General features: G+C 36.0%; 1 protein-coding gene across 1 annotated transcript; it reads right to left on the reverse strand.

Annotated features, from left to right (window-relative positions):
• Positions 1-11,516: 11,516 nt before the first annotated feature.
• On the reverse strand, positions 11,517-88,028 carry URH1 (uridine-ribohydrolase 1). The gene is made up of 10 exons (XM_089811964.1): positions 87,778-88,028; positions 87,420-87,530; positions 84,791-84,906; positions 84,528-84,587; positions 49,644-49,826; positions 49,366-49,470; positions 12,884-12,980; positions 12,679-12,786; positions 12,351-12,486; positions 11,517-11,951 (listed from the first exon to the last, which is right to left on the reverse strand). Exons 1-10 carry the CDS (start codon positions 87,899-87,901, stop codon positions 11,840-11,842), a joined length of 1,152 nt encoding a protein of 383 aa, XP_089668090.1. The 5' UTR covers positions 87,902-88,028; the 3' UTR covers positions 11,517-11,839.
• Positions 88,029-144,179: the final 56,151 nt, after the last annotated feature.

The raw sequence follows: 144,179 nt of genomic DNA on the forward strand, positions 1-144,179 counted from the left end.
AAGTAGAGAATGGTTAATGAATCACCTCAATCTGTTTAACACTTACATTCAACCGGGAATGAATTTCGACAATCTTTATGCCCTAGATTTCTGCACGCCGAACGCGAAAAGACCAATAGGGCTAAGACTAACTTCAAATTCCCTCCAAATTATTATGTAGAGAATCTTGATGATATTCATGAAGTTATCGTGGTGTTCTAGAAGTAAGGTGTTGCCTCTGATGGCTTTTTGGGATTTTGCTCTGGTTTTGTTAGGGTTATTACTTTGGAAGCTGATAGATATCATATAATATGTTGTTTATGTTGGAATTATATGTTGATCATTATGTACTATTTGATCGGTATTGGCCAATATGCATTGATTTCTATGTTTGAACTCTGCTTTTATAAGAAGCTCCGACTCTCAAACGAATGTAGTAATGACCTCTTTTTATATCATGTATAGATATTATGTTGAATATAAGAAGTTTGATTTATATTATTGTTTCCTTGATATGATTTGATTATGGATGCCTGCGGGGTTAAAAGTGTTTAGGTATTTCAATTTAGATCTTCTAATTTCTAGGGCTTATATGCTCTTTTATGGCAAAATTTTGTTTAATATTTGAGTTTAGGGATTCTTAGTTAATATCAACAATTCTTTATTTGGTCAATAAATCTACATCATTTTCTATGCTCATTCAATGGCGTGCTTCCTTTAAATTCTCATATGTTTGAGATAGGTTTTTATCGCATTTCAGTAAATGTCAACTCGATAATTTTATGCTCTGCATCTAGGGCAATTTATGATAAAGCATTATTAAGCATCATCATTGTGATTTGAAATATACTATTTAGTGGTGTTGTATGGTGTTTTAGCAGGTTTTTATCAATCTCCTTTACTCACCTATAGGATTTGATGCAACTATTAATATTGCTTCAACCTCTTCTTATCACGATGAATGATTCTTTGATTAGGGTTCATTTCCTTTAGGTTAGGGTATTGTAAGTTTTGTCGAGTTGTTACAGTTCGACAGTACAAACCCAAAGCATAGAATAGGGGCTCTATTGGGTTGCATGGTTATTAGCTTTGAGAATGGATGATAGTAGGGTGTTCGGATTGTCTAGTTCCTCTTTGAAAGAGCATATTTTGATTGGTGATTTTGGTTGGTTTTGTCTCTTTCTAGCAGTTGGCTCTGAATATGGATATGGTGTCATTGATAATTTATTTGCAATTTGAATCCTGATTTGAATGTTCTATGGAGGCTCACAAAGGAAATTTTTTAGGGCTCAACATATTGTTTAAACTAGGTTTAGTTGTTTAATATATCTTGATAGATTAAGGAGTCTATTTTAGTCTATTCTTGTCATAATTTAGTGTTATAGTATTTTGGATGGATTTTTAATATAGAACATTATGTCCTCTTTAATGCTAGTAATTTTTATCATCTAGTATAGGAATTCAATATCTCTTGGTATCCTTGTAAGGTGGTCATTATCTATTTTTTGTTTAAATCGTGTTTTGACCATGTTGATTGATCAAGCTTAAAAGGAGGGATGATTGCTCTCATCAAGAGGTTTGTGAGCACATAGGCGATACTTGACTCCAGTTTATGTGGATCCTGATAAATGTATTGATAATTTGTAACCAAATTGGATGTTATTTGTTAGGGGTATGTCCCTCTTTATGTTTTAATCTCGATGATATATTTAAATAGGACATGATCTCACTAGGGTATGCCCCTTTTAAGATGTAACTATAAAGGACGTTTGTCCCGGGCTAGACTGGAGGTTTTTCTTCTCCGTTCTTTCCTACCAGTGCCCATTTGAACAGAGTTAAGCTAATGTAAATTATTTATTTGAATTAATAAAATTAATCAAGGCCTCGGCCGTTTACCGATCAAAAAATAATAATTTAACAATACTTATTAAAATTATTAATAATAATAATTATCAATTATTACCATAATAAATTTAAATTAATTGAACTTTGGAAAAAAAATTTGAAAAAGGAAACCTGCTAAAAATAAAAACTTCCAACAATAGAAACTTTCCAAAAATGGAAACCTACTAAAAATGAGAACTTTTCAAAAATAGAAACCTATTAAAATATAAACTTTTCAAAAAGGGAAACTTACTAAAAATGGAAACTTTTCAAAAATGGAAATTTTCCAAAAACTGAAACTCGTGAAAAATAGAAACTTTCCAAAAATGAAAACTTACTAAAAATGGAAACTTTTCAAAAATGAAACTTACTAAAAATGGAAATTTTTCTAAAATGAAAACTTTCCAAAATAGAAACCTACTAAAAATGGAAACTTGCTAAAAATATAAACTTTCCAAAGATGGAAACTTACTAAAAATGAAAACTTTCCAAACCCTATCCCAAAAACACAGATTTCTTAATTGATTCAAACTACGAATTATCAAATTAATCAAACGAGGGTTTCTAAATTCACCGTACTCGTACAGATAATCTTAGAACGAAGATCAATTAAAATATACAACAAAGGTTTCAATCAAATTACTTTGCTCAAGGACGTATTAAGAACAAGGCAGAGAAGATTTCAACACAAGGATTTTCAACCACATTTAAAAACTCTGAAAACATATTTATCTAGACACAAAGAAGATAAGAATTCGAAGAATAGAAATCCACTATACAATTAAACCACGAGATCCTACCTGGATCTGATGCTAAAACGACAGATGCATAGAACACACAATTCTTTTTCTTTTCTTTTCTAAAAACCTTCCACTCTGAAATTGCTCCTCCAAAACCTGTGTAATTGCAAAGTGAGCTCTAAAACTTTGATAAAGAGTTCTCCCCTAATTTGGGGCTCTGACTATGCAATCACAAGAGGGAACTCATTGATCAATTACTATTTATTACTTTATTACCTTTTACTTTTTCATGCACAACTCTTTTAGATATTTAATTACAAAATATCTTTATTTAAATAATTAGCTCTCTCTTTAATTAATTTACTATATTTTAATTTCATGCATACACTTTACATAATTTAATTAAAATAGACTTTATTAAATTTATGTTTTCTCTCTCTTATTAAATCATGAGACGCTTTAATAATATATTTAGTAATTCAACTAATAATATTATTTAGAGTTTATTATTAAAATAAAACTCTTAAATAAATTATTATTAAATTAAATAAATATAAATACGCCAAAAATAAAACTTTGATAAAATCTTTAAATTTAATTATTTTATTTCATTAATTCATGAGACATTTTTAATAATATATTTATTAACTTAATTAATAACATTATTTAGAGTTTATTATTAAAATAAAACTCCTAAATAATTATAATTAAATTAAATTAATATAAATACTTCAAAAATATAGCATTAATAAAATCTTTAAATTTAATTCCTTTATTTATTAATCTCTCAATTAATTAAATATAATTAAATACTAAATTTTCTTTATAAAATTTCCATTAAATTAAATCACTAAATTATCTTTTAATTTGATTTAATCATAATAGAAAATCACAAAAAACCTACAAAATCAAATACGACAACTCAATTGAAAGTCAAAGAGAAAAGTCAACTCTAGGGTTAAAATTACGAATTCGTGTCAGTTCACAAATTCAGAAAGGTGAAACTAACTCAAATACTTGTCCTATTTTCTACGACAATTAGCTTAGGGTTTAGGATTCAGACTCAAGAATTATCTTCCCACTTATACCATTGAAATAATGCGATAGGGTACACTCATCCTGGCAATTCACGGAAGTCGATACTTGGTACCTACAATCTACATAAAATCTATGCATGTACTAACACATATATTGTAAACTAAACAGGAAATGGCAAGAAGTAGTGCATCCTGTAGATCTTGACTAGTAGGTGACTATGACTCCCTCAACCACATCAAAAACGTCAAACATAAAGAAAGCATATGCACACACACCATACACATGCAAGTATGGGGTAAGTATCCATAGAAACAACATGAAAATCATTCATCTAACTAACATCATTAAATAACCAAAAATCACTACATGAATATATATATCATCATCGAATAATCATTCATACATGAAATAACTAGTATTAAAGTAATTCAACACCTATATTAACTGAATATGAAATACAATTAATCAAATTTGGTAACCAAGCACTGATAATCATAATTTAACATAGTCAGAAAACTAACCTAAAAGAATTTGACACTACAACAGAAAAGTCAAGTAGGGGTAGGCATTACAAGTTCAATGACTATGTGGCATTAGTTAGTCAGTTGATAGATAGTGAACCTCCTTCTAGCTATCAAGAGATTGCACAACATCAGGTATGGTAGGATGTTATGGTTGAGGAGTATAACTAAATTATGCAGAATGATGTGTGGGAGGTAGTACCTAGACCAATAGATAGGACAATAGTTGGATCATGTTGGATCTATAAGATAAAGCACGGTGTAGATGGTAGCATCGAGAAATACAAGGCAAGGTTTGTGGCCAAGGGGTTCTCTCAGAAGGAGGGAATAGACTATGAGGATACATTTTCTCCTATGGCCAGGTATACTTCTATACAAGCTATGATCTCGTTTGTTGCACCAATGGGACAACAAATCCATCAAATGGATGTCAAGATAGCATTCCTTAATGGGGAATTAAAGGAGGAGGTATACATAGAGCAACCAAAAGGCTTTGTAGCACACAACATGGAGACCCACATGTGCAGATTGAAAAAAGCCTTATACAGACTCAAGCAGGCTCCTAGAGCGTGGTATGAGTGCATTGATACATACTTGTAGGAAATGGGCTTTGTGAAGAGTGAAGCAAATGCTAACCTCCACTCCTTGGTGGTTGGGGTGAAGTTCTCATTCTTGTTCTTTATGTGGATGACTTGTTTCTTACAAGTGCACTAGAGCTCATAGAGGATTGCAAGAGGGACCTTGTAGAAGAGTTTGAGATGAAGGATTTAGGACTTGCACTACTTTTTAGGCATGGAGGTGTGACAGATAGAGGGAGAGATTTTCCTTGGTCAAGGGAAATATTGCATTGAGATCTTGAAGAGATTTGGGATGGACGATTGCAAAGCCATGTCTACACCCATGATCACGAATTGGAGGAAGGTAGATACATCTAAGGAGAAGGACATAGATCCCACTTTATATAGGCAGTTGATTGGTTCGCTTATGTACTTGGTCAACAATAGGCCAGATATTACATTTGCAGTGAACTCTCTTAGTCAATTCATGGTTGAACGAAAGATAGTGCATTGGACAGTAGCCAAGCATGTATTGCATTACTTGCGTGGTACAGTTGAGTATGGGATCAAATATGTTCAAGGTGAAGGTATTAGATTGATAGGCTATATTGACATAGATTGGGTAGGAAGTACAACAAACAAAAGGAGCACTTCAAGGTGTTGTTTCAGTTTGGGATGAGGAGTTGTATCTTGGTTCAATAGGAAGCAAAAGTTTGTGGCTCTAAGTTCAGCAGAAGCATAATACATAGCAGCTAGCATGGCGAGATGTGAAGCTATATGGCTTTGAAAGTTGTTAGTAGCCTTGTTTGGTCAGAAGGTTGAGACTACTATGATACATCGATAATCAGAGTTGCATCAAGTTATCTAAGAATCCAGTATTTCATGATAGGTCTAAACATATAGACATCGAATATCACTTCATCAGAGATTGTGTACAACGGGGAGCTGTTCAGCTACAGTATATACCTACAGACAAGCAGGTAGCAGACATTTTGACAAAGGCATTAGAGAAGGCAAAATTCATCTTCTTCAAAGATAAGTTAGATGTCATGTAGAACAACTTCCTTGCTAAGAGAGAGTTTTAGTTTTGGTAGCTTGGACAACTGTTCGTCCATATGTAGTTAATTAACAAATAATTGTTTTGCTAACTAATTGGTTAGATTAGGGACAAATATTTGTTAATTAATTGACCACTTTTAGAAGCAACTAGAAACCAACTTGGTTAGGCTTGTTAAGTTGTTTTAATCTCGACCGTCAATTGAGAATTAATCTTAGACATTGGTTTTCTAACAAGAGTAGTATAAAAGCGGGTTAGAGTGGGCATTTGGAGACAAATTTTGTAGAAGCATTTGTTGTGTTAGAAAATGAGTTTGCAGTGATAGCATCATTGCAAACAGTCTTGCAATGTTAGCAAGGGTGCGATGATAGCGTTGGGGATAACAATGAAGGAATATCAACAAAAGAAATTAAGAGGTTGCCTGAATTCTGCCAGTGAGAAGCAAGGAATTTTGTATCTCTTAATTTGTTGAAGTTAATATAATTTCCTCATCTATAAAATTGGTTTTCCCTTAGGGGTTTTTCCAAGGAAAATTTGTCTGAAAATATTGTGTTCCTTGTGTTGTAAATATCTTTCCGTATTTTATAAGTAAAGTTGTAGTTGTGTTATTTTTTGATATTAGCCGTGAATTTATTTTCAGCAGTTTAATAATCATTTAAGATGGGAGATTAATAATCAGTGACCACAATAGGAATTTTCACATTTCCAACTAATTCTTAAACTCAGTTTTGGTTATGAGGTTAGAGATGTTTACTTCTTGAGCATTCTTAACCTTTTGAACTTTTGTTTTATTCTATTTTGGAGTATTTCAAACTAATGCTCTGCAATGTTGTAACATACTATTTTTTTTTAAAGACGATAGTATTTAAGTTTATTACATACTAACATCGAATGCATTGCAGAAAGATAACATGGTAAAGCCAAGTTCAAGTCTCGAGGTACTAGTGTTCTAGGGTTTCGGGTTCAAGATAACATTGGTTTCATTCTCACTTCTAAGTTTAGAAATACTAAATGAAATTCAATGTTAGTATGTAATAAACTAAGTTACTATCGTCTTTAAAAAAAATTGTTAGTGTGTTTTTGCCTTAATTTTTGAACATGACAAATGTCCCTTGATAAGCTTAGACAATCATTTATCAATTTAATTAAAAGTGAAGCTAGATGGATATAGATATAATGATTCCACCTATTAATTTCAAAGTAAAGAGAATTATTTTCAGTTAATGGGATTAAGTTATATTACTAATATTTATACCAACCTTATTACTGTTTCAACTTAGAGGAAGGAAGAGTTAAGCCTGTAATCAGGATGCCTAAAGGCCAATTACAATAAGCTTCCTCACTGTTTACAGGTTCAAAAACCCATATCCTATCTTGAAACTCATAACATTGATAACTCCTCAGAAACACTCTATCCCATTTTATTCGGACCAAACTAAACTAGTAATAAATTCCTTTTTATTCTGACCAAAATAGTAATAAATTCTGAGCATATATATTCATCTTAATTTTAACTGTGACTATATAATGGTCCCTTATTTCTTAATAGTATTCCAACATAATGATCTGTATGCCAGTATTGATCTGTAGGTAGATATTTCTCTAGATATTAACTTCAAGAGACACCATACAGTACAAGCTGTAAATTGATCTTCGGAAGCCCCAGAAGGGCGCTGCTAACGAGCAATGGGAAAAGAGGGTTACGTCTTGGTGGAATGGGTGTGGGAGTTGTTCAGCAGAGATAGGCTGCTGGACGCTGCGGATCCCAACCTCATACATTGAATTTTTCTTATCTAGGCTCAGCCAGGTATGTTAAGTATAGTTTTATATTTATTTAAAAGTTAAAATTGTTAATGATTTGAAAGATAATATATTTTTTACTTTTAGTTTAATTAATATTTTAGCTAAAATTAATAAAGATATTATGAATATTTAGCATTTGTAAATAATATTTTTTTAAAATTAAAATTATATACTATTATGACTCAATTTTTCATATTTATGAAAATCATTAAATAGTTTTTTTTTAAATATATATATATATATAGTAAAATTTAATTTTCATTAATCTATAAATTTATTTATTATTTAACTAAATAAAAAAAAAAAAAATTAAATACTTAAAACCATTCAAAATTAATGTTGTATTTAGAGTTTTCCAATATTTCTATTATGAGTCAAAATTTATTAAGACAAATAAGTCTAATATATTTCAATATTTTCATATTTCATGATGAAAAGTGAATGAAATATTCAAAACATGCATTAAGAAATTAAATATATAAACCTAACATAAATTTAATTGAAATAGTAGTAATAATTAACATTGAACAATATTTATTTGAAACTATTAGACTATATTTTTATATACAAATATAGTAACGTAAACTAATACAAGCTTTAAATGTCATATATAGTACAAGTCAACTCAAATTTGACTTTTCACATTTACATCACATCAAGATTTAATATATTAATCATATGATTCACAAAATTTTCCTAAGATTAATTTTTATGTAAACAGTAGTAATAATTAACATTGAACAATATTTATTTGAACCTATTAGACTATATTTTTATATACAAATATAGATAGTTTCAAATAAATATTGTTCAATGTTAATTATTACTACTATTTCAATTAAATTTATGTTAGGTTTATATATTTAATTTCTTAATGCATGTTTTGAATATTTCATTCACTTTTCATCATGAAATATGAAAATATTGAAATATATTAGACTTATTTGTCTTAATAAATTTTGACTCATAATAGAAATATTGGAAAACTCTACATACAACATTAATTTTGAATGGTTTTATGTATTTAATTTTTTTAAAATATTTTTTACTTTTAGTTTAATTAATATTTTAGCTAAAATTAATAAAGATATTATGAATATTTAGCATTTGTAAATAATATTTTTTTAAAATTAAAATTATATACTATTATGACTCAATTTTTCATATTTATGAAAATCATTAAATAGTTTTTTTTTAAATATATATATATATATAGTAAAATTTAATTTTCATTAATCTATAAATTTATTTATTATTTAACTAAATAAAAAATAAAAAAATTAAATACATAAAACCATTCAAAATTAATGTTGTATGTAGAGTTTTCCAATATTTCTATTATGAGTCAAAATTTATTAAGACAAATAAGTCTAATATATTTCAATATTTTCATATTTCATGATGAAAAGTGAATGAAATATTCAAAACATGCATTAAGAAATTAAATATATAAACCTAACATAAATTTAATTGAAATAGTAGTAATAATTAACATTGAACAATATTTATTTGAAACTATTAGACTATATTTTTATATACAAATATAGTAACGTAAACTAATACAAGCTTTAAATGTCATATATAGTACAAGTCAACTCAAATTTGACTTTTCACATTTACATCACATCAAGATTTAATATATTAATCATATGATTCACAAAATTTTCCTAAGATTAATTTTTATGTAAACAGTAGTAATAATTAACATTGAACAATATTTATTTGAACCTATTAGACTATATTTTTATATACAAATATAGTAACGTAAACTAATACAAGCTTTAAATGTCATATATAGTACAAGTCAAATTTGACTTTTCACATTTACATCACATCATGGTTTAGTATATTAATCATATGATTCACAAAATTTTCCTAAAATTAATTTTTATATGTCTACAAACTAATAAAAATTAACTTAATATTATTACATAATTATAATCAAATATATTTTATAATACATAAATGTTAATCTTTTCTAAAAAAAATATCAAATAAATATCTACAATTAATATGAAAATATTAATATTGTATATTCACATATTATATCTCTAACTAATATTACATATATTTAGTTATAATAATTTAGTTATAACAATTTTTCATACGTTTTGGAGTAGGTAGGGACTCATGCTCGACAAAGCTCTTGTTATTTAGTTGATTGGCTATTTGTGGGAACTTCGATCTAGAAATTAAAATTTGGACAGAAAAGCTATCAATTCCGGCTAGTTTTTATCTCACTTCACTTTTCACTCTGGTTTTAATATTTATTAGTTGTTATCTTCACTTTTAACTTTTCTTTTTCTTTTTTCTATTTATTTTTATAAAAAAAAATTATGATTTCGTGACTTAACTTTTGATTTTTAAAATTAATTTAGATTTTAGTTTTTAAATTATTTTAATTTATTTTTTATATTAGTTTTTTTTCTTTAAATATTATTTTTGTAGTTTCTACAATTTATTTAGTTAATAGAGTATTTGTTAGAGACGTGGCTATTTTTCATATTATTTTTTTGTATATCTCTTATTAATTTTTCATAATAGACTTTTTGATGCTGATTTTTTAAATGATTATTTTCTCTTATTTGATAAATTAAATTTAAATAAATAATATTTATTAATCTATTTTAGAAAAAATTAGTAAATATTATGTTATTTAGATTAAAAATTATTAATAATTTAATTTGTTCACATAAGATTATATTTTAAAATCTTTAATTTTAATTATTATTTTTTATTTATTTAAAAAATAATTACTTTTGATCTCCACATTAGCTCATGTTGTGATCTCTATTTATTTAACTCCTGATTTTTAAATTTTTTTAAGTTTTAGCTTTTAAATTATTTTTTATATTGATGAGATTTTTTTAAATGATTATTTCTTTTTATATTTGATAAATTAAATTTATTACTTTATTTTAAAAATTAAGTAAATATTATATTATTTAAATTGATATTTATTAATAATCTAATTTGTTCACATAAGATTATATTTAAAAATAATAATTTAATTATTAAGTTGCTAGTTATTATTAATTTTTTCTATATTAAATATTATTTCAGGGGACATGACATGCTCAAATTTTGAGCCATTTTTAATTTTAGGAATTTGAAATTTTACGACACTTAATAAAAGGGAATTACTCAAGGAACTTTTAACCGCTTTTCTTTGGAGGGTGGTTGTTTTGAAACTAAATTATTGAAGAATATTAAAATAAAAATAATTTGAAAAATAATTTTAATTATCTTTTATCAAATTCAAACCTCAGTCAAAACGAACTTGGTGAAAAACCACAGCAGCACCAAAATACTCACGAAAGGATTTAGGAATGGAAAAACTTTGGATCACTAATAAATGCATAAGCAGCACAAGGGTTTTTTAACACGGAGTTTCCAGTTTGACGAGGAATTCTGTAAAATTGAGCTGAGGGCAACAGCTCCATAGTCCATTCAATTGATTGAATAAGATTTTTGGTATTGATATTTCTTTGTCTTTGTTTAAATAGTTTGAATCTATGTTGAATTAAAATCAAACTTGAATACAGCAAAATATTATAATTCTAATCATATACTTTACTAGGGGAAAAAATCACAATTTAAAATATTATGTGACTGTCATATTATACATCTTCATTTAAGAACTTGAAATTCTTGCTGCACTTGTCTTATTTATTTGTTTAAAAAACTTAGTAAACTACATTCCAATGCAATGTAATTAATGACAAGAACATGAATGAAAAATATTTGATTTCACAATTTATGACCTAGATTCTTAATTTTATTTACTGTTTTCCATGCTATAAACTCAGTAGTTGGAGATCAGTGGAAATGTCTACTAGATGATGATTTCTGTTTAATTAAATTTATCCCATGTAGAACCATTGGATGAGGAACTTCATAATTTTATTTACTGTTTTCCATGCTATAAACTCAGTAGTTGGAGATCAGTGGAAATGTCTACTAGATGATGATTTCTGTTTAATTAAATTTATCCCATGTAGAACCATTGGATGAGGAACTACAGAAAACATACTCGAAACTGAAGTTAAGCCTTTTCCAATAATAAACGCTCAGAAATGGTGGCGCCAAGGCCTCAAAACATTACTCAAAAAGTTTCCATGCACAAGTCAGAGCTGTCAGAGAGGTTCATATCCCACAAACAAGTACATAATAGATCCAATGATTCTCAACCATTTGGTTGACTATTACGCCTGCTTGGATCACACTTCACACAATCAAATTAGGGGACTGTGTGGGGCTCTAGCAAGGTTTCATCAACAGCTCCTTTACTAAATTAATGACCCCTACCGCATCAACTGTCCAAGCAACTGATACTGGTCGAATGCCTGTCCAAGGATTATTTGAATTCCATCTGTTAAAGAGACAGAATGTTGTAGTAATCAGGCTCTAGTTTCAGTATTGTATGAAGTAATAAATCAATACGTATTCTTTATAACAAAGGAAATTTTTTGATTGATATTCTAGAATTTGAAATGAAATTCTCAATGCTACCCAGGTGCATGGTCAACCAGTGATTTGGGTGGAAATCCATACTTCCCAGCAGGATTCCGCTCCTGCTAGGACTGGCCCTGTTGTTCCTGAAAGAGGCCAAGCTGGATAAAAGTTCACTGAATTGGCATAATGGACACTCCACAGACCTAACATCTAAGCCTGAAGTTTGTGTCTGTAGTGCAGCCCCAACAAAAAGTTTCCCAACAAAAGAGATATTATCATATGATGATCAAATGGAATGGAAATAAGAAAGACGCACTTTTTCAATCCAAAATCCATCAATGTATGCCCAGTGCAGATACCCTGAGTCTCTACACGCACAGCACCATTCTTATATTCAAAAAGATGAGGTTTGATTAGGGCTGCAAAACAAGTGGGGTCATGTAGATATATTCCTGCACATGAAGAAACCACATTGAGCACAAAATGTTTGCAAGTTGAGAAGACTTACTTGAAGAATCTATAAGAAAATTTATTTAGGTAACATTCCACTTGGATTGGCTATAGTAAAGCAATCAATAATTAGAACCTCCCAAGTACACTTCAAACTCGGAGAACTGGAAGTTTTTGCAAGTTAAACTGCCTACCATTAAGACTTTCCGATTTTAGGTGAAAATCTCTGTAAAACTGGCACATGTTATAGATATACTCTCCATGTCTTGCTTTTGAGTCCCTGAGCTCACACAAATCCGCCTCTGACATTTAAAAGTAATTTGTTTAGTAATCAGTGGTCATATTTTATATTATCATCCGATATATAGTATAGGAAACATGAAAGAATTATCGACATACCAGTCAGAATAACCTGTGTGGTGACGTTTATGCCAACCACCACCATTTCTGCTCCACAAGTGAATACAATGTCAGCGGCTTCTGGATCCCCATAAATCTGTACATATAAGAGAGGAATGCATGTTAGAATGTTTTAACTGGCCAAAAATTGTATTGTAATTATTAAAAAGCAAATAGTAAAAAATCTTCCACACTCTTGCTGTGGACAATTTTAGCAGAAAGAACTTCTGTTCTTTTTGGGCAAAAAACGAGGGATAAAAATAAGAGAACCTCTGACGCTGATACAATACCAAGATTTCCCAATGGCCAAATCCAAAACAAGGATGGACAAAAAAAACTAGAAGGATTTTCTCAGTGTTCCATGGGGACCCGCACCCCCCTCCCAATCCTCGGAGTACCCGTCCCCGAGATGTCCCCACACCGGGTACTCACGTACCCAAGTACCCCCACCTCCGTCATTCTACAACCATGCTGCCGCTAGTATGGGGACTTGGATTTCTATTTGACTTTTGCTTTTTGAATGTTACTATTGGTTATGTAATATGTTACTATGTTGAATGTTCAATGGTTCTAGTTCATGTTGCAATTTGGCTATGTTCAAGTATTTTAATTTGGTATGTTCTACTGAAACATCATTTCATAACAAGCATTTCAAGTTCTATATGTATACTATACAACACTCCTCGTTGCCCCGTCCTCCCCTTGCCACCATCCCCTGGCCTTCCCCCCACCGTCCCGAAAATGAGGCCCATTTTCCCCATCCCGAAAACTCGTTCCAACGTCCTCTTGTCCCGACATATCCCAATACTGGGGTAACATTGGATTTTCTACAATCTCATCTCCAAAAGAAACCCAAGGAGCCTCTCAATAAGTCATAATCAAGGAAAGCAGGGAGCTTCTTATCAGTAAGACTGGTGAGAGCAAGATGTAAAGCATACCAAAGAAGCCAGGAAAATCCACAACATCAGCAAAAAGATTCAGAAAAAGAGTTTTTGGATCCACAATAGCAAGCAGGATGAAAATCAGGATATCATTTACAAGATTGAGGAGTTGTGAGGCTTTCTCAGGCTTAAGAGAACCCCACTCAAAACATTCCAATTACAATTTTTGTCAGTCGGCCAATTAGCAGGACAATCCACAAATATGTTCCATTCCAAAAGTATATTAACAAAGCAAATGACTTCAAACCAAAAAGCAAGTTATCAAATTCGCTCAGAAACAATTACCAGCTCCCAGGAAATCTCACTAGTCCTCCCAATTCAGAAGAGAAACCATGATTAAGGAGTCAATTTCACAAAAAATATTTTCACAGCCTAATGCATAAGCTTTCACTAAGACCAGGAGAATAGCACATACTTCTATCTAATGGCTGGTGTTGAAATCCACAACAGAAAAGAAGAAAAAATGAACAGACCCATACTAATTACCAATCCCACAAAGCAAAGCCATGTGGTATTGAACCTCAATTGCCATGGGAGGAACTGACAGAATTAATTTTAGGAAACCTAAAGGTGGGGAAGACATTTGCAAGAGGGCACAACGTAAGAGTAAAGCTCAAGGCATTTGGAAATGTGAAGCTGAGAGGGAGACACCCCTTCATCAAAAGAGCAGTTAGCACCAACAGTCTCCTTAACAGAATCCAGAGCCTTTTGCCAGTGTGATTATATTCTAATGACCATGCAAAATTTGATGATTCAGTTCAAGCCATTTCTACCAGATGATGGAAGGGGTCCAAGTTCCCTAGCTACCTTGAGAGAACTAACTGCAAAGAATGGCCAGCTCATACCTGCCCACAACTTAGACAAAATAGCATATACAACAGGTTGGTTCCAAATCTGTCACTGTTGTTTGCACAAAACAAGAACAAAAGGGCATTGGAAGAAATGGTGAGCAAAGGACTCCCCTTAAGAACTACATATAACACATTTTAAAGGGCTATAAATTCTACATGTTCTAATATCACCTGGAGCGAGTCATTGGTGTCAAATAAAAGCAACATAAAAAATTTGCACATGGGTCAACTAAGTTTATTCCAGATTTTTCTCCACCAAGGAAATCTCTATTCCCAGCATGTTATGATTGCAGGAAAGAGTACCCAAGAGCAACCATTTATGTTCCTTTGGGATCATGGCCCCACTCAAGAAAATCAGCATCTTCAACTTCAAGAGAACCACAAGATCAATCAGCAAGGATTGAGAACAAGCAGCCCAAGCTTTGGGAGAAAAACCCCTCAAGCCAATTCCTAGGACCTTTCTCATAATAAATCAGAGATCTCCCCACCTCAAGAGACCTTCTGACATTAGAAACCTTTGACCACCCTATTGCCATAAAACTTGACTGACAAGTGGAGAAGGGAGAGAGAAGAGAGGAGCAGAGGGTGAAGATCCTAGGTATCTGTCAAGAAGAGTGCACTCTGTGTAGTTTTAACAATCCAGAAAAGATCATTCTTGATCATAGATGTCCCTTTCTTAATAGCATCCTATACAACCAAGCCATATCCAACTAAATTCATCCTCAAGAGTTCAGAACTAGCAACCTCTCTCGAGTATTTGAAATTAAGTATTTTAGCCCACTGCCTAGCTGGATATTTACACCATCTCCAATAAAGCTTGGTGGCCCAAGCTTGGTTATTAAGGAGCATCAAAGAGCTTCACCACCATCTTGTGTAGGGGCACACACTTGATCCCAGCTAATGAGACTCCATGTGTAAGAACTTCCTCGGAACAACATCAAAATCCTTCAGGATTCTTCTGGGAGTAGGTAAGATGAGGAACCTATAAAGAAGCTGAGACTAGAAACAGACTTTAGCAAAATAAAACGGCCAACAAAGGATGGTCATCAAAAGGTCCACTGATCCACCTTCATTTTGAATTGTGTTTGTTGATCTTTTTCCCTTGATCCCTCTTGGTATTAGCAATAGATATTGCCAAGATAATCAAATGGAAGCTGCCCTATTTTGAAGCAGAGAATAAGGGCAATTCACTACTAGATGCTTAGGGGGGTATTAAAGAGGAAAAAAATGGACTTATCTTCATTAATAAGTTGATCAAAAGAAACGAAAAAAAATACCAAAGCTTTCCTGGGATTGATAGTTTCCTGAATCTTAGCAACACACAACAAAGCTGTGTCATAAAAAAAGTTGAAGATGGGTCAGTACATCTATACTCTGAGCAATAGACCACCTTATGAAAGCTGCCATTAATGTTCTAGTTCTTAAGCAGTTGACCCAATGCTTCATCTATGAGAATAAAGCTTTAAAGAGATAAGTGATCCCCTTGTTGGATCCTCTGCAAGAAGATAAAAAAGGAGGTCATACCATTAAAAAGAACTAAAAGAAAGGAGAATCCATAGAACACGTCACTGTTTGTTCCATTCCCAGGAAAAATCAATGGCCAAAAGAGTATTCCTAAGAAAAGACCACCTAACCCTACAATAAGCCTTAGACATACAACTTGATAAACATAGCTTTTTCCTTATAGGACATAAACTAAATGGTCTGAACAACATCATCAAGATTTGGCACCCTTTTAGAAAGCTCTCCTGTTTAGGAATGATGACAGAAGCCATATTTTGTTTAGGGCAATCCATAGTGAGTTTGATAGTGATCTTGTAAGTTTGTAACATCGCAAAGAGCAACAAGACAAAACAAATTAAAAGACTAAAAGCCTCCCTTTTGGGATTAAAATCCAAGAAAGTGGTATTGAGTGCCTTTAGCATTTAATTGTTCGCTTCAGATTCTCGAATCACCTCTAATAGATCGAGCATAGATCGAGCTTCAAGATATCCCAAAATTGCTAAAGAAGTTCAACAAGAAATCATACAGGCTAGGAGTCATACCTTTCTTCATTTGAAAAATCAAATGATAAAGCTCCTCAAGAGAGATGGGACTCATCAACAATGTTTTCATTGTTTGTAATATGCACCCTTGTTTTATTTTGCTTTGTTTTCTGTTTTGAATGGCTCTAGAGAAATAGATGGAAATGGAGATGAAACAACTGCAATAACTCTCCCTTCAAAGTATCTACAATCAGCACTAAATTGACCGTGTAATATATCATCAAAATTAAAGATACCCAGATAGTGAAATCACAATACAATAAAATATCATATCCAGTTGCTGATTACAAATAAATTAATAATATTGATAAATAGTTATGTTACCACATTTGCTCAGCACACCCCAAATTCGAAAGACAGTTCAGTTGGAATTCGAATTCAGTTCACATTCACTGGAAATTTGCAATCAGCCATCTCCTCTACCAAAACTTCTGTTTCTTGAAGAAAAGTCACATTTGGATGATGCTCTTGGACAAGATCACAAACAATCTTTCGATGGAAGAAGGTGCCCAAACTTTAAGTATTCCAGGAAATTACAATCATTTATGGGGTGTGGAGTAATGCGAATTTGACATGTGATGACACTATATTCTATCAAAGATTCCCAAAATATTTTCGTTTTTTACTAATTATGTTTTATTCCATCTTTGTTGATCGATCTGAAAGAGTTATTTTTTGAGATTCTTTTGATGCGAGCCCGAGAGAGGAGGAACCTTCTTCTTGGATCTATCTTTTGAGGTGTGGGATAGAGATCCCTCTAGTATAACAAAATCAGACTTGTCTTTAATACATCATTTGTAATCAAATGAGGGACAATGGTCTATTGGTAATTGTGTTGTTATTGATGTGAACCCGATGTCTGGAAATATGTGCTGTTATAAGTTGGATGAATGAAGCATTGTTGTGGTCATTGGTGGTTCAGATGATGCAAATTGGAGAGTAGTTGTGTTATGTCAGACTAGTCAGAGACATAGCAGGCTCATTAGATGGCAGCGTATCAATCCAGAATTATGGTATGTATTGTTAATATTCAATTTTGGTCTGGTGTGGTCACCTTGGTTGGTGTCTACATGATCTGGGAATTATTTGGATGATGTTTGAGACTCATAATTGAATTAATAAAGAAACTATCTAACTATTGAAATAGTGCATTTCCTTATGACTATGAGCTAGTATTTTGCAAGGCATTTTTCCACATTTCATCCTCCAGTTGTGTAGTTCAGGATTTAGAATTTGATGGGTGTCAGTTACCAACTGTCAATTTTTCACGACTTAATATCTTCCAAAGAAAATATATGAGTTTGGAATCCGGATCGCAGTCTTCCTACATAAGGATTTTCAGTTGGCTCACTACAATGCTCTATATTAAGAAGTGATAGCAACATATGAGACCTCCTTGTTGCTCTTAGTTATTGTAGTACCCCCAAAGTGACAGTGTTCTGTTATATAACATCCTATTGTGTTGTAAAACACACATACCCCACTGCAGATGGGGACGCTATTGTGAGGTTTTCACGTCATCGCTCCATTGCAAATGGGCCCCCCCTCTTTTTGCTGGTAGATCTAGGTAGTAGAGTGAATTTGGCAACAATCAGGGATTTAGAAGGCTTCTTTGGAAAAAACTTGAAAAGTTTGCAAAAAATTGGCTAAGTTTGGCAGTCAGGTTTTTGAGCTGAGGGAGAGTAAATTTGAATATAGAGTGAGCTGAAACACACCTTCATCTCAAGCGAGGGAGATGAAGCCTCTTCTCATCTCATGTGGTGTAGATGAAGCCTCTTCTCATCTCAAATTAAATGTGGAGGAAGCTCCTCCTCATCACATGATTGAATAAAGGAAGAAAGAGATTGATTTGAGCATTGGGATTAAATGAACAAATTTATCATTAGAAGATACAAATTCAATGTAAACAGTAATTAATACTTGCATTGAGCTTTGGATTAAAAATGCAATTAGCATTGGATTACATATTTAATAAAATTAAGCAAGGGGATATCAATATTAATGGCATCAGTTAGGGTGGAAATTAATGTTAACTTGAGATAAGACCCAATTTGCCTCTATTTTGCAAAATATGGATTGATTTTAAATATGATTTAATTGATTATATATCCATTGTGACATTGAATTTATCCAAATGGGCAATTGGAATTAATGGAAAATAAATCATAAATGGCAATAAATTAAATATCTTCCAATCAACTTTAAGTTGTGAAAGACCACACATTAAATGAATTAACCAAGGTCCTCAATTTTGCAAATTTCAATCAATTTCAACCAAAGGGGGGCAATTCAAATTGAAATATTCAAGGAGTCATCAAATTTAAATAATTAGCATCAATATTATACAAGGAAAATAACAATTTCTAATGATGCTAATTATTATTGGGTGCAAATCAATTTGAAGATGAGAGATGAGATTTCAATTTGCATTGACCAATTCAATTTTGTTATTGGAAATTAGAAACAACAAGTTCGCGATGATTTTCTAAGTCTTACTAACTTGATATTTTGAAAGTATCATTTAAAGTTTCACAATTATATATAAGCGATGGTTTTCCTTGCAGGTTAAAAAATGATGAGGTGGCAGCCATATCCTAAATCAATGAGAATATGCCAAGTGTCCTACTAGAAGAATTTTATCATACTGCGTCTAGATTCATAGAATCTATCAAAAGAGAGAAAACGATAAAAGAATACTCTCAAAGATGACTTGCTGTAAATACAAGTGGCGTCATCTTATTGGTTCATTAAATGGTGGTTTTGTCAACAAATTTTCTACTTCTACAAGCTTCTACCTAACCTATCTTCTCACTAGCCCACAACATATTGTACTTTTTTCATTGGTCCATTTGTTGGTGCACTTTATTTAGTGGTTAAGCCTAATCTATTTTCTTATTGGTCCACGAAGGCAATGCAACTTTCTAAGTGGACCACATGGTGGTGCCTAATTGTAACTAGGTGGACATTTAATACTTGTAGCTATGGTTATGGAAATCCTAAATAGGACTTATGTGGATTAATCTTGGCCATTGATTTCAAAAGCAATCCTGGCCATTCATTGTAATTGGGTCTCTATAAAAAGGCTTGCTCACATCATTTGTAAAGGGAGTTATGTTGGAGACTTCTCGCCAAATTACTACTAAAATTGTTCTCTATTCATTGTTGGTCTTCATGATGGATATACATGATCATTTTGGAGCATTGCATGATTCTTTGCATCTCTTACTTAGATTAGGATTTCATTATATATTAAGTAGAAGTAGAAGTAGATTGGATGGAAGATAATGTTCAGTGGTGATCAATGGTGAAGCTAGTGTCCATACTTTTTGTTACTTGCTGATTGTAAGTGAAGGTGTAAGATTAATTTGGGCCTAAATTGCAAGTTTTTAACTTCTAGAGGAGATGTTTTCTTAGATTGCGCCTTTATAGGGTATTTGGATGAAAATTGCCAATGCCAAAATCATTCATGCATTCATAGAAGCTAGTACCCTCCTATGCGTAGTTGGTTTGGCGAAGCAAGGATCAGTTAGAGGCTCACCCCATCATCAACATTATCTTACATTCCTAGAGTTAGATAACTTTTTCTTTTTTTTGGAAGTGATTGATGTAGTTGAACCAATTGATATCCATTGAATGAATAGAGTTAGTCCCTTTGTGATAACCAGCATAGCACATCATTTAAACTGAGTAGAGTCCACACTTAAGAAGGAACCTTGAGGTTGTCTCATTTGATCAAACAATCCGTATACATTGTTTATCATATGAGCATTAGAGCAACCATATCCTATAGAGATTTGAAGATTTTGTATTTCATCTCAGGATACTAAGTATTTGATTCTATATCTTGTAGTGGAATAGAACTCACATCAACAGACCCCCTCTTTTTGCTTGGTTGTAGAGTAGTTAGTTGGCTTAGTCTAGATTTGGTAGTGGTTTTGAATTCTTGGGGTTGATAAAATGAGAAGTTTGAGCAACTCCGTATGCAAGTCAATGCTCAATTGCAAGTTTGAACAATGAAATAAGGGAGATTTTCAAGTAAGGATCCAACTACTGCTAAAAATTTTGGTCTGACTTTGAGTAGGATTTCTTTTACTTGAGTAATCCAAATCCTTGACCTAATTAGGATTCGAAAAATGATGAAAATGCTCAAATTAAGGTTCATGTTGCTTGAATGGGGCACACACTTAGAGCAACTTTGGAATAATTCCAAATGTAGGTCGAACCCAACCTTGCCTTGGAATTATGTTGCAAGACACCGAAGGTTCCTGCCCTTCACTACAAACATTTCCAAACACCTACAAAATCCCGACCAAGGATAATGTCAAGCCCAAGGATTTCCGCCCTTCAAATGCCCTGCATTATCAAAAGTGCAAGGTTGCAATCAAGTCAGCAAGGAGAATCATTAAATTAATTGCAAAAATCATGAAATTCAAATTTCAATTGGGTTGGCTATGTAGAGTATGGCAAATTGAATGTATTCATAAGGCAGGTCAGCCTTGTAATGTACCAAAAGATAAGCCTTTTCAAGCTAAATGAGTATATAGCAAGAGTTGGGCACACCATTTCAACATCAATCCTGTTCTATTCAAGCAACTAAATAAAGGCAGGGCAGTCTCAACAGGAGCAGATTTGAAATGCGATCAAGGCAGTTTTCATCTCAGCGAGGCAGATCTAAAGGAGGAAAAATCAAAACCAGATTTATTGAGAATTGGAAATCAGAGATTGAAATGTGAAGAAGACATTTGGCTTCCCATTGCAAGCTGAAACTAGGTAATCTTGCAGACCTGAAACATTAACAAACTCAGAAATCCACAAAATTTCAATCAGGTTTGGTTTGAAACTAAGTTTGCAATGATGAAATAATCAAATCAAAGAGCTAGCTGGGCACGTACAAAGAGAAACTAAGGAAGTTGTTCACTGTCAATACAAAGATTGACACAACTGCAAATTCTATGTCAAGTTCATGCGATGTTTTAACTTTGTTCATATTTGTCATTTTGTAAACTTAACACAAGGTTTTCTTTTATTTTGCTAGGTGAGGAGGAAAAAGATGATCAAGGATAAGGAAGAACCATGGCAACTTCAAGGATACAATCATGAGGAAGTTAAAGCAAAAGGAGACCTTCAACATGAAGATAACAAGCAAGAAGATAACGTGGAGCTGCATATTTCACGGGCATGAAGATGTTTACAACATCAAGGGAAACATGCAACCATCAACAAAGTAGTTGCAAGTCATTTATTGGGCTTACAAGGAATTTTGCAACATGAGAATGACAGTGCAATAGCAAGGCAAAATTCAAAGATAAAGTGACTGCAAGGAAGGATGAAAATCTACAAGTTCAAATCATCAAGAAAGATCGAGATAAGAAACCAAGACAAGTTCAAGAAGGTGTCAATGAGAAGATTTCCAAAAATCAGGGGGATGGACAAGTGGAATTGAATTTTTTCATTGGTCAATCCTCAAATGGATATGTATCTCAAAAGCATTCGAGTTTTCTCATTGACCCATGGATTGGTGTCTTATTGTAATTGCTTTGACATGTTTAAATGCTTGTAAGTGGTAGTTATATTAAGTTTATTTTGGCATATTCTTGGCTGTTGACCTTGGATCAATCTGAGCCATTCATTGTATGCAAGGCCTTTTCACTTTTAATTCAATAGTTAGGGAAGAAACTTGGAGAAATTGTTGCCTAAATACTGCCAAAATTATTCCTAATTCATTGATGTTATAATGGTGTATACTTGTGTTATACTTATTTTGGAGTATCACATGGTTTCTACATTTCCTCATTTAGAATAGGATTTTTTAGGTTAAGTAGAAATAGTTGAGTAGTGAATTATGGTAAAACTCATGTTTATGGTACTTGTTGATTTCAAGTAACAGTCCACGGTTGGTCAAACTCATTGCAAGCACTTAACTTCAATTGAGAGTGTTCATTTGGATTTTGCCAAAATTGGGTAATTAAATAAATGTTATCAATATGAAAATCATCCCCACATCCTTAGAAGATTGCACACTCCTTTGCATAGCTGATTTGACAAAGCAAGGACTGGTTTAGTTCCACCTCACCATCAATAGTCTCTTGCATTAGTTAGCTTAGATCCTACACCCAATTTCTTTTTGCACTTTGTTTCATTAGTAGTTGAAGAGCCATCAATGCTAAATGATTCACATTTGCAAAGTTGACAAATTGTCCACAAAATAAATAGTGTAAGTCCCTGCGTAGTTACTAGCAAACCACATCATAAAACTGAGTTGTGTCCAACAAGAATTTGCAGGTTCACAATAGGAACCTCAGAGTTGAATCTATGATCTTTCTGCAATATTAGCATGTGTGATGTCTTTGTTCAAGAAAGGATTAGATATTTGGTGGTTCATCTTAGAATACTAAGTGTTTTATCCTCCATGTTGGAGTGGTCACAAAGCTCACATCAACATATCCCTCAAGGTGTGCTTAACAAGCTATCTCAGTGTTGCATGACATCTGAAACTTAGTTTTTATCTCTAGTATAGTGTACCTTCCTAGTGTGATCTCCTAAAAGAACTTGATGATCTACGAATTAGTTAGCTTAATACACCTTGCTAGACATGTGTCAAATCCATTTGAATTGCCTAGGACTCCAAGCATAACACAACTTGTTTGTTTGATTCATTAAGAAAACAAGAGTATGCTCCCAAATCATTGGTCAACTAGAATCTAATATTTATAGAAGATTATGATAGATAACCATTAGATACTAAATAGAGATAATAGAAACCATCTATTATCGTAATACCCTCCCTTAGGGCCCGTTTGGTGAGTGGAATAGGAATACGTATTCTGGAATACATATTCCAAAAATTTCGAATTCCTTGTTTGGATGCACCAAAACGGGATTGGAATACGAAGTAAAAATGGAATACATATTCCATTTTTGGCCCAAAAATGGGGTTTTGCAATTCCACCAAAATAGGTGGTATTGGAATACGTATTCCTATTCCATTTTTTTTATTTTAGAAAACATAAATTTTCGGGTCCGTGAATTCCCATCAAATATTGGCTGAACCAAACGGAGAACAGGAATACGTTCTATTCCAGAATATGTATTCCAAAATATGTATTCCTATTCCGCTCAACAAACGGACCCTTAATGGTTAATCTATCTAGAGCACGAAGCTGTCAAAAAGCATAAAAGACAAATTTTGTCTGCTCAGAGTGCTCCGCACTATTCATTGTAGGTTGCGAATCAGATTGCTTAGATAGGGCAGCTAAGTGCTTTCGACATTCAACCTTCATGTGCCCATACTTGTGGCAATAGTTGAATTGAATGTTCTTTTTCCCTAAGCCTTTTGAAGCTGGAGCAGAAGACCTCTACTGAGAAGACTATTGTGAACCAAAACCACCTTATCGTTGTCGCAATATTCGAAGATGGTTAGCACCCATTGTTTCCACGTACCATAATTGCAACCATTGAACTTATGATTTTCCTCGAGAAAATATTAGTGAAAGATGCCATAGCACGTTTTTCAATGAAAAACCGTGAAAATCTGTGAAGGCATATTCTTTGAGGCAAAAAATGGAAAGCCCAAAAAATTTGAAGGATGACCCAAAAGAGAGCTCAAAAAATCCAAAAAGATTATGTTGTCGGTTTGTGGATCCATTGGCTCAAAAGTTGAGGCACAAAAATCGAGGCACTCAAAAAAAACATACAACCCAGTTGATATCTCAAAAACCCCATCAAGAATCTGTAAAAAAAAATTGATCTGGTACAGAAAATTAGGGTTTTGAACAAAAACAGCCTTGCTACAAAAAAACCACAAAAAATGGCGGAAATGTGTAGAAAAAACAGATGGATTTGGACAAAAATGGGTTGCAGAACCGAACCAGAAGTTAGCGGATTCAAATCTCTCATAACAAAAACCCTAGTCGGATTATAGAGAGAGTTGGAAGCAAATATGAATGTAAATAATTTTGAAAATAAAAGGCAAATAATTTCAACCAAGAAATTATAATTATTTTCGAAATAATTTAGAGTATTGGCTCTGACACCATATTATGGAAGTAATTGGAAAGTATTTGTTTGTTATTAACAGTGATCAAGAGATCTATATATACAAAAGAATGGAATGATGTTTCCTTAGGAAACGATCATAAAGAATAGAAACTTTCTATTCTAGCTAGGATAAAACTAACAGTTATCTACAAATAACTAAATATTAGAAATATTCTAATATTTATAATAGATTACCATTAACTAATAATAAACGTTTATCTATTATCGTAATAGTTTGATCCATTAGCAAAACAAGAGTATGCTCCCAAATCATTGGTCAACTAGAATAGTGAGTCTTGCTAGTTTGATAATCGAGCATTGGTCATCTAACATAACACAATTTGCTAGTATGATTGTCATTGTCGATTTCCTATCATAATGGAGATGCTAGTGCAATCATTTGTTGTACTACACGAATCACACAACATAACACACCTTGTTGTTTAGTAGGAATCGTGCCCCTTTTTCATGGATTACCTGGCATAACAAAACTACTAGCTAGTAGAATCACCCAACATAGCACACCTTATTGGCCAATGGAATTCATGGATTTTCACATGGCCCTTAGCATAATATAACTTGCTAGCTATTGAATCATGGATTCTTGTCTCATCAGTTGGTGTATGTTCTCACTCTTTCTAGAAGTACACTCATGTTGTTTCAATAGCATTCTAAGAATGACATTAGCAATTGAGACTTTTTAATTATTGAGGTATCTTCAACTAGATAACCTGGAGCCTTGGTTTTTAGTACTAACCCCTTTTGTCTTTTTGTTTTCCTTGTTATCCATTTTCTCCTTTTGTTTTGTTTTTTCTTTTGTCTTGTGTATTTTAACTTAGATTTTTGTAAGCTAAGATTCTAAGCATGGGGGCTTGTTCTCTCGACTCCGTGACATCTCATATGTTGCTAATCTTGCTCTCTGTTACTCTCTGCTTAATTGTAAGTATGAGAATAATGGAGACTCCCGTTGAAGTGAATATTAAATGTAATGTCATAAATTGTACCCCTGCCCTTACAATTTCACTCTTTTTTAGGCCCTCGCTTCAATGTGATATGTCCTAGCTTATTTCAAACCTATTTTTGGCCCTAGCACATCCAAAATATCATCATATCTTAATGTCATGACTAGATCCTATGTTCTAGGACCTTGCACTCTGCAACCGTATTTCTTTAGTCCCTTTTTGGATTTTCTAAGGGTTCCCAACACCACAGTCCCTCTAAGAGGGGCCCATAATCAAACATGTGCAAGTCTCAATTCTCATCATCGATAGTTTGAGCTTTGATATTTCGATATGACCACTGGAACTCGACCTAAATTAAGATATACACTTGAGAAACCTATATAAGGGAATCATTTCTCATTCATAAAGATCTAAGACATTTTATGAGTTCTAATAATTGAGCAAGCATTATTGCATCAAGGCTTGGGGGACTTATCTAAAGATTATTGCATCACCACCATTATCAATCCTAAGGTAATAACACACAACATTTCAACTCTAATTTAGTCTCTTTCTTACCAAGGGGCACGTGAATGTTACAGATCTAACATTCAAAAGTTGCAAAATTGTGCGAAGCAACTTGAAGCATACAATTCTAGCTTTTGAACTTGTAGAAACCAAAGGACGTTGGAGCCCAACTCCATAGTCCGACACTATTTTTCAAAATCTTGGGCAGATGGATATACAAAGCCTTCTTCAAATAAGGGACCTTCAGTTAACAAGAGCACCTTTAGGAGTAAAAAATTGTTTGAATCTATTTATGCTGAATTTTGTTAATATCCTATCATTTTAACTAGATTTTGCATTTTCACATTATAATCATATCCAATCATATCAAATAAAAAAGAGTAAATAATCAGACACAACATCCAACTCTCCTTTAAGATTGAGGTCGGATAGTGTAATGAAGGGACTTGTTTGCGCCCCACCCCAAACCACTACCACCACCACCACCACCAAAAGAAACCCATGCACCCGGGTCAGGTATGTCTTTGTGTCGAGGACTTGGAGTTCCCAAGTCCCCTCATCAACCCCTTCACACCATCATCTTGTAGTTGGGGGTTTCTAGAAGCAAAGTTGTTGTTGCAACATTTATGATAGAAAGGGGGTTTACAAGCTGTCGTAAAGGTCACTCTTACACACACACTACATATGCATATTTATGGAAGTAAGAACATGATTTTGTACTTATTTTGATATAATGCTACTCATTGTAATCATCTTTATGATATTTTTTATATTCATGATGCAATTTTGCCATGTTCAAGTATTTGATATTAGTATTGATTAGCTCTTATGCTATAATACATCATTTCATAACTAGCATTTCAAGTACAATATGTGTAGTATATTACAACACCCCACCCTTCCACCTCCTATCGTTGCCCCCTTGCTCTCCCCAAATTGAAGCCCTTTACGTCTTGACGTCCCCTAGTGTCTGTGTCACACTAGATGTTATCCAATTGTCCCCCCAATAAAAGTGGGAATAGTGATCAAATATTTTCTTAGTTTATATTTCTAGATTAACACACATTTCCACCACTTCACTCTGTTGATTCAATCCCCAATTATGTCATTGTATGGAGGATGACTCTCTTTTTTTGGGGATCGATGTAGTCATCAAGTAATAAAATAGAATACTGTAATTAAGTTTTGGTTCCAAACAATTGTTGGTTAATCAACAATTACTGATGGTTGACATTCTCAACCAGCATCATCTTGCTTATATATTTCATATTGTACATGTAGTCGAGGACCACTAATATGATATCCTATACAGATTGCATATTTGACGAATGAGAATAAAGCTATATCTTTTTAGAATATGTAGGCAATTAGTATGCTAAAATATTCTATAACTTTGCTACTTCCATTTACTTTGTAAATCTGTGATGTACAATACCCAAGTAAATAGGGATCCCATACGCAAGCCAGTTCACTAGAAAATCATTGAGCTCAAAAACATTGGCATTGGTTACTATTTTGGAGTTTGGAGGATAAATCCATCTCTTCTACAAAAATATTTGTTTCTTGAAAGAAAGTGATATTTGTATGATGTTCTTGGACAAGATCACAGACAATGTTTTGATGGGAAGAGCTACCCAAACCCTGAGCATTTTAATAAATTACGATCATTTATGGGTTATTGAGCAATGAGTATTTGATGTGCAACAACACTAGGTTCCACCTAAGGTTCCCCAAACATATTCACCTTTTACTAACTATGTGATCTTCCATCTTTGTTGATCTGTATTAAAGACTTATTTTGATGTGGGTCCAAAAGAGTAGGAACCTTCTTCTTAGATCCATCTTTTGAGTTGTGGGATAGAGATTTCTCTAGAATAACAAAATCAGGGTCGTCCTCAATCAGATCATGTGTAGTGAAAGGAGGGATAATGGTCTTTTGGCAATATGTGTTGCTATTGATGTCAACCTGATGTCTGACAATGTGTTATCATCAACTTGGATAAATGGAGTGGTCATTGGTGGTTCACATGATGCACATTGGAGAGTATTTGTGTCATGTTAGATTAGTCAGAGACATAGAAGGCAGTTCAAAGGCTCATTAGATGGCAGTATATCGGTCCAAAATTATGGTAGTATTAATATACTTCAATTTTAGTTTCCTTACATGATGCGGTCACCTCGGTTGATGGTATACCTGGTCTAGAAGTCATTTGGATAATGTTTAAGACTCATAATTGAATGATTGACAAAATTGTTTAGACTCTAACTATTAAAACAAAGCATTTCATTATGACTGTGCACTAGTATTTTGCATTACATTTTACCACATTACATACCCTGGTTGTGTGGTTTAGGATTTAGAATTTGATGGGTATTAGGCATCCACTCTGAAGTTTTCAAGTCTTAACATCTTCCACAAAAAAAGTTATGAGTCTGAAATCTGGATCACAGTCTACAAGCATAAAGCTTTTCAACTGGCTCACTATAATGATCTACATTCTACTACAGTGAATGGTTTGACTATGTGGTTTTGGGAAGATGTTGAGGATGGTGTTGAACCAGTGACATGAGTTTCAAGGTTGTTGGTTCTTCGGTGTATGATATTTAATAGAAACACCTACAACCCTAAAACTCATGTCCCTGGGTCTATACGACACCCTCAATGTCTTCCCAAAACTGCACAGTCAAACCATTCACTGTGATAGAATGTGGCGCATTCTAGTGAGCCATTAAAAGCCTTATGCTGATAGACTGATCAGAGTTCAAACTCTTGTGATTTTTTCTGCATAAGATATTAAGACTTGAAATCCTGACAATAGGTACCCAACACCCATCAAGTTCTAGGTCTTGAACCACACAACCAGAGGATGTAATGTGGTAAAATGTGGAGCAAAATACTAGCTCACAGTCATAAGCAAATGCATTGTTTCAACACTTAGACAATTTCTTTATTCTTTCACTTACAAGTCTGAACTCAAACATTATCCAAATGACTTCTGAATCAAGTAGACTTCAACCAAGGTGACCATATCATGTAACCAAACCAAAAATCAACTGTACCAATACATATGATGATTTAAAAGTAATATACTGACATATAACAAACCTCCATATACCTCAATAAGTTTGAGATATACAATAATAGGTTTGACACGACACAACTGCTCTCAAATACATTATCTGAACTAACTCAACTACCCTCCAATATGCATCATCTGAATCACCAATGCCCTCAACACATACTCCATTAATCTAACTTAATGACAAAATGTATTGTCAGACATCAGGTTGACATCAATGACAACTCATATTGCCAACAATCTCCCATTTTGTCATTGATGGCAACATTATGTCTGCAAAACTACATATGTACATACTCTTCTCTTTCACCAATATCTCTCCACCTTTGGCATCAAGGCCAAAGGGTATAACATCAATTTCATCCTAAAATTGGACTACATATATTTCCCCATTAATGTGCCTTTATTTCAAAATTCTACCCCTTGGAGATTCCTCAAAAATTGATATAGATATATTCACATTTCTTTAACTATGAACTCAAAAATTGATATAGTTGCACTCTTGTAAGGTAGATGCCTTTATATTTTGCGTTGAGATTAGCTAGAGTTGCATCCCACATGGCCTTTGCTGAGGTCAGAATCCAATCTTGACACTCAAACTGCAAGTGTAAGTCCTCAACTGTATTTACAATATCCAGAATCTTCGTATTTTCTGCTCAGCTTGCTTTTTCTTTACTCAAAATGTTGGACAGAAAAGCCAACCTTAAATCCATTATTCCTCTTATACAAAATTGTTACTTTATTTGATCTCTTTGTTCATGTTGCGAGGACAGTTCTTCATGAAGTTGTTCTGTTTGCACTCTAATGATGCCTTCCATATCTTTTTCAAAACCATATACACTGGCTAATTGAAAAATTTGAGATTCAATTGAGTCAATCTATCCTTTCATGATTTTCGCAGAATCTAGCCACCCTAAACAAAATTGGTATGAGTCATGACAACATCATCAATACAATCCTTGAAGCTCTTTAAATTCTTCTGCAAGGTGATATGTGCATTAACACACTCGTCAAAGACCTCAACCATCCTCTCATCATTAATCCTCCTTAGAGCTTAATCCTTGACTTTCTTCTCCACATGGGTTGAATGATCCTTAAAGGAATCCATAAGTAATTTTAACTTCTGTGAATTGTAGGAGTAGAGGCAGAACCTTCTCTGTTGGTGATAGATCTCATATGCAATGCCCATAGCAGCATACTGAACAACCAAATCGACAATGTCATCGATTGTAAGAGCCCTCTTATCAAACTTGGATCCTGTTAACCTAATGACCACATCATTCTTTACAGATTTCAGCACAGGGACATGTCTAGTAGAACACAAACTTGTGCATATGTAGGGCTTACCTAACCAAATGAACTGCTCCTACATGTGACTCAAAACTAGATTGATCATCTTTACTTCATAGAGCATGAGAAAATATTTCTAGACATCCAATTCCTTCTCCACTAGACAGGTGCACTCAAGGTTCATCTTGAACTCGTCATCTGTCAAATGCTTGTTTCTGATTCCAGCCATCTTTATGTGAGCATACTCTTCCATGCAGGCATGAATGTCATTTGGGATATCCTTGGTGTGAATAAGATCAATCAACACATAAGAGAATGCCTAGTTTCGTCGTTCATATTGGATTTGAATGGCCATTTCTTGAAAATTGATCAGGACTTGAATGCTTCGAATGAGATCGAAAATGACCAAATGATGCATCTATAATTCTCTTATGAGCTCAATCAATTTTGTATTAGATGCTTCTTATGTATGGTAGCCTTTATCCCTTCTGTAGTAGCAGTGAACAAACAAAATCTCTGCAATCCTCTCCATGGAATGCATTTGCTTTGGAAATCTAACCAATTACCTCAACATCACATACCACCATATGACTGATATGTTGAAGATTTTAATATCTACAATTACAGGGGCCTGAAAAATATGTAAATATAACTCCCCCTGAACCTATACCTTTTTCAATTTAATTTCCTGAGGTGCAGATCCATCCTTCTCATCATTGTCTTTCTTTTCTCCTGACTTATTAACCCATGTGTTTTCCATTCGTTTCTTCATTTGAATCTGATCGAACTTCTCCTCTGGAATAGAAGACATAACATTTTTTCCTCTGCAAAGCTTAACAATATGTCCTTGCTTATTGTTGTATTAACAAATAACACAATGCTGCAGAGCATTCCCATTTTTCTCACATTAGATCAACAGTCACTAGCCTAATGGCCAAACTTGTTGCATGTGCAGCGATAGTCATTTAAAATTTGAGCATTCCTAATATTGTTCATTTTCATGAGAAGTTCCCCCCCGTCATGCCACTTTTGCATTCATCAACCTTATGACCAGATGTGTTGCAATCAAAGCATTGACCGTTGAATGGTTGAGATCTCGAGGGCCAAAACGAATTTGTGCTCATTATACTCCTACATTCTGCTCAATTTTATATGAAAAAAACAATTACCATTAAAATCTTGAGAGTACTTGGTTAGAGCAGCTTGATTTGGAACTGTCCTTTTGAAGTTCTTCCATTTGTTCCAGACATGAGCAAATTTGTTTTGATCTCGCTCTATCTTTATGGATTCATCTTGAATTTTTTCTTTATCATTTTCATTCATACCAATTTCTACCTTAGACCTTTCTCCCTTTTTGAAACCAAAGCCTTCTTTGTTCTTCCGTGATTTCTAAAGACTAAGCATCTCATCAAGTGAACCATTTCCACCTCTAGGTTTCAAACCTTTTTCAATTTTCTCTTTTGCATCTTTGAATACCTTTCTCAACATAACAATCTCTCCCTCAAGTGTGGGGCATTCAGCACACTTGCTATGAAGTTCTGAGTTTAGACAATCAACATACCTCTTGCCTTCTTCTAGTAGCACTTTTAAATTGATTATTTCATCTTTTGCTTGTTTGACTTTGGCTTCATCCTCATTGTTTGCTTCTAATTTGGCCTTCAACTTGACGATTATCCTTTTTGCCTTATTGAATTTAATCTTGTATTTTTTGCATTTTGCCTTTGCAACATCCTTTTTCTTAAGAGCATACTTGAGTCCTCCTTCATAATCTACTTCACAGTCATCAAGATTGATATCCCATCCTTCTAGTTCCATGACTTAAAGATCTTTTCTAGAAAGATTACCTTTTTTGTCTTATCTTCAAACTCCATATGTACAAAAGCAGCGTCTATTAAATTGTTCCATTAGGAAGCTTGCTCTGCTGCCAATTGTCGAACATACCCATATAAAGAGACACTGAGGGTCTTGAATCAGCCTAAACTAAAATTTGACCATTCATTAAGTTTTAAACCACTTAGATAAACAGAAGTAAAGAGTGAAAATAAACCATGCACCACACAGGAACACCAAGGTTTTTATATGGAAAACCCAAAAAGGAAAAACCACAATGAGGATCACTCACAATATAAAGATTTGTTTTAGGCTTACCGCCAAGGTAGCTCACTCGTCCCTGAATGGACTTGCAGGCTAAGGCACATTGCCCTTGGATAAGATACAATAGACTTGCAAACTCAAGATCACTTATCCAGAGAAAGAAACCATGAGATTACAATGAAATACATAATGCGAACTACTGTAGAAAAAGCATCTAAAAACTTGTGGTAGTGTAGTTCACTTTGTAGACCAAATATTTTGGTACATTGATTATTCACCGTTTATTAGAATAATCTTTATGTTTCTTTTTAATGCTCACTATTGTATCTTATTGTATCTCTGTAAATATTAGAATGTCTCTAATATTTAGGTGTAGTCTAGAATAGAATGTTTCTATTCTATTTGACTCTCCTCTTCGTATATATAGATCATTTGATCTCTAATTAACCAGTCAAGTATTCTGCCACTTACATCTGTAACATGGTATCAGAGCAAGGTTGGATTTTTTTTGAAAATAATAATTTCTTATTGAAATTATCTGAACCTTATTTTCAAAATTATTCTTTCCCTAAATTGTTTTGCTTCATTATACCTAGTTCAGGCTAGGGTCTGGGATGAGAAATATCTGCAACTCAGGTTTGTAAAGCGCAACATCAGTCTGCAAATCACAAGTTCCTTGATTGAATCGTGTAGGGTTTGTTACTCACGATTTACAAACAGCCAGTTCCTAACTTGTGTAGGGTTTGTTACTATGGGTCTGGGATGACAAATATCTGCAACTCGGGTTTGTAAAGCGCAACATCAGTCTGCAAATCACAAGTTCCTTGATTGAATCGTGTAGGGTTTGTTACTCACGATTTACAAACAGCCAGTTCCTGACTTGTGTAGGGTTTGTTACTATGTGTAGGGTTTGTTACTACGGGGTTCGGCCTTTGCAACTACAGCAATCATGCCTCCTGTCTGCAACTTACACGTTTTCTCAAATCGCATTTTCTACAACTTGCATTTTTTCTGAAGTCACGGTTTGCCAAACACAGCGTTTTTAAGGGTGAAATCACAGTTTTTGTTTTTTTTGCTAAAAACTCCTTGCCTATGTTGTCTCAGACAAAAACGCCCTATTCTAATCAAAATCGGGCATTTTCAGACCTGTGGAAACCATTTTTCTATTGTTTTGACCTTCATGTCCACTGACTAGTTTTTTGGCTCAAAACCCTAATTTTTGGGGTCAGAAAATTTTTTTGTTTTTGGATTCTTGGTGGATTTTTCGAGATCTCAAATGGGTTGTCAGATTTTTCTAGGTGCTTCAATTTTGTGCCTTGATTTTCAAGCTAGCAGATCTAGATTCCGACAGCATATTATTTTTGGGTTTTCCAAGCTCTCTTCTGGGTACTTCTCTGATTTTTCTAGGTCTTTCATTTTCTCACTTCGAAGTTTGTGCCATTCACATATTATGAGCATCTGTATCAGCAGCATCAAAAGTCAGACTCAATTAAAAAGCAAGCCAATGTTGCCCAACACTCAGAGCAGAAAGAATCTATCTACCATGCCTTTATGGCCAGCATAATTGTAGATCATGCGAAATCTTCTGCCTGGTATATAGATTCCAGTGCCTCCCAACATTTGACTCACAGGCGTGATTGGTTTGTTGAATTCATTTTGACACAGTAATCTTTGGAGGCGGCAAAGAATACAATATTGTCGGCAAGGGCAATGTTCAAATTCAGTCCGAAGGAAGAAGACTCATGTTCCTCAATGTATGTTATGTTCCTAGCATGAAACATAATCTTCTGTCTCTTAGTCAGATTATGAAGCACTCCCCTCAGTTGGATGTCATTTTCAATGGAAATAAGTGTTCAATTTTTTATTGTGCTTCTCGCACTACACTTGTTGTCGGTCTTGAGGATTATGGTATTTATAGGCTTGTCGATTCAGGTGACTCCCTTGAGCATGCCTTCATTGCCAAATCATCCGCTCTCAGCAGCCTCTGGCATCAACGATACAGTCACCTAAACATTTAATATCTAGCACAACTTGCTCAAGATAATTTAGTCCATGGCCTACCTGATAACCAGACCCAGAACCATCGCGTTTGCAGATCTTGCCAAGCAGGGAAGCAACATAGGACACCATTTAAGGATGGTGAATCATGGCAGGCATCTAAAGTACTCCAGCTGGTCCACGCTGATGTATGTGGTCCTATGAATACTACTTCTGTTACTGGGAACATGTACTTCTTACTCTTTGTGGATGATTTCAGTCGCAAAATGTGGGTATATTTTCTTAAACAAAAATCAGATGTTTTTCTTATATTTCAGTAATTTAAAGCCCCAGTAGAAAGAGTCTGGTTCCCCCATCCGTACTCTTAGGACCAATAATGGGGGGGAATTCTGTTCTTTTGCTTTCTCTACCTTCTGTACTACTCATGGCATTAGAGGTTAGTTCACCACATCTCACACCCCTCAACAAAATGGTGTTGTAGAGCGTCGAAACTGTACCATCATAGAAATGACTAGGGCTATGCTAGAACATAGAAATGTTCCTAGAAAATATTGGGCAGAAGCAGTATCCACAGCTACCTACCTTCTTAACCGGTCACCCACCCTTGCAGTTAACCATAAGACTCCTAAGGAAGCCCGGTCTAGTCGCAAACCTAGGATCAAACATTTGAAAGTTTTTGGCTCTCTAGCATATGTATGGATTCCTGATGCCAAACGCACTAAGTTGGATTCCAAAAGCCAGAAACTCATGTTTACAGGATATAGTCACACACATAAGGCCTACAAACTAATTGATGTAAACATTGATCGTTTAATCTTCAGTCATGATGTTGTGTTTGATGAGGAACTCGAACCATTTCAGCTCTCTGCCTCCCCGTCGCATTCTAAGATTTAGTCTTCAACAATCTCTGACTTGGGTCATTCTATTTTATATGAGTCATCTGATGCTACTGATACACTACCTTAGTCACCTCTAGATAATACAACTCCTACTCCTGCTCCTCATCCAGCTATTCCGACAGCATCTGATATTGGCTCCTCTACTCTTCGGCCAAAATGGTGGGCTCAAACAATTAGTGATCTTTGTCCTAATGAACTCATTGAGGGTAGAACCTCCAAAAATAAGAGCATTTAGCACAACACAGTTAATGTTTCTCTTATGGCCAACATCCACAGTATCCCTGAGCCCCAGACATATGCAAAGGCCAAAGGAATTCCAAAATGGGAATAGGCAATGGATGTTGAGCTTCAGAGTCTTCAAAAGAATCACACCTGTGTTCTTTCAAATCTTCCTCCTAGGAAGAAACCCATTAGTTGTAAATGGGTCTATAAGGTCATGTACCATGCCGATGGTACCTTGAACAAATACAAGGCCAAACTTGTTGCTCAAGGATTCACCCAACGTGAAGGCATTTACTATGAGGAGACCTTTGCCCCAACAACCAAGATGACCACTATTCGCCTTCTTCTTGCCATTGCAGCTCAGTATGGTTGGAAAGTTCATCAGATGGATGTGAAGAGTGCTTTTCTCAATGGTGAATTACAGGAAGAAGTTTACATGATGCAACCCCCAGGTTTCAAGGTTGACAATTCAGAACCAAAAGTATGTAAACTCCAAAAGGCCCTCTATGGTCTTAAACAGGCCCCTCGGGCTTAGTACATAAAGATTGATCAGTACTTGGTTGCTTAGGAAATTCAGCCTAGCCCGTCAGACAGTCATCTATATATTAAACACTCTAGTAATGATTTTTTTTTTCTTGTTGTCTATGTGGATGATTTGATCATTATTGGGAGTTCAAAACATTTGATTTTAGAAATCAAACAAGATCTATGCAAAACTTTTGATATGATAGATCTTGGATTGCTTCATTATTGTTTAGGTATTGAGGTTTGGCAGACTGACAACGGTATTTTTTTGTCTCAGTCCAAGTATGCTAGAAATTTGCTTGATAGGTTTTGAATGCAAGATTGCAAACCTGCCTCCACTCCTATGGAGACTGGTCTGAAATTGTCCACACAATCTAATTCTCCTCCTGTAGATGAAACACTCTTTAGGAAACTAGTAGGTAGTCTCATCTACCTTACTACTACTAGACCTAATCTCAGTTTTGCAGTCAGCTACATCTCACGGTTCATGACGAACCCCTAGACTGATCATTGGATTGCACTGAAACATGTGTTGCGCTATGTACATGGTACTTCAAATTATGGTCTTCTTTACACAAGGAGTGCTACTCCTCGGCTCAGTGGATTCACCGATTCCGATTGGGTCGGCTCAGTTGATGACAAGAAATCTACTTCTGGCTATGTGTTCAATATCAAATCTACAGCAGTTACTTGGACCAGTACGAAGCAATAGGCACGAGCACTCTCCTCTACAAAAGTAGAATATAGAGGACTTGTCAAGGCAGCTTGTGAAGCATTTTGGCTTCGTCAAATGCTTGCAGATATGCGTATTCCTCAAGCAGGTCCGACTTCTTTGTTTTTAGACAATCAAGGAGTACTCAAACTTGCCAAGAACCCAATGTTTCATGAACAAACCAAGCACATAGAACTTCATTGCCATTACATCCGACAGTTAGTAGAAGATGGATCTATTCGGTTACTCTATGTCCCTACCTCAGAGCAACCAGCAAATATTTTCACAAAACCCCTTGGTCCTGACAAGTTTGTTAAATTCAGGGGATCTATTGGTGTGGTAAATAGATTGAGCAGTAAAGGGGGGTATTAGAATAATCTTTATGTTTCTTTTTAATGCTCACTATTGTATCTTATTGTATCTCTGTAAATATTAGAATGTTTCTAATATTTAGGTGTAGTCTAGAATAGAATGTTTCTGTCTATTTGACTCTCCTCTTTGTATATATAGATCATTTGATCTCTGATTAACAAGTCAAGTATTCTGCCATTTACGTTTGTAACACCGTTCACAATCACTTCATGCATTACTAAACTATTTTGCACATTAGAAAGCTTCGCATCAACTCTCACTTCTGCACAAATGATTTATTCATTCCTTATATATCCTCAACAACATTCCAAACCATTAGTTAGGTTGGCACAAATTGGACTTAATAAATGAAACATGCAACACAACATAGGTCAAGTGAAACCAAAATAATACGCGGACCATCATACAAGATATCTAGACCATTTACAAGCTTTATCCAATCTTCTCCTAAAGCAATTAATCATCAAATGTTGGTGCAGGGAAAGTAATTCACCAAACTTGTGATCATTGTGTAGAGCTATGTGTAATTCACCAAGCTGATAGACTATGTGTCATCACTATAATAAAACAGTTTCAGTGTATGACATTTGTTATGATAATGACACAATCTTTGATCTACACTATTATTGTCAATTCAATGAATTACTTTCTCTGCATCAACATTTGATGATTAATCACTTTTGGAGAAGATTGAAGAAACCTTGCAGATGGTTTGCATATCTTGTATGGTGGTCCGCATAATGTTTTCATCTCTCTCTGTGATACAAATACAGACATTTTGGAATTTTGAGAGTGGTGTTGATACCTGGCCCAACTAGGTATATTCCTTCAATTGGAGTTGAACCTGACCTATTTATTTTGCCTTGAAGGATACGGTATGGTATATTTGATATGTGAGGTTCAGATTACATCTTGGATGATCTGCAACCTATTTCTTGATAATGTTGAATGCATATGAGTCCAGCTTGTGTTGCATGTTTCATTTATTATGTCCTATATGTGCTGACCTAACTAATGTTTTGTGATGTTGCGTAGAATATATATAAGGAAGAAAAATCATTTATGCAGATGTGAGAGTTGATGTGGAGTTTTGTGATGTTGCGAAATAGATCAATAATGTACTAGATGATTATGAATTGTGCAAAATCAATGTAACTAAATACTTGGGCTACAAAGCAAACTGCACTATTAGCATTCGATAGATTCTTCTTATACAATAGTTCTCATAAGCATTTCATTAAAAATCTCTTGTATGCTCTAGAGAAATTGATCTTTAGATTGGAAGTCTATTAAATGTTATCCTAGAGCAGTGTGCCTTATCTTGAAAGTCCATTCAGAGAGCATAAGCTTCCTTGGCAGTAAGCCTAATACAAATCTTGTAAAAACTTGTTTTTATATTATGAGTTGATCCCCACGTTGGTTTTTCCCTTGGGTTTTCCACATAAAAATCTCGATGTTCTTGTGTGGTGCATATTGTGTTGTTTACTCTTTACTTCTCCACAACTACTTAAGTGATTTAGATTTTATAAATGATTTAGATTATTTTGATTCACTCCCACAAGCCTCTCAACATATGGGTGTGTTGAACACAGTCATATCTACATCTACATTATCAACTTGTTTTTGAGCCATAAAGACCTCCATGTGACGAGGAGAGGAAGGAATACTCACACTAAGGAGAACCTATAAATAATAGGCGATGTGTTTCTACCGGGCAAGAAGGAACAACAAGAACTCTAAAAATTGGCCCTTGGATAACTAGGGGTTACTTGACCATAAAAGGCTTTATACCCACAAAATTCTCTAGAACCTCAAATATACTATTGAACTCCCCTCTTGATACGTTAACCAAATTGATGGTTGTTTTCTTCCTTTTCTATGAGTTTTCATAAGCATGACTCCGTCCATGTCCAAACCATTTACATGTATTGGGGCTTTCCCTTTTGCTTTAGCATTATCCAAAGGAAAATGGAGGGAACTAAAACTATAAGAACCCCTTCAAGTTCTAGCTCTGACAACACTGAATTGCTTCACTTCTCTATATTTGACATTTCATCAAACAGTTGGCATGCAATGTCTAAGTTCTGATTTCTCAGTGTATATGGTTTGCTTTGTTTGTATTTAAATGATTTTTGCAATTCCAACATATACAAATGCATACAAAATCAAATTATCTTGATAGCTATGCAAAATATCTCATTTCATTTCATATATTTGCAATTATTTACAAGGATCATCAAAGAAGCATTAAAACAATTATTAATTGCAAAATATAAAACTTGGAACTAATTGCTAATCACTATAGACACCACCGATGAAACATGGCTGCTCTAGGAAGTGATGCTTAGGCTGGAAAATGTGAGAGAAGCACCTAAAAAATAAAAACAAGCCACCCAAATGCTGTCCTCTAACAATCTACTGCTGCTCTATATGACCTGCAGCCAGCAATAACTCCAAACACTGAACCATATATGAGGTGCAATATGCATAAAGTGAAGCCTTCTACCCTGACGAACAATTCTGAAATGAAATGGACTTCTAATCACCAATTTTTGCTAATAGTTGAAGCCAAAGCACTTGCATAAGTCACTGGTGTAGTTTCAACCAATTCAAAGTGCTAAAGCCTGTGTGAAATTTACAATTCCACCACTCTGAAATTCTTCAAACCCTTGTTCTTCTCTTCACCCAAATAAAAAAAAGCTAATGCACAATAGAATGAATGGATTTTCTCTCATCTTGACTTTTTATAGTTCTCCAAGTAAAATCAACTACTATCTTCACAAATACACTTCTCATAACTTAAAAATTACTTAGCTTTTGATGCCATTTATATTTGTTGCAACTCAAATTATAATATTCAATTATAACCCCTCCTTTTGGTGCACATCATTAAAATGAAAAGTATACATTATTAACCATTTATATCTCCCTTTTAAAGAAAGTCCGCTTAAACTATAAAGCTATATTGTATCATTATAACACACTTTATTAAATGACAAGTCATGAAGTGGCCCCATTCACATATAACGAAAATATAACTTTATAACTTGAGAAATAATTATTATTTCTTGTTTCCATTTAACCCTAGGAATTAACCATTGTATCCATTGTGCATCCAACTACCTTACCAAAAATAGTAAGGGTCCTTCTCTAACATCCACTGACCTACTATAAATAGCAAGTCCCTGAAACCGAGCCAATTGACGAATGAGATAATCTTTGTGCATACCATGAGTCTCGGTATCCTTGCCAAAGATATCTCTGACCATAATTTAACTTGCTATAAATAGTAAGTCCCAAGCTGGAAGCTTTGTCAATGCCACCACAACTCCATATTGCTAGCAAATTAGCTAGTTGCCTAGCTAAAGTTAGAAATTCTGATTTACTCAAAATAGACACTTTCAATCTAATTCAACGAAGCGCAAACCTGAACATCCCTGACAAATGAAGTAGAAATTGGCCATTGACTTAACCAACTGAGACCTCCCTTCCATAACATTAGCCTACGAGTGTCACAATGATGGGCTAACAACTCATCCTCAAACACCAACTAAATGGATGTTATAGTTCGCCCTCACTAAAATTGCATGTCCCCAAGCAATCTCATAAACAAATAACAGATGAATCCACCTAGATTCCAAGGGTAAGGCCGCGTAATGTCCTTGTGACGACTAACTAGCTCTTGTAACATCATCACTAGTACAGCTAACAAAACCTGCCAAATTGAACCAAATCTGACATTAGATGTCATAGGAGTGAAAATCTCAAACTGAAGCAACTTGGTAGGTTAACAAAGCTTGCTTCCCCAAACTGCACAATGTGAGCTGCCATACACATTGTCCAACAATATCCATGAATATAATTTTCTAAATTATGGTGAAAGTCATCATACGATTAGGATTATGACTGATCATCAGTTAATTAATATACAATTTAACTATCGATAGGAATTCCAAATACCAATAATCAATCTATTGATAGCTCATATAGATAATTTATTAGTAATATATTATTGGTCAATGTATATTATCAATACCAATATTTATATTAATATAATCAATTAAATGTGATATAGATGTCATTTTATTAATCCATATCAATGCATGAATAAAAATACAATTAAACCACCTATATCCTAAATCAAATCCTTAAAATAAAATAAATAATGATCCTATTATAAAACATCCTCTCTACAAACCCGATATCTATTAAACATTCTAATTAACTTCCTTAAAATCCTATTTAATTAACAAATGAAAAGACAGATAGGAAATGACTAACATCAATTGGGCAATGTTGTTTAGAAGGGTCATGACTGACCATATAAGTATTTATATTAAATGAGTAAGGCACATTAGAGTACAGAGTGGGGAGAAACATGAAAAGTATAGAGAATACTTTGTATATTTGATAAAAATAATATTAAAGGTCAAAGTTCATATGGACTAGAAACAAGAAGAACTAATAAATAATAACATAAGAGGTAAAAAGGGTATTTATTGGTCAAGTCAAATAGTAAAGACTAAGTAAAAGACAAAAAGCTGAAATTATAGGGGACAAGATAAGTCAAATCTTGGGCTATATAGGAATTTGCAAATGGTCAACACATTTAGAGGTATGAATCAATATTAAGGTATGTTACATTGTTCTTTAATGATTCCTTTTTCTTTTGAACAAATATCATATGCCAACGAATTAATAATTAATGTGATAATAATTTTCATGGTAATTGGTAATGTTAGAAAATTGAATTCATTATAGTCAACTGAGATTATAAATGTGATTATATACATATTTTTGTACTTCATAACCCTTTTAGGGAAAGAGATTGATTTAAACTCTAATAGTGCCAGTATGAGAGATTGATAATCTCCATCTGACTCACATAACTATGATATCTATATTCTCTATCTATAATGTTGGTATGCGAAATTGATGGAATCTCTATTTGATTGACATGCCTAAGATTGATGTAAAAATGTCAATATATGAGAGTAATCTCTATTTGGCCGACATGACCAAGATTGATGTGCCAGAATATTTTGATGAGTCAACATATGCATATGAGATGAGGCCTTGGACAGGGAGTGTCCCTTCCAAGAAGAAACCTTAAGGGGTGCACTCTAAAGAAGACAATGGCATAACAAAGGGTTAGGAAACCCAATTTGGAGACATCTTAAAGATTTGGGTTAGAATTGGGGTAAGATATTATAGTTAGACTTGTTATTGTCTTATTCTAGCATTTCTTTTGGAGGTTCTACTCGTCCAAAGCTAATATTAGTTGTGACAATGTTACATATTTCCCTTTAAAATAAAGTCCCCTTAAACCATAAAGTTATATTATACCATTGTGATACACTTTATTAGATGTCTTTTAAGTCATTAAGTAGCCTCATTCACATAAAGTGAAAATATAACTTTATAATTAATTATTAATAAAGTATTACTTTATTTATAATTAATATAACATAACTCCATAAATAATAGATATTTCTTGTTACCATCTGACCCTAGGACTAACCATTGTGCATCCAACTACCGTACTAAAAAACTAAGGGTCTCTCTCTAACATCCAATGACTTACTATAAATAGAAAGTCCCTAAAACTAAGCCAACTAACAAATGAGATAATCACTATGCATACCATGAGTCTGGGTACCCCTGCTAGAGATAGCTCTGACCATTATTTGACTTACTATAAATAGTAAGTCCCAAGAAGCTCTATCAGTATCACCACAACTCCATACTGCTAGTAAATTGTCCAAGTGCCCAGCTAAAGATAGAAACTTTGATTTACTTAAACTAGACACCTATTATCAATAGTGAGTGTGTTTATCCAACTCAAAGAAGTGCAAACCTGAACATCCCTAACCAATGGAGTAGGAACTAGCAACTGACTCAACCAACTGAAACCCCCCATCCATAACTAAATTAGCCCACAAGCATCACAATGATGAGCTAATAACTCATCCTTAAACACTAGCTAAAAAAGGGACATTGCAGTCCGCCCTCCCTGAAATTTCTTATCTCCAAGCAATCTCAGAAACAAGTAACACATCATTCAATCTAGATCCCAAGGCTAAGACTACGTAATGTCCTCATGATCACTAACCAACTCTTGTAACATCATCACCAATACAACTGACAAAAGCTACCAAATTGAATCAAATTTGATTGTAGATATCACAAGAGTGAACATCTCAAAGAGAAGAAACTCGGTAGGCTGACAAAGCTTGTTTCCCCAAACTGCAGAAAGTGATTTTCCATACATATTGTCCAACATGTGTGCAATTGATTTGTACACTTGAAAGAGATTATGCATATAAAGGTCAAAAGTAAAACCACATGTATTCGACACCATTTACACATCCCAAAACTCCTCAACGAGCCCTTTTTGAAATCTTGATGCACTAGAAGGATCCCAAACTTTAAACAAAAGCCTACCTCAAAGAATGTCCTCAGACTCCTATTGCTCAAATCTAAACTTAACTTCACTATGTCCAAAGTGGTAAAGCCAATCAATAAGACCCACCTAAACTATAGTACTAACCTTGTTATCACTTGGATCCCACAAGACTAAACACACATCCATCTGCTATAAGAAGATACAAACAGCTAAAGGTCTTTGAAAACTACCCTTATCTCCATCCTTTACAGGGCTCCCATGGGTGTGCTGACTTTGCAAGTAGTCTAACTTGTAGTTATTGATCCCATCTATAGAAAATGGTAAATAAGCAACCCAGAAAGGATGGTACAACCTCAGAACTAATCCACACGGTTGTATCATCAAATCCTCCGTGAAGATCAAAAAAGTCGTAATGAGATATCCTCCCTATACAGTTTCAATAAAAGGCTCCCACATCTTGATCAAGCACTGAGTATCATAGTCTTGAACATAAGCTCTACCAGTTGACTCATCACAAACAATTCCTGCAATGGATGTAATCGCAAGAGAACCTCATGCAACGTGTGGTTATTCGCTGCCCTTTACAGATGCACTCATCCCATCGATATCATTTGCACTTATAACCCATGATAGGCATGGCCACATCCTCAACCTGCTCATAACCATAGCCTGTGGATTTCAAATCATCACCAACAACCACTACAAGAAACTATATTGCAACGAAAGATGGTGAAGACTGTGCTCAGTTCAACTCCATGGCAACCTCTTCTAATTGTGATTGTGTCTCCTACAGAGCCCACTGGGTGTTCTTCAATAAGTTTATAGTCGCCTCAAGCTCATGAGTGAGCCCATCTACATTATCTTCCTTTCCCCTTAGTGCATCATATATTTGTCAACAGATAACTATAAATATTTACGTTTCAATATTCTGACGGCTTCCCAAAGTGTATGAAAACCATCACAAAGCTCATCTATCACAAGATTACCCCAACCATAGGTAGCCAACATATGACAAGAAACATAAAAAATGATCAATGATTGTTTGTAATGTCCCCTGGTAAGGTTGGACATAATTATTACATATTTACTTTAAAGCTTCACATTGTATATCCTAAGATACAATAATTCAATCTAAGGTATGCATAAGTAGTATTAATATATGCAAGGTCCCCATTTTTAGCAGGCCCCTACAGTTGGCTAAGTCAATCCCTACAGTTGGCTAAGTCAATTCATCATGGTGACCCTTGTGAGCTGGCAGTATGTTTTAAGGGTCTCTGAGGCGGACTTGCTATTTCTAGCAAGTCTACTTTGAGGTGGTTTCTATTTTTAGCAGTGTGGTGGAGGCACTGGCAGTTGATCTTTATCACCGATGGACTAGGCATATTCATAGAGTTCTTATTTGATAAGTGAGTAATGAGGCTTCTAATTATGAAGGGAACTTTGTCTTATTTCATGTTATAATTTGATGGTGTAAATGAGAAGCCTCTTAAGTGATAAGTGTCTCCATGAAACTATGTGCTTAAAAGTTATTTATTTAAAAGAATTAGTTGGAAGCTTCTAATTGAAAAGTGTGTTGATAGAGCAACCTTAATGAAAAGTATATGGGAGAAGCCAACGGCTTTATAAAAAAGGCTTCATGAAGCAATTAGATTCATTTGATATTGACTATTGCTTTTGATAATTTGTGTGTGAGGGTTTCTGAAGTGTGAATTCTCTTGAGGACTGATTCCTCTTGATTTGTGATTCAATTGTTGCTGTTGTAAAACAAATTGAATTAATTCTACTGCATCTGGGAGTTGTATTCACTTCAATGCTGAATATATATTGAATTGAATTATATATTCAATCTGATCTAGGCATTTTTCTTCAGTAATTAACTGTGGCTGGGAAGGCATTTGCGCTGGAGAATTTGGAGTTTGTTGAGCACCCAATTATACTGGCTGTTGGGCATTGTTTTCTATCTGCATATCAGCCATTTGATATTACTGATTCTATGCATGCGTAATTCCTTGCATTTTGGGCACTGCTCGTCTCTGTCTGGGCGTCAATCATCTCTGCTGTTTGGGCATTCAATCTGCCTATATTTTGTTCGTCATTGTGCTGGAGCAGCCCATTAGTCTGAATTCTGGGTGTTGATCATCATTATCTATTGGCGCTCAACTGTCATCTCTTGAGGGTGCCACAGCAAGGCAAGTCTGTACCGCAATCCATGGCATATGGAGGCAGCCATGTGAGAAATACAGAGCATGAGAACTTTGGAAGTCTAATATAGACCAAGCCCCTGCTGGGAGTTTACCAGGTTCCTTGTTTCATTTTAATAATTGAATTGTGTTCAACAAATACTATTTGTGCCAAGGCAATAAATAAAGTGGGAATTGCTCATCTTATTGTTTATCGCTATTCTGATATCACTTTTCAGTTAAGTTGTGCATGCAAAGTTTATAATGAATGAGTTGGGAAAATTATCTCTATTCTGGTATTGCATTTAGTTTAACATAATTATCTATTTAAAATCATATACACTGAAATTCCCCAAGATTTCAAGTCAAATCCTGAGAAAAATAACATTATCCAGCATTTGGGGTGAGTTCGCTGGGTTCATTACAATATAATCAAGACAAAGTATCTATTTCTAACATTAATTCCCACATATCTAATCATATTACTTTTCGGTTTAATGATGGAAGTTGTAGGTGTTATCCAAGTTGCCTAGGTATCAATTTTGCAATGAGTTCCATCAAAATTTACAGGTCCCAGTCCATATCACGAATGCTTACGGAACGCTGAACCCTACCTTCTCTTGGGACAAAGATCCATTGCTTGGATTTATACAAGTCCCTCCTTGGTAACATCACAACCTTTCCTTCTCAAATTAAAATAGTAATAGGTCTTAAATAAATATACATCTGTATGATATAACTGATATATAATTTTGATGTTCTTCTTATTAATAGATATATAGAATATATAAGATCATTCTTATAAGATAGATGATCATTTATAATTACATTATATAATTCAATATATATGTTAGAATTAGTAATCTTTCCTTGGTTGTATTTATTTATTAAATGGGATAAACCAAGGTATCCCTCATATAGTTTGTCCGCTAGTCCACATATGAAGGACATGTCATTTACTTGTCCTCTTATCCATGTGTGAGGACAACTGATTTTGTAATTCCTTTTATAAAGAAAATTAGTTTATCCTCCTTAAAAGGATCTTGACACTTTGGACACACTTATTATGAATGGTGGCAATCATAGAAATGGGAGTTACACATGCAACTCCATTCTCATCTCTATAAAAGAAATGTCTCTCTCTCATTCTTCAACTCTTCAACACATCATTTTGATGTTATTGTACTGAGGTAATTTGCTCTTCCCCCCCGCCCCTCTCTCTCTCTCCCCATAGGCTTTGCCCTCATTCATAATATTACACAAGGGGTTTTCTTTGCATTCCCCTTTCAAAATATATTGTCTCCATTCTTGTTGCTCCACTGGAAAGCTCATTTGGTTTATGGTAAACTTCTTCACATCAAGCTCTCTTGGATTGTTTCATTAATATTCATTTTAATTGATTTCTTTCAATATATATATATACAATCTGATTTCACTGCTATTAATGTGTATATAGTCTTCTGATTTCAATGTTATAACTGAAATGAATATATATATATTGGTCGTCCTAATATGATAATATGGAGATCAGTATCATCATACCCATATACTTTCTTTCTTCTCCATATCTCTCTATATATAAATTTTTCTATCTTCCAAGTTAATGACTTTCCGATCCATATATCAAATATGACTTATAATTCCATTTTCTTTTTCTTGCACCGTCTATCCAATATATTTCCTAAACTCCAAAACCATCCTTCTTTTAATAATCTATGAGGAGATTGGAGCTGTGGGGTGGAAACTCTTCAATGCTAAGTGGATCACACCCCTCTAGTCAATGGTTACTATAATCCTTTTTTACCACTACCAACTAATGTTAATCACTCCTACAATAGTAAGCTAAATCCTTCCATATATGTATCACATCTTTTGTTAATCCTTTCTTGAAACACATTCCTTAACCCAATACTGATCTCTATTGATTACTATTCTATAATTACTTTGTCTAATTGATGTTTCATGATTATTAAATAATCGCTATCCCAGTTACCAATATTCTGTAATCATCAACGATTACGAGATGTTTGTCATCCATAGAAACTGTAGCCGACAAGGTGTTGTCGTCGGTAAATATTTTGTAGCTGACGGGCCAACGGGTCCATGTCATTGGTAAAGATTTTGGCCGACGGGTAGATTAGGATTGTTTTGTAGCCAACGGACTCCTTTGGGAAGGTTCGGCAGAAAGTATTTATACCCCATCTGGGATCATTGTAAATCATCTTATGAAGCATAATGTAATGTTCTGGCATATGCGAATAATCTAAAGAGTTCTGCTGTTCGTGTTCATTCTCTGTGTGCATTTCTTGATTAACCTATGCGGTAAACAATGTTACTATATTGATTTGGTCATCTAATTTCTTCAAAATGATATTATATATGTTGCTGGCTTTAAGGTCTTAGGTGCTACTTATGCATTTAGTATCTCTTATTCCATCGATATGAATCTTTTACATTTCCCAATGTAATGTCTTTCTTATCCTGCAAGCTCCTTGTTTCTAACCAATCATGTTCAGATTTATATAGGCATCTTAGGGGATGAGAGGACATGTCGGTTCACCCATGGACATGGCGACTCCTCCATTTTATTTTTAATGCTTTCTATCAACTACTTCCCTTAGTCGGTAACTTTTAATGGAGATAATTTATATTGTATTATGTAAGTTCATTTAGGATTAATTTATAAGTTATATTATATTATATTAAATATACGTGCTTATATTATATTGACTTCATTTAGTCCACTTTTAGTTTGTCCTTAGAATTATATTAACATTTTATTATTTAGAATGTATAATATTTAATTTTTTATTTCTATTTATTAACAATAATAATCATTGATTATCATTCTTGATTTGATCATTGAATATTATCAATATTATTTATTTATTAAATGTAATTGTTTAGTGACAATATTGATTAACATTATTTAATAGAATATATATTAGAGATAGGAGATGGATTATTTATTCAAGCAATTCATATGTGCATATATTTTAATTATATATATAAATCATGGCTCATGACCCAAAATCAAGTGCTGAAGAATTATTTGCAAGCAGGAATATTTTTGAAAACAGGTTAGAAAATAACCTTTCACCAGTGCTACAAATGTATAATATGAAAAATATCAAGTCAACATATACTTTCTGTCAAGTAACCTTTTGCAAGTAAAAAGTCGAATAGGTGTATTGCATGTGTAGGAAAGTATGCAGTGTTTCACTACTGAACATGTCACCACCTCTTAGGTTACCAATTCATATCTGATGATGTCTACATTCCATAATATAGAAAGTCTATAGGCAGAAATTTGAATAGCAATGAATGGATGCATAAAGCACAATTTGTCAATTACACTTACATTGGCTTCTGCAGCAGGGTTAACATTGCCAATTGCAAAAAATGAGCCACCAAGTATAACAATCTTTTTTACTTTGCTTGCAAAAGCCTTGTCCCTTTTGATTGCCTAAAATGAAAATAAAATCCAGTTAAACCATCTATAAAACAAATCATTTTCCCACAAGAACAATTCTCAATTGGAAAACTTTAACGTAGTGAATGAAGCTAACCTTAATCTATTATCACTAGACCATTTGCAATGCCACTCACGATGGAAAGGAGGGCACCATAAATACTCACCAAGGCAATATTAGTTAAGGGTCCCAATGCAAGAACTGTGATTTCACCCGGATGTTCAGAAACTTTGTCAACTAGGAATTCACAGGCACTTTTTTCTATCTTTTTTGTTTTTGGTGGAGGAGGATATGTGTTTCCTAGCCCGTCAGATCCATGAACAAAATCTGCAATCCGTGGTGGACCTCTCTGCACAAATGAAAGACAAAATTTCATAGATGATAGAAGACTGTGGTTAGTATAACATGAAATGAAAAGTAAAAAGGGGAATGGACAGAAAAATTGCAATTGAATTGCAAGGAAGGAAACTCATGAGAGATTTAAAGGCTTTCAGAAACCATATTTTGGATAGAAGGCTTTTGGAAAACATCAATTTTTAACCATGTCTACATTCCATATCACACTACAGATCCATCATTAGATGAGATGAGTCTCAGACTACAGATCAGAACCCTTGTTTAGAAAATTCTTTAGAACACACTAGATGCAATGTAAGTGCAAGTTGATTAAAGTCATAAATAAGTCCATTTAATTTTAGAAACATCATAAACTAATTGTTAAGCATTGGCCATTATATTTAACTCCTATCATTTACTTTATAACCACTTCACCAAAATAATGCAGGAGCATCCCAGGCTAATAAGCAATCTTGCATCATCTGGAATAAATATTTCATTTTAGTTTATTTTGTTTTGAATGTCAATAGTTTTCTTTTGAGCACTCAAGCCACAGTTGGAATTATCTACTAGTCACAGTTGAGCACTCAAGCCAACAAAATTGAATCATCTCTGCGGCACCACCTATTGATCAGAACATCTTATAAGTTTCATGTAGATCATCAACCGAGCACCATACGTGTGCCCACTTGTCTGTCTCATTTTCTATGATCCTTTGACTTTGTGCAATGTCAGAACAGCTAAAAGTGTTATATGAGATATGTGCTATGCTTTAGAGCCTTCCACCAAAGGATAATCATTCAAGAGGCCTTTTGGGACACCCAGGAGGCCTTTACCAATGCATTAAGATTGATATCCTCCACATACATTTTTTACCATTTTGGTTCAAACAGAGTAATGTAAGGGCCTACAATTCAAAATTCCCCACAAATATACCAACAACCATGAGTCGAAGTGATACAATACCACTTCCATATCTCATAGAGACTTCCTTGTAAGCTAGACAGTAGATAACAATTTCCTTTGTACAAATGATCCCACTGATTTTTTATTGTTCAAATGAAGCCTTTATATAAAAAGTAATTGATTTCCATCAATATAACCTTGAGAATATGGTAACACCATAGCCATTAGAAGATACAGGGTTTAGGTGCGAGAATTTCATTTCCAATAGTGTACAACTTTATTGTTGATAAACAAGGCAAAACTATTACAATAAAATCTTGTACAAAATGCATGCAAATCTAAAATATGTTTTATCATCTCAGAATATCATAAACAGATATTATGTAGATGTACATATCAGCAAATCATATAGACCCAAGATTTACATGGAGAAAAGCTTTCAAAAAGAAAGGAAAGAAGACAAGTATGTATCTATTAATGATTGTAGCTTCAATTGGATGATTCCGATCGATGAAATCAAATGTTTGAATGGCCTATCGACTTTAAACATTTGATATCTATCCTACACTACTGTTATCATGGATCATTTGTACTATTGATAATAAAGTAGATATTATATAAATATATAATATATATGTGTATATTAGATATATAAGATATATTACATTGTGTGTATAATTATTATACACACACACATATTATTATATATATATAAATTATTATCACATTTTAATCATTATGATACCTTAAGAAAATATTATTCGTAGTAACTAATGAGAGTTAAAGAGAAGTGTCTCTTACTATTATATACATATTCATTGAGAAGGTATCTTGAAACACACAGGAAATCAGTAATTGCTATTACAAGTTACAACAGAGACAAAACTGTCCAAACTTAACAGTATCAATCTTCAATGTACTTGAGACAATATTAACACACTAGCACTGCATTTTTACAGTACTTTGGCAACACCTGTGAGCTTGTAAACAATGATGTGAAGCCTTCTCATACCTCCAATATATTGACAAGCAGAAAGGCCAAAATCGGAAATGGTTTTGCCAAAATAATGGATACCAAAGCCATGGTATCATTCAAAATGCCCACACCCACCTTGGAAAGCATCTTCTGCAAATTGTATGTACCTCAAACGACTGCACATAGCGGTGAAATTGATAGTAAATCCCACAACACTCAGAGATCACTTGCAACAAAAACACCTATCACTTCTTAATAGAAATAGCCATTGATATGCTCATGCAAAACTAGGGGAGAGATTGATCCAAAGAGGAATATGACATTGCAACTAACATACAAATGAATTGGATGATTCTTAATGAATATAATGTAATGCTTATAAAGCATCTTCATAAATATAAAACATAGATCTAAACCTCCGTGAGGATTAAATTAAATCATGACAAGTGTACTCATCCTATGACATGAGACAAAATGACCTATAATTAGCTCAATCTAAATAGAGAAAGTCCCTCCTAAGTTTTGCTTAAGAGTAATAAAATAATAAATGACCTAACTAATTACTAATTCTTTGATTAATTATTAAGGTGATTCACTGATTACTCCAACCCCCCACCCCCTTAAGCTCAACTTAAGAAGAAGCCAAAAACCTAATAATGATTTCAAAGATGGATGTATGGATGGGTCTTGGCAGCAAGGCCTGATGGGTGCCCATGTACAAAGAAATGAAATACATCATAACTAGAGAAAGGAAGAAAACCTCATTAGTAAAAACTCCTCTCCAAAAGAAAAATGAAATTAAATGCACTAATGAGAGGATAGGAGGACTCGATATGACCCCCCAAGGATGGGTTCTATCTTAAAAAATACAATAGACGTCCCTGGAATAGGAGAGAAAATGCAGAATATGAATCCCCCCTATAGAGAAGTAGCTCATGTACCAAAGAGAAAAGCTTGAAGACAAAATACTATCCACTAACTAAAAACAACATTTCCTATTAGAATATTTTTTGTATTTTTAGTATCTCGCTATATTTAGCTAGTTCTAGTTAATGGCCATTTAGCCTTTCTTTTTAGTTTGTTCATTCAGTTCTATTTACAGATGTTGTCTTTATTAAGACAACTTGGGTTTTTTGTTCACTCTATTATTAGCGTTTGTAAACTCTATTTAAGAGTTCATTGTTAATGCAATATTCATTCTGTTTTCTCCATTCATTCAGTCTTTAACGATTTCATGGTATCAGAGAAAAAAAATTGGAATTTATTTATTTATAAATCATGTCGAAAACATGTGAGGAAAAATAATTTAAAAATTGTTTACTAGAATGGCAGCAACATCACATGGACCTCTATCTTTTTTGTCTAAGCACCAGTCCATCCATCCAAGCACTTACAAAATTACTGACACAACATTACCAACGGTAGCCACACAATCAAACAAAAAATGGCCACTAGTAGCTAGGTTGCAGGTGTAAAACAAAAATTAGAAGGGCGTGAGCCTAAAAGATTCTGGACTGGGTGAGAGTGATTATGCGCCGCTGGCTGAAAAATCGGGTGCAGGTTTGAAGGAGTTAAAAAATAATAATATTTGCCAAGTCACAATTAGGTCGAAAGGGTGGATTTTGGTTTTTCTTTCAAACAAGAATGCAATTTCCTCCAACAGCCACAACTTTTCCCAAACCCGCATCCACCTCAGCTCAAAAAGACCAAGTTTTTTGTTTTTTCTAGTGTTTGGCTCCACACATCTTCCTTTTTGGTCTGATTTTGGCCAAGACATTTGTTAATTTTTCAAATCCACGAATCCGTATTTTCATTGTTATTGTTGTCATTTGTCTTCTTTTTAGACACAATTTTTGGTAGAATCATCAATGATTTCTCCAATTTTCTGAGCTGTTGGATTTTGTTTTAATCTTTTTAGTTGAGCTTTCTTGATATTGCTTGGCCAAGTTTTTTTAAAAAATAAATTGGGTGGCCAAAATTCTAATCTGAAATTTGGATAATCGCCTAGGGTTTTTCTATGCATAAACTTGCTAGAGTTTCCAAAAAAATTCCAAAAATAAAAACAAAAATTTATTTTTGATGATTTTTTATTCTTGCAGGTTAATTAGTTTGCTTTTTTATTTCAATATTTTTCCAGGAGTTTTGTTTTGCAGTTTAGTGCAATGTCTACCTTGATTCTTATGCCTTCATAGGGTTGACTAGCAACCTCCATTTCAGTGATGACATCTTTGACCAACATTATGTTGTAGGGCAATCAACAGTTTAATGGCTGCAATTACAACACCTAAAAGCAGCACATGATGATGATATTTGGATATCATTGTGTTGATAAGATTGTTTTAGGTACATAAGCATGTCCTCCGACAATTTAGATGGATCAAGAAAATAACATAATCATGAAGTTGTCATGTTGGTTTAACGTTTAGTTGTAGATGATCAGCTCACTCAAGAACCTTCCGGTAACATAGCTAAAGAAATCTAGGACATCTCAAAGGATCTTTATGAGACATTTGACAAGAGCTGCACTTTATGAAAAAATTATTATTTTCTACCATGATGGACAAGAAAACAACACTCCAGGCACATCTATTGAAAATCAAGGAGCTATGTGATCAGTTAGAGTCTATTGGCTATAAGATGGAGGAAGAAGATATTGTAGTGATCACACTGAGAAGCCTGCCCTGATCCTACAAGCACTTTATAGAGACACTCCTTATCACTTCTACTAGTATTGCCCTAACATTATTTGATTGTTGCAACAAGCATCTACAACAAGATAGATGGAGGCAACAGTTTGGAAGTCATGACAATTCTTCCTCTTCTGAATAGGTGGCCTTTCTAGCACGAGCCTTAAACAAGAACACATGTACCTCTCAGTTCTCTCAGCAAAATGGATCCAGTGAACCTTTGACATCTTCAAAGAAGAGTGTTCAGTGTAATTATTATCACAAGCTTGGTTACATGAAGAAAGATTGCACGAAACTATTGGTACCTGCATAGCTTTCACACGAAGGGTCTCAACAAAAGGCCCCAAGTCCTCTGTATTCAAATGAGGAGGTTGTCTCCTATGCATTTTGATCAACTCATATTATGGGAGGGTTTAAAGTTTTTTCCCTCAATAATTATCTAGTGGGTTTTCATATTATTTTACTTTTAAATAAAATTCAATTGCATTTTCTCATTTTTTTTCAATAAATGAAGTTTTGTATTCTTTGATCTATATCTCTACTTGTTTGGTTTTGATTGATTTTTAACCTCAAAAATCATGTTTGGCTTTCATCAATTTTTTCCCTCAAAATCGTTTCTATCTTTGTAATACGAGAAGTTCGCGTGGGATTTTTTTTAGGGTTTTTACCATTTTTCTCCAAAAAAATGATGTTGTGTTCTTCCGATCATAGTATTTTACAGTCAATTTTGGGCATTCTTCTCATTTGCAATACTTTGGAGGGTTCTGCAACTATTCTCAATGTGTCTTTGTTTCCAGGGAAGGATAATTCCAATTATCCAACATCAAGTTGCGTGCTTTTGTAATCATTTCTAGTCATTGGTTTTAAGGATTCTTGGAGGGTTAGTAAAGGAGTCTATGGCAAGATCCACTCTCTTGTTGCAAATAATTCTAAAGAAAGGGACCACCTTATCCATTTTTTTTCTAGCTACACTTGGTCATTGACATTTTGTAGATCCAAGGAGGGTCTCGGCAATAGTAGAATGTTCTGAAGTATTTATGACTACAAGACATGTAATGTCTTTTTCATGGTAGTTGATAGAATGACCATTAAGTGAGTGTATTAGGATATTTTTGATATTTTTAGTATCTTGCTATATTTAGCTAGTTTTAGTTAATGGTGATTTAGGATTTCTTTTTAGTTTGCTCATTTGGTTCTATTTATAGATGTTGTTGCCTTTATTAAGACAACCTTGCTTTTTGTTCACGCTATTATTAGCATTTGTAAACTCTACTTAGGAGTTCATTGTTAATGCAATATTCATTATGTTTTCTCCATTATTTTAATTTTTAACAAATACATTTCTCCCCTTAGGAAGTAGACACAAATCCCAAGTAGCTATGTATGGAAGATGATGGATGTTCTATTGCACTAAATCAATGGGAGCCAAGGATATGGTGATGCCAGGCTAATCAGGAACAATAGAAAATGGATATTAGGTCTTTTTTTTGTGAGTCTTGTTCCACTACAACATACAAAATCAAATACTCACAATGTTTTGAAGTGAAACATTAGATATTCCTCTCTTAAATAAGGATGCTCATATGCTAAACAAAGAAGATGAGTCGTGTGATCAAATGAGACAACCTCAAGTTTCCTTCTCAATTATGGACTTTCAATCAATTTTATGATGTGATATGTTGGTCAAGGCGACTTATGTTTCAATGGGTATCAACTTCACTTTAACCTCTTCAAACACTTACAAAGGAAATAAAATCTAATCTAACTCTAGGAAAGTAAGCCAATGTCGATAATAAGGTAAGGTTCTAACCAATCCTTTCTTTGCCAAACCAACTAGGCATTGGAGAGCCTATCTTCTATGGATATAGGAATGACTTTCACATTGTCAAGGCTCATCCAAATACCCTATGAAGGAGTAATCTAAATGAATATTTCCAATCAAAGTTAAACACTTGCAATTTAGGCACAAACTAACCTTACACCTTTACTTACAATTAGCAAGTAAAAAATGGTACGAACACTAGCTTCACCATTAATCGCCATTCAACAAAATCTTTCATTTGTTTACTTCTACTTTTACTTAACATGAAATGAAATCTAAATGAGGAATTGAAGAGACCATGCAACACTTCAAAGAAACATTAAGTAATCCACCATGAAGACCAACAATTTATCGTCAATTACTTTCATAGCATTATAACAAAAGTTTGATCAAATCTCCTCCGACTCTAATCCACTACTAGCTAACTAACTTCTCTCTAGTCCCTTAATCTCTTGAATCTTACCCCTTACAAATGAGAAGGCCTTCACCATTTATAGTTGTTCTATTACAATGACAAGCCAATATTGATTCAAGTTCATGGGCCAAGATTGATCCCTATAAACTCTAATTAGGGTCACTGTATTATTAACCAATTACATGAAGGCAGCAACCTCTGAACCAATAAGAAAATTGCAGTGCCTTTGAGAGCCAATGAGAAAATTGTACAATTGGCATAATATGATTGATTGTGCTTAAACTTGTATCTTGAGCTTGTAAACTTGGTCTCTTTTGATTCTTCTTGAAGTGATGAAATCCTCAATGTAGCTGGATTTATCCTTTGATAATTTGATCTTGCATCTCTCTTCTCATTTGAAATCCTCAAAGTCTGAGCCTTCCTTCCTGTGCATCCACTTGTTTGAAGTTCTTGAACATCCCCTTGCTCTTAATTCCTTGCAATGATTACCTCACAAAACAAAGGGGAATTGTATTAAGTTCAAAAAATGGTGAGAAGAAAGAAAATGAAGAAAACATCCTTGAAATCAACCTCCTTGTCTACATCCAAAATGAGGCAAAATGCAGTGCCATCATAAATTTTCCTCAGCTCAAAACCAAACTTTCTTACTTCTTACAGCCAGAGATGAATTTCTTAAAATTGGGAAGAAATAAGCAAGTTTTTCTATATATTACATGCCCAGATTTCATTTTATATCATCTTTCATCTCTGATCTTTTAGCAAAGTCTGCCTTCCTATGCAAGATCACTGCCTTGATGCCCCCAATGCCTACTGAAAATGTGTTATCATTGCCTGTAGCAGAGGTAATTCACTGCAATTAGCAGAGATAAGAGCTTTATGTTTGGTGTCAAAGTGATCTGAAAAGCCTTTTCTTATATAGGCGATGGAGACTTGAAAGGGCACAATCTCTCAAGTGGGATGACTTAACCCTCTAAATAGCCAATAAAATCATTTTTAATAAATTTATTTTTTCAGTCTTTTAGGCCAACTTGATCAAGGATAGTAATGGCTTCAAATTGCAATCATCTTCCAATAAAAGTCGCTGCCCCTTAATGTTTAGCTGAGCCTCAAATATAGAAGGGAATTTTGGTGTTCATGAGGATTTTGGCCTTGGTCAGAAATTCCACTAAGGCAAGGATTTTATCCTCAGGGGATATCGGATTCCGCCATCCCTTGAGGAATCCTTAATCTCACTCCAACTCCCTTTCAACCACCATTATATTCCCTATTCTCCTATTGTGCATCTTGGGGATCAAATGTCGATGATCTAGCCCTTGTGGGATAAATATTCTTTGGAGAATGTCAAATCCACCACCCTTCAAGGACTTTCACTTAGTTACTTAGTTCAATTCATTCTCCATTTGCACGTCAATAGTTGTAGACCATCATCTTCCTTTTCCACATGGTTTGGGTGGCCCCAAAACAAGTTTTTAGTCTCATCATATCAAAGTGGAAATCAGGTATGTCCCAGGATTTTGAATCTCTCTAGAGTTTTCAAACTCGCCTTCTACTCCTTGTACTACTTTAACCAAATATGCCGCAATCTTCCACCTTTGAACTATAACACCATCATCATGTCTTTCCCATCTCTGATTTTTTGGCAAGAGAAATTTCAGATGAGTGGGGCAGAAGTTAGGGTTGCAAGAGGATTATAATCCTTGGAGGGTGGTGGAATCCACCACCCCTCTAAGATTTTCTTCTCTCACTCAAAATTTCTCCCTATTTCCCTCATTACTTCTTTCTCCCTTTTATGTTTGTTTGATCCCCCATGCCTGGGCAAAAGTGTTCTCTTAAGAGATTTCCATGGTCACCTTAATTAATTTTCAAATCAATCCCCCTAACCTACTCTCATGACAAGCCAAAGGGGAAGTCAAATTGTTCTTTTGAAGGATTACAAATCCTAGGTAGGAGGTGGGTTCTACCCCTTCCAAACGATTCCAATATTTTACCCATGTCAAAAACAATCTCTTAACCTTCTTATCTCGTCATCAAACCACCTTATTTCACCTCCTAATCATTTAACCTTCACCATGCCTACAAAGGATGTTGAATTATCTAAGTTTGGGGGGGGCAGAAATTTCACCATGAAGAGGATAAAATCCTAGCTAGTGGATGGAGTTTTCCCTACCAAAGGATTTTTCACTTAATTGTTCACCTTAAAACATTGTAAAAACTCTATTTTTCCTTGTTTTCTCTTGACAATGCAAGTTTGAGGAGGTTGTGCCAATGCTCACTCCAATTTTTCTAGGGTGGAAATTAAGAGTAGGCAAGGGTTTTATCCTTCGACATGGTCTGATTCTGACTTAGTGCTAGGATTTTGAATTTGCAAGTTAACTACTCACTACAACACCTTGTAAATATAACATTTAAATTACATTTATTTCCTTTCTTATACTGTAAGTTATATTTATATAAATATGGTCAGGATCTTTGAGATAGGTTTCAGTTTCGTAGGAGTTATAATAAAAATTCTAGATTCTAGGGGTTTTCCAAAAATTATAGACTAGGCCAAATTTCAAGATTCAACATGCCTTCAATAGTGTTACCTCCCATAACCTTTGCTAACTTTCTAGAGTCGAATTGAAGATAAAACAAGGATTTTCTGATATTTTTGGCTCATTTCCTCACAAACCACTTGGTTTCAACTCCACTCCATGACTAGTTTAGCTCAACTTTCATGCATATCCTTGACACACTTGACTTCCTAGAGCCAAAATTGCCCAAACTCGTGTCCGTCTTGGAGACTTGAAAAATGCTACCAACTAAGAGCACGTAGGCCAAATGCTTCCTACTGTTAAAGCAATAATAATAGAATGGGGTGATGGAATGAAAACCTCACAATAGGTCTCATTATGAGAACTCAAAGATAGGCCTCTAATCCATCAAAATGTGCAAGACGTGTGATATGCTCAAGCTCCTCTAAATAATCATCATTAAGGGGTATGCAATTTGCATGTGCAAGGAGAATGAGAATATTTGCAGTACAATCCTCTAGGAATGGAGAGATATAAGGATCTGCATACATCTCCCAAAGTCTAGTCCAAAGTGTGTAGCGACAATCAATGTCCAATATTTCATCATTAAAGGGTATGCAAATTGCATGTGCAAGGAGAACAAGAATATTTGGAGTACAATCATATAGGAATGGAGAGATATAAGGATCTACATACATCTCCCAAAGTCTAGTCCAAAGTGTGTAGCGATAATCAATGTCCAATATAGCACATAGTGTCAAGATCAACACTATAAAATATCAATCCTACAACATGGTCAATGATATTACACTAAGTTGATCTACCCCTTAGTGTGGTTGGTTTAGGTTTGAGTCCATACAAATAAGACAAAAGATTTAGCCACCTATGATGTGTCAAGATGCCATTCCATGAAGACTCCTAATTATCCTTTTCCATGATGACAATAAAAAGATGAACATAAGAATCCATGATACCTCCCCAAATAAACAAATTTGTAACCAATAACCATGGTGCAACTAAATCAAATCAAATGAGATTATCTCATGGAACTAGATCCCTTTAGGTTTCAAAATGTCCTAGTAATTGACCAGCATTTTAAATCTCAAAAATCTGAATAAAATGTACCTAAGGAAGAATCTGAAAAAAGTGCATAAATGGATCTGACTAACTTTGAAATATATTTCCAATACCACAAGAAACATGGAAATAAGAGGTAGTGCCAAAAAGTTATGAGCTCAAAAGAATAATTTAATCTAGATTTGATTGAGAATAATATAAACCAGCAACAAATCTGATGATGAGACCTAGGCCATTTGAAAGTATTCAAAGCCAACTTTCCGAATATACCCTATTTTCCATATCTTGACATTGTATGTGCTAATAGTAATTTATAAAATGTAGGATAAATTTAGCCAATCAATAGCCAATAGAAATGGGCCTTTTGATTTGACTTCCACAAAATTTACTCATAGCATGTAAAAATGATTATATTTTTGTGACATCTAGCTTATAATGGTCATTTAAGTTGTTTAGGTAGTTTAGTTAGCAACTTTCAATGCCCGTAAGACAATAAGTTAGTTCAGTAACTTTCTATTTTGTCGTAAGTTCTTGATGGTTTCCTTTATGGAAAGATCTTGTGATCACTTTTATAGAAGTGTTCCCCCACTTCGTTTTATATACTAGTAATCAATAATCATTTCAAAACCAATGGATACTCAACTTTTTTATGCCACCAACAAAACCAGTAAGCATTTTTAATTCTCACAAATAGAACATGACATTTGGTTTTGAAAAAAAAAAGACTTTGATTTGTAAGGAAAATGGTCGGGCCATGCCACTGTAACAACATCATTTTCCATGATCTGCTCATTATCTTCAAAATCTAACAAATACCTTGAGGGTTTTTTGCAGCTATAAACAAAACTCAAAAATCGTTTTCCTTCAAAAAACACCAAGCATTTGTTATTTGCTGAAAGTTTCTCATGTCTCTTAGAATGTGGACAGAAAGCTACAAATATAGTGCTTTGATACCATGTTGGAGTTGATTGTTGATGCAGAGGTAAGGATGGTGGATGAGCCCATGGTAAACTTACCAATTTGCGAAGGTTAACTAGCCTTCCCCAAACCCTCTATAAGGCAAAATAGTACTCAAACAACTCCAAGGCTTCCCAAATGATTAGGATGGCTGACCTAGGCCAAAATAAGGAGGATTCAAAAGGTTCCAAACTATTTTTGGTCCTCAAGCATCTTCCAACACCTAAATCTCTTCAAACTACCTTCTAGGCCTAGTTGCCCCTATTAGGTCTCCAGTGAGATAGAAGCTTGGATTTCTCTCAACTTTTCCAAAGTACTAAACCTAAGTCTATAGGTTTTCAGATATCCTTTTGGCCATACCACAACATGTCCAAAGCCAAGCGTAGGTTGTTTCAGACAAAACCCAAATTCCTCAAACTGTCCTCAAACAACAAGCATGAAATAAGGTGATTTTCCAAAGCAACTACAAGCAATACTTACTTTCTGCCTACAAGACTTTCAGCAGTCCCTTCATATCACCAAATATCCAATTAATTTGGTCCTTGGATGCCTCCAAGTAGTAAAGCCCCAAATTGCTCGTCAAAACCCTCTTAAACTAGGGCTTTCTAATTAGGTGATGTCCCAACACTTATGGGATCAAACAAGGGTCGATTCACCTTGTATAGGGTGTATCTAGACACCTCAAAGCATTAAACTTACCCCTCCTTCAAACAGATTCTCCACTGCTGCTCCATACTACCTTTCCATTATCCCTTAAAACCTCCTTCTTGGGTGATCACCTTCAAACAAACTCTCATCTGCACATGTAAGTGTTAAAATAGTATTGTACAAGTCAGGGATGAGTAATTCCATGAGAATCAGTAAGCTCATTCATGAAATGATCATTCAAATATTAGATCTTGTCACAAACTAGCAAAAAGAGCACTACTTCTAATGGCAATCAGCACTATCTTGTAAAACCAGAGATTAACAGTGGACTTCAAAGAATTTAGAATGGATCCACACAAAATACAATGTCCACCAAGGTTAGAACACCCTCTGATCACAAAACTATATAAAAAAACCTTAAAATTGCATCAAAAGGGAGTTTTTATTGATTTTTCTTGCACAGTCCATACAATGAATGATTCCCAGTGCTGCCCTCTGTACAATGCCTCCAACTTGACTTAATAACCTCCCTAACAACCATCCCAACCAATTTGGATCGGTTTCCATGCTTAGTTATGCCCAAAACTCCTTAAAACTAATTTCCCTCCAAAATGAACTAACCATTGGGATTCAAACATTTGAATTCTCCAAATTACAATTTATTGAATAAAACAACTATTTAACTTTTCAAACATGTCTATTGGGTACTCAAGACCAATTTAACCAATCCTTGACCTTCCTAAGACTCCTCAGAACTTATTTGAATGCATATTTCCTTTCTACCCCTATTTCATCATTAAAGATCCTAAGGTCCTTAACAGGCCCCTTAGGATTCATTACATTTTTGTCATCTTTAAAGCCTCCTAGGGTCATTATTGGCTTCAACACATGCCAATTTATTGGTTCACACTCTTCCTTTGCTTTAATCCATCCTTTGTCTTCTTTAGGGATCCTTCCATGTCCCGATGCTCCTACATCATACTCCTCTCCTCCAATGAAACTTTTGTCCCAAGAGTTGATCTTCTTGAGCCAAGCACTAATCTTTGGTGACTTCTGGTATGCAGGGGTGAGGTATTCTCCCAAGGTGATCTGCCTCTTCATAAAATTCCTTGCACTCACACACAAAGAATTAGTAAAACAATGTTCATTTGCTGACTGTCTGGATGAAGGACAGTAAGATGGTTTTCATGCCTTCACTTGTGATTCATTCCTTGAAGACAACATCTGCCTCCCCGTATCTTCTTTAGTTCTAGATGGTGACTCCATTATAGGAAATTTAACTACCCCAACTTGCACAAAGGTCACATCTCAAAGTTCTCCTCCTTTAGGACTGTTCTGACTGCTCTGTGACTGTACTCCCTTACTGCTGTACCACCTAGTATCATATTGTACCTGCACATTTTCCTGCCCAAAACACATGACAATTGGTTCTTCTTGCTCTTTTGACAAGGGTTGTAACTCATATCTCCTGCCTTCATGATGGACCAAGTACTTGTTTGTGAAACCATCATGGATAACTCTTCTAGACCATTGCCAAGGTCTTCCTAAAATCAAATGTCCACAACTCATATTGAGAACATCACACCATACCTTGTCCCTGTACTTTCTAACTGAGAACTCAATCATGACTTGATCACTAACTAGCATATTCTGATTCATGTTCACCCAAGTTGCATAATATGGTTGAGGATGTGGAAAAGTTTTCAGATTCAACTTCCTAACAACTTCATGAGACACTATATTATGACTTGCTCCTAAGTTTATAATGAATTGACATACTTTACCTTGGATCAAACAATTGGATCTGAAGATGCTTGGATTATGTGGTTTTCCTCTTCCCATTAGCAAACATTCTCCCTCTTCAGGTAAAGCCAAAATGTTTCTGGATTCCTCCTCTTCTTTTGGTTCCTCTTGGGTTAGATTGACTCTCTTATCCCTGCCCTTGTCTTCAATCCATTTAGGACACCTATATGACTGATGGCCCACTTCATTACAAGTAGAGCATCTCCCTGTGAACACTCCATCATCTCTTCCTCCACGTCTTCCTCCCCTATATCCTCCTCTTGTCTCTGATGTGTATGGTTTATCCTTGTCTTTATCACTGCTGTTCTGTTACTCTCACTGATGAACCTCCTCTTGTATTACTTTGTCTCTCTTGCCTTCTTTTGATCTTTTCCTCATCCTTAATTGCCAATTTGTAACATTCTTCAACTGATCTAAGGGTAGCAAGACTAAGTTCATCTTGGATATTGAACCTAAGTCCCCCCATGTACCTTGCAATCTTCTCTTCAACATCTTCATCATGACTCACTATTATGTCCAATTTATGAAACTCCTCAGTGTACTTTTGTACATCCATGTCTTTTTGCTTAAGACCCTGCAACTTCTTGTATAGCTGCACACTATAATCATTACACAGAAATTTTGCCTTCATCTTATCCATCATAGTGTACCAAGATGTGATTTTTGGCCTCCTATTCTTCCATCTCTCTACTTGAACACAATCCCACCATAGTAGAGTGTGTCCCTTCAACTTTGACTTCGCTATCTTCAACTTTTGTCCCTCTCAACATCCTCACATTCAAAGAAATTCTCCATGGCACTGAACCAATCTATCAATTCCTCATCATCCATCTTTCCTCCATACATAGGCAAATCTGCTCTTGCCCTTGTATCTCCAATAACTTTTACAAACCTAGTCATTCTTATATCTTCAGGATCTAACTATTCTTCCTCTTGGGGTACTTCTTCCTCTTCTTCAATTTCTACTTCCTCATCCTATCTTCTGCCTTTATCCCTTTTCTCTAATGCCAAGATTCTCTCCATCATAATTTCCAGTGTCTTATCCTTGTCATGGCTCTCCTTCTCTCTTTGTTCCAATGTTGCCTTCGACTTCTTGTTATCTACCAATTGTTCTTTGACTATCCTTGCCAACTCCACATTTGTCATCCTTATGGGCAAATCTCCTTCCCCTTCAGATATGGTTCCTAACCTCCTTGATAAGCTGGATCAACTCAAGTGCTTCTCCTCAAAGGATACTTCAACTCTAAGGGCTAACTAAAGATCCAAACTATCAAAGTTCTTAAGACCACTTCCCCAACTTCCCAAGGATTCTTATTGTGCTCTGATACCACTTGATGCAGAGGTAAGGGTGGTGGATGATTAGCCCATGGTAAACTTACCAATTTGTGAAGGTTAACTAGCCTTCCCCAAACACTCTATAAGGCAAAATACTACTCAAACAACTCCAAGGCTTCCCAAATGATTAGGATGGCTGACCTAGGCCAAAACGAGGAGGATTCAAAAGGTTCCAAACTATTTTTGGTCCTCAAGCATCTTCAAACACCTAAATCTCTTCAAACTGCCTTCTAGGCCTAGTTGCCCCTATTAGGTCTCAAGCGAGATAGAAGCTTGGATATCTCTCAACTTTTCCAAAGTACTAACCTAACTCTATAGGTTTTCAGATACCCTTTTGGCCATACTATAACATGTCCAAAGCCAAGCCTGGGTTGTTTTAGACAAAACCCAAATTCCTTAGACTGTCGCCAAACAGCAAGCATGAAAAAAGGTGATTTTTCAAAGCAACTACAAGAAATACTTACTTTTTGCCTACAAGACTTTCAACAGTCTCTTCATATGACTTCAAACCACCAAATAACCTTTGGTCCTTGGATGCCTCCAAGTAGTAAAGCCCCAAATTGCTCCTCAAAACCCTCTTAAACTAGGGCTTTCTAATTAGGTGTTGTCTCAACATTTCTAGGATCAAACAAGGGTAGATTCACCTTGTATAGGGTGTATCTAGACACCTCAAAGCATTAAACTTACCCCTCTTTCAGAAAGATTCTCTTCTGTTGTTCCATACCTACCCTTCCATTATCCCTTAATACCTCCTTCTTGGGTGATCTCCTTCAAACAAACTCTCATCTGCACATGTAAGTGTTAGAATAGTATTATACAAGTTAGGGACAAGTCATTCCATGAGAATCAATAAAGTCATTCATGGAATGATCATCCAAACATTAGATCTTGTCAAAAACTAGCAAAAAGAGCACTACTTCTAATGGCAATCAGCACTATCTTGTAAAACCAGAGATTAACAATGAACTTCAAAGCATTTAGAATGGATTCGCACAAAATACAATGTCCACCAAGGTTAAAACATCCTCTGATCACAAAACTATATAGAAAAACCTTAAAATTGCATCAAAAGGGAGTTTTTATTGATTTTTCTTGCACAGTCTGTACAATGAATGATTCCCAATGTTGCCATCTGTACAATGCCTCCAACTTGACTTAATATCCTCCCTAGCAATCATCCCAACCAATTTGGATTGATTTGCATGCTTAGTTATACCCAAAACTCGTTAAAACTAATTTCCTTCCAAAATGAACTAACCATTGGGATTTGAACATTTGAATTCTCCAACTCACAATTTATTGAATAAAACAACTACTTAACTTTTCAAACTTGTCTATTGGGTCCTCAAGACCAATTTTATCCATCCTAGACCTTCTTAAGACTCCTCAAAACTTATTTGAATTCATATTTCCTTTCTACCCCTATTTCATCATTAAAGATCCTAAGTTCCTTAACAAGCCCTTTAGGATTCATTACATTTTTGTCATCTTTAGAGCCTCCTAAGGCCATGATTGGCTTCACACATGCCAATTTATTGGTTCACACTCTTCCTTGCCTTGAATCTATCCTTTGTCTTCTTTAGGGATCCTTGCATGTCCTGATGCTCCTACATCAATTGTCACCTCCATAGCTCCCAGAACTCACCTACAACGAAAATGCCTATTACATCTAAAGAAAAAAAAATTGATATTCTCATGCAACCATGAGAGAGAGTGATCCAAAGGGTAGTTCAATATTGAGATTAACATATTAAAGAATTAGATGGAATACAATGGATTCTTATAAATCATAAAGGTAGCCCTAGATCTAAACCTAGATAAGGATTACATTAGAGCACAAGAAGACTCTAATCCTATGACTCAAGAGGTGATCTAGGTTTAGCTTAAGTTTAATGAAGTAACAGGGAACCTCAGTAATTATTGATAGATTAATCAATTACCAAGGTAGTTACCTAATTACTCCAACGCATGGATGTCACAAAGGCTCAATTGATGAGTTGCAAAATAGAAAATGTAACTGACTGCAAAGGAACCTTTGACAAATAACTCCCCAATGACTCACATCTCCAAGTCTAGTGCTCTGTATTAAAGTCTACTAAATCACATGGACCCTATCTATCATAAAAGATTCTCCACTACTTCCTCTAGCACCTTGGCATGGAAAAGTTCAGTAAATGACCTCAAAGTCACTATAAATGCCACCAAATGTGTTCCACCTTCTTTGTGAATATATGTGGCAACAAATGCCAAGAATTTAGGGGAATTTAAATTATAAATTATTTCTCCAATTTTACATATACATCCAAGCACACCTTTCAAGAGCTTCAGCAACACGCAAAATATATGCATTGGATGGTAACGTAAGTAACACCTCATAATGTTCCCACAATTAGGGTTAGCTTGGGGCAAGTTATACTAGCAAAATAAGTGTCAAAATTAAATAATAAATCTAACTATAGTACTCTACCCTCTATCCTAATCCAAACCATAGTAACACCTCATAATGTTCCCACAATTAGGGTTAGCTTAGGGCAAGTTATACTAGCAAAATATGTGTCAAAATTAAATGATAAATCTAACTATAGTACTCTACCCTCTATCCTAATCCAAACCATAAAGAGATCTCTAGATCGGGTTTCCTAACCCTTAGTTATTTCTTCATCTTCTCTAGAGTGCACCCCTCAAGGTTTCTTCTTTGTCGAGACATCCTTTATCCAAGGCCTAATCACATATGCATATGTTGACATCATTAGAATATTTTGGCACTTATCTAGCCATTCACAAGGGTTTACACTAATCTCCCACACTGGCCCTATCAGCCATTCATATGAGGATTGCACTAAACTAGCACTATGAGATTCTGTGTATCCCATCTTAGCCATTCATATGGAGAAAACCCCTAACCCTACACTAGTAGGTAGCTATTCATTTAGAGATGAGCACAATCTCTACACTAGCACTATGGGTTTTCATTAATCCTAGTTTAGCCATTCGTATAGAGACAACCTCAATCCCTACACTGACACGTAGCCAGTCATATAGAGATGAGTGCAATCCCCACACTGACACTATGGGACTTGATCCATTATTTCTTTATATGCATTTAACAAATACAATATAAAATTTTAAATCTTCATCGAATTATTATTTTTTTTGGCTTGATAATAATCTACTCGAATATATATATATATATATATATATATATATATATATATATATATATATGTATGTATGTATGTATGTATGTATGTATGTATGTATGTATGTATGTATGTATGTATGTATGTATGTATAAACAGTCATGTATTTGTTGACATACCCTAAAATATAAATAAAACTTTGAATATATAACATACCTTATACACTAAAAGCCAAGAATTATATTAATTCCGTTTGCTACAATCTCCTTTTTGCTCACATCCTCCCTGTGGGTTCTAGGATATGGGCTAATGTCTTTTAATGCAAAGGTGTGTTAAGGGAAGGGCTCAAGTGAAAAATTGGTAATGGATTGAAAGTCCTCTTTTCGGAGGATCTATGGGTCGAGGATAAACCGTTGTGCATAGGCCCTTTGAGCGTGCTTGTTGACAAGCTTAAAAGAGTTGTTGCAGAAATGGTTTCCCCAAAAGAACTAGAAATTATTGTCTAATTGTGTTAGGGATTATCCTCAACTTGTTCCAATTGTCAATGGTCTACACAAGCTTCTGAATAATATTTGTATCCCTTAATAATTTATTCTAGGTGGAGGATAGTTTTTGTTGGACGTTGAATATGTCAGTGCTTTCATGGTTAAATAGACTTACCTTCAGCTGATGAAAAGCAATGGTGATATCCTCAGTTGGATAAAGGTGTGGAACTCCCAACTTATCCCAAAAATAAATTTCTTTTGGTGGACGGCTCTACATGGAAAAATTATTTTGACAACTTGGCCAAAAGAGGATTCCACATAGTTAACAGATGTGTGTTATGCAAGTAGGAAGCTCAAGGTATTAATCACATTCTAATACATTACCCTTTTTCTATGGAGGTTTGATATAAAGTGATGAGCAAGTTCAAAACCACTTGAGATTTCCTAGAGGACTTGCAACAATTCATCAATAATTGGGTGTCCCCTCTCATCACTTGTTGATAAGACAAGTATGGAATTAATTCCCCCCTATATCTCTTGGAGTCTCTAGAAAGAGCAAGACAACCATATTTTAGGGATGTAGAAGCTTCAACGGATACTATAATGATTAGCCTCCTAAAGTTTTTATAGGGAAATGTGAACATTACCAAGTGGAAAAGTGTGGAGGAACCCCCATCAACTAAGGATTGTGAGTTAGATAAAAATGGGGCTTGGCTAATACTTTCTACCACTTTGACAACTCCAAAAGAGACATCAGAAGAAATATAAAGTGGAAGGGGCCCTCCTTTCCTTGGGTAAAACTCAACTTTGATGGGGTAGTGAGAGATGGTAAGGCAACAGGAGGCAGGATCATTAGGGATCATTCAGACTCAATGGTGCTTGCTTATGCGGGAAACCCAAAGATGGCCAGTAGTAACCAAGTAGCAGTTATGGCTTTATTTTGCGGACTGAAATTCGCTATCTCCATAGGAAGTAACAGTTTAATCATAGAAGGGGACTCTAAGCTTGTTGTTGAAGTGACTAAGGGTAAGATAGAGGGAGTTGTCATGTGGCTAGCATTATCAACAATGTCAGAGAAATGTTAGGGGGGGTGGATGAATATACCATATAGAACGTCTACAAAGAGTGTAATGCAGTGGTGGACACCATTGCAGCTATGGGGCTTGGTTTTGAGGCCATTCACTGTTGGATAAGCTTGTCGTGCAATATAAGAGGCATTGTGGCTACTAAAAAGGGAGATAAATAATAGTGCAAATGGATAGATACAATATTAGCAGTTTGAGTTGGGACAAGAAGATTATAGCAGGAATAGAGGATATTTCAAAACCTAAGGATGACATGGTAGTTTATGATGTTGATTGGATATACTATACTTAGCTTTCTATTTTTAGCATATTTGTTTTCATGTGCATGTTACCACACTAAAAATAGAAAACTAAGTATAGTATGCTTGCATGATTTGAGAGATCAAAGACATGCAAAAATACTAATTGCATGTTTATTTTTAGTTTAGAAAAATATAATTTAATTTTCAAATTTATTTATTTAAAAATATATATTATTATTATTAATTAATTTCAAAAATTAAATTAATATTGTTCATTTAGTTATAAAATGAATGTTAGTATTAGTGATTATTTAAGTCTAATTAAACTCTTAGTTACATATAAATGATTTTATAATTATTAATGCAAGAGGGAAGTTAATAGATAAATATTTATAATTTTATTATATTTTAAGAGAAGTTGTGGTGAAGTTCACTTTGTAATCATTAGTTAATAACTAATTAACTTTATGAGAGAAATTATAAATAATTCAATTCAACTTACAATTTTATCTCTAGTTGCATTATGAATTAAAGGAAAAGTAATATTAATATTAGACTTAAATAGAAGTCATATTAATATTTTAGAAATGAAATTGATATTAGTATTTAATCTAATAATATACATTTATGTTATTAATTAAATCATTTATGATTTAAGATTATTCAAATTAATAACATGATAATATTGCATGATATTTTATATGCACAAGAAAATTGGATATTTAAATACTTGTTGTTTTAAATAAGTATATCAGCATAACAATTTATATTAACATGCACATTCTTACTTTATTTCTAAACACATCCTTATGACCCAAAAGTAAACAAGAAAAATTGGTGGAATTAAATCATGTGGCTGAAAACTATCTGTTTTCTAATATTCTATTTATAGTCTTGTGATGTTTATTTTCTTGATAGTTTTTCTTTGTGAATTGTTTAGTTGGCCAAGTTAGGATGTGCACTAGAGTCGTTTTTGAAATTTCTTTAATGACTATTTGATTGGATGTCATGATGAACTTTATGATTTGAATTGAGATTTATGTTTTATGAGTTTTATGCTATTGAGCATTTATGAGAACTTGAGTTTTGAGAACCAGTGTTATTTTTGGGTTGCCTATTAAGGAATTGAATTCGATCGATATTACTTTTGTGATATGGGACATTATTGTGGTTTATGATTTTTGGGAAGGTAGTCTAGGTGCATGTCTATGGGAGTAGCTTGCAATGGGGGTCGGGGCTCAAAGTGGCTGCCAAGGTAACTCATTGTAAGTTGTGTAGCAAGTGATAACATAATAATTAAAATATTTTACCTAGCCCTTTCCTTGAGATACATTAAAAAGATAAGTTAGAGATTTTTTCTCGTCCATGCCTTGAGTGCTTGTATAGACTGAGGATGAGATGGAGATGATACCTTGAGAGGTATGAATAGTTTCCTCATCTTCACAAGAGGGTATTCTGGTTCCGCATAGAGTCACTAGGGGGGCGGGGTCTTGAGAGACTGCAAGGGTAACTTTAGAGTTGGCTCATGCGATGACACTCCATAGTATGTAGCCTGAGTCTCCTTCACGTTTTTTTTAATATATACCTCTAATGGTGTACTTGTTGGATATTACTTTTGATGGTGCATTTATTATGAGTTGTTACTCATTGATTGAATGTCATTTATTATTAACAATTGACTTTTATTAATGAATGATCAATTATTCATTAGTGGTGTTTTTATTGTTGGAGTTAGTGATGGGTAGTTTACTTTTATTGATGATAGTTGTTATCTATTAGTCATTGTATTTGTGACACTTGACACTGATTTCGAGGTGGTTGTATATTTTTGGTCTTGGTATTTGTATGTTGATTTGGTATGAGATGTTAGCATTGGAATGAGTGTCCTTTCAATTTTGATTATCTCTTCTTCTTGAGTAGTTTGTGTTATCCTTGAGGTAGTTTTGGCTATCAGGATTCCTTGCCTAGGATTATTTTATGATTTGATTATCTGTGTGTGGATCGTACATTTTCTCTCCTACATGGTGGGAGTAAGAGCTTGATTAGGTGACCAAATGGTCGAGAGGTAGTGTATTCTTACCATTTGGGTCCCCCTCAGATTGACAGATGTTGGATGCTCCTTGATACAATGGTACCATTATCATTCTTCCTCTTATCTTGAAGACTTCTATTCATTTGATGTATGTATGTATCATATGTTTGAGATCCTACAAGATATTGTATTGTATATTGATGTACTTGTATCTATTTTCACATACCCTGTGACATGTGTAGTGGATATTATTCATTGGATGTGCTTCCATATTATTAGTTGTACTTATGCATTTGCTTATATGATTATGTATGTGTTTATTCATTTTATGATTATGGATATTGTAATTGAGACTTAAACTTATTAATAAAACTTTTTTAAATGTGACTCAACATGAAGGAACCCTTGAGCAATGAAAACTACATTGTAATTGCTTGTGTACTTGATGTGAATGTGTATATTGCTTCCGCATTGTTACTTTGATATTGTTCAAACTTAAAAAATAATAGTTCAGTAAACTCTGTAACATATTAGGTTTATTTCTTTTGGGTTCCCGAGCAGGGCATTACAATATACATGGACAATGTTGACACTTTGGCTTTCTACAAGGGTCACATAAAAGGTAATTATGACGAGAAAGGGCTTTTTGTCATCATTTTTAAATACAAGGATTTTAAAATTGTGAAGAATCATGTCGTTTATCTCTCTTCAATCAACATTAGTTCATTCCTCCCTAAATGGAAATATTATTAGGTCACTTAGTGGCAAAAGGACAAAAATCAGTCTAGCTCTTTTGTGCCTTGGGTAAGGCCTTACTATTAATTCGACTTCATTTTCGCCTTTTAATGGTAGTATTAAGAAAGATCTGAGAAAATCTTCAAGGATGGTTTTCAATTGTGTAAGCTTTGCACTATGGAGAAGTGTAGCCTTAGTGAGAATAGGAGAGGTGGGAATGTGGGTGGACAGCTTGCCTGTATGGAACCTGATAAAATTAAAGATGCTACTAGGAGTAACTCTAGACTCTGGATGGTTCTAGATGAAGGTGGTATTGTTCCCTACATAGAAGCCATGACTAGTTTTGACATTAACCTATCTCTGGAATTCATCATCAACTTGAAATATCGAAAACTTACCATGGGAAGTATCAATTTCGAAGTTAATGAGGAGGTGATCGCCTAAGCAATTGGGTTATCCACCAAAGGACGAAAATGGAAAAAAATGAATCAAGTCACAGATGAAGATAGTCTTAGATGCTTCTTCTACAAAGAAGAACCTATGAAGTTGTATGGTGGATTTAATAGGGAGGACTTGCTAGAACCCTAGGATCAGGTTTGCTCTTTCATTATGTAGTATTTAACACTAGAGGGTCGTTATGGTGTGTACTATTATTATCATTTTCCACTCCTCAACCACTTTAAGCACCACAACATGATTTATATTCCTTTCTACCTCTCCATTCGCTTGAGTCTACTCTTAAAGATGTTACGGATTGCAAAAGGTTAGGAAGGTGATTTTTTTACACCAAGGTCTCATGTTTAGGTTCTACCACTTTCACTTGGCTTTATACCCTCGCCAATCAATTCCTGTCCAGGTTGCCCCCCCTCCCCCCCCCCCCCCCCTCTGAACCCCACAATGGGTATCATTGTGGATCTCCCTAGGAAGAAGAAAGGGTCATCTCTGGTTCCTATCAGAGGTGGCTAAGAAAGTGAAAATTGAGAAAGGAGACCCCTCGAACAACAAAACTATTAAAAGGCCTAAATTTGAACCCAAAGTGCATATTGTTGACTCAGAGTTGGAAGAAGAAGTGCCTCATAGATCTATTATTGCTAATTACCTAGGATGAAATAGAAGGTCGTCAGGGAAAATTAAGATATGGAGAATGAAACCACAGGGTCAGACAGCAACACTAGGTCAAAGTCAAGTACCCATAATAGCAGTAGTTCTACTCGTGTCTTTGCTAGTATAAAAATGGAAGACATTAATGACACTTTGGAAATCCATGAAATTGAAAGGAAGCCTCCCCTATGAAGATCCCTCCTCTTCCCCCTCCCCACAGGTAAAAGGTAAAAATGTCATTATAGGTCAGGATGTTGTGGTGGTGACTAAGGCTCAGGGAGACGTCGTGATTTGTGTGCGACCAACAGGAAGGAGCTGAAGAAGATTAAGTGGGAGTTACGAGCGCTGAATAAAAGTTTCAATAGACTGGCACTTTTTGCGGTCAAGGTCATGCACTCCTCAACGACCGCTCTGCCTCCAACAACAAGAGGACACCCATGACCAAGGAGATGGAACCACGAGGGAGCTCTTTAAGTTACTGGCTGAAGATTGGATAGCTATGCTGCTGTCCAAACCCAGGGAGCATAAAAAATGATCATGTTTGCTCCTATGTTATGTTTTTTGTTCTTCTGGTGGCCCCCTTTTCAGAGATGGAGGGGGCATAGTTTCTTTTTGTTTAAAAGTTTTCTAAGACTTATAGTACTGTAGTTACTTGGTTGAGCCCTATGTGGTGGATGGAACATTTTAATAGTTCTACTAGTTATATTTTATACTCTAGACACTATGTTATGGTTATGGTTAATGATAGAACTTTATGTAGTAATTTCAATATAATAATTTTACTTATTAATTGCTATTACTTTAGATGGGTTAGGATGCTTTTTGAAAGTAGAAGAGGAATAAACATGTTTCTTCCTTTACTGCTTTGGTCAATTTTTTGGATAAGAAAGTGGTGAGTTTGGGTCGTGCTGGTTTCTTCTTTGTCTACTAGTAGATTTTCCATTGTTTTTCTCATGTTAATGTGTTGTTGATTTGCATCTATAGTTCCGGCTGCAGATCTTGTGGTTGTATTGGGTCGGCCCCCTCTTTTGGCTACTTATTTATCAAAAACATACCTTATACACGTAATTTTACGATCCACCTTTTAGAGTTGCCTTGCTTCTCCTGTTAAATATATGCCAAGATGCATGGAATTATATCTCTTTGTTTTCTTATTATATTTTCTTCTTTCCACACTTTTCTCGTTCGGTTTCTTATTCAATGGTGATTTATAAATCTTGTTTTATTTGTCATCCATGTCCTTTGAAAAAGTCACAACCTTTTATTAACACAATCCCTCAAAAAGTCACAGCACTTCATAGTTACAATCCTTTCAAAAAGTCACAACACTTCATAATTATAACCTTTCCAAAGAGTCGCAACCATTCATAATTATAACCTTTTCAAAGAGTCACAACCATTCATAATTACATCCATTTCGAAGAGTCACATCCTTTCATCATTACAGACCTTTGAAAAAGTCACTTCCTTGTTTTCTTCTCATTTCTTTCATCTTCCATTAATCCTTTTTTTAACTCCTCTCTTCCTTCCTCTTTCAAATGACCTCTCCTCTATTTTATATCTTAATTTGAAGGAGTCACATCTCTGTATTATATATCTTAATTCTTATTATTCTATATTATATTATTTATTTACTTATTTATTTTATGTTTATTATCATTTATTATAAAATCTTATTTAGAAAGGTAACATACTTTCTACAAAATTAATTTTATTTATTTATTCATTTATTGTAATTTGATTATTATTGTATTATTTTAAATATTATATTGATAGTAGATTATATATGTTATTATTTATATTACAATAATAAGATTCTTCTATTATTTCTTATTTTAAAATTGTGATATTAATTTTATTATATGATTTTACTATCATTATTTATTTAATACTATTGTATTGTCCAATTATTAAAATTCTATCTTAAAATGGGGACATGACACACCTCAATCATAAGTTCTAATATTTATTATAATAAAATATGATCAAGAGACATGGATAAAGACAAGAGAGACAACTTCCCCGTGCCTAAATCCAATACAATATGCAATATCCTATTTCACTAAATTTGATCAAGAATTGTCAATAAAGTCATGACCCCCATCGCAATCATTTACTTCAAATTCCCTTCGTGCAAGGCTGCCACTGCATATCTAGTTAATCAAACCTCTGTCTACATTTTACAATATTAAAAGGAATAGAAGATTTGACATATTTCTTGATTCCCATGCACACATACCTAGTTGAGGACATGTAGAACTTTACCAGATTTGCATGAGTTTTCATTCCAGTCTACTCTATTTATTTTCTTCCTCTTTTCTTCCTAATATTTATTGTTAAGAGCAATGAAGTGGGACTGTAAACAGCACAGCCAAAAATATTTACATAAATGAATTTCCTAATTAAAGTGATTTCTCCATGTAAGCAATCACTGTGTGCTGTATCCATTTATTCCTTGTAATTGAACAATAACACAATTCCAATCTGCCCAATGTTTTGTCTCTGAAATTTTTATCTGATTCCCTTTTGAGATCTGAATTATGCAGTTCCCAGCTCTCCTTCGGCATCTTCAATACAATATTCCTATATTTGAGTTCTACTTAAGGTTGTATCAAGGTTTCGTGATGATAAATTTGGACTAGATTTTGTAAATATTCCCACATATTCTTCCTGTTTTCTCTTTACTTATTCTTCTATAGTATCTACAAGGGTGAGAGACTCAATTATATAAATTAATTTCTTACTAAAATTCTCTTAAAATCAGAGAGTGGTTAGATGCATTCTTGATACACCTTTACAATTATTTCAAATTTTCACAACCCTTTACTTTAAAGTTGAAGATTTGTAATAACCCTGACAGGATTATTGCTTCTTTTAACCCCCAAGAACTTAAACTTTAAGGGTTAGACATTTCGTCAAACAGTTAGCAATCAAACTCGCTCAAAACCAGTGATAATATACTATGAAGTTTGTTATGCAAAGGGAGTATCTCAAATAATACAGCAATTAGAATAAATATAACCAAGCAGTAGACAATAATGCCAATGATGTTCAGGAAAGAATCAATGTTTCCATAAACCACTAATCAAACAATGAACCCGGATTGTATAGGAATAAAAAACCTAAGATTACTGGCCTCTATGGAATTTGCCGATTCTGGACAAGTCTCTTATACCCGGTAGAGTCTGATGCTTCAAATTCATGCTACCTCCATTATCTTTGTCGCCACAGCACATTAAGCATTCAATGGAGTCCGACCGTATTCCCTAACATGAATTTCTACTGGCTCCCAAACTGAATTCGCCTGTATCAAGGAAGTGAATCGCATGTAAATGAAACCAAATTCTACTGTCCACCCTCGATGTGGATCCCGGAATTGCAACCGAGCCGCGGTTCAATCGAGAGGCTTCAAATGCTATGACTGGTGCATGAGTTCGGAGTTGTTCCGGATGATTTCTCCAAGCTTGCTGCGTAACCCGTGTTATTATGGTTGGAACCAAAGTTAGATCCATGACATGTTGTAGATGATTATTATCGCGACCTGTGATGATGCACCCAGACTGTATCTCGTGCCCTACTTCAAACTTCCGCCAAGCGATGATGCCAGCACTGATCATGGACTCGTCATTGAAACTGCGATTCAAATTCCTATGATAATCTTGCTGTTAACGGCACCTAAATTGGTGAATTTATTCCCGCCATCGGCTTGAAGATGTCTGTAATACGTCTGCCCTTCACTATTGGGCCCGCAAGACACGAATTCGAACTGATATTGATTGCGATTTAATCAGTAATCTTTCATGGACGCCCAGATGTTATAGTTACCGCTACCGAATCCAAGTATATGAAATCTCGTTGCCGAATTCACGAATATTGGAGCGGAAGCCGGGAAATGTGCTATCTGCCCTTGGATGTTTGACATGAATGGGTTCCAAGACTGAGCTAGATAAGTTTCTAAAGAAACTGCCAATTCATTCAAGCCGCATAACCTTCTACCATGACTGGCCCAGATTCCAAATTTCGCATATCATGATTCTGAATCATCCACTCAAATTTTGCTTAGTTAAGTGATATAGAAACCCTTCCTCTCTCATCAATAAATCGAACCCCTTCTGATAATCTAAATCAAATCCCTGATTTGTGGTTAATTCCTTCCGAATCCTCCTCAACTCCGTGATAATTTGTGAAATGTTGACTAACCCTTTCCTTGCTGATCCTTAATTGAATAGTGATGCAAAAACCATGAAGCTGGTCATAGCCACCAATGATCGCCCTGATGAAATGACTGAATGTCACCTCCAATCTGCAATAATTCAAGTGATATTTCACACCCTCAAAATTGCGAACCAATTGAGAGTTATCGTTCTCAATGGCCAGTTGTGACAATTGCAGAAACCCTAGGTTCCACAATGCGTCGGTGATGGAATCACAATCTGAAACAAGAAAGATAAACAACTGCTTGATTCGAATGGCGCCCCGGGGTGCCTATTTATTCTTTTCTCTCCACCTTCTCCAGAGACTTCTAGAACATTTTTGATTTTATCTCTTAAGTGACTTTATTAAATATTTTTATAATCCAAGTCACTTTATTAAATTAATTAAATATAAAGTTACCTTTTTTTTTAATATTTATTTATTTGATAACTTTATAAGTAATTAACTTAATATCATTTATTTATTTAATTAAAATGATTAATTAGTCGTCCTCATAAAATATTCATTATTTTGGACAACCAAGTTAATCAAATTAATTAATCAGACTGCCACCGAAAATTGGGGACATGACAGTCCGCCCTTCCTGAAATTGCTTGTCCCCAAGCAATGGCTGAACCATGAACCAATCAGTCTGCCTGGATCCCACATGTAAATCTGTGTATCATCCCAATCCTCACCATATTCCCGTGGAGAAATCATCAATATCAACAACTGAGAAACTGTACTCAATACCAAACAACTTGACAACTCTGATGAAATTATCTGAAAACCAATTGTAGATGTCGGTAGAAGAAACCATTCTGCGGAACTCAAGCCAACTGAAACATCAACTCTATCAAAACTCAAGCCCCCGTCAAAATGACACCTGCACCCAACTGCACTGTAGGTATGACAACAGCCATAGGTACCTGAATCACTGCCATCAAATCCAATCTCTGAAAAACTGCTCCGGGTGTGTCGAAGCTACAGGCTGAGTAACTTGCTACTACCAATTTTATTTTCAAAAGATGGTGCCAATCTATCCCATAATGGATGGTAAGAAACTGGAGCCAAACTGCACCTGCGTGAAAACAAACCTTCCAACTCTAGGTCAATAGAAATGTGATGAGCGTACCTCACCGTATAATGCTGGTAAGGACCTCCAAACTCTGCTACTGACTCACCATCACTGAACTGGAAATCAACAGATGGCTCCGATCTCCCACTCCGAGTGATTTTAGGCTGGGTAGGATCTCGTACATTTTGCTCAACAAAACTCTCTTCGAGATCCCTGTAAGGTAACATAGTGGAGAGGACCATTATAATCTTCTCAACCAATCTGCGAATAACACCAATATCTTGGATGAGAACACCTTCTGTTACTTTATGCGAATCCAGATGAACACGTGCACCATCCAGCAAATATCCCATGAATGGTTTAGTGCAATAAAGATTATACGAGGAAGCATCAATATAGTTCCCTGCACACCACAACTGATCCTCCTGTAAGGGTGGCATACTCAATTGTACCATACTGTCGTCTATCTGAGAAGAATCAATCTGAAGTCTTCACTCTACTGGTATCCCAAACTCATTAGGACCAACTTCTTCCAAATCCTGAACATGTGTGTCAATCCCAACAACATGCTCCTCAGTAACAACTGCAGGAGTATACTCACCACCAACCACCTCAATAGACAAATGCACTGGGTCTGGGGCTGGGTTTGACCGCAAATGCTCCAACTCCACGGTCACCTCCTTCAACTGAAACTGCGACTTCTGTAGATCTCGCTGTGTGTCCTCTAAAACCTCAATAGTTGCTATGAGCTCCTGGGAAAGCTCACTCACCTCCTCTTCACGATCCAAGAGTGCCTCATATGCTGTACTTCCCCACTCGACCAAGTGATCACGGTCGACTACCAATCGTAAGTAATCCTGCTTCAAAATCCGAACAGCTTCATGCAAGGCATGAATCTCTACCAAAGAAAGGTAACCACCGCTGGTCTCATCTGTCATAGAAGTACCCCAACCAGTAACGGCCAACAAATGACGAGCAGTATCAAAGTGCTAACAAGCGATAGCAATGTCTCGCTCACTAACTTTCAACTGGCTAGTCACATGATGGCTCTGGTTGAACTGTCTCCTACAAGCCTCTTTTGGTGCTCGGTCTAAAGGAGTATCCTCATTATTATCATCCATATCTCGCGAATCATCTCCAAGGTCCATATCAACATCCAAAATGTCAAAAGTTGTAGTACTGCTGTCAAGCTCTTCTGTACCCAAAGAAACTGTCAAGGAAGCTAAATCTTCAAAACTGTCCACTTCATCCTCCTGGATGTCATCAAGGCCAAAACGATCCTGGAACTCATCCGTACACACTGCCAACTATGAAAAATCTTCAACACCTTTCAGCAAGAATGGTTGTCTGAATATACGAATCAAACCCAACAACGGTGTATAAAGGCTAATACCAACATCGGTCAAGCTGCTGGCACAAAGAAAGACAACACCGGGTATTCTGCTAATCCAGTCCATGATAGTATTTAAACAATCGCTGCTACCATTAAGTGTTCTCCAGTCAATTGAATCCCAAACGCTGCTGAAACATTCTTGAGTCCATATTCGTAAACAAGGAACAGCTGGTAACTCAAGCAAACTACTTACCTAAGTAATGTGACCAATACCAACTAACTCCTCATATTTGTTTGACATTGTCCTCGTATCCTAGATGTGAATACAAAATGAACTCGTATCATTATCGGCAACCTCATATGATCCCTCTTCTGTCAAAAACTGAGTGCAAGATGAACTTAAGCTCAGCTCCATGTCGTGCTCATGCCCATGTTTCTTCCCGTCCTGTAATGCCAATGAAATATTTACCCGAGAAACTTGAGTGTCTTCAAGCTTGCAAGAAACCTTGTCAATTTCCTCCTTCCTTCTCAAGGCATCTGAGTAGTCTCTGACAAGTCTAAGAAGATGGTCACGATCTGATAGAAGATGTAGATAACTCAACTTCATCGTTCCCATTTCCTCTCTAATCGCCTGTAGGTCAACACAAGAGAACTTTGCCTGGACTTTTTTTTGTCTATCCTGTAACTGAATCATCTGGATGTGATCCTCTAACATGTCCCGCATCTTGTCATGATGAGATAAAGAAGCCACAATACTATCTTTGCTTACCTTTAGCTGACTAGTCAACTTATGTGAAGTACTACCAGCATCTACCTCATGTGATGAAGCATCAATCTGAGCCTGGTACTCTCTCTCAGCAAAATCATGAATGCTCAATGTCTGCTCAACTCTACCAGGTATCTCACCATCAGCATCCTTATCATCATCTGAACTCACCTCACTGTAATCATTGCCTGTCGGAACCAAACTACCCCGAGTACCTGAGACATCACCCTTGGGAAACCTGTATACAACTATCTCAACTTGAGTACCAAGTTGACAGTTACTATCCATTAGCGTAATATCCTTCACCACTTCTTCCTGTGACCGAACTGAAACCTCTGATCGGTTGCACACTTGTTTCTCGAACTCCTCATTAAGGATCCTAGTAACATCTCCCACTGTATCAGCTAGTGCTTTGCGAAAAGATTTTCCGAATCGAAATCCAGTTGACTTATTCACCTTAGTTGGGTCGGACAGCTTGTCATTCATACGGTGGTGCTTAACCAACAGTTCAGACATGTTATGCCTTATTTTCCTAAGCTCATCCTGAATGTCTGAATAGTCCTCCTTTCCACAATTCCGACTCTGAATACTGTGTCTATTACTTGTCCAAGATTGTGTCCTCGGAGACTTTGTGCTGTACCTGTCCATCTTGGTTGAAGTAGAGTGCTGATCACTCATGTAATTCGGTTCTCACCCCACAGGATGGCAAGAAAACCGCTCTGATACCACTGTAATAACCCTGACAGGATTATTGCTTCTTTTAACCCCCAAGAACTTAAACTTTAAGGGTTAGACATTTCATCAAACAGTTAGCAATCAAACTCGCTCAAAACCAGTGATAATATACTATGAAGTTTGTTATGCAAAGGGAGTATCTCAAATAATACAGCAATTAGAATAAATATAACCAAGCAGTAGACAATAATGCCAATGATGTTCAGGAAAGAATCAATGTTTCCATAAACCAATAATCAAACAATGAACCCGGATTGTATAGGAATAAAAAACCTGAGATTACTGGCCTCTATGGAATTTGCCGATTCTGGACAAGTCTCTTATACCCGGTAGAGTCTGATGCTTCAAATTCATGCTACCTCCATTATCTTTGTCGCCACAGCACATTAAGCATTCAATGGAGTCCGACCGTATTCCCTAACATGAATTTCTACTGGCTCCCAAACTGAATTCGCCTGTATCAGGGAAGTGAATCGCATGTAAATGAAACCAAATTCTACTGTCCACCCTCGATGTGGATCCCGGAATTGCAACCGAGCCGCGGTTCAATCGAGAGGCTTCAAATGCTATGACTGGTGCATGAGTTCGGAGTTGTTCCGGATGATTTCTCCAAGCTTGCTGCGTAACCCGTGTTATTATGGTTGGAACCAAAGTTAGATCCGTGACATGTTGTAGATGATTATTATCGCGACTTGTGATGATGCACCCAGACTGTATCTCGTGCCCTGCTTCAAACTTCCGCCAAGCGATGATGCCAGCACTGATCATGGACTCGTCATTGAAACTGTGGTTCAGATTGCTATGATAATCTTGCTGTTAACGGCACCTAAATTGGTGAATTTATTCCCGCCATCGGCTTGAAGATGTCTGTAATACGTCTGCCCTTCACTACTGGGCCCGCAAGACACAAATTCGAACCGATATTGATTGCAATTTAATCAGTAATCTTTCATGGACGCCCAGATGTTATAGTTACCGCTACCGAATCCAAGTATATGAAATCTCGCTGCCGAATTCACGAATATTGGAGCGGAAGCCGGGAAATGTGCTATCTGCCCTTGGATGTTTGACGTGAATGGGTTCCAAGACTGAGCTAGATAAGTTTCTAAAGAAATTGCCAATTCATTCAAGCCGCATAACCTTCTACCATGACTGGCCCAGATTCCAGATTTCGCATATCATGATTCTGAATCATCCACTCGAATTTTGCTTAGTTAAGTGATATAGAAACCCTTCCTCTCTCATCAATAAATCGAACCCCTTCTGATAATCTAAATCAAATCCCTGATTTGTGGTTAATTCCTTCCGAATCCTCCTCAACTCCGTGATAATTTGTGAAATGTTGACTAACCCTTTCCTTGCTGATCCTTAATTGAATAGTGATGCAAAAACCATGAAGCTGGCCATAGCCACCAATGATCGCCCTGATGAAATGACTGAATGTCACCTCCAATCTGCAATAATTCAAGTGATATTTCACACCCTCAAAATTGCAAACCAATTGAGAGTTATCGTTCTCAATGGCCAGTTGTGACAATTGCAGAAACCCTAGGTTCCACAATGCACCGGTGATGGAATCACAATCTGAAACAAGAAAGATAAACAACTGCCTGATTCGAATGGAGCCCCGGGGTGCCTATTTATTCTTTTCTCTCCACCTTCTCCAGAGACTTCTAGAACATTTTTGATTTTATCTCTTGAGTGACTTTATTAAATATTTTTATAATCCAAGTCACTTTATTAAATTAATTAAATATAAAGTTACCTTTTTTTTTAATATTTATTTATTTGATAACTTTATAAGTAATTAACTTAATATCATTTATTTATTTAATTAAAATGATTAATTAGTCGTCCTCATAAAATATTCATTATTGTGGACAACCAAGTTAATCAAATTAATTAATCAGACTGCCACCGAAAATTGGGGACATGACAAGATTTCAAATGATAACTAGCTTGAAGATCAATACGCAGAAAACTTCTAAAAAAGCTTGTAGGTTTTGCATTTGGACTACGACATAAATCTAACAAAAATATTACAAATATCAGTTGAAGATTCTAGCACAGTAAGTTAAGATTCATGGATTTGCCAAGATCCTTGAAGTGGGTATCAATTTTGAAATTTTGACTTACAATATATATTAGCAAAATATTAGTGAAATTTTCCCTAGATTTGCCCCAACAAAGGACTTAAATGGTATGTTAAAAACTATAAAATGTAAACTTGGACTTCAAAATGAGGCAAAGACTACCAACAAATATTGTTTGAAACTTTTAAGCGTAGCAAAAGATGAAAATTACAAGCTTAAGCAGTTTTGCAAGTCCCTGGTCTGTAGGAACAGTAAACCTACACATGAAATGAAATGCAAAGTTTTCTAGATGCAGTGAAGGTCATCCACGAGGAACAACTGTTTTGAGGCGATTAGGAAAACTCCATGGCTCGGAAGAGTAGGATAATCACAGGACTTTTGTGGCCAGTGAATATCTCCAAAACTACTAGGACAGAGGAATCTAATTTAATGTGGATTTGAACCCTATGGTTCAATTGAAATCAAAATCAAAATCTTCAATTAGGCTATGTAACAGGATACATATAGTCTGAGATGTTGAGCAATAGTGATGCAACATAAGTAGTAGAACAATTACCTTCAAAGGCTCTGGGCTGCCCTCAGCAACTGGAACATCTGAAAATCCTGCAACTTCACACTGTTGTTTCATATCAGAAACCTGATGTTAAGAATATTTTTGTTGATGTTACAGAGCTATTTTCGATTTAAACTATTAAGCCATCTTGCACAACCAACCTGGCAGAGATCCATTCCAAACTGAAAAAATATCATTTCCATTTATTCACTGACATATTAATGCTTAATCTTAAGATCAGAAAATGAACAACTCAGGATTCATACCACATGTAAGGCATTTCGTGTGGCATCCTCAGTAGAGACATTGCCAAAAATTGTAGTCAGACCAATCACCTCAAGATCAGATGACTGAAACGCCATTAAGAGTGTTATAGTATCATCTGAAAGGCAAAGTTAAAACATGTCTTACATATGAAAGACCATGCACTATAAAATAAACCGTCATTTAATTTCTACTTAAATGAATCAAGAAAGATTTAACCTGGATAATATGCACTGTGGTTAAGATAGTAAAATATTAAGCTAACAATGTCTCAATCCCTAAACAAAGTCCCAACATTAACTACGCTTTCAAGTAACTGCAAGTATTGAAAGAAAAGATTGCATGTGCAAAAGTGCTACAATTGACACTTCACTAAAGAAAAGTTCAAAATTTGTCTCCAAAATAGTGGAATTGAAAGTAGAGGAACAAGCTTCTAATTGTGATCCTGATTTGGCTTGCAGAGGTACATGCTGGAAAACATTTGTAGTTACCTCAAAATAAATATATTAATAATTTGAGCAAAGCATACCTCCATTTTTGGCTAAACAAGAAACTATTTTGTTTCAAATGACAACCCTAATAGTTTATAGACAGCATTTCAATGAGGAAAAATGCAAAAGGTCATTCCCATAACTGTACAAAATGATTCCAGATGTTAAAAAAATTCCTGCAGACCACGTAGTTGAAGTTTATGCATGTCTTGCTTTGTATGTTACTACTTGCGCGTGTACAAGACTCTATAGGAACAAATATTTCCATAGTATTTAATAAATAATATAGAGGATAAGATGCAATTTCTATCAATTTGTCCACATTACAACAATTATAGGGTAAATTACACAATATCTGCAATCATAAATTTGCATATGAAACCTTAAATCAGTGCGGTCAAACAAAACTTGGAGAATTTATCATAAAGCTTAATAATTGTCGAAAAAATCCTCTATCTGCATAGAGACACTGCAGTCTCTTTTAAGTTTTTAACGTATCCATGTTTCAACATTATTAGACTCCATCCCCACTTATTTGCAATCATGAAATAGTGAATGAGACCTGAAATCAGTACAGTTAAACAAAGGTCGTTGAATTTATCATAAAGCTTAAAAAATTGTAGAAACCATCTTCCATCTACGTAGATATGGTCAACTTTATTTTAACTTGTCCATGTTACAGGTCAATTCCACATATATTTACAATCCTAAATCAGTTTATGAAACCTTAAATTAGTACAGTTAAACAAGGCTTGGAGACCTTATCATAAAGCTTGATGACTGTAGAAGCAATCTTCTATTTAAATTTTACATAGACACGGTTCATTAATTTGGCATAAAGGGCATCAAAAGTAATATGCCCTTCTCATGAAATACTAGTAGGATATAAGTTCGTTTCCTGGTGTAAGGTCAGTACACCATAGCTGAAATCTACATCTTCTTATCATATTGCACATGCCTTTCATATATAAATTTATGAAGTGCTAGGATTGTTTAAAAAAGGTGTATCTAACAGTATAAGCACTGATAAGCCTAAGGAACAAGTCCTATGAGATGGCATGTACAGACCTAACTGTGAACATAGAAAAGTAAAGGTGACTTTTAGGCCCTACAGTTGCCAATCTGCCTACATCTTGCACTTGATATAATGAACTATTATAACAAATCAACAGCAAAAACTTTCTCTTAGTAGTCTGGTCTGCTCATAAAAGACACACCTATAATCTAAAGCTGGGATTTCTTTAAATGGGTACTCTGGGCGCTATTCTCACAGACAGATCAGTTCCATACAAGCTTCAGTTTCAACTACTGGATCAACCCATATAACAGCATTGTTTCTGTAAGGTATTAATATCAAATAATAAAGCAGAACAGAAGTAGCTGCAGATCTCGGAATAAATAACAATCAATAAGAACTGCTGTAAGAAAGACTACGGGGAAACTTTCACCAAACAAAGTGCACCTACTCATAAGAGTTGAAATCAACGAAACTTGGGATGGAAGTGTTAGTTTGAGGTTTCAAAATTCAGAATCTTGGTGAATCAATGTCGTGAATTTGAAATAAAGGCAGAGATCAGATGGGTCTGACATGATGTCCTATGCAATGCATTTGTCAAATGGTTGTCCTGAGGTTGATCGTGCAACAAACTGGGAAGCTCAGAATACCATAGTCATAAACTTACGTATCTATCACAGATCAATTCAGGTTGTTCTAAGGAACAGAGAATTTCCATAAACAGGTTTGAACTATCTTTAAAAACAATCAGCAAACAAAATTAACTTTAGAAATAAGAAATCGTCGAATTGGCTTAGGGGCAGGATTCTTCTAACGCATTGGCATTCACTTAACACGCAAAATTTACCTAAGCATTATGCTCCGCTTTGCACGTTCCTAACCTGCTACATGGAAATCTTAAATCGGGGCAATTAAACAAACCAAATTGGGGAATTTACTTGCAACCAAACATCCATACAAACACTGAAAAAATGCGCTGATAAAGGCGACCATTTTGATCAGAAAGGAACGCTGACAGATAGAGGAAAAGAAACCCATATCAGACTGCAACCATAACAACTGCTTGCATATAATGAAAAAACGCACGAATAAAATTTCAGAATATAAGGAAAGAAAACAACTAACCAATCCCTGGATCTGTATCAATAATAACTTTCATTTTCCGCTTAGGCGAGTTAATGGCATCTGAAATTCCATTGGGCTCTTCTGCTAAATCGCCGTTTAGCACCATCCTTGCTTCCGAATTTGCAGGAGTTGGACAGCCACAATACGAAACAACAAAGTCAATTCGAGCAATTTCTCTTGTCTCTTATGAAAGAGCTCGAAATAAATCGTGTCGGAAATAACAATCTAACAGAGGAGATGGAAAATTCTTCTTTATCTTTATGAAACAGAAGATAACAAATTTACAGCGACTTGTTGGTCCAACTCGTCTACATGGCATCACAAGAGAAGAAAGTTATGCTAATAAATTAATATTAACCAGGTAGTTGCACGCGAATTGAATTTGAAGATCGATTGATACGATCAACTTTTTCTCGAAGCACGGAGATGGAATTTTGGGCAGATATTTGAAAAAAGGACATTTGATGTTGTAATGGTGGCATTGGAACAACACGAAATTACAGAGCCATGTATTGGATTCGTATGCATTAGGTCGTTTAATTAGTTGAGTAAAACATTCGGATGAATCATTTAGGATCAAGAAGGCGTCATTCCTCTTATATATCTACAATAATGATGTTTGTCAATTGTTTGTGATGTCTTAAATTCATCTTTTTTGGGGATTGAATGAATGAAGGATTTTATTCTATGAGGCTAAAGCAGTCTATGGTACCCCACAGCTAACAACTAGTTTAATCTAGCTGTAATCCTTCGACTAATTCTTCTCTTTTTTGGTGTATTCTCATGATCAAGTTTGTGGTCTTATCCAACTACCTTTCTTCAAAGAGGTGGCACATAGTGTTGTTTTCTAACATCTCTAAATATACGAATCTGATGTGTGTTGGGCAATCCATGACAAAGTGATGTTATGTTTTGATTCTACGAGAACAAGTTCTTTCTAACAATTTCGTTAATGGTATCCTTCAAAAGTATGACTCTTTAAATCTAAGGATAATAATAAGTGATTGAATCTTATCAAAGAGACTTTACATTATTCGTAAATTTTAAATATATATATTTATAATTTGTTAATTGTCTTTGATGGCACTTACTTTAATTTCATTTTTTAAAATTTGATTAAAAGAGAACAAATGGTGTTTTTCAAAAGTGTTACATTTTAGATTGAAGGACAAAACTAATTGAATCTTGTCAAAAGTGGCTTTCACATTATTTACAAATTTTGAACAATCTTTGGACAAGGTCCTATTTTTTCAATATATTGATGAATTGACTATTAACACAAATGTTTATTGTTTTCACCCTAGTTTCTTATCTAAAGATTTTATTATTGATTAATTATTTTGATTAGAATATTTATTTGAGGTACATTTATCTTTGTACATATGTTTTTTTTTTTTACTCATAATAGTTTTAAAATTTAAAATTATTTTATGTATAACAATATGTATTTATAATAAAAAATGATAAATTGAAACTAAGTTGTAATTGTGGAATTTACACATCTATATACCATTTTCTTGTTAGGATTAAAGGACAGAGATAACAATTACATGCAAATATAACTAATATCAGAAAATAATAAAGAACACAAAAGATAACACAAGACACAAAGATTTGACATGGTTTGCCTAATTTTTGGGCCACATCCACTAACAACAAGTCCAATATTCTTATTATGCAGTGATTACAACCTAATTACAATATGTAATCCTTTGTGACTTAGTACCATCCCAAGAAGTTATTATCTTATCATACATCATAAAATCCCTAACCCTAAGCCATTTTATGCAAGTTTTTTGTCGCTTACAAAATTAGGGCTAGAATATTTTGACCAATAGAAAAAGCTTTGAACACCTTTTACAATAGTAAAGTCATTTAAGCTTTTAGGGGTGCTACCCCTTGACCCTACCCTATATAGCAACCGCTAAAACCCCTGAAAAAAATTGGGAGGAAATGACATCATTGGTAGTGGGGAAAAATTAACCTCCAAGTCTAATTTGGATCCACATAACAACAATCTCCCACTTGGAGACTGGTCCAACTCTAGAACAATAACCTCCCACTTGGAGACTAATCATATCAGTATTAAACTTGTAGCTCCAACTAGAATGTAAAACCACCCTAGACTCTGTTTATAAGGCCCCGCCTGGAGATCCTTGGAACAAGGATTCAATACAAGCCAAGATTAAAAAAAATTAAATAAGTATGGATGTACATGACACTCAACATACGAGGATCACAAAGATCACAATAGAAGACTTAACCATAATCCCAACAACCAATGAATCTCCAACATCACTACCAAACTGACACACTCAAAGAGAGAAATGAAAACCAAAGACGACAATAGAACAAAGAATCACAGATATGTCAAAGCATGGAAAATAAAGCCAACCCAAAGGGTACTTAAAACCCCAAATTACATTCCCCAAAAATCAATGGAGATGCCCCTGTTTTTTGCACGCGGAACACAATTGACAAAATTTCACGTGAGGAAGTACAACACGCCACGTGAGGATCTGCCTTTCACGTAAGGAAATGCTTGGCCCAACAGCCAAAACACCCATAACTAGTGTGGAGTTTTTCTCAAGGAAGTACTAAGAACTGCGTGAGAAAACTCAACACACCACACGAACTTTTGCACTCTTGTGTGAGAAAGTATAATTTCACGCAAGGATTCAAATCAACAAGCCAGAAAAACATGAAATATTAAGCTAGAAAAGGATGTTCCTCCACACTGGGGAGTATCAGATCCACAATCGAGGCATAAACATTGGAGCTATAAGATGGAAAACTGCATCTAACCATCTAACATAGTAGTGAAGGGAATGAATTGAAACAACATTGCAATGTACTGAAATAATAAACTAATTACACAGTTCCTCCCAATCGTAATAGCATCATGAGACCTTAAAGGCCCTAACCAACCCTCATGCATAACATCCCAACTACTAACTAGATAGATGGAGTTGACTTATAAGGATGTCACTACTAAAGTGTAATAGCATCATAAGAACAGGACATCTAACATGCTAAACTAAAAGCAATAGATACTCCAACTAAGCAGATAACATCATCTAAACATGATATACAAGAATTCCAATGAAAGTATAAATCACAAGAAAGCATACCCTGGAACTCAAAGTACCAGGTGAAAACATCCAACAACAGTTGCACTAGGACAATAGATCGTCTTTGTACACTGGTCCCCAGTAGTGGTATAGGTAGCTCTGCCTCTAAACCACATGAAACCTGTAGGTCCACTTCTGTCATGCTAATGGAGATAATGATCCAACCACAAACAAACATAAAGCAAACGTCTATGGCTAACACTCACACTAGACAATAATGATCATTGAACCCAAGATCATGAGATAATGTAAGTACTACAAGTCCTAGTCAGACACTCAATGGGTTACTATGTAGGGGCTGACATCATGGAGAGTTGCTTGGCATCAGAAAGCCCAAGCTCGGATCATGTGGCTCAACTCCCCAATGGAAGGCTCTCACACTAAACATTTTATTAAGTTTTATTACCACCCAGTGTTTTATTTAGTTAGCAGTTACTTAAAGCTTCTTCTACCAACCCACTAGGCAATGGTCACCAGGCTGCAAGATAGAAGCCCCCTCCATATGCTACCCTACCCTACCAATGATCATCCAACAATGAGTGCTTGTAGGCGTGCACATTCGCAACCCAACCCCAAATGATCGTAACTCCCAAAAATAACATGAAAGATCGAGCCTTGAAAGTCACTCGAAAAATGCACACACACATGCTCATGTGTGGTGCACCACCATCACAAAGATAATAACACAAGGACTAGATGAGAACACAAGCAAATATCACTCAACCAAAAACACGCTTGAGAGAATGGATGTGGAACACATCCCAATGCAACATAAAAGTGCAACAATGATCTAACTGACATCCCAACAGATGATTTAGGTCCACTACCAACATCATGCCAAGAACACTCGAGAAAATTGAGAAACATGCAAAATGAGGTAAAAACCTCAAAACTGGAAAACTTCAAAATAAAAACCCATTTGGTCATTGGGCACAAAAGCCTCAAAAATTCAATAAAATTTGGGTTTGGACATCGTATGCAAAAATTACCAACATAACGGTGTGAAACCCCAAACCCTCATCCCAAAAATTGGGAAAACGTTCATGCCTAACCAACCAGTCAGAACTAACAAACAAAAACATAAGGGAACACTAGTCCTTAGCCTCCAAATAAGTAGCTACTAGAAACAAATCCAGAAATGGAGCTAAAACATGAAAATGGGAGAGCCCTACCTGACAACCAAAAGGGTTTAAAAAAAAAAAACCAAGTAAAATAAATAATCTACTAATATAGTCAAAAGTGATGACAAAGCAAGGTCTCCCCAAGCTAGATCCAACGAGTTCATCCTTGCGAAGATCTGATGCCTATAACTCTCACAAAGAACAAAACACCAATCCTTCAAAAAAAGATTTCAGAAAAAGCTCTCAATTTTCCAAATTATAAAAGTGAGAAGTGAGGAATTAAATTACTCTTTCAATACTTATTCACTTTCCCAGTGAATAATCGATTAGGGTAAATAGCCAATTAAACTAGCTAGATTTTGAATCGATCGAAATGAAAATAGGTTATTCCAAGTAATTGGAATTTATTTATGGCAAAGCTGCCAGAAGTTAAAAATCAATTAAATAAAACCTAAAAACCCCTAAACCAAAATCACAAAAAACCTTACCAACTTCATGACAATACGAAACTCTAAATGCACAGACATGCTCACTAGTCTAATCACATAATGCAAATGAATCCAAATTTAACAAATCACTGGAAGGTTTAATTTAAACATTTTAAAAGATGCATTGATCATACAGTGATGACATTGATAAAATGAATAGTTGAATCAATAACTCCATGTGTCACTACCTGGAATATGAATCCTGCACACTAAAACACTTGATCAATTGAAATTGCATATAATATCATAGTTGAAGCAATAAATGCATTGAATATCTAATTTAACCATTTACTCAATTATATTGATATAATCCATTTACATCACTCACGTTCGCATAAAACATAATGAAGTAATAATGAAGTAAATATCCGTAGCATAAAATCCATCACATAATAGAATCAAAGATATGTCCAAATACTAGATAACCAGATATCATCATAGACCTACTGTCATCTTAAAATGGTATCAACATGCAAATATAATAAACTGAACAACATAGTAGTATAACACGTATGATACTGAAATCAAAGTATAACATCCGACCCTCGGGTCATCTCAAATGAAACATAACAAGAGTATCAAGTATCACTCAAATCAAAATATAACAATGTTCAGACTGCAAACATGAGAGGCATTATACTGTTGTTTTTATTATGTTCAGTCTAGAAGACCAACTGAAGTTGAAGGTGAGTTTAGCTTCTCCCTTGTCACTACCTTTGTAAATATATCTAATGGATTATCATCTATATGTATGTTGTCTAACTTAAATTTTCCATCATCCAAAACTGATTGAATGAAATAGTACTACAATTGTATGTATTTTTTCTTTGAGTGAAAAGAAAAATTATTGGCAAGATGAATGACACTCTAGCTTTTTCTAAACAAATTAGTGCCCCTCAGTGGGTGTCTCAGTTCTTCCATGAAGAATTAAAGTCATATCATCTCTATGGCTACCTCTGTAGCAAAAACATGCTCTGCCTCTATAGTGGATAAAGCATTCACCTTTTGTAACCAAGAAATCTAGCTCATTGTTGTCCCACCAGTAGTAAATACATATCCCATAGTACTTCATCTGGTATCTAGATGCCTTACCAAATATGAGTCAACATAGCCTTGTAATCAATGCTAGAGGCCCAAAATGTAAACATTTACATGATGGACCTCTCAAATATCTGAGAATCCATTTGACTGTATTTTAATGCTCAATCTTAGGATGAATCATATACTAACTAACAATTCTCAACACATCTGTAATATCTAGCCTAGTGCATACCATAGCATACATTACAATACCTACAACTAAAACATAAGGTACCTTGGACATTTATCCTCCTCTTCTTATATCTTTGGACACATCTCCTTAGTCAATTTCAAATGACTAGGCAAAGGTGTGCTGAGAGCTTTGGCAATCTCCGTATAGAAATTTTGCAACACCTTCTCAATATAATTAGCCTGAAATAAAGTCAAATTCTTCTTTTTGTTATCTCTACAAATTTTCATACCAAGGATTTGTTTTGATGCTCCCAAATCTTTCATAGCAAAAGAATGTGCTAATTGTTGTTTCAATCCCTTAATGTGATATATGTTAGACCCAACTACAAGCATAATCATTAATAGATAAACATAAAATAATGTAGTTGTCATCATTCAACCTCTTTAAATAAACCCAATGGTCTAAATGACATCGAGTGTAACTATGCTCATTCATTAAACTGTCAAATTTAAGATACCATTGCTGAGGTGCTTGCTTCAAGCCATACAATATTTTCTTCAATTTGCACACTAAATTCTCCTTAACTTTGATTTCAAATCCTTATGGTTGTTCCATATATATTTCTTCATCCAAATCACCATGAAGAAAAGTTGTTTATCATCGAGTTGTTCCAAATGCAAATCTTTAGTAGCCACAATACTTAAAATAATATGAATAGAAGTTTAAATCCTTTTACAACTAACCTAACTTTAAATCTTTTCTTACATTCATCCTCTTCTTTTAGCCTATAAACCCATTTATTCTGTAAAACTCTTTTACCTGCAAGCAACTTGCATAAATTCCAAGTTTAATTTTTAGTAAGGAGTCCATTTTTTTTGTCATTATAGACTCCTACTAAATCTTTGTATACACCTGCATAGCTTCATCATAAAATTCTAGTTCACTAGTATATGTAAATAAAATAGAGTTCAAAGAGAGAGAGATAACATTTTTGGAGGCCTACTTAGCCTTGTATACCATCTAACATTCACTAGGATTTGTGGTATTTGTCGTTGATGTTGTTGTGGAGAATGAGGGACTACTAGAGCATCATATTTTGGAGTATCATCCAATACTATATAATCATTTTATTTCTTTTCATATTGCTATAATAGATCTTTGTACAACACTTTCTCAATGAATATGACATCTATTCTTCTTACAATTTTATGATTTTTTCAAAATCTCAAAGTCTGTAGCCAAATTCATCAATATCCTATCCAATAAATACACATTTCTTAAACTTAGCTTCCAACTTGGTTCTATTTTCAAAATCTATATGTGCAAATGCTTCACAACTAAAGGTTGTAAGAAAATAAAGAACTCACCATCTTACTAGTCCATGCTTCCTCTGGAATACCACAACCTAAAGGAGTATATGTTAGAAATAGGGATTATTGAGGTGGGGGTGGGGGGGAGTGGCCGGGGGTGGGGTAAATTAGTAATCTACAAACTATAGTTGCCAAATAGATATTATTTCTTACTTTAAACCATGCATAACAAAGTAATAAAGTAATGTTGAATAGTAATAGTAACAATGCACAAAGATAACTCATAACACCATAATTTGTTAACTAGGGAAACCCTGGCCAAGGGAAAATCCCAATGGGGATGACACCCACTAGATAATATATTGATATATAAGTTCCTTGTTAGAGGATGGACCCTATTAAGAGTCAATGAGAAAATTCAGTATAAGGAGTCCATTTTAGGAGACTTTGAATCCCTGTTAGGAGATTCCAACCCTGATAGGAGTTGTAGTATTGTAGATACAAGATGAGCCCATTGCCCAAACATGCACTTCCAATTACAAGAAGAGCTCATTGCCCAAACAAGTAATTAGACTTCTAGAGTATAGGCATTGTATCTTCTTCCTTGACTGATCTCTGATCTTCAACTCGATCTTGGATCACAAAATAGCTCATACAACTTCACATATATTGCTTTCACAAAAGTTCGCATGTAATCACAATTACAAGATAGCACTTGCAAACACCATCACAAATCACTTACCTTTCTTATTCAAAGATTTTGTTTGCATAAATACCATGCCTTTACACAAATTTATGTTGGGTTGGCTAAGACCATAATCTACTTTTCCAATTTAGGGTAAACATCTAGGATATTGGCCCTAATTGGACAAGTAATTATCTTGTAAACAAAATAATCGTTTCCTTCAATTTTGTTGTCCTGTTTTGCTTTAAACATGATTATCTCTATTTCATATAGTCCATACTTACTTTTGAGGTCATATACATCATCACCAACATGTATACTATCTCCATCTAACTTTGCTAGTCATAAAATGACGTTAGCAACAAGTTATAAACAAAACAATACACTGTTGTAAACTAAATTCTATACTTAGACAATTTTCTGATTACCAAACACTAAGTATCTTTATTTCTAAAGTTTCTTGTAAGCATGTACATAATGTTTTGCCATAAATGACAACAATTACATATCACTATTAGTCAATTGTCAACAATCTCCCCCTTTGGCATTGATGGCAACAAAATAGGGAAAATTGGCTAAGTGACAAAAACTTAACATACCAACAAAATAAACATATAACATTAAATCTATTATAATTTGTCCAACTTTACATATGCTCCCCATTACAATATGCTTTACAATTTTTTGCAACTACTCCCCCTTTGACATCAATGACAAAGGTCAAAATATTAGGAATCTGTCCAAAAAATGTTGTCCTTTCTTATGTTGATATGATCTTCATGTAATCATCAAAGTTTTCCTTTAGACTATCTATACATTTAGTTTATGTCTCCTTGGTGGATTTAGCTGAGGCGAGTATTGCACATAAAGCACATGATGCAATCTCAATTGCATTAAGATCTGAATACAAAAAGTTAGAATATGTGTCCTTGGCCTTGACACATTCCTCCAAGTGTTTTTTAATGAAAGATATTTTCAGAGCAATAGATTCTCTGAAATATGATATCCTCTTCAAAATTTGTTCCTTCTAAAGTTCCAGTTTCCTAATATCATTGTAAATACTGGCCACTTGTCCTTCAAAATCATCTACTTTGCAAGATGGATGCTGGATATGGATGGATAAAGCTTCTAGCTCACTCATCTTTCCTTCTATCTGACTATCAATGTCTTTAGTTAGTTTGTATGATAAGGTACACTTGACATACAAGGATTTCCCATCCTGTTGGCATTTTCGAAGTTCCTTTATACAAGTATCAAAATTAACCAAATCATTCTTGATGTTATGACAGATGATGCTAAACATGTTAGCATCATGGGAAATTTGTGCCTTTGCCTCTATCACATTGAACAAATTAGTAAACTCTTCATCAAATGATTTTAGCACTACTTGTGCCCTCTATTCAAGATCTGATTTAGTGTGTTGTAATGCCAAGGTATTGTGCAGTCTATCAATAACTTCCATTAAAGTTCTTTGTAAGTTCTTCACTTTCATGTTCTTCTCAATAAGCTTTGTTAGGGATGAGATCAAATCTGTTTGATCATCATTATCAGTAGCTAAACTAGAAATAGAGAGAAGAGTAGATGAACTAGATGGTTTAGTGTCATCCTCCCTTTGTTTCTTAGCTGCCTCTTTTACTCTTCTCTCTTCTTCTTTCTTTCTTTTCTCTTTCCTCTCTTTCCTTTTCTCTCTTTTTTTCCAATCTCTTCTTCTCATCTTCCTCAATTTTCTTTCTCATCTCTTCTTATGAAATCCTCCTCTTTTCATCCTCTTCCTTTCTTTTTTTTCTTCCTCAAGAAATTTTTTCTTGGCCTCCTATATTTTCTTCTTCTCTTCTTCAAGTAACCTTTTCTCCTCTTGAATCTGTCTCAATTTTTCCTCAATATCATTGTATCTGGTTCATTAAGTTCAAAACCACCAAGTGAATTGGTATCCTCAATGTTAATGGCAATATTGGTTTGATCAATTTGCATGGTGTCACTGCTTACTAACACTTCTGAGGTTCTAGGTGTTCAAGGAGATGTTTCCTTTGACTCTATCAACATTTGACTGATAGATGTCATAGTCTCACTTCTTATTTTATCCTTTTCACCAACCATAAATAGAAATGGTTTCAATTTATTTATCAAATACGGTGTGAGGTTATTCAAAAATCTTTTAATCTCTTCTTCTCATTAGTCTTACAAATAGTTCTAAGCATAGATTTTCAAAGTTCAACATCTTCTTCCCTTGTAAGAGCCTTCTTCTAAAAGAGTCTTTCATAGACTTTCTGGTTAATTATGCTCTCAAGATCCTTCAATTTTAGATTGTTTTCTATAATATATATCACAATAGATATATCAATTTGATCCTTCTCAAAACTATTATACAAGTCATAAATTGTGTTCATCTGAACAAAGTTACCTTCATTAGCAATAGTTGTATTGATTTCTCTATCTTCGGCTTCCAGGGTTGCTAAGCTTTGCCTGTTGATTGCTTGGATGGAGTCACTTTCTTTACTTTCTTAATCTCTCATTCTTCTTCCTCTTTATCATTGGACTCAAAAATTGTCAACAATATTTTCTATCTTTTTCTTAGTCTGGTGGCTTGTTGTTTTACTCTCTTTGTTTTAGTACTTACTACTTCCACCAATCTTTCAAATTTACTCTTAGGTTCATTGGGATGCACATCTAACACTACTGCATATGGAATGCTCTATTCTAAAGATGTCTCTGCAATAGATACTGACAAAGGTTGAATATTTAGTATTCCTTGCTTCATTGTTTGCCTTACAGCCTCAGACTCACTTTCTGTCATTCCAGCCTCTGATAATGCCTTCTTCATTATAGACTCTATCTTTTTGTGTGATCCCTTCTCCAAGGTTGCTTGATGAGCTGACTATGTGATCTCATCATAAGTACCAAATTTGTATTCTGCTTTGTTTTTATCTGAATTCAATAAAAAATCAATATAACCAATTGCTATATCATCATTTAATTCATAACTCAAGGGATCAAGAAATGTTTCCCGAGGTTCCACTGCTTGAATATAGTATGTATCAACCAAAATGCAAATGTCTTCCTTAAATCTATCTAAAATTGTAGGTGCAATTTTGAATCTTTGTTTCATTTCATTATGAAATGTTCTCATTATTAGGTTGCCACTGTCCAATATCTTATCTATATGATCCCTTCTGCATACTTTTGTAATCTTCTCCATTGTACATTTGTCACTACTCATTATTTCTATGATTGATAAGTAAGGAAATCTTTTAAGTACATGAAAGAATATGTGATTGGTCAATGACTGGAATCTAAACACACCATTCTTTGTCCTCTTGATCTTTTCTAGGTTTTCTAAGAGTTTCATTCTCAGAATTTCACTAAGATTCACTTGTTCCTTCTCTACAAAAATCTTATAAGTTGCATAGATGAATCCTGTTGAAATTTCATCAATCTTTGAGCTTGCACAAATAGAAGAGGCAATAATTCTACTTAAAATTTTTACATCATCTTGCTTGATGGTGTTGATCAACATAGCCTTTCCATTATACACTACTTTAGTATAACTCTCAACCTTCTTTTGACCATTTTCTTACCTATAGGTACATTTTCTTGTTTACTAGGACCAGTTACCTCATGAATAAGGTCTACAAAAATATCAATTACATTATCTTGCATCCATAATTTACCATCATGTATCCTACTCAATATGATCCGTGTCCACTTATTTGTGTCTAATTCATGGTAGAAGTGATGTTTAAACAAGTCTAGTTCCCTTGGATGTTCAAATCTGGGTTTCATAGTCATGTCATGGTTGAAAACCAATTCCATATCCTTGTTCATGAATTCACTACCAATAGACTCAAAAAAAATGTTGAGTTAGGGTTTCCTTGAGTAGGTTTTATGGAAACAATCTTTAACTTAGGTCTATCCTCATTCTCAACATTGTGCACTACTGACATATCCATGATTCTATCAATTATAAACTTTTACTGAACAAATTTGCAGAAAAATGATAAAATACCTCTTTCCAAAAATAGGGTTCACTCAAAATTGCTCTGACAAGTTGCTTTTGAGTGCTCTTTGCTTTGGATGAATTAATAATGAAGTGAAAATCAATTCTGTAATCTATTTATTCCATCAACTTAATCTTGCATTACTTGCGTACTTTGCAAACACAAAAAAGCTATTAATTACATTATGTAATCAAATAACTGCTCAAGATCATCTATCTGATCTTCAGATGTCAGCTAAGGTTTTTCATAGCTAGTTTCCATCATGAAAAAACTCTATTGAACTTTGCATCATGAAATTATTTGTAAAAACATACTTTTCATCTTCTATTACAGAATTGACCTTTTTTCTATAATACCAGTAACTCAGAATTCCTTCATAATTTTCTTAGATGAGCTCCAAATTACAAGTGAGCTTAGGTACCATCTAAACATAGCTGGATACACCTTTTCCTGACTTCACTACCTCTAGTTCGATCTCTAAATGAAGTTTTCAAATTTTGATGCTGTGAACAAGCTTAATTCAACTTAATTGAATCAAACTCAACAACTGACTTCTATCTTCCTGTTTCATCATCATCTAGCTTTTCCTTTGAGATATCTACTCCTTTTACAATGTCTCATTAAGTTCTTCTCAAAGTTCATTAACAATGTTTCTGTGTTCCTCATTGGCTCAGTTACTTTCGAAGTTGCTTTCACGGTTCCTTCTGTCATTTTTGACATTCTTTCCATTATTCCTTCTATTCCCAAGGTTTCTTCCATTGTTCCTTCTATCTCCAAAGTTTTTGTCCATTCTGCAATACTTTTTTGTGTGTCCAAAGTTGTTGCATAATTTGCATACTAGTGCTTTGCTTCTAGGATTCTACTAATCATCAGGTGCATGACAATTCCGAGCAATGTGTCCTAAGTTGTTACACTTATAACACATGATCTTTCTTTTGTCTTCATAAGATCTTCCTTCTCTTGATGTCCTTTCATTAGATCTTCTTCTATCTATAGGGTTAGTATTTCTAGACATTCTACTATTTCTTTTCTCACTATCATACTTAGGTTTCCTACAATCAATTGCATTATGACCCATACCATGACAATTATGACAATAAAATTACTTAACATGATTAAATGATTTATTTATACAATCTCTTTTCATATAACCTATTTCATTACATAAAAAGCACTTACCTCTAAATTCATACCTAGTTTCCTTAGGAGATGCCACTTGCTTTGGTTTATCAAAAATTTCAACTTCCTTATTTTTCTCAATTTCTTTAGATTTATCATTCAATCTTATCATCAGATTTGTCTTTAACTTTTGGATTTGATCTAATCTCAAGTTTCTTCACAGACATGTTAATTAGATAACCAAGACTAGTCTTATCAGAAGTAAGTCTCTGTATTGACATTGAATCATCAAGCTTTTCTCTGCTAGAATAAAGCTTCTCAAGTTGTTGCTTGCACTAAGTTAATTCACCTTTCACAATAGTATTATACTTATGGAGTTCTTCATGATCTTCTTTTAGTGTTTCAAACTCAGATGTTTTCTTTGCTAGACTCGCTCTTGAATCTACATTTTTAATCTTCAAATTAGATTCAACTTTGCTAGGATCATTTCTCAAAGTCAACTTCAAATTTGTAATCTTCAATTCATGCTTCAAGATCTTGTACTCTATCTTCAACTTTGAATAATCATCATCACTAGTTCCAGATTAGTAGATTCAGGCTTGGATTTGAGATGTTCAATCTTTTCTTTCAATTGGCTGATGTATACTTTGGAGTCTTCATATATGTCCTTCAGCTTATCTCTTTCTTCAATAAGGAGATCAATTTGTTCAAGAGCTTCTTCAAGGTTCTTCATCAACTGTTCCATATCCATAGGGATCTTACTTAAGCTATTAAGCCTCTTCAAAGTAACTAAGCTCTAATACCAATTGTTAGAAATAGGGATTACTAACGGGGAGGTGAGTCAGTAATCTACAAACTTTAGTTGCCAACTGGATATTATTTCTTACTTTAAACCATGCATAACAAAGTAATAAAGTAATGTTGAATAGTGAAAGTAACAATGCACAAAGATAACTTATAACACCATATTTTTTAAACTAGGGAAACCTTAGCCAAGGGAAAACCCCGGTGGAGGTGATACCCACTAGATAATATACTGATATATAAGTTCCTTGTTAGAGGATGGACCCTGTTAAGAGTCAATGAGAAAATTCAGTATAAGGAGTCCCTGTTATGAGACTTTGAATCCCTATTATGAGATTCCAACTTTGTTAGGAGTTGTAGTGCAGTAGACGCAAGATGAGCTCACTGCCCAAACATGCACTTCCAATTACAAAAAGAGCTCACTGCCCAAACAAGTAATCACACTTCTAGAGCATAGGTACTGTATCTTCTTCCTTGACTAATCTCTGATCTTCAGCTCAATCTTGGATCACAAAATAGCTCATAAAACTTCACATATATCACTTTCACAAAAGTTCACATGTAATCACAATTAGAAGATAGCACTTGCAAACACCATCACAAATCACTTACCCTTCTTATTGCAATATGTCCTTTGTATAAATACCATGCCTTTACAAAAATTGTTTCTTGGTTGACTAAGACTACAATACACTTTTCCAACTTAGGGTAAACATCTAGGATGTCGGCCCTAATTGGACAAGTAATTATCTTGTAAACAAAATAATCATTTCCTTTAATTATGTTGTCCTATTTCGCTTTAAACATGATTATCTTTGTTTTTTACAGTCTTTACTTACTTCCAAGGTTATACATATCATCACCAACATGTATACTATCTCCATCTAGCTTCTCTAGTCATAATATGATGTCATCAACAAGTTATAAACAAAATAATACACTGTTGTAAACCAAATTTTGTACTTAGACAATTTTTTGATTACCAAACACTAAGTATCTTTATTTCTGAGGTTTCTTATAAGCATGTACATCATGTGTTGCCATAAATGATAACAATTACATATCACTATTAGCCAATTGTCAACAGTATAGGGGCCTACGTTGATCAAATATACAATTGTATTGACAGTCTCTTCCCACATGTTTAAGGGCAGCCTAAAAGGTAACCTCATGCTCCTTGCAAGCTCTATTGTTGTCATGTTCATGCATTCGACCACTCAATTTTCTTATGGAGTCCTTGGAATAGTTTTTGCTTACAAATATCATTAGAGAAACAATAATCTTCAAACTCTTTGTCACAATACTCACCACCATGATTAGATCTAAGATATTTTAATATTTTACCAGTCTCAATCTCAACCAAGCATTTTCAGTTCTTAAAAGTTTGAAATACATCAAATTTATGTCTAAGCATAGAGATCCATACTTTTATAGTTGTATCACTAATGAATGTAACATAATAATGAAAGCCACCAAGGGAAGAAACCTGAGTTGGTCCCCATACATCTGTATGCACAAGCTCTAATTTTTCATTTTTCTTTTCCTTCTCACTCTCTTTTGTTTTCCATACACAAAATTTTCACAAAAATCTATATTGAAATTTTTTAGACATGGTAAAATTGTCTTTGAATGAATTAATTTCATATTTTTTCACTCATATGCCCAAGTCTGTTGTATCATAGTGTTTTTTCAAAATCCACAATAATTATTTGATGTTATTCCTTCTCAAATGAAGCAATTGTTCCTGAATACTGATTTTTTTCTAAAATAATTAAAGTAGAAGGAATAGTGTGACCTGTAAATATATAAGGTTCCTACATTCACACATTTTTTTACTACTAAGGAACCTTTTGAAACCTTCCAATTTTTATCATTAAGAATGGTTGTGCAACCTTCATCACCAAGTTGCCCTATTGAAATCAAATTCTTACTTAGCCTTGGAATAGGTCTTACCTCTTGCAATAACCAATGATTCACATTCTATAACTTAGTCTTAATTTCCCCTTTCCAACAATCTAATAGGGCTCATTATCTCCCAAATAAACTAGACTAAAATTCTGTTATACATAATCAAGAAAATAACCTCTATGGGGTGTAGCATGAAATGAAGCCCCTTAATCTTAAACCCATGAATCGTCATCATTCTCTAAAGAAAGAAGTAAAGTGTCATCTTTAGATTATTATTCACCACGTTTGCCTCATTGTTTCCATCTTGTTTGTCTCCTTCATTGTTCTTCCTAGACTAGTGTTGTGGTATTCACAACACACGCCCCATTCTGAGTCCGGAATGGGGGCCCCCTAACTTTTTTTTCGACTCCTGACTCTCATTTCGAGAATCGGGAGAAGAAAATTAGTTTATTAGTTTATTAGTTTAAGGCCACGTGCGCGCTGCACCGCCACGCCACGCGCGCCGTGTCACCGCGGTGCTCTCATGGGGGTGCGCGCCTTTAAAGGCCACAAACACGCGTGGTGCTGCGCAAGCCTCTTGGTTGCGCGCATGTGGCGCTTCGCTGCGGCGTCCCTTTTGCGCAGCACACGCAGCCGCGGCCACCACCCTCACTTTTTTTTTAAAATTATTTTTTATTTTTTATTTTGTCAAAAAAAAAATAATATAAATTTTTTTAAAAAAAAATCATAAGTAAAATAAAATTGGTTTTTGAGTATCATTTTTTTTAATGTGTTTTATGTATCCAGTAATTAATTATTTTTTCTTTTTGTGACGTGCAGGTAATACAATCAAATGGCGTCCACATCTGGATCAATAGCAAAGCCAGTCGTATACAAGTTTCAAGGCGTAACCCCGAAGTCATGATTACATAATGAACACTCTGAGATCAAAGACACAGAACTTGGACACACGGACTTGGGAGAATTTTTGAGGGTTTGTAACAACCCAACTGAAAGATCTTCTTTGAGATCCGCCTTAATACAGTCTGGATTGGTAAATGCAGCATCACATCCTGAGGCTGTTCAGTCAGCTGAATTGATCATGACCTTATCCCAACATTTTGTTCCCGAGGAAAGGGTGGTAAAGAGTGTCACTGGGGAAGTAGTCTTGGATCTATGACTTGATAATATCGAGAGAATCTTTCACTTACCCAGAGCTGACTAGTTTATCAGGCTTTCATATGAAGCAGCTGAGAGGTGGCATAAGGATCATCACCAGGAGGCCATGGACATTATATATTCCTCATACTTCATTGAGAAGCCATCTCGAGGAAAGACAATCAGCAAAGTAGATATGGCTCGAGGATATATGGGCGATGACATTGGATATTCAATCATTCTCCTGAGCAGAGTTATGGGACTGCTGGGAGCAGGTCATCTCGCTCCATTCATGGTTAACTTCATCGAAACCATCAGACATGCAAAGATGCCACTAGATTGGGCTACCACACTTAGTGAGAACTTGTGTAATCAGTTGTAGACAGTAAAGGACAAGAAGAAGTTCTATATGACTTCTTATGTGATTTATCTACTTGCAGCAAGGGCCATCGACTATCCTGGGTTGTACAAAAAGGGCAGTATGCAGGATCCCAACGCATGGCCTTATATAGTTTATCCTCAGCTAGTTAAGAAAAAGTTCTCGTCGCAAAGCAAAGAGTACCAGATTGTGAATGATGCCTTTATCTTCGCCATCATTTGATTCATCGAAGGCGACTGTGGAAAGAGATTGTCTGATGAGGCCAAGGCACAAATCATAGCTCTCGGTGCATATTTTATCTAGTTCTGGACATTCACATACATTTGGGTCGGTGGTGCATCTATCCATCCAAAGAAGCTCCCAAGGTACCCAAGTGATAAGTTGGTTCTGATGGAAATTTCTCGGCAGATTGAGTCAGCCTACGAGAGGATCAAGAAACAACGAAGGCCTTGTTGGGATTGGCCTTTTGTAAAAGGGGCATACCAAGTAAAGAGAAAGCAAGATGTCTCGACCTTCGAATGGGAATGGGAGAACTATTCGCTTGAGGAATATAACTCTCCCCGGCCATTCTTTGATAGTGTTGGTAAAGTGGAAAATTTGGCAGGAAAAGAATTCTACCATGAGGACGCTATTGAAGATCATTAGATGAATGCCACAAACAACTATGATGTCCGTATCAGGGACTATTGTAGAATGACTTTGTATTTAGCAGAGAAGGCTCTCCATTTGACCATCCCGGATGAGATAAGGATACAGGATTCGCAGGAGCTATTAGATTCCTTATTTAATACAGATAAAGTTGGCAAGAGGCCCATTCTGAATGCAAGAATTGATAGAGAGGAAGGGGATGATATTAATCATCGAGCAAGACATGTCATCAGAATGACAAAGAGTTGGATCAAGAAACCCTTTCTGCTTGATCCAATTCCAGATACAATAATATTCCATATACATGCTTGCCCAGAAAAGGTAAAGGGGAGGAAAGTCACAGTTCCTATCTTTGCGCTCCAGTCTCCTATTAAGCCAGAAATGGTCTACCAACTTGATCGTCTAGTGGGATATTACCATCCACCAGAGAAGAAGAAAGAAAAGAGGAAGAGAGGCTCTCCTCAGAGGATCTAGACAGAGCATGTTGAAGAATAGGCCCCTTTGCAACAACATGAATCTACTCTCCAGGACTCCCACGACTCTGGGATTTCTCATTTCCAGGTTGATTTTCCATTGCCTCCTATTTTGTCAAGCCAGCAAGGGGAGGGAGAGATTCTAGAGACATCCATTCCTCCGATGCATCAAGAGCTCGCTTCTCCTATGGTTCCATAGAAGCAAAGGAGGGTCAAGGTTAGAATGAACAAGAGGCAGAGAGTTCATAAAAGATTAGTGCCTAATCCCTCTGTTCTTGAAACTATTCTCGAGGAATCAGATGAGGATGAAATAGAGTCAGATGGGGAGGAAGAACAAGTGCCTCTACAAGGGAGAACCCGACTTGCCAAAGCTACAGAATTGGAAAGAAAGAAGAATGTCACAAATATCCCACCACCCACCCAAGCTGAAATAGTAGAGCTCTCTTCGTCAAAAGATGAAGTACAACGATGGGTGAATGAGCAAGGAGAGCTAGGTGATAATATTCTCTCCATTCCAGATTTTGATTTCATGCCAGTGGGTACAGAATTGGTTGGAGATAAGATTAGAGATACTCCTACAAGTAAATCTCAACAGCAAGATGGGATGCAGATGCCATTTGAGACACAAGGTCCTCATCCAATGCCCCCATCTTCACCTCAGTCTATGATGGTAGATAGGGTTTCAGTGAAACCTCCACCTCCAAATTCAGAAGAACATGTTCAAAAGGAATCATCATTACAAGGAGAACCAGAACCAAGGGTTACTAGTGAGCCATCAAAAGAGGCACAGGTAATGGAATGTATACAACAGCCTTCTTAGGAAGTTGAGGATCAAACTACGGGATCTAAAAAAATTGAGACTACAGAAGAAGAACCCTCACAACAGGAAACTCCAAGCAAAAATGACAAAGGGAAGGAGGTAGCTGAACACATCCCTTCATCATCTAGAGCTAAGGTTGGAGAAAGACATATCCTGAGATGGTTCCGAAAGGAAATAATGAGAAGTGCTAAGCATCAATTCCTTGCTTCAGAGGATGATATCTGTGACATTGCAGAGATTTTGAGCAAGCATGACTCTCCATTACAAGATGCAACACCATTTGCATTCATTACCACTACTCAGAATCAGGACCTATTTGCACAAGTGGCTCATCCTCCGAAAGGTACAGATGAAGAAGCTGTCAGCCTTCAGGACTATGAGGTAAAGGATATCACATTAGGGAAACCTACATGGGATACTTCTCAACAAATGATGACTATGGGAGTCAAAGAGGTTCTTAACCACATGGAACGCGATGAGATTGAAATCAGAGCACTTCGAAGGCAAGTTGAGATCTTGAAAGGATATCTAGCTGAATTTATTTGTCCTCTTGACTCTGAACGCCCCGAGGAGACTTTGACTACCATTCTGAAAGAAGGGGAAGGTGTACGGCTCAATCCATTTTTGAGAGCTTGTCAGGATTGGCAAGACAACCTTGAGGATACGGGTATCACTATAATTACAGGAAGTCTGAAATTATTGCATGCTACACAAGACAACGTTGATAAGATCGTGGCAATTTTGAGGCAGGACTTTAGCATTATGGATGAGGTACGAGTTTGGGGCAAGGATTTGCAAATTCTATAGGCCATAAAAGGACAAAGGTATCACATTTTGATTGATGTATATACTGGCGAAGAACTAGACATGATAGATGATTGGATAGAAAAGATTGTAGAGGGAAATAAAGTGATGGAAACATTGCATGATGAGATACATAGGCTCAAGGACCAAGCTCGAGATTGAATTTTGGAAGCAGAAAAGCTATATAGTGATGCATGCTTGGATATTTTTGAAGATGAAGAATTGGAGAAGCTTTTACTAGTTGAGGTAGTTGTGAAAAACTTCAGAAAAACTTTAGATGAAGCATCTAGTGATGAAGATATCAGACAAGTCTTCAAGACAGAAGAAGCATTGTTAGAGTTGGATACCAAACTTGGGGATTTTGCAGAAACTCAGATTGAGGTGGACAACTACAGACAGAAGGTCAAAGATAAGTATGAGGCTTTGGATCTTCTCAATGGCGCTAAAATTATTGAGATTATAGAGAAATTCAAGAGCAAATATCCAAATATATCTTTAGGATGAAGATGAACAAAACCCAGATGCCAGAATTTCAATTTTGACACTTAGAAAGTTTTTGAGGTTTTTGACTCAGTCGAGGTCTTCAGCTTCGCAGGTCTGCAGGTCCGTAGCTCCACATTTTCATGAGGCTCTGCAATTTAGAAGTGCACCGATAGTCAACTACCAATTCCAAAAATAGCACTTTCCATGCATTGGAAACACATTTTGATGGCAAGATAACTCCGACACACATCAAGTGAAGGGCCAACTTCTATTTTTGGTGTCTCCATGCACTTCTATTTTGACTGATGGCTTCCTCCTATTTTCTCTCTCATGCTTTCATTGTTTTTAACATGTAAAGGGCTCATGCATCCAATTAATGAATAAAATATGGATGGAGTCCCTCCAAGCACCAGTTAGATTACCGGTTTGTATATATTTGTTTGTTTTAATGTTTTAAAGACACTTTTATTGCATTAAGATATCTCTCACTCTCAACACAAATTGAGGAGATGATTTCTTATAAATACCCCATTGTAAAATGTAAAAAGGGGCTGCCATTATTATGCAATAAAGTTATGCTTTTGGTGCTCGCATTTGGAGTGTAGTTATTCTTGCCTAAATGTGTCATTGTTTTGTGGATTTTATTCATGAGACTGTGATTGAGCCAAAGGTTTATTGCATTGTTTTTGGTTGTGCGATCTTTTAGTTCTAGTGTTTGCTACAGATATATGAATTCCATTGATGTAACGAGCTTGAGAAGAGATCACCCGATTGTGTCTACATAGCCTTTTGTCTCGCATGAGCGCACTTTCCGTGGCCTTGCAATTTGATGAAGAGTGAAACATCATTCGATTTGTTATAGATTCTCACGAATGATTGCATCAGTGGATTCTAGGAAGTGTTGCTCCTGTTTTCATTGGTTTCCTACCAATTTCTTTGAAGGTTTAACTTGCAGCGTGTTGTTTTCTATAGCTTATGTCCGTTTAGGAATTTCAATTTCAAGTTATTTGATTTCATGTTATTTTCTTTCAGTTTCATTATTTACTTTGCTAACCCCCCTATTAGAATAGGACCTCATACTAGCTGCATTGTTAGAGTTGCATTCATTGAAAAAATAGAAAATACAAAAAAATTGTTCTTTTGGTGTGATATTTTGAGACAGCGAAAAGATTTTACTTGATTCCAAGGTAAAAGAGTTTTGGAACCAGCAAAGGCCTCCTCGTGAACATTCACATTTATCTTCTACTGAGCGGATTTTGGTACGTCGCAAGACAAACACTGAAGCTTGGAGTGGATCCTTAAAAAGATTTGCTTTTCAAGAGAGGAATTACACTATGGATTCCTGCCGTTGACCTCGTGCAAAACGAATGCCCAACAGAAGTGGCACTAGAAGGAGGGCCTGATACAAAGAACATACTATTGGAAACAAGAAAGATTTGATCAAGTTTCAAAATTTTTGCACCCTTGCAATAATCTACCCTACGTAAAAGGTTCAGAAATCACTTTTGAAATTTTCAAAAATTCAGCTCCGCAAGTCCGCAGCTCCGCAGATCCACAGATCCGTAGCTCCGCAGCTTCGCAGATCCGCAGCTCTGCAAAACTCTGTGGTGCGCAAAATTTAGAAGTGAGGAAGTGTACTTCTGCAGAGGTGCATTTTTTCCTATATTGATACAAGCTGGAAGATATTGATCCTAGATCCCCATTCCAGCGAGCGTTAAGATCTTCACCAAGTGCCCAAGAATTTCTAGAGCTTACTCATTTTCGTAAGCCACGTAGTGACAGAGGAATACCCCGAATTCAACCACTTCCATTCGACATTTCATCATCTTCTTCTACTCCACCACCCATTCAACCACCAGGTGGACCTGCACATATTCCAACACTCCGATCACCTTTCAACCCCCCTTTAGGTCCATAAAATCCTCCGATGGCCTTTTTCGCAAACGCAGTTGATTCACCCCTTAGCTTGAGAGGTGCCCTCCATGACCTCCTGAAGAATCTCGAGAAATTCTGTCCAAGGTTTATTTACGGAGAAACAAGAACCGCTGAAGATCACGTCAAGATTTTAAGGAAATTTGCAACCGGAAGCAAATTGCTAATGAAGATGTGGTTCTTCGTTTATTTCCCTACTCTCTGGGGGAGATTTCCTTCAATTGGTACGTGAACCTACCACTAGGATGTATTGGAGATTGGGACACTTTTGAAAAATCATTTTTGGAACAATTCAAAACTTTCATCAATCCAGTAGTGATACATCAACAATTCATATCAATAAAAAGGGACCCAGCTGAAATAGTTTCATGCTTCAATCATCATTTTCATATGGCCTATCGCAAGTTGGAAACACCGTACACAATTTCGGTTGAAGCTGCCATCCAAGTTTATTTCAATGCCATGGATCCTCTTACTACAATTTTTCTGAGAAGACTTCCTACAGCAAATATTGACACATTGGACAAAGTCTTTGCAGAAGCAATCACGTTCACAAAGCAAGCTAATCCTAATGGAGGAGGAATGATGCTTCCTACGCAAACAGTTCCTACCATGCCAACGGTTCCTATGGGAGCACTCACTGTACCTAGTCAGTTCATACCTATGAACCTAGTTTCATTGCAACAGGTACCCACTCTACAAACTCAAGCGATAACATACCTAGGGTATGAGCCCCCAAAAACAACCTTCTTTGAACAAAAAACAATGGTTCCTATGGAAACAGATAACAATCTCCTTTCAGAAGTTGGTCAGATGAAGAAGACCATGTCATAGATGAACAATGAGTTGACTCGTCTTAGATTGTCACAAGGAAAAAGTAACAACTTCTAGAGAAACAATGCTGGCCCCTACAACAACAATTTTGGTCAGAATTACAACAGGAACTTCAACAATAACAGTAACAACAATGCAGGAAACAACAGCGGAGGGAACAACTCAATCCTCCTGATCGAAACAATGGCTTCCAAAGACAAAATTGACAATGGAACACTCGACCAAATAATGGAAGTATTCCTGTTGATAATAACAACATTTAGTATGCTGATATTAATCAGTATGATGATGGCCCAAATATGCCTAGCAATGATGGTGTGTACTACAATGGTAGTCAGGATGTGAATCAAAACCTGCCAATGAATGATAATCCGCCTCCTGTTCAATTCAACGCAATGCTATTAGAATCTTACAATCCTACACAGAATGTACAAGTGGAACAACAAGCAAATGAAGAATTCTCGTTCCATTTTAGTCAAGAACCCGATCTTCAACATGATGAGATGTTTATCTTTTGAAATGATAATTGAAACAAATATAATCTCAGAAACAAGAGGGATCCCTTGACCGATGGAATTCCCCCTGGTTTGCAACCAGCTCCACCTAATCCTAGAGCAAGCAACAATCCACCACCGATAAGGCCAGCCCAAGGAGGACCACAGTATCAGAATCAGGTGAACATACCAACAATACTGAAGAACCCTGCTTGGTCTACTGAAAAATATAACGCAGTTGAAGACCTAAAGAAAGTAAAGGCCAATATGTCCATGTTCGACATGTTGTAGAATTGTCCACAACAAAGAGAAGCACTCATAAAGACATTGGATAATACAAAGGTTTCCCATAATACTAATAATGTCCCTCAAAAGACAGTGCTGCAACAAGTAAATGCCGCAGAAGCTATGCCCACTATGTTTAAGGACAAAATCGAGGTACCCCCATTTTTGCTGAGCATAAGGATTTATGGAAAGAATCTTCACAATTGTCTTATTGATTCAGGAGCTTCATGTAATGTGATGCCATTATCAATAGCTCAAAGGCTAGGAATTGATCCTCAACCCTCTAACCAAGTGGTAATATAGTTGGATAAAACAGAGGTAAAAGTCATTGGAGTATTAAAAGATGTGCGGATTTAGCTAACAGTTGATCCTCAGATCCAGGATATTGTTGACATACATGTGGTGGACATCCCGAAAACATATGGATTACTCTTGAGCAGGGAGTGGACAAAATGTCTTAGAGGATGGTTCTCCACAGATTTCACTCAATTACGGTTGCCTTGGAAAGGTTTGAACAATCAAATCAAGATAGATGCTGAGCCCAAACTGAAAACAATGATCATGGATTACAACACCCCGAATGAGGCAGCATTCTTACAATCTGACTTGGGGTTGTATAAAGTGATGGCATTGGACCTGGTTCCAAACAAGACATCTCAAGAGCAAAATGGAGAACCTAAGGTGTTGGTCCCCAAAATTGAGATCGTGACACAATTCATAGAAAGTATGGTGACTAATCTACAATGTTTAGGAGAGGAAGCTGACCCTAGTGTCCTCCTCCTTCCAGGATTTTGTCGGTTGCACAAAGTTAGTCATTCAGAGTTTGAATGTTCAGCATGCCAAGAAGCAGTAGCAAAAGTTTTGACACAAATAATGGGAAACAAAAGTACAAAGACCTCTAGCGAAGAAGTTATCCAAAGTCAAAATTTAGTGAATTCATCCAACTTTATTGAGCAAATTGAAGAGGAAAGTGAAGATTTAAATGTATCATATAGTGATACTTCTTCAGATGGTGGAGGTTTGTCTTCTCCTCCTCCCGGGATGATCAAAGTTCAAAGAAGAAGACGATATGTCAAAGGTAAAGGATGGACTTCAGTAGTCATTCATCCTGAACCTAAAGTTAAACAAATCAATGGGCTAATAGGGGAAATTCAGGAGAAGCAAGAAAAACACACTCTTCCTTTATCCATGGGATATGAAGGAGATTCATCAAGCCCCACACGAGAAAAGTTACAATGGGTTCCCAAGAAACAATCATTCAAGGCTCAAGTAAAAGAAAAGTTGAGGACGAATAAGCACAAAGTCAGAAAACCCAAGGAAAATACAGTTTGGACACTCCGCTTCGATGGTTCTAGATGCAAATCAAGAGCTAGTGCAGGTATTGAACTAATCAACCCAAAAGGTAGGTCTTTCTATGCCGCATATCGATTGCAGTTTAGATGTACTAATAATGGCGCAGAATATGAAACCTTGATTCGAGGACTTCTCTTTGCATTGGAAAAGGGAGTTACTGCTCTTATAATCAAAGGAGATTCTCAACTAGTGATAAGACAAGTAAAATCCATATACTCATGCAACGACAAAAGATTAATCGCTTACAAGAAAAGGGTATGGGATATAATGGATGACTTTCAAGCTCTAAACATCAAATCCATTCCAAGAAGAAGGAATGTGGTAGCAGACACCCTTGCAATTTCAGCCAACGCTTTACAACCAGTAGAAAGAACAAAGTTGAAAAGATTCTTAGTTGAATTAGTTGCTGTTCCTGCCATTCCCGACAATATCACGAAGTTTCAGGTCTTTCAAGATGATCAACATATACTCGAGTTTATTATGTGTAGTCGCCATTTCCAAGGACAAGAGATTGATGATACACCTGAAGACAAGCTTGAAGATGATGAGATTGAGGATGACGATGGAATCCTTAATTTGAAAACCAACAACATTTCGAAAGGGATGGTTGAACTTGAACGCATCTTCGGCCGCGACGAATCAACACTTAATAGAAGGGCAACTCAAGAGAAAGGAATCGAAGAATGTGACTCATACAATTTAAGCACGAATGAAGAACCAAAAATGGTGCAAATAGGAAAAGCATGCAATCAAAAGGAAAGGGATGACATGCTCAAGTTGCTCACTGAGTATAAAGATGTGATTGCTTGGAGTTATGAAGAGTTAAAGACTTATGATCCTGATATTATCACACATGACATCCCGTTGAAACCAAATGCTAAACCTTTCCGGCAGAGACAACGACCAGTGAATTCGATAATCGAACCATTGATTATGAAAGAAGTTAAGAAATTTCTGGATGCTAAGATCATATTTCCTATCCGTCATTCCACATGGGTAGAAAATTTGGTCCCTGTACGGAAAAAGACTGGAGAAATTCGCCTTTGTGTCAGAAGGAGTTGAAATCTTTTTTTGGAAAGATAAACTTTGTACGCAAATTCATAAGTGGTTTTGCGGAAATAGTCCGCCCCCTCAACGATTTACTCAAAAAGGGGGCAAAAACAGAATGGGTACCAGAGATAAAGAAATCCTTCCAAGATATCAAGGTTGCCATTTCCACAGCCCCTGTTTTGGTAAGCCCAGATTACGAATTACCTTTCAAGATCTATTCCTTTGCTTCCGAACATTCTTGCGCAGGGATCTTGATGCAAAAAAGAGAGAAGGAAGATGAGCAACCAATTGCTTTCATGAGTTTTCCTCTAAAGAACACTGAGTTAAAATATTCAAATCTTGATAAACAGTCCTTTGCGTTAATCAAGGCAGTGAAGAAGTTCCGTCACTATATACTTAGAAGTAAGGTGTATGCAATTGTACCTGACCCAACAGTAAAAACGCTTTTGATGTAGAATGAACTTGGAAAAAGAAGAGGAAAGTGGATGGCAATACTTCAAGAATTCGATGTAGAGATTCAACCTATGCGATTAGTCAGAGGTCAAGGATTATCCAAAATGATCGCTGACAACCAAGAAGGAAATCAAAAGGAATTCAAATTTGATGATGAAACTGATGAAGAAGATCGAAAGAAGATGGTTGTGTCACAAGTTGATATCAATCAAGGTGTGGTGACAGATGTATGGTACCGGGATATTGTTTATTATCTCCTACAAGATCAATGCCCCAAATGGATGAACAGTTCACAACGTAGGGGACTTAAGATGAAATGCGAGTCTTACAAGTTACTTGATAACAAGTTGTATAAAAGGAACTACGAGGGGATTTATTTGAAATGCTTATGACGTGAAGAAGCTAAGGATGTCCTGGAACAGTTTCATGACAAGTATGGTACAGGACACGGTTCAACAGAAGCCACAACACACATGATTTTAAGGTCGGGTTATTTTTGGCCCTCAATATTCAAGGATACGTTTGAACATGTGTGTTCCGGTCATACATGCCAAACTAGTGCTAACAAAGAAAGGCACCCAGCAATGCCACTTCAACCGGTATACGAGGTGCACCCTTTCGCAAAGTGGGGACTGAATTTCATTGGTACAGTAAACCCACCGTCATCAACTGGACACACATTCATCCTTATAGCTACCGATTACTGCACACATTGGACGGAGGCTGAGACTTTCAGAAATTGCACTGCTAAGGTGGTGACAGACTTTTTGGAAGAGCACACTGTTACCAAATTTGGAATGCCATTTTGTCTTGTATGTGACAATGGATATGCATTTGCATCCACATTTTTAACACAATGGGCATTTGAAAACAAAGTCATCATCAGATTCTCTTCAAATTATTACCTGCAAGGAAATGGGGTAGCAGAGTCTAAGAACAAAAATTTGATCACTGTGATAAAATGACTGCTGAAGGAGAACCCTCGAGATTGGTATACACAATTGAAATACGCCTGGTGGACAGATCGGGTTAGAGTAAAAAAGGCCTTGGGTACTTCTCCCTATCTACTTGTTTACGGGCAAGAACTGGTATTCCCGCTCAATCTTAAGATTCCTGTTTTAAAATTCATGAGTGGGTATGCGGATGACATTGATAGAGTACAAATCCGATTGATGAATCTTCTAGAAATGGAAGAGAAACGAACAACTGCATTGGAACACATGGCTAAACATCAAGCTGTTGTGAAGAGATGGTTCGACAAGAGGGCCACCATAAAATCTTTCAGGATTTCTGACCTAGTCCTACTTTGGGATAAGGCAAAAGAAAAGTCGGGAAGCCATACTAAGTTTCAACGCTTGTGGACAAGCCCATATTAGATTGCAAAAATTCTTGGAGAAAACACATTTAGGCTAAGTTCCTTACAGGGGGAGTTTTTACCTTTGCCCGTAAATGGGCAATTTCTGAAACATTATTTTGAAGCCTAAAAAAAAAAAACAACAACAACAAAAGTTAGATTTTATTTCTGCATCTAGAATAGATTTTTCCTTTCTGCAAGTGTGTTTGATTTCAAGTCGTGTGTTTTCTTTCAGTTGCATGTTTCCTTTCAGTTGTGTGTTTTGTTTTCAAAGTTGAGTCCTAGGGGGTAAGGTGTACTTGAGATTTTTCTTAGGATTCTACTAACCACTCTTTGGTCCCAATTTTAGGAAGGGGTATTTCTTCATCAAAACATTCAGATGATTGTGCATTGTGCACCAACCGAACATTGGACATTTCTTGTGGAAATAAAGGGTTTTTCAGTCAAGAAATCAGGACTCTAGACCAACAAGTTCTCAACACTTTACAAAACTTAAAATTTGATCATTTTAGGTGTTGTTGGATTGAAGTCAAAGATGATGAGGGATGATTCAAGCTCCAACTGGTTCAAACGGGAGGGGTCTCCTCGGAGATAGCTAAGACCATTGATTGGTGTGAGAGTTTCTAAAAAGTTCTAAAAGAGGAACGCAACAGATGTTCATAAGAGATTGAATCCAAGAAATGACACCGATGTTCTGACTACATAGTCTAAGCATGTTCAGGATATAGAAAAAAAAAAAAAAAATGGTGTTAAGAATGAAGGATTCCGAAGATCTGAAAAGGCTCCAAGATATGTTCTCAAAACAGAATAGTTTATGTTCAAAGTATTGCTCTATCAAAAGTGGCATTTCAAACGACATTGAACAATTCTTCAAAAGGCCTGAAAATCAAAAGAACGTGACATCCTGCCAAGAGCCCTCGAACTGATTCTCGCATTTGGTCGATCAATTGGTTGATAAAAGTCTTCGTGGAGATTCCGAATGAATGAGCTAGGAGGAGTGGAAGATCATTTTTGAGTTGTCAAAAAATTTCAATGGACTACATTCTAAGGCATCGAAGGGAACAAATTCATAACGTACACACTGAGCTTCAAATTTTTGAGTCCTGGTATTTTGACTATGAAGTCATTCGAAATAAGCCTGAGATGTTCAAAGCTAGGTTGATGTCCGATATAGTCGGAAGGATCTTTGCTGATAAAGAAATGCTTAACACATTTCTTCCTTTTTTGGGGGCTATTTGTTGTGGTATTCACAACACATGCCCCATTCCGAGTCTGGAATGGGGGCCCCCTAACTTTTTTTTGACTCCTGACTCTCATTTCGAGAATCGGGAGAAGAAAATTAGTTTATTAGTTTAAGGCCATGTGCGCGCCACGCCGCCGCGCCACGTGCGTGCGCCTTTAAGGCCGCGCGCGCGTCGCGCTGCCGTGGCGCTCTCATGGGGGCACGCGCCTTTAAAGGCCACAAGTGTGCACTGCGTGCGTGCGCCTTCAAGGCTACGCACGCGCCGCGCTGCCGTGGCACTCTCATGGGGGCGCGTGCCTTTAAAGGCCACAAGTGCACGTGACGTTGCGCAAGCCTCCTAGCTGCGCGTGCGTGGCGCTCTGCTGTGGCGTCCCTTTTGCACGGCCGCGGCCACCGCCCTCACTTTTAAAAAAAAATTATTTTTATTTTTTATTTTGTCAAAAAAATAATAATAATAATTAAAAAAAAAATCGTAAGTAAAATAAAATTGGTTTTTGAGTATCATTTTTATTTAATGTGTTTTATGTATCCAGTAATTAAATATTTTTTCTTTTTGTGATGTGTAGGTAATACAATCAAATGGCGTCCACATCCGGATCAATAGCAAAGCCAATCGTATACAAGTTTCAAGGCGTAACCCCAAAGTCACGATTACACAATGAACACTCTGAGATCAAAGACACAGAACTTGGACACATGAACTTGGGAGAATTTTTGAGGGTTTGTAACAACCCAACTGAAAGATCTTCTTTGAGATCTGCCTTAATACGGTCTAGATTGGTAAATGCAGCATCACATCCTGAGGCTGTTCAGTCAGCTGAATTGATCATGACCTTATCCCGACATTTTGTTCCCGAGGAAAGGGTGGTAAAGAGTGTCACTAGGGAAGTAGTCTTGGATCTACGACCTGATAATATCGAGAGAATCTTTCACTTACCTAGAGCTGATCAGTTTATCAGGATTTCATATGAAGCAGCTGAGAGGTGGCATAAGGATCATCACCAGGAGGCCATGGACATTATATATTCCTCATACTTCATTGAGAAGCCATCTCGAGGAAAGACAATCAACAAAGTAGATATGGCTCGAGGATATATGAGGGATGACATTGGATTTTCAATCATTCTCCTGAGCAGAGTTATGGGACTGTTGGCAGTAGGTCATCTCGCTCCATTCATGGTTAACATCATTGAAACCATTAGACATGCAAAGATGCCACTAGATTGGGCTACCACACTTAGTGAGAACTTGTGTAATCAGTTGTGGACAGTAAATGACAAAAAGAAGTTTTATACGACTTCTTATGTGATTTATCTACTTGCAGCAAGGGCCACCGACTATCTCGGGATGTACAAAAAGGGCAGTATGCAGGATCCTAACGCATGACCTTATATAGTTTATCCTCAGCTAGTTAAGAAAAAGTTCTCGCCGCAAAGCAAAGAGTACCGAATTGTGAATGATGCCTTTATCTTTGCCATCATTTGATTCATCGAAGGCGACTATGGAAAGAGATTGTCTGATGAGGCCAAGGCACAAATCATAGCTCTCGGTGCATATTTTATCTAGTTCTGGGCATTCACATACATTCAGGTCGGTGGTGCATCTATCCATCCAAAGAAGCTCCCAAGGTACCCAAGTGATAAATTGGTTCTGATGGAAATTTCTTGGCAGATTGAGTCAGCCTACGAGAGGATCAAGAAACAACGAAGGCCTTGTTGGGATGGGCCTTTTATAATAGGGGCATACCAAGTAAAGAGAAAGCAAGATATCTTGACCTTCGAATGGGAATGGGAGAACTATCCGCTTGAGGAATATAACTCTCCCTGACCATTCTTTGATAGTGTTGGTAAAGTGAAAAATTTGGCAGGAAAAGAATTCTACCATGAGGACACTATTGAAGATCATTGGATGAATGCCACAAATGACTATGATGTCCGTATCAGGACTTATTGTAGAATGACTTTGTATTTAGCAAAGAAGGCTCTCCATTTGACCATCCCGGATGAGATAAGGATACAAGATTCGCAGGAGATATTAGATCCCTTATTTAATACAGATAAAAATGGCGAGAGGCCCATTTTGAATGCAAAAATTGATAGAGAGGAAGGGGATGATATTAATCATCGAGCAAGACATGTCATCAAAATGACAAAGAGTTGGATCAAGAAACCCTTTCTGCTTGATCCAATTCTGGATATAGTGATATTCCATATACATGCTCGCCCAGAAAAGGTAAAGGGGAGGAAAGTCACAGTTCCTATCTTTGCGCTCCAGTCTCCTATCAGGCCAAAAATGGTCTACCAGCTTGATTGTCCAGTGGGATATTACCATCCACCAGAGAAGAAGAAAGAAAAGAGGAAGAAAGCCTCTCCTCAGAGGATCTAGACAGAGCATGTTGAAGAATAGGCCCCTTTGCAGCAACATGAATCTACTCTCTAGGACCCCCACGACTCTAGGATTTCTCATTTCTAGGTTGATTTTCCATTGCCTCCTATTTTTTTAAGCCAGCAAGGGGAGGGAGAGATTCTAGAGACATCCATTCCTCTGATGCATCAAGAGCTCGCTTCTCCTATGGTTCCACAGAAGCAAAGGAGGGTCAAGGTTAGAATGAACAAGAGGTAGAGAGTTCATAAAAGATTAGTGCCTAATCCCTCTGTTCTTGAAACTATTCCCGAGGAATCAGATGAGGATGAAACAGAGTTAGATGGGGAGGAAGAACAAGTGCCTCTACAAGGGAGAACCCAACTTTCCAAAGCTACAGAATTGGAAAGAAAGAAGAATGTCACAAATATCCCACCACCCACCCAAGCTGAAACAGTAGAGCTCTCTTCGTCGAAAGACGAAGTACAACAATGGGTGAATGAGCAAGGAGAGCTAGGTGATAATATTCTCTCCATTCCAGATTTTGATTTCATGCCAGTGGGTACAGAATTGGTTGGAGATAAGATTAGAGATACTCCTACAGGTAAATCTCAACAGCAAGATGGGATGGAGATGCCATCTGAGACACAAGGTCCTCATCCAATGCCCCCATCTTCACCTCAGTCTATGATGGTAGATAGGGTTTCAGTGACACCTCCACCTCCGAATTCAGAAGAACATGTTCAGAAGGAATCATCATTACAAGGAGAACCAGAACTAAGGGTTACTAGTGAGCCATCAAAAGAGGCACAGGTAATGGAATGTATACAACAACCTTCTTAGGAAGTTGAGGATCAAACTACGGGATCTACAGAAATTGAGACTACAGAAGAAGAACCCTTACAAAAAGAAACTCCAAGCAAAAATGACAAAGGGAAGGAGGTAGCTGAACACATCCCTTCATCATCTAGACCTAAGGTTGGAGAAAGACATATCCCGAGATGGTTTCGGAAGGAAATAATGAGAAGTGCTAAGCATCAATTCCTTGCTTGAGAGGATGATATCTGTGACATTGCAGAGATTTTGAGCAAGCCTAACTCTCCATTACAAGATGCAACACCATTTGTATTCATTACCACTACTCAGAATCAGGACCTATTTGCACAAGTGGCTCATCCCCTGAAAGGTATTAATGAAGAAGCTGTCAACCTTCAGGACTGTGAGGTAAAGGATATCACACTAGGGAAACCTACACGGGATACTTCTTGACAAATGATGACTATGGGAGTCAAAGAGGTTCTTAACCACATGGAACATGATGAGATTGAAATCAGAGCACTTCGAAGGCAAGTTGAGATCTTGAAAGGATATCTAGCTGAAGTTATTGGTCCTCTTGACTCTGAATGTCCCGAGGAGACTTTGACTACCATTCTGAAAGAAGGGGAAGGTGTATGGCTCAATCCATTTTTGAGAGCTTGTCAGGATTGGCGAGACAACCTTGAGGATAGTGTTGTCACTATAATTATAGGAAGATTGAAATTATTGCATGCTACACAAGACAACGTTGATAAGATCGTGGCAATTTTGAGGCAGGACTTCAACATTATGGATGAGGTACGAGTTTGGGGCAAGGATTTGCAAATTCTACAGGCCATAAAAGGACAAAGGTATCGCATTTTGATTGATGTATATACTGGCGAAGAACTAGACATGATAGATGATTGGATAGAAAAGATTGCAGAGGGAAATAAAGTGATGGAAACATTGCATGATGAGATACATAGGCTCAAGGACCAAGCTCGAGATTGAATTTTGGAAGCAGAAAAGCTATATAGTGATGCATGCTTGGATATTTTTGAAGATGAAGAACAGGAGAATCTTTTACCAGTTGAGGTAGTTGTGAAAAACTTCAGAAAAACTTTAGAGGAAGCATCTAGTGATGAAGATATAAGACAAGCCTTCAAGATAGAAGAAGCATTGTTAGAGTTGGATACCAAACTCGAGGATTTTGCAAAAACTCGGATTGAGGTGGACAACTATAGACAGAAGGTCAAAGATAAGTATGAGGCTTTGGTTCTTCCCTATGCCACTAAAATTACTGAGATTATAGAGAAATTCAAGAGCAAATATCCAAATATATCTTTAGGATGAAGATGAACAAAACCGAAATGCCAGAATTTCAATTTTGACACTTAGAAAGTTTTTGAGGTTTTTGACTTAGTCGAGGTCCGCAGCTTCGCAAGTCCACAGGTCTGTAGCTCCACATTTACATGAGGCTCCGCAATTCAAAAGTGCGCCGATAGTCAACTGCCAGTTCCAAAAATAGCACTTCCCATGCATTGGAAACACATTTTGATGGTAAGATAACTCTGACACATATCAAGTGAAGGGCCAGCTTCTATTTTTGGTGTCTCCATGCACTTCTATTTCGACTGATGGCTTCCTCCTATTTTCTCTCTCATGCTTTCATTATTTTTAACATGTAAAGGGCTCATGCATCCAATTAATGAATAAAATATTGATGGAGTCTCTCCAAGCACCAGTTTGTATATATTTAGTTTGTTTTAATGTTTTAAAGGCATTTTTATTGCATTGAGATATCTCTCACTCTCAACACAAATTGAGGAGATGATTTCTTATAAATACCCCATTGTAAAATGTAAAAAGGGGCCACCTTTATTATGCAATAAAGTTATGCTTTTGGTGCTCGCATTTGGAGTGTAGTTATTCTTGCCTGAATGTGTCATTATTTTGTGGATTTTATTCATGAGACTGTGATTGAGCCAAAGGTTTATTGCATTGTTTCTGGTTGTGCGATCTTTTAGTTCTGGTGTTTGCTACAGATATATGAATTCCATTGACGTAACGAGCTTGAGAAGAGATCACCCGATTGTGTCTACATAGCCTTTTGTCTCGCATGAGTGCACTTGCCATGGCCTTGCTATTTGATGAAGAGTGAAAGATCATTCGATTTGTTACAGATTCTCACTGACGATTGCATCAGTGGATTCTAGGAAGCATTGCTCCTGTTTTCATTGGTTTCCTACCAATTTCTTCGAAGGTTTAACTCGCAGTGTGTTGTGTTCTGTAGCTTATGTCCATTTAGGAATTTCAATTTCAGGTTATTTGATTTCATGTTATTTGATTTCAGTTTCGTTATCTGCTTTGCTAACCCCCCTATTAGAATAGGTCCTCATACTAGCTACATTGTTAGAGTTGCATTCATTGAAAAAATAGAAAATACAAAAACATTGTTCTTTTGGTGTGATATTTTGAGACAGGAAACAGATTTTACTTGATTCCAAGGTAAAAGAGTTTTAGAACCAGCAAAGGCCTCCTCATGAACATTTACATTTATCTTCTATGGAGCGGATTTTGGTACGTCGCAAGATAAACACTGAACCTTGGAGTGGATCCTTAAAAAGATTTGCTTTTCAAGAGAGGAATTACACTATGGATTCCTGCCATTGACCTTGTGCAAAATGAATTCCCAATAAATAGCAATCATTCTTCTTATGCCCTTGTTTCCCATAGTACCAACAATCTCTTGGTCCTCTTGATTGAAACCTCTTTGCCTTTGATTTTTCTCTTTATTTCCCACAATTTTAAGAATTTTTTTCTCTGTTAGATGCATATGAGCTTTTCCTATAAATGTCCTCACTAAAAATGACACCAAAAACATCATCAAATTTTAGGGTCAGAGCTAGGAAAAAAATTACTCATAGTCACTACCGAGCCATTCCATCTTTCAAGCAAAGAGCACATAATCAAGAGAGCCCTAATTTCTTCATCAAAATTAAAATCTATAGAAGATAAATGACTGGTAATTGTATCAAGCTCATTTAAATGATTAAATGATTAACAATAGATCCACCTTCTAAAATCTCATATTAAATTAACGCTTCATGAGAAATACCTTGTTTAAAGTGGAAGGCTTTTCATACAACTTTTCTAGGGTTTTCATCAAATCTTCCATCTTGTTTACTTTTGTAATATTTTATGCTATCGATTGTGCCAGACATAAACAAGTACTTCCAAGTGCCTTTCTATTAGAACATCTTAGTCCTCATCTAGCATATTTGCATCTTTCTTGGCCTTTCGTCCCAATGGCCACCATAAATCCTTCTGATATAGATAGTCCTTCATTTATATTTTCCATAACTGAAATTTATGGCCATTAAACTTCTCAAACTTCAACTTACCCTCATTTGTCATTGTTCCCACTCAATCATGAGACTTTCCTATAGAGGATAATTGAAATAACCTTGATTTGATACCACTTGTTAAGATTAAAGAGGGATAGACATAAAAATTACATGAAAATATAACCAATATCGTAAAATAATAAAGAACATAGAAGATAAAATAAGACACAAAGATTTAACATGATTCACCAATCACTGGACTACATCCAGCAACAACAAGTGCAATATTATTATCATCCAGTGATTACAACTTGATTACAACATGCAATCCCTTGCAACTCAATACTACTGCAAAAATCTAATATATCATCATACATCATAAAATCCCTAACCCCAAGCCATTTTGTACAAGATTTTTGTCACTTGCAAAATTAGGGCTAGAATATTTTGGTGAATAGAAAAATAGCTTTTGATGCCTTTTACAATAATAAAGCCATTTGAGCTTTTAGGGACATTTCCCCTCAACTTTTTCCTATACCACAATAGAGAGATTGTACGGGGCTCTACCCCAGAACCCCGCAAGGGGCACTATCCCTTGGCCTCATCTTGGGGGCATTGCCCCCAAACCCTTGTAGAATTTTTTTGAGGGGAAACCACATCAAATGAAGTGGGGAAATTTTAACCTTTGTGTCTATTTAGGATCCACATAACAACATTTATTTCTAGTCTTGTGCTTATTTTAAGGAAGGCTTTCTAATATATAGACAGAATTAGTAAATGTCATAATTTTGTGCAATGCGTCCCTTATCCCATGATATCAACCGACCTATTACAATTATTCCTTTATACTTTTGTATCATAATCATCCATGTGTTTATATGTTTAAACATGTATTTAGCTTTTTTTTAGTTGTCATGTATAATGTGTGTGTTAGATTTAGCTATGAAGGTAGCCACCCAAGATCTAGAGGTAATGAAAAAATGATAACACGAGAGAATGAATATGATAAGAACAAATTGTATTCTCACTCGAGAATGTAATGCAATGGATTTACTCAACTAGAATCAACTTGAATTAGATATTGCATAGGAGACCCTTTAGTTATATAGAAAAGGCGAGTACAAAGGAGTGAATGAGTTAATGAAAAGTGTCATTATTTCATTAGATGATAATTATTTTTTAATCACCCACACAAGGTGGACTCACACATCCATCGAAGGTGAGTCATCCTTTGATGGGTCAAAAGATGTAAAACAAGGTGGACATTGATAATGTGTGTACATGATATATTGGCATATTCATGAGACTTTAATGCAAAGTGCAGATAAAATGACAACAGACTAAACTAAACCCAAGAAATCATTGTCAAAATGTAAACTTTACGAATGTCCCATTTTTCCCTAACTAAAACTCCTAAGAAAGCTCTTAGACTAGCATCTCAGTGACAGTTTTAGAACAAGAGTATTCTTAAAATATAGATCTATAAGAATGTGTGCAAGATCTATGACAAAAATGCCAGTTATATAGTGTAACAACTCTAGAATGGTATTAAACGAACATGCAATAAGCTAAATATGTGCTAAAATGATACTAAATAACATGAAAAGAATGCTAAAATGTTATGAACTTTCTATAATGACAATGCTAAAAGATGATAACTTAGAATGTGCCTATAGCGTAGATGCCTAAAACTTGGGTCCCTTAGCTCTTGAATTTGCTTACTATTTATAGGATTTTGGAAGGGGTTGGGGTAAGAATTAGGATTTTTACCTTTGACTAGTGGATGAAGGCGAAATTGAAAGTATCTCATAAGGGACCAGGAGAAAGAGTCCAACAGACTTAGTTTTGAGGATAAATGAGGATTTTTCCAATTATTTTAAATGTTAAAAGGGGGATTTTCACTTTGGTGAGGATAAATGACTTTATTGATTTAATAAATGTTCTATTTATTTTCAAAAGTTTTATCTTTTTCCTTCTCCTTTTTTGAATTTCATTTTATGATTTTGAATTGTTTTCCTCCTCTTTTTGAAGTTGATTTAGGTCTTATTGATTTGATAGATGATTAATGACTTAATGTGATCCTTGATTTGAAAGTCTATTGTGTTCCTTTTATTTTCTTCTTAATTTGCGTTGATTGATCAAAATTATGTAGTTTAGGTCTTTGCCAATTTTTGGGTGTTTACAAATGCCCCTCTTTGAGCAAATATGTGAAGCATATTAGTTCAAAGATTATCTTAATTTTCTAATTTTAGGTCAAATTATGATGATTAAACATCTGATTGATGATGTTTTGATGTTTCAAGGTTGATATGATGTTTGATTGTCGATACTTGATGTATGATTGTTGTTGATTTTAGCGATTGATGTTGCGATGTTTTTGCTTAGATACCATGGTTTTGTTTGATTTCATGTTTGAAATTTTGGCTAGGGTAGAACATTTTGCCTTTTCAAAAAAAATTTAATGCCTCGGTTTGGATGTCTAAAACGTTTTTGATTTTTAAGAAAATTTTGATGCCTCGGTTTGATATGGATATATTGCCCCCTCAGAAATGAAATTGGAAAAAATGAATGTGTGAAATATATGGAGATTGCAATTTTATTTCTAAAATGTGGATAATTGATGGATTAAGATGATCAAGTTGGTTTGAAACAATACCCAATTTGTGAAAGTGAGCAAAAAGTGCTAATGTTGGGAAAATAGAGTGAAAAGGTGATATAAATGCCCCTAAGGAGGGTTAAATAGGTCAAAAGACCTTTTACCCTTGTCATTTTCACACTCCCCTTTTACATTCAGTGATTTGAAGCTCTAAGCTAGTGGGGATGATGGTCCCTTTACGAGAGCACAAATTCAAGAGGGGTCATAGGTATGAGCATCTAGCTGACTATGACACCTCAGTAAGTCATCGAGATCCTCTTTTTTTCATATTTTTGAATTTGTACCTTAGTTTTTTGAATTTTTCACAAATTTTTGTTGTAAATGTGGTAGTTTAGATGTTTTAGTGCATTTACTTGTTCTTTTAGTGCATTTGAAATGTTATAGCGCATTCAAAAATTTGTTTAGCACATATGTAGGATGAATTAGCGCATATGAAAACCTACCTTAGGAGTGAAATAGCACATACATTAAAATAATAGTGTATATATGTGTTTCAATAGCATATTTGAATTATTAGATGCATGTGAGAAATTTTGTAGTGCTTAAGAAGAATATTTTAATGTTGTGTAGTTTGATAATGCTTATGCCATTTGAAATAGCACATACGTATGTTGTAATAGTGCATATGCTTCTATAGTACATCCAAAGTATGGAATAGCACTTTCAATTGGTGTAAGAGTGATTATGCTTCTTTAGCACATCTATTTGATCAAATAGTGCATATGTTCCAAGAGATAGTGCGAATGAATTATGAAGTGCATGTGCTTGTTAAAATGGCACTAATGGGGACTTGAAGAGCATAAATAGATTGTGAAGCCTAGATGTATCATAAGATAATGCAAAAGGCTAGATTCTAAGTCTGTTGGGTAGTGATTTTTCACAACAAGCAAACAATAGTAATTAAGTAGTCATAAAGTGATGTCTTAGGATCAATCTGACAATTGATAGATAAAGAATGATGCCCTAACTTAGGATATAGAGTAGGGAAAACAAACATGTCTAGCTCAAGATAGAGAAGGACAATTAATAGGTCCAAGATGGAACCAATAGGTAATTAGCTAGATATTGATAGTATGATGATCACTTGGGAGGAAAATTGACGTTGTTGTTTGATTGTTTGATGAAAATAGGTACATGGGCGAAAGCTCATAGTGCAAGGATTGTATCCATGCCCCTAGAGTCTGTAGGCAGATTGTCAGTCAGGGAGCTACAAGTTATTAATAGATGTGGTTTCATCTATTTGTTATAGATATCCTAGTTTTGAGTGAATAGAGGGCTATTGACAATTGTAGCCAAGTGATGGCACTTAGACCACAACACCTTTCACCTACCCATGGGTGAGATGATTGTGGCTCCTAAGGATGTGTATCAATTATTACAAATCTCGATAGTAGAAGACTTGGTGTACTATGATCAGACTGCAGATGGCACTGTATTGAAAGATTTGTTTGGAGATGACAACATTAGTGATGATAGTGTATCATGTTTCTAAATGTTGTGGTATGAGCTATTGCTAATGGTGTTGTCTGGATTGATAGGAGGATTTTTGTTTCTGGATAGATGAGGGTGGTGATGTCCAATTGGATGGGGTCATTTGATACAGGATATGATTGATTAGCTGTAGAGATTTGTATGGGGCAGCTACATATTGGCATACTTATATCATGATTTGTATTAGGTTGTATATTCTAGGGCCTCATCGCTATCAACAAGGGTGATATTGTTACAGCTATGAACATGGGAGCATCTACCCATTACTCACCTAATATGTGTGCAAAAATGTCCTTAGGAGATGTCTTACATATACACGTATTCAAGAGTGATTATGCAGCCCCATCTAGGCAAGATAGAGTATTGGTGATGGATATTGGATGACATTGATGAGGTCATATGGAGACCATACAGGTTTACTAAGTTGTGGGATGGGGATGATGATGAGATGGTATATTTCTTTGGCCCAAGATATTTTCTTGGCCAAGTTCCCACGGTGATAGAGAGATTCTATTTCAAGGGGGTTGTGAGATAGTTTGGGTGGCAGTAGGGCATGCCACAGGGTTCAACACATTATTCTTGGGTTCAGTTAGAGAGGGCAGTATGGGGGCCAACCTTGGACTATGAGGCTTGCCTTGAGGCCTTTCTCCAAATGATAGATACCCTACAGCCATGGGCATTGAGAGATGGATAGGCAGATGCAAGGATGGAGGGAGACTATGCACGATGGTTTCGTGAGCATCCATTCTAAAGATACACGGATCCAACAGAGCCTATTCCTAACATTGATGCTTGTCAAGTGGAGGAGAGGATGGGGATGAGGATGGGGACTAGAGAAGAGGTATAGGGAGGTGTCAGGGTGGAGGGAGAGCTATAGGTGTAGTTAGAGTACAGGGGTGATATGGAGGTCAAGGTTGAGCAACAGTGGTACTGCCACGAAGGGTTATTGCATGGGGTATAGTATTGAGGCCAATAGGTATGGGTGTAGGAAGGTTGGGAGGGATCCATGACCATGGTGGAAAAAGGATGAGAGGAGGTATGGGTAGTGGTGTAGGATCTTTATGCGTGAATATGCGGCCTATGCTAACACACACACTTCAACACAGTCTTTATTTGCGGATTCATCCTGGAATGAACATTAGATTGTTCATTCGAAAATCAGCTGGCAAGGCGACCTATTGCCTTCTATCTAGAGGGATTTTCTTATTAGATATCCTCAGATTTGAGGTGTTTAAGCAACCAGACCCTCTAAGAACGAAGGATTTAAGAAATGAAATTAATCTATATGATTATGCAGATTAATCTAGAATGAGAAATGCATTCTAATCTAAGCACAAGTAAAGGAAACTAGATTAATCATATGCATATTATGCTAAATGAAATTAAGCTAAGGATGCAAATGTATATAAAATATGAGCAAATGTGAGCAAATGTGAGTATGAATTCTAGCAGCAATTTGATGCAAATTCCAAATTTATCCTCTCTCAAAATGAAGAGATGAGGGTCTCTTAAATAGACTTTCCTAGAATCCATCAACGGTTGAGATTGATTTCAATCAACGGTCAGGATTGAAGATGAAGTTCAGTCATAAAGGAAGATTCCCAAATTAAAGGGAGTTAACTGATTTAATTTGAGTAGAATAAGGAGTTAAATGATTTAATTCCTTTTTGATCAACAGTGAACTAGGAATTTCCCTTTTTGAACTGAAGAAGGATTTTGGAGAGATATTTAATTTAATAAAATGAGATATACTCTGATAATTACCTTTTCTATTTAATTAAATAATCCTTTAATTAATTAGAGACACTTTTCTTATTTAATTAAATAACTTCATTTAATTAATTAGGAATGACTTTCCATTTAATTAAATAACTTTTTTTAATTAATTAGTAGTAAGTACTCCATTTAATTAAATAATTTCATTTAATTAATTAAAATAGGCACATTTATTAAATTAAATAAATTTAATTCCATAGTACATTAGCCTTAAGATATAATTTAATTTAATTAAAGTATAAATACTTAGTAATTAAATTAAATATTAATGAATAGGTTTAATGTGACTAATATGAGTAAATACTATAGGAATTAAATAATAAGCATGATGAATGCAGATTAGGGTTTTCTGCATCTGACAATTAAGTCAAGTAGCGAGTAGCCGAATAAGAATTTGCCTAATGGAATAGGACTTTAGGATTGATCAGAAATAGACTAGAATTGGTTGAGATGGCAATGAGCCAATTTTGGGGTATTACATTTTGCCCCTCTTTGAATGAATGTGCGAGCAACACGTTCAATTCAAAGATAATCATAAAGCATGTTTCGAAGACAAAATTGGTTCTGAAGATGATGACATGGAGATCAATTGATAAACTTTTAAGGACTATCTCTAGAACAGAGGTTAATCCCAAGGAATCCAAGTAGAGCACTTAGATACCTAAGATTGGTAGCATTTAAAAGAATCTATCTAGAACGGAGTTTAATCTTTAAGGATCCAAACAGAACACCTAGATACCTAAAATTGATAGCATTTAGAACCTTTAAGGATCCAGATAGAACACCTAGATACCTAAGATTGAAAGCATTTTAGAAGACTATTTCCAAAACGAAGCTTAACCTTCAAGGATCCAGATAGAACACCTAGATACCTAAGATTGAGAAAAGATAACAAGGTCCAATCATGAGTCATAGAATCATCCCTAGAACGAGGCTTGATCCTCAGGAGAAGGGGTTTAGACTGTCCCAATACCTGTCCATCAAACTCTGAGAAAAGTTGGTATAAGGTTGATCAATTGATGAAAAGATTAGATAGATGGCAAAGATGCCAGATAGAAGGAAACAAGATGCCCCAAGTGATAAGGACATAAGATGGGAACGAGATGCCCCAAGCAATAAGTATTTAATGATGTTAATCATCCTGCCCCCTTGGGAGTGAAATTGAAAGATGACACACTAGAAATATGATTTGAAGCAGTATATCATGAGATATAGAAGAAATCTGAGATTCAACAGAATATATAAGAGATCAGAACGATCGAAAGAAGATTTAGGGTTGATTTGAAATGATTGCAATGTCGTAAAGACCAAGTTTGACCAAAAGTTGATCAGATTTAGCCATAGTTGACTTGAGTTGACTATTTTGAAAATGATGTTTGAAAATATGGAGAATGTAGAGATGAAAGGATTCCAAGAATCACAAAGTATCAGAAAGATTTGGGCTGCACAAGCGTTCGATCGCGTCGGTCCCCAAAATTTTAAAACACATTTTTGAGGCTCTTAAGTGTGTCAGATTTTGAATTTGATCCCGAAAGTGGATCCAGAATGGTCCAATTAGCCAGGGGTGTGATTTTTGTGAAATCTGAGCACTTTGAAAAATTTGGGTCAACAGCTATATAAGGGCTCGAGGGGTCATTTTCAATTCATTTGTGCTTTTTGTGTTCTATTGATTTGAGCTTTGAGAGAGACATGGCAGTTAGCGTGAGACATCATTGATTTGAGCGCTCTAGACATCACACCCACCCAGTAGACTACGGACCATTAGTGAGTCATCACTTCCCCTCCTTTGTACTTTCATTTTTACGCATTTCGAGGTCATTTATTACACATTTTAGCTTGTTTTTAGGGGGTCAAATCTTTCTTTGCGCGAGACCTATCAGCTTTCGTGCGAAGATCTTTCTTTGCGCGAAGAAATAGGGTTCGCTGTTTCTTCGCACGCGACGAGGAGGATCTTCGCGCGGGAGACATTATGTTTCGCGCGAAGGAAAAGATTCTTCGTGCGAGGTGATTCATTTCTCACACAAAAATCTCTTTTCTTGCGTGGGCAGTTATTTCTTCGCACGGGAAGCTCTTTTTTTGCGTGAAGGTGTGATTCTTCACGTGAAATTGATAGAATTTCGGGCGAGATTTCATGAATTTCGTGCAAAATTTTGTGACAGTTGTGTAAAAGTTTGATTTTCGCACTCAAAAAAATTGCATTTGATTTGTTCTGATGCATCGTTTCAACTTGATACTGAATGTTTCTTTTGTTGTTTCTTGTTGTGCGTGCAGGAGGTCTTTGGTGACGTTGCATTCAGATCACACTATTCGCCATATGGAGAGTTATTGTAGAGTCTTGATGATGTTGATCAGGCACACATTACTCGATTGGGTTTGTCTTCTTTGTGTTGGATTCCAGCCGTAATGGTGAATCACGACCTTCTCACTACCTTGGTAGAGCATTTCCATTCAGAGACAAACACATTCCATTTGCCGATGGGAGAGATGACAATCACTCCAGAGGACATCTGGAGGATCTTGTGGATTCCCTTTCACGGTGCTTGAGTCATCTATGACACAGTGCCCCGAGTAGGGATAGAGGCACTATCTATTGTGTTCGGGAGAGAGTTACTGAGGGGCAGGGCCATCAGTTGGGATGAGCTGATGCACACATATGGACCCACGCACAGGCTAGCATTGGTGCTGGCTATATTTTTGAGCTATTTCCTATGTCCTGACAGAGGAAAACATGGTTTGGAGTGCAGGTGGGGTGCCATGCTTTGTAGGATGCTAGAGGCACCTGAGATTTGTGTGTGTGGTCAGTGCATGCTGGCTCACCTTTTCCATGAGATGCACGAGGTCATCTTCCATGAGAAGAAGACCATGGCAACTGGAGTTTATGTATTGTAGATTTGGGCCTGGGAGCATCTTCTCATATGTAGTCCAATTTTTGAGGATGCTAGAGAGCCCATGGAGCCCTATATTTGTAGATATTGAGGGCATATTACCCAGGCCCACCTGGGTAAGATAGAGCAGTGGAGGATATGTCTTGATGACTTGGTGTCTATTGTATGGTGACCCTGGTGAGAGACAGAGGACTGGGATGATGCTCCTAGAGAGTTACCGTGGATGTTCAGTTCTCGACCTCTAGTGGCTAGGACGACATCTATGATGGAGAGATTTGTGATCTCTCGAGTATGGCAGTAGTATGTCCGACCACATGATATTTCTCCCAATTTCTGCACCTATGCCAAGTTGCAAAAGGACATTGAGCGATGGTGGCCAACACGGATGGGTCCAAGGCAATCCATGATAGACATTCACAGCTTAGCTGTAGTTCAGTGGGACTACCTGCCAGAGGTAGCAGATGCCGGGATGATGCCTACATATCAAGAATTTTTGATCAGCCATATGTTCCCACATTTTACAGATCTAGTGGGGATGGCAGGGTAGGCAGAGAGACAGGCACCTCAGCAGTAGCAGGCACAACCACAGCCTCCAGTTCAGGCACGACAGCAGTCATGAGTCTAGCATCGAGTTTAGCAGATGCAGATTCTCCCACGTTAGATGGGATTAGACCCAGGTGCCAGGGGTAGTGGGACTGGATAGAGTCGGTGCCATAGGTAGAGGACAAAGGATGAGGCCCCTCAGTAGGAGACTCCACAATAGCAGGTACCACCATAGCCGTAAGCACCTCCACAGTAGCAGGCACCAGAGATGGTAGATGAGGACATGCCAGATCAGCTGATAGGTGGGGTGCAGGACATGGTACGACGGTATCGAGTGCGGGTTCGTCAGGCATCCCGATAGTTGGGAGAGTTATAGATTGCAGTGGCGGTCCGGGATGTGCAGCTGGTGGAGCAATAGCGGGAAACTGATCTTTGGAGAGAGCATGCTAAGACTGCAGAGCGGAGATTAGAGCTGGCATAGGATGAGATCCGCTTCTAGTCAGCTCGGGCAGCATACTATTATGTGGTATATACGAGTGCAGTACCTGATGAGACACTTTAGGTGTAGCGATTTTCTTAGTATGCGCGAGAGTCTGGGGTGGCATGACCTCTTGTCAGGTCAGATATGCCACTACCGCCTCTGCCACCTACTACCCCTGCTCCTCATGGAGTCAAGGGTTTGGGATAGAGTTAGATGCTCTATGCCTGATCTTTGATTTTGATCCTTGGCTATGTATTGATTGGTGTGCCAGCACCACATGTATCATTTTTGATTGATTGCGCTCGAGTAGCACCCATTTTTGTACTAACCCATTCTTTTGATATATATAGGAGATCTTGAGCCAAGTATTCTTGTGTACATGTCATTGTCTGTTTTGTTTTACTTTGATGTACATGAGATGTATGTTGTACTTAGATATAATGCATATGTATGAACTGACATCTCACATAGTGTTGCGTGTTTTTGCTTGACAGTCATAGGTATTCCATTGAGGAGCGTGAATTGATGAACCAAATGCTTATACAGCCGTGGAGGAATCTAATGCATGTGGAGTATGAACAAAATGGCCATTGAATTACGTGCTTATGCAAATGAAGTATGTAATGCAAGACTATGTTAAATGAAACCCTAGGTCTAGTTACCAAGCCTTGATATTTAATCATCACCGTATATAAAATAAAGCTCGTATGTTATACAATTCCCACTAATATTGCAATCATGGAAATATGAATGTAACATATGTTATTGGTTTGTCGAGATTAAATGTAAGCATTCGAGGCACAAGAAGCCAGAATGACCAGAACATTTGTCCTTTTTAATGTAGCAAGTTAACATAAGCATCAGAGCATAAATGCTTGGATGACCTGAATGTTGCTTGCATGACAGGCACACCAAACACATGAGAGATCCCTCTTATGCTAATTATTCAATATTCATTCTGTCTGCAATGACCCTTGCATTCATAACCTGAGACAGAAGTGTGTTAGATATACTCGCAGTGACCCGTACGTTCACTTAATAAGATGAGTATCAATATGTACTATAGCATGAAGAGTTCACTCCAACAAACAAGGAGAAGAACCAATGTCATTGACGTATCTGTATAAAAGGAGTCGAGGTACACACAGCCATCCAATATGAGATGGAGGCTCTTATAGTGGACACCCCTTTTATAGGAATGTATCAACTTGTTGGAACTAAACCACATATAGAAAGCCAAGAAAAGATCATGCCCCCAGTCATTACTTCTCTAGTCGAAGATGACATCATCGAGTTGCTCAAGGGGATATGATAAAGAAAAACAAAGCAAACAAAGAAAATGCTCAGCATATCCAAACAAGTATATCATTTTTGAGTTCAATGTTTTGGGATTGATGTCAAGTGTCAATGTCCAGAATACATTTGAAAGAAATCTCTTTAGTAGGGTGACAATAGTAGGCAGATGCAATCAGAACGACTGGTGACTAAGGTCAAAGAGGAATCTTCACGATGAAGAACCTAAGAAGGACTGAGTGACAGTAGATAGACACAGCCAGGATGACTGGTGACTGACGCAAGAGAGATCTTCCATAAAGGAATCTAGAGACATGACCTTAGCAACAGTAGGTAGACACAGCTGAAACAATTGGTGACTATTGCGAAAGAGATTCTATGAGGAGAATCTTGAAAAGAGTGACACTAGCGATAGTAGGTAGACGCAGTGAGAACCACTAGTGACTATCGCAAAGGAGATTCTATGAGGAGAATCTCAAAAATAGTAACACTAGTGACAATAGGCAGACGCAGTGAGAACCATTGGTGACTATCGTGAAGGAGATTCTATGAAGAGAATCTCAAAAATAGTGACACTAGCGATAGTAGGCAGACACAGTGAGAACCACTGGTGACTGTCGCAAAGGAGATTCTATGAGAAGAATCTTGAAAATAATGACACTAAAGGGGGAATTCCCTCGAGCTATGATAAGATTCAATCCATGGATACATGAGTAGGAAAAGTAGGAAAGCGAAAGCATGAAAGCGACTGTATAGAATAGCCAGAAGATGCGCTGCAAGATGGAGTATTGGGAACAAGAGGCGCCTGTTTACTAGGTTTTCACCTTCTTGGCTGGATTCTCTTTTTTTTGCTACCATGATGCCTGTTTCCAGGTTTTCACGAATGGCACTTTTCTTGTTTTTCAATTTTTTTGTATTTTTGTATTTTTTATTTTTTTTGTATTTTTGAGATTTTTCAATTTTTTTGGTGTTACCAAGGTGCCTATTGCTAGGTTTTCACCAAGGTAACAATTTTTTTCAAGACTTTTTCAGATTTTTAGATTATTTTCAGGACATATAGATATGTACGGAGAGCGTGCTAAGATTAAATCAACTGTAAAACCACTTCAGGTGGAGAGTGTTGACAGGCTCTTTAAGCACTTCTCCTTCGGTTGTGGAAAGCTAATAAGTGCCAGATCCATATACTGCAGTGATGATGTATGGACCTATCCAGTTTGGTTCAAACTTTCCCTTTTGTATTCATTGTTGTTGATTCTTAGGGTTCTCTCTCAGGACGAGGTCACCCAGCTGGAAGTCACGTGGCCTGATCCTCCGATTGTAGCTTCATGCCATTCTTTGTTGATATGCTTGTAGATGATCACATGCCACTTGTCGTCATTCATCCAGTAGCACCAGATCTCAAAGCCAAGCTATCCTATAGTCATCATCAGTGATAAGGCATGTCATAGAGATTCTCAAGGTAGGAATCTCGACCTCTATTGGAAGCACAACATCTGCCCCATACACCAACGCAAAAGGAGTCGTGCTCGTTGGAGTTCTAATGCTTGTCCTATATGCCCACAGGGCTGGGTTGATCTGGAGATGCCAGTCTCTCCCTGAATTACTGACTGTGTGATGGAAGAATTTTGAGGATCACCTTATTGGATGCCTCAACTTGGCCATTACCCTAGGGGTAATAAATGGAAGACCAATGTTGTGTGATCTTGAATTTCTTGCACAGTTCGTTGAGGTCTTTATTCTTGAACTATCCTCCATTGTCAGTAATGATTGAGGATGGTACACCATATATACAGATGATGTAGTTTGTGATGAAAAGTGCTACAATTTTTCCATTAGCAACTATGAGAGGGACTGCCTCTACCCATTTCATGAAATAATCTGTAGCCGTGATAATGAACTTATGTCCATTAGAAGAGGTTGGGTCAATCTGAGCCACCAAGTCAAAGGCCCATTGTTGAAATGACCATGTTGTAGTAGAGGGAATCAGCTCTTTGGCTGGAGCGTGAATGAGATTCTGATGTAGCTGACACTGCTTGCAGGACCTAGCATACTTAATAGCTTCTTGCTCCATTTTAGGCCAGTAGTAACCAGCACGAAGGAGTTTGCAAGCTAGTTTTAGGCCATTGGAATGAGATCCACAAATGCCTTCATGAACGTCAATTAGTGCGCATTTGGACTCGTCAGGTTCTAAAAACCTAAGGAGTGTTCCGTTGAAACCTCTCCTATACAGATCATTAGCAATAATGACATAATGTGAAGCATTATAGATTAGGTAACATTTTTCATTCCTGGTCAGACCTCCTGAAATGGTTTGATTATGAAGGTAGGAATAGATGTGATGGTAGTGGGATGATTCTTGTCCTATAATAGAACATATCATCTTGGAATCAGGTGTGTCATAGGCTAGGTAGTGTAACACTTCCACCAAGAACTCATGTCAGAGATCATTTTCTAGCATTTGTAGCAGGGAGGCCAGAGTGGCCATGGCATCAGCCGCTTTATTATCTGCGCGTGGAACTTGTTGGAAGGTGATGTGTGCAAAATACTTCATCAAGTCATCAACCATGCATTTGTAAGGAATTAGTTTCTCATCCTTTGTTTGATACACATCATTTACTTGGTTGATAAAAAGCTGAGAGTCGCCGAAAATGTCCAACTGATCTACTCTCCATTCACCTGCAATTTTCATACCATTGATCAAAGCTTCATATTCAGCAATGTTATTTGTACAAGGAAACAAAATTTTGTACGCTTTGGGCAATGAGTATCTCTATGGTGTAATGAAGAGTAATCTAACACCCGATTCTTGTTGTGTGAAGGACCCATCGAAGAACATAACCCATGTATGGTGTGTGAGTGTTAGAATTGACTAATCTGGGAAATCAATGTTCATTGGTAGAAGACTTGGTATAGGTGCCTCGGCCAGCTGGTCTGCAATTGCCTGTCCCTTTATAGCTTTGCATTTAACATATTGGATTTCAAACTCACTTAGTATCATGACCTATTTAGCCAATCTTCCTGTGAGAGCTGCCTTACTGAGCAAGTACTTTAATGGATCTATTTTAGCCACAAGCCGTGTAGTGTGGGCAAGCATGTAGTGTCTCAACTTTTGGGAAGCAAATACAACTACCAAGCAAGCTTTCTCAATAATTTTATTGTTTTTCTTAGTAGAGACCAATGTTTGGCTCAAGTAATAAATAGCTCTTTCTTTGTTGTCATTGTCTTTCTCAACCAACAGGATTCCCAAAGATGTTTCAGTGGCTGAAATGTATAAAAGCAAAGGCTTCCCATGCATAGGAGGCATCAGGATTGGTGGATTGACAAGATATTGTTTGATCTGTGTTAAGCTTTTCTCACAATCTTGGCTCCAATTGAATTTCACACCCTTATGTAAGGTCTTTGTGAAGGGTTGTGATCTATTCGCCAATTGTGAAATAAACCTGTGAATAGATTGAAGCCTTCCCTATAGTCCTCTCATCTAACTGATGTTCCGAGGTGGTGGCATGTCCATTATTGCTTGTACTTTTTTTGGATCTACTTCAATTCCCTTTGCAGAAACAAGATATCCCAACAATTTCCCCGATGTGACACCAAATGCGCATTTCTTAGGATTGAGCCGAAGATTGAATTTTTTCATATGATCTAGGATAGGACCCAAATCTTGTAGATGAGTATTGAGTTTAACACTTTGACCAAGGTATCATCAACGTAGTCCTCCATGGTTCTATGCATCATGTCATGGAAAATTGTAGTAACAGCCCGTTGATATGTAGCACCAGCATTCTTTAAACCAAATGGCATCACATTCCAACAAAAAGTTCCTCATGCACATGTGAAAGCCATTTTCTCCTGGTCTTCTGGTGCAATTTTTATCTGATTGTATCCAAAAAAACCATCCATAAGTGAGTACATCTCATAGCAAGTCGTCATGTCTACGATCATATCAATATTAGAGAGCAAAAATTCATCTTCAGGACATGCCAAGTTAAGATCACAAAAGTCTGTACAAACTCTGATAGATTTATCGTGCTTGGAAACAGGAACAATATTGGATATCCATTCGGCATAATCAATTGCACGGATGAAACCAGCCTTTAGAAGCTTCTCCAATTCGACTTTGACGAGCAATGCAACGTGAGGGTGCATTTTCTAAAGCTTCTGTTTAACCGGTTTGATGCCTGGTGCTATGGACAAGTGATGCATGATAAGATCAAGATCCAATCCTGGCATGTCAGAATATATCTAGGCAAAATTTATTTTCTTTTCCTTGAAAAAGGTAATGAATTGTTCCTTCTCTTCAGGTGACAATGATTGCGCTAGATGTATCACATGAGGATGTTGTTTTTTGCCCAAGTTAATTGGTTGCGTCAGCTCTATTAACACTGATGATCTCTCCTAAAAGTGATTGGGAAGGACATCAGATATCTCATCTGCAGGTGCCTCAAAGAGGTTTTCACCCTTGGATACGTCTTTTGTTTTTACTTTTTTGGGATCCGACACTACCACAATGTGGTTTTCACCATCAAACCTCTTCCATTTTTTCTTTTTAATTATGTGACTAAGATATTTGATGTCGTCCTTAGTCATGTTGATACTCTACTCATTGGTGGAAGACATGACAGGTTCAATAGCATTTAGGTAACAGGTGAGAGCATAGTCATTCTGGAACATGGGGACTTCGTTAGATGCATTGGGGTTCTAATCTATAAGGTCGGGATGTGCGAGTGAGAGAGTAGTGGCTAGTTCAATTACATTCACAGTATAGTCAATAAGTGCATGGACCAGCAATTCGAGACCTACGGTGACCTCATCCACAGGTGTATTCAAACACCTCAGAATACTAATGTCAAGAATTGATGACTCTAGGACACTAGTTGGATCAGACCCCTGTGACCTAACCCTAGATGTTTCACCCAGTTCAATTTGATTTTCATAGACATGCACTTGGTCAATGTCTTTATTAGTAGTCACTTCTGAAAGAGAGTCAAACTCATATTCATGAGAATCATTGCTACATGGTGAGAGACTATAGAACTCCCCAACAGTGATAGGGACATACTCTCCTTCAGCCTCTGGATTCTTACACAAATACTCAATACGACATGACTGACTAGATTCTCCCTTTTCTGAATGGTATTTGAGTTGCTTAGTATTGTCTTCAGAAGAATCACTAGTATCATCCACAGTGCTAACACATGGCACAAAGTCATATGGCTCAGCAAAGAATTTAGTGAGATCATAAGGAATAGGATGAGGGTAGGAATCCTCATCATCTGATTCTTCCTCTTGAGTATTTGACTTAGCTTGTGACTCATTTTCAGATGAACTTTCAAGTTTGGGGATGAATTGATTTGATCCCAAATGGAAAGGGACCTTCTTAAACCCTAGGCCAGTTGTATCACTATTGCTTCGAGCTTTTGCTTTGATAGGATCAATTAGGCCATTTTTATTGCACCCAATAGGTCCAGTTCCCTTGTAACCAAAATGCTTCATAAGCCTAAGACTAGGTCCATATTTCTTAGGAGTGATTTCTCGAGCTTGTTCTGTTAGGTCCACTGGAGCCTTTTCTTTGTAAAGCCATGCAGCAATGGCTCTGTTTTCACTTTCATCTTCTAAGGGAACTGTAGCCTTAACGAAAGCGCCATTATACTTGGTCTGAGGTGTTAGCACAAACAACTTCTTTGCCTCTGAGGGTCTCCCAAAATGTCGAGGGGACTCTGGGAGAGACGTTAATGATAGCATTGGTTTAATGTGGTACTCTCCCATACTAGTTTCTTTCAATTTGAATGACTGTTCAATTTGTTTCAGCTTATTGTCATGACAATTGGTAGACTCACGATTGGTAGGGATGAAATTTTTAGTAGCTTTGAGCATATTGTAGGTGTAGCTAGTAGTGGTAGGAATAGTGACTTTAGAACCATGAAATGGGAATTTGATGCATTGGTGGTATGTGGATGGCATAACACACATCTCATGTATCCATGGCCGTCCCAATAGAATGTTGTAGGCTAAGGGAATGTTAAGCACCTGATAGAAGACATCCCTTTCGACAGGACCGACACGAATTGGTAAAATCACAAGGCCTAGTGACTTTTGTTCCACTTCATCATATGCTTTAATAGTGATCTTTCGTTGAGGATCAATAGAGTCCTCAGAATAATCCAATTGTCTAAGCAGAGCAGCAGAGACAATATTTAGGCCAACACCATTGTCAATGAGTACCCGATGAACACATGTCTGGTGGATCATAACCTCAATGTGTAGAGGCTGATTGTGTGGATGATTTAGTGAGTTATCATCCTCCTTGGAGGTCATAAGATAAGGTGAGGTCAGGTGACCTACCATGGATTGAAATCGCTCAAGATCAAGATCTTGAGGAACGTTTGCCTCAGTGAGGGCTTTGTCCAGAATTTTCCTGTGAGCAGGCAAGATTTTAAGCAGCTCAAAGATGGAAATCTGAGCATTAGTTCATTTCAAATGATCGAGAAAACTATAACTGGTTGCAGTCAAGTTCGTTGTGTGTTTTGCACCTTTACCGGATGGACCAGCAAGGACTTTGTCTTTATGTTGTTCAAGATTTGAAGTAGGAGGTGCAGGGCCTTTGAGTACCAACTTCGCATGAGAGCAAGTAACAGTGTTAGCACAATGTTGTGAAGACAAATGGTGTCTTGGGTTTGTCATTATCTTGCTTGCCCTTTATGGTAATAATGTCGCAGTATTCTGAATCATCAGGTTCAACCATGTGAATGACATTGTCATCATTGGAATATGTATAGTTGACCTTATTGTAGGGTTTTGGTTTCGAAGTCTCTCCTTTTCATAAGCTGAGAAAGGCTCTTTGAATGCCTTATAGTTCGAGTTTTTGTTATGTCCATCTACCACAAGATCACCAGCATCAATCATGTCCTAGACTTTATGACACAAGTTTATACAGTTGCTGGTTTTGTATCCCTTGTTTTGGTGATACTCACAAAATGAGGTCTCATTCCACCATGGTGGACGTGGTTGTGGATCATAGGGATGAGGGTTATCCATTGGTGAGATAAGCTTGTGTTGTAGCAATGTTTTGTAAACCACATCCAAAGGTTCTCCCAAAGGCATATACTCTCGCTTGGGTCATGTTGTCCATGAGTTTCTCAAATTTTTCCCTGACGTCTTATTGTCAAGGGGAGGCTTCTCAGCATTTTTGGCCGGTTTGAGGCAGTCTGTGAGATTAAATGCCATTTTAGCAGGTTTGGGTGTGACATTGTCAACAACCCCATCATGTACAATTTCTCAATTCTTGTTGACATGTTTGGTTTTATCCCTGTTGGAAGTGGAACCTTGTTTTGTGTCTCTCTGAAGAGTGAGCTCACCTTTCTTGACCATAAATTCTTTGATATGGATAGCCTGTGTAATCATGTCTTCAAAGGTACGTGGACCTTGTAGTTGGACTCTATACCCGAAATTAGGTAAGAGGTTATCAGTGAAAATGTCAAGCTTCTCGATCTTTGGAATTTTACGAGAATACTTAGTGTATAGTTGTCTCCACCATTGGAGGAAAGTGAGAAAAGGCTCACCAACCTTCTGTTTAAGGTTGCATAGATCTCGAATATTTATAGGATGTTGAATGTTATGAGAATATTGCTGAACAAATGAATTGGCAATTTCATCAAACCTCTTGATACCAGGAGGTAGATGTGAGAACCACTCCAAAGCTTGACCACCTAGGCTTCTAGGGAATAAATGCATGAGGTATGTTTGATTGTGTATGCCATAGAAAGAGCACCAAATTCCCACAAGTGATCTTGGGGATCATTAGTACCAAAGTACTTGTCATATCTGGGTAGTTCTATGCCTCGTGGGAAAGGCGACATGTTTATACTTTTGTCAAATGGAAATGAACAAAGAGCGTCCAATGTGTATGTCTTTGTGGGTTTCTCTTTCTCTTGCATCATCTGAGCCAATTGGTCTTGCATAATTTTCAATTGTTTTTGGAGTTTGGAAGTCTTAGTTTCTTCTTCAGTTTTGATAATGGTTTCTACATTGAAATGAGAAGGTAACTTTGCTCCCTCTTGGGCAAGTTTGAGAAAGTATTTTTCTTTCTCTTCGTTGATTAGGATTCCCATGACCTTTTGAAATTTTTGTCTCTTCAAAATTTTTCTATGTGTTCAGGGAGGATTTCCACCTCTTCCTATTCCTCATCAGTTTCATAGTCTTTCTCTTTCTCTTTGTCATCCCTAGGTGGTTCTTGATATCGACTATGACTACCATGTTCAGGTTCATGATTAGTCATTATAGGAACGTGTTCAATTTTTGTATGTTGTGTTTCAAAAGGGTCTCTGGAGAAAGGATCATACATTGTGTTTGGGAATGCAGGACCTCTACCTGTCTCAGTATCCTCTTGGTAAAAAGGATTCCTAATTTGTTGCAAATTTTTGGAAAATGCTTGTTGAACTCGAGATGACCTGGCAGGTGAGGGAGATTGTGAAGATGCCTCACTAGCCGAACTGGATACAGATTGCCTAACGAAAGGTAAGTGACCTCTACCATAGTTACGACCCCTAGCACGACCACATTTAAGGTTATAGGGATAAAACACGTTGCCGCTTCTGGTTGTGACAGTCATAGACAAGGACAAGAAGCTAGAACCTAGACAAGGACTACACTAAGACTGAGTCTCAAAAAGGACAAGATAATAGTAAGAATGTTGTTCACTAAGGCACAAATGGTCTGATTTAAAGGCTAGAATAGCCAAAGATTATGACCAATGTGACACAAAGTATGACAAGCATTAAGACAAAGATCAAAAAAAATAATTATGAGACAAGACTAGTCAAGGTGTAAGACACAAGTCTTTAGCTAAGCGAAGCGTCACTGTTTCAGGACTGTTTACAGATAGAGAGCGATAAACGAATGTAGAAAAAGATAGCGTACAGGCTATAGACAGCTAAAATAGACCCAAATTGGTAATGCTAACATAATATCTCACATGAAAAACCTTTACAGGCCACACGAAGAAGTTTCACAGACTACGCGAAGAAGTTTTCTGGCTCTCGCGAAGGTCAGTGACAGTAATTTAATTTTGCACGAAGAAGTTCCCAGGGCCGCACAAAGACTCATAATAGTAGTTTAATTTTGCGCAAGAATAAAATGATTTTGTGCGAGACCAAAATAATTTAGCGCAAGAAGGCAGACCAGTTTTACAACAGCAACTAACTTTGACAAATTTTGATCGTTTCAGTAAGCAGGTAGATAAACAGGCACGTAGAATAGCAAGTAGGTAATTTCAAGCACGTCTAAAAATAATGAGCAAGGGAAAAAGCAACCTTGCGCATGAACAATCAAGTGACTTAGTTTGTGATAATCCCTAGGAGAGCTATTTGTGTATGTTTTCAAAGAGTTTTGCAATCATTGCACACATTCCTAGAAAGTGAAAAGTTGGCCTCTCTAAGGTTTTTAGTAATGTTTTGACTCTGCAACTTTTATGACTCACAGGGGTGACCTCCAATCCTGGCGCACCGAGGTTTCAACATAGTCCGAGAACTTAATCTTCAAGAGCTACTAGGGAGATCTGACAACCCACAATGAACCACACCCATGGAGATTTATTCCACAGGGACTATCATATAGC

This window comes from Cupressus sempervirens, chromosome 11 (genome assembly GCF_028749045.1).
Source record: "Cupressus sempervirens isolate cs-2001-9-10 chromosome 11, ASM2874904v1, whole genome shotgun sequence".
Classification (NCBI taxonomy): Eukaryota; Viridiplantae; Streptophyta; class Pinopsida; order Cupressales; family Cupressaceae; genus Cupressus; species Cupressus sempervirens.

Excerpts from the sequence above, each read along its gene's own strand:
- URH1 (XM_089811964.1), bottom strand. The coding sequence starts at position 87,901 with ATGCCACCATTACAACATCAAATGTCCTTTTTTCAAATATCTGCCCAA. Across the intron at positions 84,588-84,790 it reads CACGAAATGCCTTACATGTG|TGTGAAGTTGCAGGATTTTC; the intron begins GTATGAATCCTG and ends ATGAAACAACAG. Across the intron at positions 12,981-49,365 it reads ACCCTGCTGCAGAAGCCAAT|ATTTATGGGGATCCAGAAGC; the intron begins GTAAGTGTAATT and ends TTATATGTACAG.